Raw genomic sequence first — 144,179 nt, 5'->3', positions numbered from 1 at the left:
GGGACATAGGTGCAGCCCGTACAACAGCTGGGGCAGTACCTGCAGATACACCAGTTGCCCCAAATCATGACCAGGTTCCAGTTGCTGATTCACCAGCTTAGGCACCTCCTGTGCCTATTGTGATTCCAGGCCTTCAGGAGGCCCTAGCTCAGATTCTGACAGCATGTACCAACCTTGCTCAGGCGGTCTCTATCTCGACAGTCGCAGCCACTTCTCAGGCTGGGGGAGGCAACAGACTCCCGTCGCCCGCACACTCGAGCAGGTTGTTCAGGGACTTCAAACACCAGAGGCACCACCAGCCCAGCCGGTTGTAGCTGCACAGGATTATGTGGTTCCTGCTATGTCTGAGGATGATCAACGTAGGTTGGAGAGGTTTGGGAGACTCCAGCCGCCACCTTTCAGTGGCAAAGAGAGAGAGGGCGCTCAGGATTTCTTGGACAGGTGTCAGAGGATACTCTGTACTACTGTATTCTGGAGACTTGTGGGGTCTCATTCACTACCTTTCAGTTTTCTGGGGCTGCGCTCAGATGGTGGGAGACTTACGAGAGGCGTAGGCCTGTTGGCGCAGCACCCCTTACTTGTCAGCAGTTCTCCGTTCTTTTTCTAGAGAAGTTTGTCCCTGAATCCCGCAGAGAGGAGCTGCACAGGCAGTTTGAGCAGCTTCGCCAGGGTGAGATGTCTGTTACACAGTATGAGATGCGGTTCTCCGAGTTAGCTCGTCATGCGGTCTGGTTGGTTCCCATAGACCGAGAGAGGATCAGGAGGTTTATATATGGCCTCGGTTTTCAGCTTCGATTGCTTATGACCAGGGAGAGAGTATATGGGGCTACCTTTGATGAGGTTGTCAATATTGCTCGACAGATTGAGATGGTTCGAGATCAGGAGAGGGCTGAGAGGCTACTAGGCCTTGTGGTCAGGGTGGTTTCAGTGGTGCTCCTCAAGGAGGTCAGTTTCAGCAGGGCCAGTTTCAGTAGAGTCAGTCATCATTCAGTGCATTGCCAGCGTAGGGTTCTCATTATGCCCCGCCCGCTCAGGTACCATCGGGTAATTCTTTTGGGCATCAGGAGCAACAGTTTCGTCAGAGGAGGGGTTGTTTCGAGTGCGGGGATGTTGGTCACATTGCGAGATATTGCCCTAAGCTGTTGGGTGGGACTCCACAGCGGAGTACTCAGCTGACGACACCAGCACTACTTCCTCCACCACCCGCCCAGCCAGCTAGGGGTGGAGTTCAGCCAGCTAGGGGAGGAGCCCAGTCAGCTATGGGTCGCCCGAGAAGGGAAGGCATATCAGGGGATGGTCAGGCCCATTTCTATGCCCTCCCAATCAGGCCAGATGCTATTGCTTCAGATGTAGTAATTTCAGGTATGTTCCTTTGTTAGACTCGTTCGAGGACGAACGTTTGTTTAAGAGGGGGAGGATGTAACGACCCGATCGGTCGTTCCGAGAGTTGTAGCCCTATTTTCCCTATTTTTGCTTATTTATGTGTTGTTCAGCTATGTTGAGTTGTATCGAGTTGGTAGGTTTGGGTTCGGAGTAGTTTTGGAGTGAAATGAGACACTTAGTCTCTTAGTTAGAAAGCTAAGTTAGAAAAGTCAACCGGAAGTTGACTTATGAGTAAATGAGTTCGGACTTGGATTTCTATGCTTCGGTTAGCTTCGCTGAGTGATTTTAGACTTAGGAGTGTGTCCGGAATATAATTTGGAGGTCCGTGGTAGAATTAGGCTTGAATTGGCAAAAGTTAAAAATTTGGCGATTTTGGTCAGCAGTGGAAAATTAGGTATCAGGGTCGGAATAGAATTTCAGAAGTTGGAGTAGGTTCGTAGAGTCATTTATGGAATGCGTGCAAAATATGAGGTCATTCGGACGTGGTTTGATAGGTTTCGGCGTCATTAGCAAATTTTGGAAGTTTAAAAGTTCTTAGGCTTAAATCCGAGGTTGAATTGGTGTTTTTGTGTTGTTTTGGCGTTCCGAAGGTTTGACTAAGTTTGGGTAGTGGTATATGATTTGTGAGACTTATTGGTTGAGGTCCCGGGGGCTCGAGATGATTTCGGATGGTTAGCAGGTGCGGACAGTGCTGGGCTAGGCAGGATGCATAGGTGCGAGAAGGCTATCGCATCTGCGAGCCCGCAGGTGCGAGACCTGGGGCACAGATGGTGAAGGAAGGAAGAAGGTTGGCTTCGCAGATGCGGCATGTCATGCGCAGGTGCGAGCCCGCATGTGCGAGGAATCTGCCGCAGGTGCGAAGCCTGGTCGGTTAAGTCAAATGCACAGGTGCGCACCTGGGACCGTAGATGCGGAAGCGCAAGTGCGATGAAGGGGTCGCAGGTGCGGAACCCCTGGGCAGAACCTATTTAAGCCACACTTCGCGAATATTTGCCCTTTCTTCACCATTGTTGAACGGGTTTTGAGCTTTGGGCAGTGATTTTCAAGGAGGAATCAAGAGACATCAGTGAGGTAAGTCGCTTGGGTTTATTTACACGCATTTATTATGTTTTTTCACTGATTATCCATGAAATTAGTAGGGGTTTAGAGTGAAATTAAGGTAGTTAGGGTTTGAGTTTTTGGAGAGTTTTAAGTGAGGATTTGAGGGACCAAACGGAGTCCGATTTCGATGAATTCTATATGGTTAGACTCGGGTGAGGACGAGGTTTGTTATTCTGCCATTTTTTATTAGTTTCGAGACGTGGGCTCGGGGGCCGGGTTTTGGCCGATTTCGGATTTTTGGCCTATTTATGTAGTTTTTATTGTGGAATTCGATTCTTTAGACTATGTTGATAGTAGTATTCTAATTTTGATTAGATTCAGAGCTTTTGGAGACCGAGTCCAGAGACGAGAGTATCCCGGAGTAGGATTGTACGTTGTTAAGGTAAGTAATAGTTTTAACTCTGGCTTTGAGGGTATAAACCCGGAGATTTGAGATCACGTGATTGGTTGAAAGTGATACCCATGCTAGGTGACGGGCGTGTGGGTGTGCACCGCGAGGGATTGAGACTTGGTCTATCCCGTGAGGCTGTGAGGCCTAATGGCTATTATCTGTGGTTATCTATTTATTTGTTGTTGAACTTATTTGCCTTCATGTTAGAGATCATGCTTAGGCTTTATTCATGCTCACATTATTTGCACTCAGTCATAGATATTATTGTACATGTTTACCTCGATCCCTATTATTTTGCTGATATGCTGTGATACTTGACGTGGGCTGTGTTTCCCTTATTTGTTGATAATGGTGAGGCTAGAGAGGTACATGAGTGAGTGAGACCGAGGGCCTGTTGTGAGGTATTTGATTAAGGCACATGAGTTGTCCGTGCAGCACGTGAGTTGTCCGTACGGCTCTAGGTATTGATACCATAGCGCGTGAGTTGTCCGCGTAGCACGTGAGTTGACCGTGCGGATCCAGGGATTGATATTATGGCACGTGAGTTGTCCGTGCAGCACGTGAGTTATCTGTGCTTAGCGCTTGGACTTTGGGAGCCCCTCCGGAGTATGTACACACCCCCAGTGAGCGCAGGTACCTATTGAGTGCTGAGTGCGAGTGCTGAGTGCCGAGTGCTGAGTGATGGAGTGGCATTACTGTGAGGTTGCATTTACTTTTGTTGTTGCTGCATTTACCTGTTAATTTCTTTGTGGAATTTGTTGGTTTTATGGAATTTACCTATTTATTCATGTTTATTGTAAATTGTGAAAATAAATAATTAGACTGTTTTGCTTAGCTCGTCACTATTACTCAGTTCCTTAGTTATTTCTGTTACTACTGAGTCAGTTGTACTCATTCTACACCCTGCACTTTATGTGCAGATCCATGTGAGTTAGAGCGCGGCGATCGTTGAGTTCAGGCCAAGCTATATTTGGAGACTGCAAGGTAGCTGCTAGCGTCCGCAGGACCTTGTTACTTCTTTTGTCATTTCTTCTTTTGGACAGTTAGACAGTTTATTTCCTAGTTCATAGATTTAGACGTTCATGACTTAGTGGCATCCCGATGTTTGGGGCTCGTTTCCGTATTTTTTATAATTATATTTAGGGTTGATTTAGTTTATGAAAAATTCAAATGTTGGAAATATTTTATTAAATTCTTATAATCGATTTAGTAGTAATATTTTGGGAAATAGGCTTGCCTTGTAACATCATCACGGCCATGTTTAGATTTTGGGTCGTGACATCTAAACACATTCCTTATTGCATTGAAACTTCTTTTCTTTTTGTATGTTAACTATACTAAGCGAATTAGAATTCATCTAGAAGAAGACGCAACCAAATACTTCTACAAAATATTCCACTATTCCGTATTCCGCGTGCTATAAATTTCTGTTTCAATTACTACGAAATTACTGATATTTCTGTTTCAATTACTACGAAATCGTTGATATCTTTTTGCTTTTTGTGCTAGGGTTAGGGTTTGATTTTGTTATGCACTACTGCCAAAGCTGGCATTAACATGGACCCTGAACGATGCAAAGACAGCACAAAGTTTTTTTAGTCTACTTTTTTTGATGTAATATTGGAATCTCACGGAACAACCCATCATGCCGTACCATCTGTTGTGCATGCTGCCACTGCCCAGTACGAAGACAACCGGAAGAGCTTAGAATTACGTTACGGTGTTGAAATTCCTCTTGGTGTTGTGCAAGCCGCTTGTGAAATCCTTGAGCGTATCTCGCCAAAAGTTGGAGTGGTTCAGCTGTTGGAAGAAGCTGCCATTAAGTTGAGGAAAGACTTTGACTGCGATTCAGTAGAAAAAGACCTTGATCGTTATGAGCTTCTATTTAATCGTGCCTTTGTTGAGTCAAGGGAGATCATGAAGGAGTAGGATCCTGCACTGTCTGACCTGCTTCCTTGCGTACCAGCGTAAGTGATAAATTTTCTGCATCATGTTGCACGAGGCACCTTACAGCTTGTTTGGATGTTTGTATGTATATACCGTATGTTATTGTATTATAATGTATTGTATTGTAGTGTAGTGTATCGTTTTGATGTATACAATATTTGGATAGTTTATATTATTTGTCGTTATTTTATGATGTCATGCACCAACAATACGAATAATAAACTTGCAATATTATAATTAAAAAGTAAGGTACGAGGTAATATTATTATATAAAAAGGTAGGGTAAAAGATAACATATGATTATTTAATAATAAATAAAGAGAAGATGAGAAAAAAATAAGGTAACGATGCGACCACACCAAATCAGTCGTTCCATAAAGTAGCACTTTTCGAATATAATTCTTTCAAATAAAAGTCACTTTGTGACACCTCATTCCATAATCATAAAACACGGGTCTCAACCCACTTTCATATTTTTATGGCACCTCGTGCCCATATTTCTTTCATAACCGCACGGATAACTCACGTGCCAATAATAAAATCATCATATTTCCTCGGCACCTCGTGCCCACATTTCATATCTGTTGCGCCGTGCAACCCGGTCCCATATAACATTAATCATATCTGTTACGGCGTGCAACCCGATCCCATATAACATTAATCATATCTGTTGCGGCATGCAACCCGATCCCATATAACATTAATCATATCGGTTGCGGCATGCAACCCGATCCCATATAACATAATCTGTCCGGCAATAGCCACAGGCTCACAATTTCAACATAGATCAGACTATTATCAAGTTTACCGAAACAACAAGACAAGTTGCACAAGATATAAAAATAAACACAAGGAGAATCAAAACATCACATGAAAATTACCAACACAATAACCCCACATCATCACATAAAAATTACTAACACAACAACCCCACATCATCACATATTATCCCTGACAATTGCCACCCTTATTTCTCTTATAGCCACCCTTATCGCTCTCATAACCACCCTTATCACTCGGCCCAGATAATATCCCAACACACATAACCACAGTGAAATGCCACCCTTATACCCACATAATATTAACAATGGAATGCCGCCCTTATATCTTCATAATGATAACTCAAAGCACACAACAATTTACACGAAATATTATCATGACAATACAATACAACAATTCCTATCACAATTTGCCCATAGGCCACAACCAACTCCAAAGATACAACAAAATTAATTAATTTCACAACAAATAACCCAAGGCTCCATGCAACGTATATAAAACCTCAAAAACAACAATAGAAAAGGAAAAGTAACTCGGCATAGGAGAACGCCTTCTTTAATCCAAATTTTTTTATAAATATATTAACGCATTAATTTAAACTTATTTAATAATTATTTGTAAATGGAAAATCCATAATGAAATTAATTTCAAGAAATATCAAATCAATAAACATACAGAATTCACATAAACATCCAAGTGGCAATCACCCCAAATTATCATATAAAATACAAACTTGACAAACAAGGAATGAGGCATGACGAATCAAGGATTTACTAAGTTCCAATAATTTTTCAATTTAATACATAAGGGTGTCTAAAAATTTTAACCGATATAATTTGCACATATAAACCAAGTATGTACTCGTCACCTTATGTACACGGTTTTCAATCACACAATTCCCACACAAGACTCAATGCTTAAGGGGTAATTCCTCCACTCAAGATTAGGCAAGATACTTACCTTTTTTTCGAAATTATGCAGATGTCGCGCCCCTTTTTTCTCGCGAAATCGGATTTCGGCACGTGACAACTCTTTTAAAGGAAGGGTGTTAAAAAAGAGAGTCGCCACCTAACGGGTTTGAGGTGCGTTAGGGCACCTATTTGCAAGTAACTCTAGTTTAACCAGTATGCGTCACCAAAGATCGGGTAAGGGCTCAAATTACTTCGAAGAAAAGGTGTTAGGCATTCCTCGAGGTCCACAACTGTGGGTCCCGGCCGAACTCGAATTATATGAATTAGTCAAAGACAAGAAGTTTGGGCAATTATTATCAAAAGTCTACAAATAAACACAAATAATTGACTTTAAGACAACATGGGGGGTCCTAAGTTTTTTACCCTAAAGGATCACCCCATGCAACATAAATCATACTTCGTAACTCCCTCGAGATGGGGTGTTACTCGTATTATTCAGCGGGCACAGACTATCATCTCCTGCTACCCGATTACTATCTTTAAGTTGTTACCTAAGGCGCACTAGTTGGTTCTAAGCCGTGCCTTATGCGTGCACTACCCGTCCCATGCCTATGGTCCAGGAGGCGTTTGGACCTCTATTTTGGATGGTTCTAGACTTAACTTAGGTTGCTTAAAATGATAAAACTAGGCGACATATAAAATAAGTTGGACTTCATGTGAAGGCAATTAGGGGCGCAAGTTAGCCTCCACACTTAGACAACAAATGCACGCAAACAAATTAGGCATTTGACAATTTCAGAATTGAGACAAGTTAAACCCATTAAGCCCTATAGACATGGTTTCTATGTGACCTTGGGATTCAAGCGTGCAGGCAGTTTCAGAGCAAGATACCATTTTAGAACGACTTCTAAGTGACTACGCAATTGCTTACTAATTATAGGTTATAAGAGATTAAACCTATAGGCATGATATCTAGGTGATTTATGCAGTAATTATCAATGATAATTGCAAGAGAATATTCAGAACTGCTTAGTTGGATCCTATAGGCATGCTTTCTAATAGTGACAATGACACAGTGTTGAAAGTTCAACATTAGCACTCAAAGGAAACGAGCAAGAATATCAATAATTAAAACAGATTTTAGATCCTACATGCATGATTTCTATAGTCACAATTAAGGCTGATTTTAGATCCTATAGACACGATTTCTATAATCAATAATTAAGACTGATTTTAGATCCTATAGGCATGATTTTTATAATCAATAATTAAGATCTATAGGCAGGATTTTTAAATTGCAGATTAGGTAGCATGTAAATTAACAGAATCCTATAGCTGGGGGTGTTCATGAAAACTCGAAAAACCAAACCAAACCGACTAAAAAACTGATACTTTTTAGGTTTGGTTTGGTTTTGGTTTTAAATTTTAAAAACCGATCAAATTTGGTTTGGTTTTGGTTTTAATAAAAAAATAACCGAAAAAAACGAACAAAACTGACTATAAAAGTAGATATTATAATTTATTATTACACACATATATATGTATATTTTTATATAAAGTTTCTGAAATTTTATGGTACATATTAGTCATTTGTATTTTTAGTCTAGTTCTTTGCTATTATAATAATCTAATTCTTTGTCTTCTAGTTTGATTGATAGTTTTCTTTTGCTAAGTACAATAATTTATTTCATGATAAAAATAATCGATTTTTAATTGAGTACTTAAATTATTCATCACTACTTGAGTCAATTATCATCAATATATCTTGGTAAATAATAGATTTCTCAAAGAGCAATTAGTTTGATAGTGTTACATTGAAAATATAGTCGTCGAAATATGCGTTTGGTAGTGTATGTCTCATATTTAAGAAAAAACCGATAAATAACCAAAAAACCCGAAAAACCGACAAAAACCGACAAAAACCGAATCGATAAAAAACCGACTTAATTGGTTTGGTTTGGTTTCAATATTTGAAAAATTGACTTACTTGGTTTGGTTTCTTTTTAGGGAAAACCCAACCCAAACCGAACCATGAACACCCCTACCTATAGCGCCTAATGAGTATGCTATAATGCACGTTGCGACATTGATCATTTAATATCCTATAGGCACGGTTTCTAGCATGTGGAAGCAAAATATGTCAAACACATTAAATACCTATAGGCAGGTTATCTAACTCACACAGTAGCAGAACATGTTTGAGCAAAGTAAATACCTATAGGCAGGTTACCTAACACACAGAATAGCAGAACATATTTGAGCAAAGTAAAACACCTATAGGCAGGATTTCTACCCATTTCAATGCAAGTATTAAGATAAATCCCATTTTTCCAATTTTACTAATACCCCAATTTTTATTACAACATTATTACAGGCTCAATGAGTGAAATAAATTACAGAATTATAGAATAGCTATAGTGGGCCTACAGTAGGCCCAAAATATACCCAGCCTGACCAGGCCTTCTTTCTCATGTCCATACAGTTTCTCAACAACCCAGAACCCATCTCCATTTTACGTAGAATAGACCACATCCAGCAACCATAGTTAGAACAAAAGTTCCAGAAATATAACCATTTACACAAATCAACGGGTTTAATCTAGTGGGTAAGAAGAGGGACACAGTTTGAGCAATTAGGGAAAAGTGACAGAGAAACCTAGACCCTAGTGTGTTAGAGTTCCCAAGGGCTTCAAGAACCCAAGGCAGTGCTCACACTAGGGAGGTTGACATAGGAGACTTAGGGAAGGGCTTTAGCTTTCAGCCAGCCCCAGAATTAAACAAGAAACAACCCATAAAAAATAGTAGTACGGTAATAGGTTTTGAAAGCATTTGCTAGATTATAAGATAATCACATAATGAATTCCAAAGAAAAACAAATTAACACACTGGACAGGGTGGCTTATGACAAGGAACAAGGAGCCTGGGATGACAAGTTAACATGCACTGGTATTAGGCTATTGCAACCGAATTAAGACTAAAAGGGTCAGATCATGCTAACCTAGGTTTAAACAGTATTACACAAACAGGATCATGTCTCATGGAGGGTACTAAACCAAAGAAGATTAGTTTCAAAAGATCACAAGTTATTAAGGGTATAAGTTGGACATAGCAAAAGTTCATAGGGTAATAACCATAGTCATAAGAGCATACAACATTCAGATTAAAGGTATATTAAACAAGTTAGGGCATACTAATAATACCAATTGGTCGTTAGAAGTTCAGAATTAGGCAGGGAACATGGCTCAAACCATATAGTCAAACATATCATTCCAGTCATCATGAATTAAACTAAGCATGCTTCATTGTGTCTAAATTAATTAGGCTAAGTGCAGAACATCATTAAGATAGTAAGCAGAATTAGGCAGAAAAGAGTCAAAGAGATGCATTGGATTATGCAGTTTCAAAGAACATGCTTAACATAATAGAGTAAACATTGCAAAGGTTTAGAAACTAACCAGTGATTATTCGATAAACAAGAAAAGATTACAGTAAGGACCCAGAATCCTGAAGGTGTCAAGCTCCAAGAGTTTCAAGAACCCAGGCAGTGCTCACACATAAGAGAGGTCAAAAGAGTAGAAATCCGGTGGCCTTGGTTTTCAGCCGGCCAAGAGCCAAACAGAATAGAATAGGGAACAAATATAGAGTAGAAAGCTTCAGTTTCACAAAAGGGAAGGGGGATCAGTTTATATAGTAGTAGAACAAGCACATAAATAAGAAAATATAAACAATCAGACCATAAAAGGACAGAAACACATAAATTGATTAAAAATCAAATTAGGAGAGTAAACCGGTAAACCCTAATTTTAGGAAAAAAGAGAAATATTAACAGAATATTCAAAAAAGAAGTAGCACAAGATGAATAGAGACACAAATAGTACTAAAATCAGAGAATCGAACTAATTTAAGAAAAATCTGAAAACCCTAATTTTAGGGTAAGACAAATATTGATAGAAATAAAAAATGAAAACAGGCCATAGTAGAATATCGCGTGAAAATGGACATAATAATACCTAAAATCAGAGGATCGAACCTATCTTGGTTCGATTAAAAGAGATATGAAAACCCTAATTTTTAGGGTAAGTAAGAATCAATAGAGATACACAGAGATTCATTCCCATAATAGAACAAGAATGAACATAGACAGAATAGCAGAAAGGTCAAGAAGTTGAACCGACTTTGGTTCGGTTATGATGAGATCCATTTGCCATGTTTAGGCAAGCGGTATAGAGAAGGATCTAGTACCAGGGAAGAGACGTATATGGCAAGAAATGGCCGTATAATCCCATGTCTGGTGGGATTAGGAGAGATTTTAGGGGAGGCGGCGCTAGGGTTCTTAGGAGGGAGAAAGGAGATAGGATTTGAGGGCGGTGGACGGTAGGAAGTGATTAGGGTTAGGGGGTTTGGGTGGTAATTAAAAGGGGGGGTGTAATATGGGCCGTTGATCTCAGAGATCAACGACCACGATTTAAAAGGGGTCTTGGGTCGGGTGGTTAAACGGGTCGCGATCGGGTTTAGGGGGTTGGGTTAATTTGGTTTGGGCTGGGGTATTTGGGCTAGTGTATTAGGTACTTTGGGCCATTATTTGGTCCGAAAATAGGTAAGGTTTGGGCCAGTTTTTAAATACCCAATGTTTAATAAATAAATAATTTATAAAAGTAATTAATAAATATCAAAATTATCATTTGTGCACTAAAGTGATTAAAAATAACTACTTAACATTATAAAAATATAAAAAGTCATTTTATGCATAAATAATGTAATTATATATGCATGTGGGCTATTATTGCAAAATATGCAATTTAGCCTTAAAATGCAAATGTAGTTATAAGAAACACACTGAAAAATATTTAAAACCTCATGCTGGTATAAATGATAAATTTAGATGATTAAATAATCATAAGATAATTTGGAGGATAATTATTGGATATTTATACAATACAAATGCAGAAATAAATTGATTTAAAGTCTTTAAAAATCATAGAAAACTATGAAAAATACTTGTGTATGCTTATAAATTAAATGATGATGCATATGCACTAGTTTGAAGGCATATATATATATATATATATATATATATATATATATATATATATATATATATATATATATATATATATATATATATGTTTAAAATATGAGGGGAAAATTAGGTATCAACAGCCGATATTCCAAAATAGCCTTCTTGCTTAAATTGACCTCCGTACAGCTCAAATCTATCCAAATTAATTGTATAACTTCATTAAAATTAATCGGAAAGAATACTGGACTTAAATTTCACATTAAAAAGTCAGCGCGGGCCCGCCTCTCGGAATCCTCCAGAATTTTCACGAAATTCGAACACCCATTTTGATACGAGTTCAACCATACCAATTTTATCAAATTTCGATAATGAATCGACCTCCAAATCTAAAATTTTTGTTTTTGAAAGATTTTGTAAAATCTCAATTTCTTCCATCAAAACCCGAATTAAGCGATGAATATAACCATGGATTTATGAAATATAATTACTTTCGGGTATAGAACACTTACCCTAGTCGAAGTCGTGAAGAAATCCTCAAAAATCGCCCAAAATTCGAGCTCCAAAAATCTGAATCGAAAATGAAGAAATGACAGATTTTCAATCCTTAAGTTTCTGCCCAGGTTCGCGTTTGCGGACAAAAACTTCGCAATTGTGAACTTCACTAAAATCCAAAATCATCGCAATTGCAATAAGTTGTTCGCAAATGCGATAAATTGTTCGCAGTTGCGAACTTCACTAAAATCCAAAAATCATCGCAATTGCGAACTTTTCTAAAATCCAAAAATCATCGCAATTGTGATAAATTGTTCGCAATTGTGAATGAACAGTACCTCACCACAACCCAGCAAACTCAAACTTCTTCGAAATGATCCGAAACCGCCCCGAAACCCATCCGGAACCTCCCGGACACAAACCATATATGAATTTCAATCATAAAACACACCACGGACCTGATCACGCACTCAAAACACTGAAAAGAGGTCATATTGACCCGATATTGACCATGGTCAAACTCTCAAATTTCTTAACTCTACTAGTCTCTCAACTAATGATCCCAAAATACACCCCAAGCCCCTCGGGACCCCGTCAAATCATACCAACAAGTCCCAAAATATGATACAAACTTAGTCGAGGCCTCAAATCACATCAAACACCGAAACTACGAATCGCGCCTAATCGAATTATGAGTTATGAAATTTCTAAATTCTATAATTTGCGCCGAAACGTATTAAATCAATCCGGAATGACTTCAAATTTTGCACACGAGCCATAAATGATATAATAGACCTGTTCTAATTTTCAGAATCGAATTTTGACCTCGATATCAATAAAGTCAACTCCTGGTCAAACTTTCCAAAAATCTTCTATTTTCCAACTTAGGCCAAAATGAGCCGAATTGTCCTACGGACTTCCAAATCCAAATCCGGACATACGCCTAAGTTCGAAATCACCATACGAAGCTATTGAAATTATAAAAATTCCATTCCAGAGTCATTTTCTCAAAAGCCAAACTCCGGTCAACTCTTTCAATTTAAGCTTCAAAAATAAGAATGTTTCTTTCAATTTATTCCCGAATCATCCGAAAACCAAATTCGACCACACACGCATGTCATAATACACTGTAACGACCCGGCCGGTCGTTTTGAGAGTTGTAACCCTAATTTCCCTATTCCTACTTCTTTTTGTGTTATTCAACTATATTATGTTATATCGGGTTAGTTGGTTCGAGTCTGGAAGAAACTCGGAGTGAAACGAGACACTTAGTCTCATAATTGAAAATTTTAAGTTCGAAAAGTGGACCGGATATGGACCTATATGTAAATCACCTCAGATTTGAATTTTTATGATTCCAATAACTCCGTATGGTAATTTTGGGCTTAGGAGCGTGTCCGGAATATTATTTGGGAGTCCGTAGAGGAATTAGGCTTGAATTGGGGTGTAATTCATGGTTTTAGCGTTGTTTGAGGTGATTTGAGGATACGACTAAGTTCGTATGATATTTTAGGACTTGTTGGTATATTTTGTTAAGGTCCCGAGGGGCTCGTGTAAGATTCGTGTGTTATGGTTCTGCGGTGTGTGATGGGTTCTTAGCATTGCGTCGGGGTGGTACTCGTCGAGCTTGCGGAACGGTTCTCCTGTTTGGGTCATTGTTACGATTGGGTACATTTAGAATGTTGCTATCTAGTGCACGGATTGCACGAGTTGTGGCTTTAGATTGTATTGATGTGTCATGTCATTAGAGTGGTCGTGTTGGATGAGACGAGTTCATTGGGCTTAGAATGGATGCTATCAGATTTGATTGTGGTATAATTGGGAGGAGGTGTAGATCTCTGGTTGGATGGTTTGAGCCGGGTGAGGCTAGGCTCTTAGGTACAGACTTGGTCCAGGACGCATTAGACAAGGTAAAATTGATTCAGGAGCGGCTTCGCACGACGCAGTCTAGGCAGAAGAGCTACGCGGATAGGAAGGTCCGTGATGTGTCTTTTATGGTTGGGGAAAAGGTTTTACTGAAGGTATCACCCATGAAGGGTGTTATGAGGTTTGGGAAGAGGGGCAAGTTGAGCCCCCGGTTCATTGGGCCTTTTGAGGTGCTTCAGAGGATAGGAGAGGTGGCTTATGAGCTTGCCTTGCCACCCAGCTTGTCGAGTGTGCATCCAGTGTTTCATGTTTCCATGCTCCGGAAGTATATTGGAGATCTGTCCCATGTTTTGGATTTCAGCACGGTTCAGTTGGAGGGTGATATGACTTATGATGTGGAGCCGGTGGCTATTTTAGATCGGTAGGTTCGAAGGTTGAGGTCAAAGGATATAGCTTCAGTGAAGGTGCAATGGAGAGGTCAGCCTGTGGAGGAGGCCACCTGGGAGATCGAGCGGGAGATGCGGAGCAGATATTCACGCCTATTCGAGACTCCAGGCATATTTCTAGACCCGTTCGAGGACGAACGGATGTTTAAGAGGGAGAGGATGAAACGACCCGATCGGTCGTTTCGAGAGTTGTAACCCTGTTTTCCCCATTCCTACTTCTTTTTGTGTTATTCAATTATATTATGTTATATCGGGTTAGTTGGTTCGAGTCCGGAAGGAACTCGGAGTGAAACGAGACACTTAGTCTCATAATTAAAAATTTTAAGTTCGAAAAGTGGACCGGATATGGACCTATATGTAAATCACCTCGGATTTGAATTTTTATGATTCCAATAGCTCCGTATGGTAATTTTGGACTTAGGAGCGTGTCCGGAATATTATTTGGGAGTCCGTAGAGGAATTAGGCTTGAATTGGGATGTAATTCATGGTTTTAGCGTTGTTTGAGGTGATTTGAGGATACGACTAAGTTCGTATGATAGTTTAGGACTTGTTGATATATTTGGTTAAGGTCCTGAGGGGCTCGTGTAAGATTCGTGTGTTATGGTTCTGCGGTGTGTGATGGGTTCTTAGCATTGCGTCGGGGTGGTACTCGTCGAGCTTGCAGAACGGTTCTCCTTTTTGGGTCATTGTTACGATTGGGTACATTTAGAATGTTGCTATCTAGTGCACGGATTGCACGAGTTGTGGCTTTAGATTGTATTGATGTGTCATGTCATTAGAGTGGTCGTGTTGGATGAGACGAGTTCATTGGGCTTAGAATGGATGCTATCAGATTTGATTGTGGTATAATTGGGAGGAGGTGTAGATCTCTGGTTGGATAGTTTGAGCCGGGTGAGGCTAGGCTCTTAGGTACAGACTTGGTCCAGGATACATTAGACAAGGCAAAATTGATTCAGGAGCGGCTTCGCACGACGCAGTCTAGGCAGAAGAGCTACGCGGATAGGAAGGTCCGTGATGTGTCTTTTATGGTTGGGGAAAAGGTTTTGCTGAAGGTATCACCCATGAAGGGTGTTATGAGGTTTGGGAAGAGGGGCAAGTTGAGCCCCCGGTTCATTGGGCCTTTTGAGGTGCTTCAGAGGATAGGAAAGGTGGCTTATAAGCTTGCCTTGCCACCCAGCTTGTTGAGTGTGCATCCAGTGTTTCATGTTTCCATGCTCCGGAAGTATATTGGAGATCCGTCCCATATTTTGGATTTCAGCACGGTTCAATTGGAGGGTGATATGACTTATGATGTAGAGCCGGTGGCTATTTTAGATCGGCAGGTTCGAAGGTTGAGGTCAAAGGATATAGCTTTAGTGAAGGTGCAATGGAGAGGTCAGCCTGTGGAAGAGGCCGCATGGGAGACCAAGCGGGAGATGCGGAGCAGATATCCACGCCTATTCGAGACTCCAGGTATGTTTCTAGACCCGTTCGAGGACGAACGGATGTTTAAGAGGGGAGGATGTAACGACCCGGCCGGTCGTTTCGAGAGTTGTAACCCTGTTTTACCCATTCCTACTTCTTTTTGTGTTATTCAACTATATTATGTTATATCGGGTTAGTTGGTTCGAGTCCGGAAGGAACTCGGAGTGAAACGAGACACTTAGTCTCATAATTAAAAATTTTAAGTTCGAAAAGTGGACCGGATATGGACCTATATGTAAATCACCTCAGATTTGAATTTTTATGATTCTAATAGCTCCGTATGGTGATTTGGGCTTAGGAGCGTGTACGGAATATTATTTGGGAGTCCGTAGAGGAATTAGGCTTGAATTGGGGTGTATTTCATGATTTTAGCATTGTTTGAGGTGATTTGAGGATGCGACTAAGTTTGTATGATATTTTAGGACTTGTTGGTATATTTGGTTAAGGTCCTGAGGGTCTCGGGACGATTTCGGATGGTTAATGAGAAGTTTGGAAGTTGGAAATTTCATAAGACTAAAGTTTCAAGTGAGTTCGCATAAGACCTATATTCTATTGAGCATAGCTCTCATTATACGAAGTTTTATATGGTTTATTACCTTTCAAATGGAAGATCTTTAAGTCTAGTTTCTAACGCTTCAAACCGTTCGTCATTTGGACATTCCTATAAGAAGTTATGACCAAATTACCAAAGGCTGGCGGAGAAGCCTGCGGATGCGAAGCATCCGAGGCCGCGTCCGAAAGAGAGGCTGGCAGTGAAGTGCTGCCATAGCGTCCAGGTCCGCATCCGACCTTCAAAGAGGAGTGAAGTGGGGATGCGAAGCATCCAGGGCCGCATCCGAAACCCAGAAATCTGGGCCTATAAATACAAGGTCGGGTAAAGAGGGTATTTTGTGTATTTGGGGGTTAGGGTTCTTGAAGTGAAGGGGCGATTTTGAGCTCAAATCAAGTCCAATCAACCAAGGTAAGTTGTTAATGATGTTTTGGGTTGATTATCACTCAATATACATGAGTTCTAATATCATTTTTACATCCAAATACAAGATTTCATCATCAAATCCTCAAGAACACAAAAATCACCAAAGTTGTGATTTTTCAAGATTGATCTACTAGAGGTAATTTCAATGCTTCAAACTCGTTTATTATGAGTAGCTAGAAGTATCTGAAGCATTTGTTACAAGTTTTAATGGTTGAAAGATTGGATATAAAACTCTAGTTCATGGCCCGAGATATTTGTGTCTGAGTGAGGCCGAGGGCCTGATTTGTGAGGATGAGTGTGGATCGGGGCTGCCCGCCTGCAGCATACTTGTGACTGAGTTAGGCCGAGGGCCTGATTTGTGAGGATGAGGGTGGATCGGGGCTGCCCGCCTGCAGCATACTTGTGACTGAGTGAGGCCGAGAGCCTGATTTGTGAGGATGAGTGTGGATCGGGGCTGCCCGCCTACAACATACTTTATTATTATCGCACGTGAGTTGTCCGTGCAGATTATAGCGCTTGGGCTGAAGGAGCCCCTCCGGAGTCTGTACACCCCCCAGTGAGCGCAGGTACCTACTGAGTGCGAGTGCCGAGTGCTGAGTGACTGGGAGGCAAGAGTGATTATGAGGTATGCCCGAGTGGCAAGAGTGATTGTGAGGTATGCCCGAGTGGAAAGAGTGATTGTGAGGTATGCCCGAGTGGCACGAGTGACTGTGAGGTCTGCCCGAGCGGCTGTTTATGATTTCATCATTTTTGCTCACCTTTGCATTAAGCCTTTGTTTGAAAAACTATTGGAAAAATGTCTTTAAAATGATTTTTATTGGAACTGGGTTTAAACGAGATGTTTGATTTAAATCCTGACTTTTTAAGAGCAAGTGGTATTTTATTGAGATTTCCTGATATGAACATTATATGCTTTATTGCTCGTCACTACTGCTCAGTCTTTATTTATTATTGTTACTTACTGAGTTGGCGTACTTACGTTACTCCCTGCACATTATGTGCAGATTTAGGTGTAGCTAGACACGGTAGCGGTTATTGAGTGTTCTGGTTACAGGTTTTCTTGGAGATAGTAAGGTAGCTGTCTGGCGATCGCAGCTCCTGCTCTTCCCCTTCTTATCTTCCTTTAGTTGTATTTAGCTATTTTCCATGCTAAGTTTGCCTTGATATTGTTAGACAGATTATAGTAGCTGCTCATGACTAGTGACACCCCGATGTCGGGCTTTTCTTTTCTGCACTTCTGTTTTTCTTTGATTTGAACTCTTTTAGTGGGGGTTTTATGTTAAATAACCTTGAAATTATCTTTGAAATTAAAATATCATTTTGTTTTGGAAATGAGTCGGCTTGCCTAGTTCCACGATAGGCGCCATCACGACAGGGGGTTAGTTTTGGGTCGTGACAGATTGGTATGAGAGCCTAGGTTACATAGGTCTCACGAGTCATGAGCGGGTTTAGTAGAGTCTTGCGGATCGGTACGGAGACGTCTGTACTTTTCTTCGAGAGGCTACAGAATCTTTAGGAAACTTCACATTCTTGTATTCTATCATGTGGAAATGATTCAGCTTGAGACATAACTCCTTGAATTCCTTCCACGCATCTCGTATGCGCACATGAGCGCTCGGTATCAGTTGTGCATCGCCGGCTTGTGATTCTATGAACAAGGTTGAGATGTGTATTTTGTGTTATGGTGGTGGGCCAGTCTGGAGGACTTGAGGCCATGGTTAGACTGCAGCTTAGGCTCGATGGCTTCAGTTGTAACCTATACATTTGGACTCATATGTCCGATAATGTCACTGCGAGTTGAATTGTGGCTCGATGAGCAGTGGAATGGCTTTGTGGTGAGTATGACGTAACTGCTGAAAGTGTTAAGACTATGTGAATGTGACGAGAAGTGTTTTCTTTGAATGTAAAGGAAGGCCATTGGGTGCTTGGATTTTCATTTTGATGCGACGTACCGTCTCGAGTGTGAATGTTTTGAAGGATCTTTCACGTTGTTAAATTTTGGGGCAAATTAAATTCTCATGTATGTCAATGAGTTTGAACTCAAGAAGAGTAACTGGTTGTGTAGTAATGGTGGTTGCGAATGGGTATTTTGATGTTGATGGCTTGGGAAAGATAATCTTTGAAGAGACTTAGAGTCGGTAACATTTTATTGGTTTAGGTGCGACAGAGATACATTTTGATTTGATGCAGCGGTTGGGTAGAAAAGTATGAGGAAAGACATAACGGGAAGTGTTTCGTGGTGGTTAAAGTACTAGCAGGTCAAGTAGGAGAAGTAGAGGTTGAGAAGTTTATTAAAGGAGATGATTTAACCAAAGTAAAAGTGGCAGAGTAGCATATGAATTCACTAGTAGGGTAGTCGTGTGCCTTGAGAAAGTGTAGAATGGTTTGGAATCGTGTTAGTATGTGAATCGGCCTGCAAACTCTATTTGGAGTGATGGTTAGTGTACAAAGGAAAAATTTAATATGGCAGAAAGGAGTGTGTTTGAAATGAATGGAGGCATGGAGATCTGATTATCGTGTCAGGTGCAATATGACTTGAGTTCGGAAGGTATTGTTGACGTATAGTTGATGTCAATAGGGAAAGTGCAGACTTATACAAATGGTGGGAGAGCATGAACTCAGGAGAATTTACGGATTTAGTGGTCGTTGAACTCAGTGCAGTGTCATTGGGAAATGTCGGTAAGGAATTCCACATGTGGGTTATCTCCTGTGTGCAGCTAGCGGTGGCGTGATGTTGATGAAGCTTTGCGAGGAATATTACTTGCTACCCGGTAGGAGGTCGTGTGTGTGATTTTGGTTGGAGATTCAGAATGTTCATGAAAGGCTTAATAAAAGACTTTGAGAAGTCTGGTAGGTTAACGGTGCTATCGACGAGTTGATTGCACGGTTATGGATCGTATTAGTTTCGGTTCGGGGTATGATCGGTTATTTGTGTACTTATGACGTGGCTAGTATCTACAAGTGCTTCGTGGCAATGCTCCCGGATTTGGCAACTTGTGTGGCTTGGTGAAGTTAGAGGAATTCGGTTCAGATAGCTTGATTATGTGCAAATGGATTTCAAAGTGTTCATGATGGGTTCTACCACGGTTTAGACCGGATAATTTCTACCGATGTACGGAGCGGGCTGTGTGTTATGATTTTCTCCTAGAAAGAAGCAAGAAAGAGGTTTCTGACTAATAAGGTATGTAATTGCTAGTGACTCAGAGTTGATAATGGAATTCTTATGCTTGTCACATGATGGCATAATAGATGTGGTGTGTTGTGCGGGAATAGGATTTACATGTACCAGGTCACAGTTCAGTTTTGAAGGGAAAGACATAAATTCTTAGGCAGCATGAACAGTTTCCGATGACTAGGTAAATGATATTACTATCTGGTATAGCTTGATGAGAGTGTACATTTAAGAAGGGGCAGTGTGTTTTGATTTATGGGTACTTCGCTGGTATTGCGACACTCTCCTGGTTGATCGACTGTTGATATTCAAATTTTTGCCAGGTGGCACGGAAGAAGTTTCAAAGTATTTCTCGTAGGAGGATTGTGTATGAGAGAGGTGTTAGGCATTCGGGCGGTGGAGGTGGAATCAAATAGGGTGATTCATGTGTTCTATGGAATTGAAGATTGGGAGTTCTCATGAGTAAATTATTTCATGGTGGTGGACTGTGAAGTTGTGGCCGAAGCTAGCCAGATGATAGAAAGTGTTATGATTCCGTAATTGTGGACTTTCGGAGGTTGTTTATCTATTGGTGGTTAACCATAGTTGATTCGGGGCCCATTGGTAGGCCCAATTAGGATGTGTATTCTACACCGAACCGGATTGATTGGCTCCATACTGCTATTATTGAAGGATGTGCCATTCGGTTGATGTGAGGCTTATTCGTGCTCTGAAATGATCGATGAGTTACTCTTCTTGGCTACGAGGAGTTGGGATTCGTGGTTATATGCACATATGGTGCGGTTCTATTGTGGCCTTATAGCGGAATTTGAGCGAGAATAGCATTGGATATTGCTTAGTTGATGACGTATTGGTCGTGTTCTTTCGGGTTTTATGTGGCATGGTGTCGTTAGCTTCTCTGTGGTTATGGTAATGCACTTTGGGTACTTGATATCGAATTGCGCATGGTTATTGATTTTTAGCAGGTGACTTGAGGTGTTTCATATGGACCAGTATTTGGATAGGGTCGCGTATTACAACAGAGTTATGTGGAAATATGATCCTTCGTGTAAGATTCGTGTGTTATGGTTCTGCGGTGTGTGATGGGTTCTTAGCATTGCGTCGGGGTGGTACTCGTCAAGCTTGCGAAATGGTTCTCCTGTTTGGGTCATTGTTACGATTGGGTACATTTAGAACGTTGCTATCTGGTGCACGGATTGCACGAGTTGTGGCTTTAGATTGTATTGATGTGTCATGTCATTAGAGTGGTCGTGTTGGATGAGACGAGGTCATTGGGCTTAGAATGGATGCTATCATATTTGATTGTGGTATAATTGGGAGGAGGTGTAGATCTCTGGTTGGATGGTTTGAGCCGGGTGAGGCTAGGCTCTTAGGTACAGACTTGGTCCAGGACGCATTAGATAAGGTGAAATTAATTCAGGAGCGGCTTCGCACGGCGCAGTCTAGGCAGAAGAGCTACGCGGATAGGAAGGTCCGTGATGTGTCTTTTATGGTTGGGGAAAAGGTTTTGCTGAAGGTATCACCCATGAAGGGTGTTATGAGGTTTGGGAAGAGGGGCAAGTTGAGCCCCCGGTTCATTGGGCCTTTTGAGGTGCTTCAGAGGATAGGAGAGGTGGCTTATAAGCTTGCCTTGCCACCCAACTTGTCGAGTGTGCATCCAGTGTTTCATGTTTCCATGCTCTGGAAGTATATTGGAGATCCGTCCCATGTTTTGGATTTCAGCACGGTTCAGTTGGAGGGTGATATGACTTATGATGTGGAGCCGATGGCTATTTTAGATCGGCAGGTTCGAAGGTTGAGGTCAAAGGATATAGCTTCAATGAAGGTGCAGTGGAGAGGTCAGCCTGTGGAGGAGGCCACCTGGGAGACCGAGCAGGAGATGCGGAGCAGATATCCACGCCTATTCGAGACTCCAGGTATGTTTCTAGACTCGTTCGAGGACGAACGGATGTTTAAGAGGGGGAGGATGTAACGACCCGGCCGGTCGTTTTGAGAGTTGTAACCCTATTTTCCCCATTCCTACTTCTTTTTGTGTTATTCAACTATATTATATTATATCGGGTTAGTTGGTTCGAGTCCGGAAGGAACTCGGAGTGAAACGAGACACTTAGTCTCATAATTGAAAATTTTAAGTTCGAAAAGTGGACCGGATATGGACCTATATGTAAATCACCTCGGATTTGAATTTTTATGATTCCAATAGCTCCGTATGGTGATTTTGGGCTTAGGAGCGTGTCCGAAATATTATTTGGGAGTCCGTAGAGGAATAAGGCTTGAATTGGGGTGTAATTCATGGTTTTAGCGTTGTTTGAGGTGATTTGAGGATGTGACTAAGTTCGTATGATATTTTAGGACTTGTTGGTCTATTTGGTTAAGGTCCCGAGGGGCTCGGGATGATTTCGGATGGTTAATGAGAAGTTTGGAAGTTGGAAATTTCATAAGACTAAAGTTTCAAGTGAGTTCGCATAAGACCTAAATTCCATTGAGCATAACTCTCATTATACGAAGTGTTATATGGTTTATTACCTATCCAATGAAAGATCTTTGAGTCTAGTTTCTAAATCTTCAAACCGTTCGTCATTTGGACATTCCTACAAGAAGTTATGACTAAATTACCAAAGGCTGGCGGAGAAGCCTGCGGATGCGAAGCATCCGAGGCCGCATCCGAAAGAGAGGCTGGCAGTGAAGTGCTGCCATAGCGTCCAGGTCCGCATACGACCTTCAAAGAGGAGTGAAGTGGGGATGCGAAGCATCCAGGGCCGCATCCGAAACCCAGAAATCTGGGCCTATAAATACAAGGTCGGGTAAAGAGGGTATTTTGTGTATTTGGTGGTTAGGGTTCTTGAAGTGAAGGGGCGATTTTGAGCTCAAGTCAAGTACAATCAACCAAGGTAAGTTGTTAATGATGTTTTGGGTTGATTATCACTCAATATACATGAGTTCTAACATCATTTTTACATCCAAATACAAGATTTCATCATCAAATCCTCAAGAACACAAAAATCACCAAAGTGTGGAAATTTCCTGAGTATTGATTAGCTTGCTCGACGTTGGGTTCATCTTGTTGAGGTAAGTAACGATTGTAAATCTAAGTCCTGAGGGTATGAAACCCCGGATTTCGTATCATTCTATTATTTTGAGGTGACGCACATGCTAGGTAACGGGCGTATGGGCGTGCACTTTTGGGGATTTATGACTTGGTCCGTCCCGTAGCAATTGTAAAGTTGCATACTTTGTTGAAACCATTTGATATTTATATGTTTTAGAAAGAATTTCAGTAAATTGGGCTGAATGCCATGTTTGGGCCTTGCGCCAATGCTGTTTGGACCCTCAGAGGCTGTTTCTTACCATCCTCTCATTGTTTTCGATTGAAAATCTATACTCAGTCATGTTTATACTTGTTTACCGCATAACTTAGTTTTATGACTCTATTTTGATGCATATAAATGTTTTGGGCTGAATGCCCTGTTTTACTGGAATGCCCGAGTGGCTTGAGATATTTGTGACTGAGTGAGGCCGAGGGCCTGATTTGTGAGGATGAGTGTGGATCGGGGCTGCCCGCCTGCAGCATACTTGTGACTGAGTGAGGCCGAGGGCCTGATTTATGAGGATGAGTGTGGATCGGGGCTGCCCGCCTGCATCATACTTGTGACTGAGTGAGGCCGAGGGCCTGATTTGTGAGGATGAGTGTGGATCAGGGCTGCCCTCCTGCGGCATACTTTATTATTATCGTACGTGAGTTATCCGTGCAGATTATAGTGCTTGGGCTGAAGGAGCCCCTCCGGAGTCTGTACACAACCCAGTGAGAGCAGGTACCTACTGAGTGCGAGTGCCGAGTGCTGAGTGACTGGGAGGCAAGAGTGATTGTGAGGTATGCCCGAGTGACAAGAGTGATTGTGAGGTATGCCCGAGTGGCAAGAGTGATTGTGAGGTATGCCCGAGTGTCACGAGTGACTGTGAGGTCTGCCCGAGCGGCTGTTTATGATTTCATCATTTTTACTCACCTTTGCATTAAGCCTTTGTTTGAAAAACTATTGGAAAAATGTCTTTAAAATGATTTTTATTGGAACTGGGTTTAAACGAGATGTTTGATTTAAATCCTGATTTTTTAAGAGCATGTGGTATTTTATTGAGATTTCCTGATATGAACGTTATATGCTTTATTGCTCGTCACTACTGCTCAGTCTTTATTTATTGTTATTACTTACTGAGTTGGCGTACTTACGTTACTCCCTGCACATTATGTGCAGATTCAGGTGTAGCTGGACACGGTAGCGGTTATTGAGTGTTCTGGTTACAGGTTTTCTTGGAGATAGTAAGGTAGCTGTTTGGCAATCGCAGCCCCTGCTCTTCTCCCTCTTATCTTCCTTTAGTTGTATTTAGCTATTTTCTAGGCTAAGTTAGCCTTGATATTGTTAGACAGATTATAGTAGCTGCTCATGACTAGTGATACCCCGATGTCGGAATTTTCTTTTCCGCACTTCTGTTTTTCTTTGATTTGAACTCTTTTAGTAGGGTTTTTATGTTAAATAACCTTGAAATTATCTTTGAAATGAAAATATCATTTTGTTTTGGAAATTAGTCGGCTTGCCTAGTTTCACGATAGGCGCCATCACGATAGGGGGTTAGTTTTGGGTCGTGACACACACATTACTAAGCTGCTCGGGACCTTAAGTCACTGAACGGGATGTAAATTCTCAAAACAACAAGTCAGGTCGTTATATTTTGACAATAACGGCATACATGCAAACATTATGATACTGGTCAATGTGCTTTTAAGTATATTTTTATCCCTGAATTCAACTTTTGTCTTCCGAAACTAAAGAATATCCTTTTAAATTTTTGTGAAAATTATTTTCAGTATGTTTATATTTTGTAATTATAATAAATAAAGCACAAGAAGATACATACCATAACTAGTCTTTTTTACAAACGAGACTGAGGTTGTAAATATAATATCGCTCACCTCTCACTCTAGGCTCACACCTGTGTATCTCTCTCGCGATTATCTGGGCAAGTCTCCCGCTTTTTCTGTTGCGACGTTTACAAAATTTGGGTAAGTGTAAAATTAGTGAATCGAGCTGAATATAAAGAGGAATTGATTAGGGTTCATAAGCGGAAAGAGGAACCACAGAGAGACAAATCTCATTTATGTTATGTTGTATTAGAATATCCACCGACTACATTCTTTATCTCCCTATTTTTTTACATTGTATTGGGCCTTAGCCCAGAAGCTCAAATACAAACAAATACACCCCAGCTAAGTCGGTAATGGGCCTGTGTCATGGGCCTTACTAAGCTGAAGTCTAACACCCCCTTCAAGTTGGAGGGTGCTACAACCCCCAACTTGAGCAACAAAGAGTGATGAACAGCTCCAGTGAGTGGCTTTGTAAAAATGTCGGCGAGCTGAGAAGTGGTAGGAACATGATGTAGGGAGATCAGTCCATCACCAAGTTTATTCCGAATGAAATGACAATCCAATTCAATGTGCTTCGTCCGCTCATGAAAAACAGGATTCTTCACAATATGAATGGCCGCTTGGTTGTCACAAAACACTGGCACAACAGAAGGTACAACAATACCAAAATTAGATAAAAAGCGGAATAGCCCAAGTCAACTCAGCAACCACCTTGCTAAGAGCTCGGTACTCAGCCTCAATGGAAGAAAGGGAGACAATTGGTTGCTTCTTAGCCTTCCAATCAATGATAGAGTCCCCCAGAAGAATGCAAAACCCAGTGACTGATCTTCGAGTGTCTGGGCAAGCAGCCCAGTCGCTATCACAGAAGGAAGACAAAGAAAGAGATGGTGAATTGCCATTAAACACCCCAACATCAGAAATACATTTGAGGTAGCAAAATAAATGCAAAGAAGCCTTCATGTGGGAAGTACAAGGGGTCTGCAGGAACTGGCTTAGATGTTGGACAGCAAAGCAGAGATCAAGACTTGTGTGAGTCAAAAAGTTCAACTTTCCCACCAAGATCCTCTAAGTGTCAGGAGAAGGCAGATGATCATCCATGGCATCCTTCAATTTAGAGTTTAAATCCAAAGGACAAGTCACATGAGACACCATATCACAATTTTATTCTTGAAGTAGATCTTTGATAAACTTTCTTTGATGTAGTAACAGCCCAGAAGGAAGATATGCCACTTATATGCCAAGAAAGTAGTTAAGAACACCCAGATCCTTGATTTTGAACTGATTGTCCAAGAAGAATTTCAAAGCAGAGATTTCTTTCAAATCATCACCAGTAAGTATTATATCATCCACATAAATGGCAAGGAGGACAGTGGAACCACTTGATCTTCTGATGAAAAGGGAATAGTCATTCAAAGAATGGAAATAACCCATAGAACACAAAGCATGAGACAGCTTGGCATACAACTGCCTAGATGCCTGTCTCAAACCATATAAAGACTTTTGAAGATGACAAACCAAATTAGAAGACTGACCAGATGAAGCAACAACAGACAAACCACGTGCAATTTCATGTAGACCTCCTCATCCAAGTCCCCATGCAAAAATGCATTATTTACATCAAGTTGAAATATAGACCAATTTCTTTTCACAGCCACAACAATAAGACAGTTAACAGTAGAAAATTTGATGATCGGAGAAAGGGTTTCATTATAATCTACACAGTCCACCTGTGTATCACCCATAACAACCAGCCTAGCTTTATATTTTTCTACAAACCCATCAGCCTTGTATTTTATTTTATAGACCCATTTACAACCTATGGGTTTCTTGCCAGGAGGTAACTCAACAATGGACCAGGTATCATTAGCCTTAAGAGCCTCAAATTCCTTTCTCATGGCCTCTTGCCAAGCTGGAATAGAGGCTACATGATGGTAAGATTGGGTTCCAGGCCAGCAATGGTAACAGAACTTTGAGAACAAAAGGGAGAAGAACTAGAGCCACATAGATAAGGAGGCAGACTGCAAACATACTGTTGAAGATGACTGGGAGTAATATGATTTCTGGTGGATCTTCTAACACTACTAGAAATCCGGTAAAAATTGACCAAAAAAACCGACCAACGTTGGTCGGTAATGGCCAATAACTGACCAAAACGCGACTATTTATGTGTGGACGATATTTTAGGGGTAGGAAAGGCATACCGACCAAAGTTGGTCGGAAATTACTGACCAACTTTGGTTGATCAATTAAATTCAAAAAAATAATATTGCAAAAAAAATCGACCAAACTTGGTCGGTTTTTTCCGACCAAAGTTGGTCGGTATTTTAATTATGTAATCAAAAGATTCAACATCTAAGAATCGAACCGGGGACTGTACTGTGGCAGGATACTATTCTACCACTACACCATTGGTGCATTTTGTTTTAAGACTGTCTTTTATTTGATTTACACTCTTTAATTATTTTTTCGCACGAAAATAACCGACCAAAGTTGGTCGGTTTTATTAAAAAGTAAAATTACCGACCAAAGTTGGTCGGTTTTTTTAAATGACCGGCCGAATTAACTGACCAATTTTGGTCAGTTTTTTAATATTAATTTTTATTTAATTTAATTGAAAAACAGATCAAAGTTAGTCGGTTTCTTGAAAAATAAATTTCGCGGGACTCAAAAATAATTTCCTGCATTTTTGCGCCAAAGAAAACTGACCAAAGTTGGTCGGTTTCGTAAAAAAAAATTAAAAAATAAAATATTTTGAAAAATCGACCTTGGTCGGTTTTTTTGACCGACCAAAGTTGGTCGGTCGACCTTGGTCAGTTTTTGCCGAATTTCTAGTAGTGTAACAGGAGCTGGAGACAGACTAGGGGCAATATGAGAAGTAGGAGCATGCTCAATGATAGAAGCAGAGTGAGGAACAGACACAACAAACATAGGAGAAGGAATAGGGGAAGAAGAGGGAAAAGCAACAGGTGTGGGGGATGAGACAAGATAAGGTTCGGGAGAAGGAGTGGAATAAAACTCATTAGAAGAGAAAGGAACAGGAGAAGAAGGTGAAGTAGAAGTAACAGATGAAGGAGAGACTGAGGCAAAAGGGAAAATGCCCTCATGAAACATTACATCTCTAGAAATAATGGTTAGTTTAGTAGCTAGGTTGTAAAGTTTATAACCTTTTTTAGCCAAAGGATATCCCAGAAAAACACAAGGATCAGCTCTAGGTTGAAACTTGTCCTTGTGACACTTAGGAATTGTAGAGAAGCACAAGCAACCAAAAGTTCTAATGTGAGTATATGAAGGGGGTTTCCCAAACAGTAGTTCAAAATGAGTTTTATTGGCAAGCAACTTGGAAGGGAATCTATTAATGAGGTAAGTGGCAGTGAGGACACAATCACCCCAAAACTTAATAGGTAACTTGGATTGAAAGAGTAAAGCTCTAGAGGTTTCCAACAAATGTCTATGTTTTCTTTCAACCACCCCATTTTATTGTGGTGTGTGTGGGCAACATGTTTGGTGAACAATGCCATTGTCAACAAAGAATTGACCAACAAGAGCACCGAATCCAAGATCAAGAGCATTATCACTTCTAATAGCTTGAATGCAAGTTTGAAATTATGTTTTGACCAAGGCAACAAAAGCTTTAATCAGGGGAAAGGCATTGCTTTTAGACCCCATAAGGTGAGTCCAAGTAGCTCTAGTGAAGTCATCTACTATAGTCAAAAACTATTTGCACCCATTGTAAGTAGGAGTATTATATGGTCCCCAAGTATTCACATGGACAAGTTGAAAGGGATGAGAAGTTTTGATGGAGCTATCAGGAAAGGGTATTCTAGGTTGCCTAGCTAAGGGACAGACACAACAAGTAAAAGGTTGTTTGGAGGAAAATTTGCATGGAATGGATGAAATGTCCTTCATTCTGACAAAGGGGAGATGCCCCAACCTATTATGCCATAAAATCTCCATTTTATTCAAATCAGAATGGTATGTACAATGATTATCCGTTCCAATGGCAGCCAATGGAGAATGGTATTTACAATTGGAAGACATAGAAGTAGAAGAGAAAGTAGGAAAACTATTACAAGCAGCAGCAAGAACAGTAGAATCAGATTGTGGACATGGCTGCACAAGCTTGTATAGACCATGATCATGTTTACCAATTTCCAGTGGCCTCTTCAGTGAAGGGGCTTGTATGAGAATACATAAAAATTTACTAAACAGAACCAGACAATCCAATTGTGCAACAAGCTTGTGAACAGAAATAAGATTTTGTTGGAAACTAGGGACAAAAAGTACATGATGAAGTGTGAAAGAAAGAAAGTGAAGAGAACCAGTGCAAGTGGCTTTGATTTTGTATCCATTAGGAAGTGTGACCAAATAAGGGACAACTAAAGGCTGAATATCAAAAAGAAGTTCTTTCTTAGAAGTCATGTGATTAGTGGCCCCAAAATCTATTATCCAAGTGTACTCATGAACTCTAGTTAGCATGCATGCACCATATGACACCTTGCCTACACAATCGGGGGAAGGAACTATACCAACAAAATTAGCAGAAGCCACCAGACTAGACTGAGGGAGAGACTCTGTAATGTGATGTTGCTGAAGTAATATCAGGAGCTGAGCATATTGGTCCTTAAACAGGCCAGAAATCACAGAATTAGAATCAATAGGACTCTAGTGGAAACTGGTCCAGATTCAGAAGCACCACCTGAACTCTGTACCTTAACATTTGCAGCAGATCGTTTACCTTTGGTGAATTTAAATTTTGGTGGAAATCCATGGAGCTTATAGCATCTATCGATCAAATGTCCAGGTTTCTTACAATACTTGCATAAAAGAGGAGACTTGTTTTGATCAAAACTGACTTTCTGGACAAACTGTCTAGGAGGGGCAGATTTATTATTCAGATTGACATGAAAAGAAGCAGCGTCACCCTGGAAATGAGAATTATGAGTAATTTGCCTCTGCTTTTCATCTTGGAGGAGGATACTATAAGCAGTATCGAGAGGAGGTGGAGGTTGTATCATGAGCAAGTTTCTCCTAACACCAACATAGGTCTCATTCAGGCTCATGAGGAATTGGTATAATCTGTTCTCCTCTTCCTCCTTCTAAAGTTCAGGTTTAGCAGCACAAACGCAAGTGTTGGTGTGATTAGTGCACATAAACCTCAGTTCATCCCATAACTTCTTGAGTTTGTTGAAATAGGAAGCAATGTCCAATGAATCCTGAAGAGTAGATGCTATCTCTTGCTTAATCTCAAACACCTTAATCTCACTAACTGAACCATATCTTCTATTAAGCTGACCCCAAATACTTTCAGCAGTATCCGAGTATTGAACACTCTCAGCTATGTCCGGGGATAGGGAATTAGTCAACCAGAAAATAACCATATTATTACACCTATCCCACTACTTAAACTGAGGAGTATCCTCAGCTGGCCTCGGACAACTCCCATCAATGAATCCTATTTTATTTCTAGCAAACAAATATACGATCATATTCCGCCTCCAACCCCCAAAACCAGTCCCAGAGAAGGGCACACTAACAAGAGATACACCAGGTACATCAGAAGAAAGTAAAAAGAGTAGATTGGATAGGTCAGGAGTGGTAGTACTCGAAGATGCATCAGAACCTCCCATAGCAACAGTCAAAGACTTTCGTCAAAGCAACAACACAAACAGATAACAAATGCAAGGAAAGGAAAATTGAAAGAGATTACCGTATGTTTTCGCTATCGGAAAACAAACGTCCTTGAATGTAGATTCCAAAAGTCCAAACAGAAAACCCTAGGTCAGCAACGGAGGAGGAAATCGGTTCCAATTCGAGCCAAAATCACCCACACGTATCACACATACCACCAACAGACGACGAAAACATAACTGCGACCTCAATTCTGCCTGCAAATCGAAAGGAAACTACCAGAGACAGAGTGAACCACAAACATCAACAACCGAGTAAAAAATTGATGAAAGCGAGCGAGGGTAACACCGCTCAAAACAGGGAGAAGAGAATTAGCGGATCATCCACTCTGATACTATGTAAAACTAGTGAATCGAGCTGAATATGAAGAGGAATTGATTAGGGTTCATAAGAGGAAAGAGGAACCAAAGAGAGAGAAAAATCTCATTTCTGTTATGTTGTATTAGAATATCCACCGACTACATTCTTTATCTCCCTATTTGTTTTTTACATTGTATTGGGCCTTAGCCCAGAAGCTCAAATACAAATAAATACACCCCAGCTAAGTCGGTAATGGGCCTGTGTCATGGGCCTTAATAAGCTGAAGTCCAACAAAGTTTAGGTTTTTTTTCCCTTAATATAAATTATCTACATGGGCTTCTATTGGCTTGAACCCACTTCATATAAATAATTTACCGGAAACAACCTCCCTATCTTCGTAAAGTAGGGTAAGCTCTCCGTACATATTATCCTCTCCAGACTCCACTTGTGAAATTACACTGGGTTTGTTGTCGTTGTTGTTTCCTCATGATTTGTTTGGAGTTGAACTTAGATCTTCGTCCCCATGTGCTATGAATTTATGTTTAAATTACTACCAAATCGCTTATGATATCTTTTTTTTTTTGCTAGGGTTAGGATTTAATTTTGTTATGCGCTACTGCCAAAGATGAGATTAATATGGACCCTGAACGGTGCAAAGACAACACAAAGTTTTTTGAGTGTAATTGTTTTTATGCAATGTACGAATCTCACGGAACAACACAGCATGTCGTGCTATCTGTTGTGCGTGCTGCCACTTCCCAGTATGAAGACAGTCGGAACAACCTAGAATTACGTTACAGTGTTGAAATTCATCTTGATGCTGTGCAAGCCGCTTGTGAAATTCTTGAGCGCATCTCGCCAAAAGTTGGAGTGGTTCACCTGTTGGAAGAAGCTGCCATTAAGTTGAGGAAAGATTTCGACTGCGATTCATGAGTAGAGAAAGACCTTGATCAGTACGAGTTTCTGTTTAATCGTGCTTTTGTTAAGTCAAGGGAGATCATGAAGGAGAAGGATCCTGCACTGTATGACTTGCTTCCTTGCGTAAGTGATAAATTTTCTGCATCGTGTTGCATAAGGCACCTTATTTGCTGGCAAATAATACAATCTATCGTTTCATAATGTATCATATAATATTGTATTATATTGTACTGTATCGTTTTGATGTATACAATGTTTGGATAGATTGTATTATTGGCCGTCGTTTTATACACCAACAATATGAAGAATAAACTTGCAATATTATAAATAAAAAGTAAGGTACGAGGTAATATTATTATATAAAAAGGTATGGTAAAAGATAATATAGGATTATATAATCATAAAAAATGACAAGATAAAAAAAAGACGGTGTCGCCAAGGACATTCGAGATCTCCATGGTGCCTTTTCTGCAGTTCTGGAAACTATAGATATAAGGTTTACACAGCATCTCACCGTCACTCCTCGCATCATTGCAGAGGTTTGTTTTTCTTACTTCGTTCTAGTCAATCTTTCTACAGTCGAAGCTCATTTCGCAGCAGGATATGCTGTAGATACTTTCTTTTTGGCATAATACATAAACAGACACTCAAACTTGGCCACAACCGGTAAGTATGCCCTCTAACTTTGGGTGTGTACAAGTAGGCACTTCAACTTGTATAAAGTTGAACCCGTGAACACAAATGCTGACATAACACACAAAATTTGGAGGTGTCTAGATGATCATTTTGTAAGTTGGAGTGTTCAACAACAAAGTGGAGACAAGTTGAGGTGCTACTTGGTATTATGCCTTTTCTTTTTTGTTCTTTTTTGTTCTTGAAGTTTCCAACAAAGAATAAGTATTTCGATTCAAGTGTGTTTCAAATTTTTTTAAACCATTGGTCTCCGAACCTTATTTTAAGATGAAGCATCTCAATCATGCCAAGAATGATCAAAATTCCCAAAAATTTCTTATTAACCAGCTGTGCCTTAAGGATGGTATATTTTCCATGTATTGTTGTTCTTTATCGTCGGTTTAACTGGCTGAGGATGTGCAAAAACTTGACTTTCCTTCAAGCTCTAAACCAAGGCAATGCGCGGTCCATTGTTGTTGCGATGGCTTGATTATTATCGAGGTTTCTGATAATATTGGTGATGAACGCTCCATACTTTTGCTATGCAACCCTCCGCGAGAGAATCAATACTACTTCCTGATCCAGAATTTCCTCTGGATGGATTTTCTTGTTTTGGATTGGGTTATGACTCAACTAGTGGTGACAATAAGATCTTTAAAATTTGCAATCACATAGATGACCCCATATTACCTGGTGAAAGGTTGCAATCACATATTTGCAATCACATAGATGACCCCACGAGAAAAATTGATAAACATCCTCGTGGCATTTGGAATTGTTTGTTTGGTATGCATTCTTTGGCATTTGTATACGAGGCATTTCATTGGATCGGTATTTCAAGAAATCATTCGGTGGTTTCGTTTAGTATTTCAAATGAAGCGTATGGAGCAGAGCAAATATAATGCTTGAGGGGAAACATCTCTAGAAGGAAAGCTTTGTGATCATTCTGCTTCTATTCGACAGGCGAAGGGCACTTTTAAATTATGGGTATTGAAAGACTACGGTGTCAAGGAATCTTGGAATGCATTGTTTACTCTAGATGATCCATAGCTTTATAAAGTCGTCCCAAAATATAGGTTTGCTGATGGTGAAATCCTATTCTGGTCCATGCATTTTCTACGTATTGGGCATTCATTTAGTACATCCAGAGGACCATTTGAATTGTGGCCACGATGTAATACCGTTCAGAATGGAATTGCTTTTACAGAAAGCTTGATCTCTCCTAAATCACTTACTTAGTGTTTGCTTTTGTATGATCAAGGCACTTTTCTTTTTTCGATTACCATGTTACAACATCTTTTGTTGTTGTTGTTGTTGTTGTTGCATGTTACAACCACTTATTATTTACTATATTAATGTGCAAATTATGTTTCTTGAATAAAATTGGTATATATTCACATAAAGCTATTCCCATCTGTAATACATGCTATCATTTGCTTGCTTTTCAGCTGCTGTACAATTCATCTATTTTGAGCTATCATTTACAAAATATGATGATGATAACTCAATAAACAAGAAGTTGCTGATTTCCACTTTCTTGGTGCAAATTAGAAGGTGAAGTACAGCAACATGAAGGAATTGATAGAAGCAATGCTTTGTGAATATCTGCAGCAGCTACGCCTTTTTTGATCAGTGAAACGATGCAGTCCATGAAGACCGAATCACAGGGTAACGTAATAGCGCCACCACTTGGTAGCCCGAACTCTTCTTCAGACATGCTTAAAAGTTGCCTAATGACCTCATTTTCAAGGTAAACCAAGGGAATAACAAAGCGCCTTCGATCAATTGTGTAGACAGAAAAATGGCCTTTTCTGGCTCTAGAGGATGAAGATGTACTACAACTGTCTGCATTACTACCATTTCTTGGAAGTGAAATCCTCTTCCTCTGCATAGCTGCAAACTTCTGCCATCTCCTGGCCATCTTGACGAGTTTCTTAGTACTCGTCAAGATGAATTAGCGCAAGCAGTGTTGAGAGGAACGGGCTTCTAAGTAACATTTGGTATAATAATCTACCACAAAATTAGTATTATGTTATTCATCTGGTGTAATAGGCAAGTTAATAACAAAGCCGCCATTGCTTATTTTCACTTTTTCCCTAAACAACCATAAAAGAACAGAGAGAGATCATAAGGGAGAACGAACCTCAACTTCATCTCGTACTCAGCTTTCTCCATAGTCTCACGCTGTGCAGCGCCAATTGTTTTATCTTTTTCCCGACCTCCCTACCATAACAAGAGATATTTGTATTTAAAAGTCAAAACAGAGATTTCCCCCTAATATAACAATCAGAGTAAAGCAAAGATCTCCCCAAATGTAACAATCAGAGAGCCAAAGACGTTTAGGTACATGTCCTTGTTAAAGACTCTGATTAACCAGTATGAACAAAGGAAATAAGAATTAAACTATTCATCTTCTCAAATGAAACATGATATATCAACCAGTGTTATCAAATGCAAAAAGCGCAAAAAAGCTCTGAGGTTCGTTGGGGCTTAAGCGTAAAGCAAAAATAAAGTGTTGGCTTTATAATGAAAAAAAGGCACAAATGGAGAAAAAAACACAAATATGTATGTGCAGTCCAAGATTAATAATTATACGCATGAATAACATATATATTGACAACGAAATTGAAAAAACAAAATTATGATAAGTGAATTGTCAATTATTTAGTGTTGCCTCTTCAGGTTACGCTCATTGACAAGGAAAGATATACCTTAGAGTCTTGATGACGACATTAAAGCGCCCTCTAAGCGAGGCGAAGCGCTCAACATGTTTTGCGCCTCACTTTAGGGCTTAAGCGAGCTTTAAGTGTGCCTTTTGCTGATATTAACTGAAAAGGATGAGTAACTAATTAAAGATACAAAATAGTTTATTTCATTGAGAGCCAATTAAATTGTAAAAAGAACCATCATAAATGAACAAGTCGAAAATACAAATTTGAATTTAGCATAGAAAGCTAACATTCAAGACTTGAAAATGGGTTGCCTGCACTTTTGACATCTTTTGAACATGGATGATTAACTTTCTGGCATCCATAATTTAAACAATGGGCTATTTATTACTTCATCTCCATTTCCCTCAATCTGTAGTATTATCTTTTCACTTTAGAGTTGACAAATTTTCAAGTTCAAATTCTTGAATATCGAGTACTTTTAGGAAATAAATGGATTAAGATCACACGGTTCCAGGATCTGATTTGAGCATAAAAAATTATTCTTGTTGGAATCCTTTAACTTACCATAGTTAATCATGGCTCAAAACAAGCGGAGACAAGATATGTACATCACCCATTGATGAGTTCCTGTAAATAGGGGAAACAAAACAAAAAGGTAAAAGTAAGAAAGAATGAGAAGAAAAAATATAGTATTGTTGTGATTAATGAAAAAAGTTAATTACCAAAAACAAATATAGTATTGTTTTTGGAAGAAGACTTTGTAGCTAATAAAAGGAGAGAATTACATAAAAGGAGAGAACACAATTTCACCGCCAACTAGGAAAAATTTCTGGGAATGAAAGATTGAGCCTCAAAATTTCTGAAGAGACTGGCGACTCTACTTGTTGCTGCAGATTCTCAAAGACAGAGTTCCCCTGAAAATTGGAAATGTGACTCTTTTGTTTCTTACCCGAGGAGCAGCTGGCTTCATTGATCATGACGTCGTGTTCACTATTGTTATATCGGGTCCTCCTTATCCCAGTGGAATGTTCATTGTTATTTTCCCTCATTTGTAACAAGGCCTCAACCTCAGCTTCTTCTTTGTACAACAAACGAAGTCCATACTCCTTCATTTCTCCAGAAAAAGATAGCCTAATCATCCCATAGTCATTTGGTGTTTTTCCATTTGCCTTAGATGTATCCCATAAGCCAGCAAGAGGTACCAAGAAAAAATTAATATTATATTTTGTATCACATTCTGAATGGTTGGATAAGGCAAGTTTCTGGGTCATCCACGACATCCCATCATCACATACGGGAATCAATTGAGCTGTGGTGCCAATTAAGCTGCCAGAGTAATATACAGCAAATCCCAAGAATTTATCAGGTATATACCAATTTCCAGGCAAATTGACTGACACACCACTATCCGTATTGACTGATACACCACTATCTGTTCCCTGATAGAGGAACCAACTTGGCTTCTTCCCAAGATGCACACTGGTAAATACTCTTAGTGACAAGGAATCTGAAGCAGAGATGTCATGCTGCACTGACGAGATATTCTGAAACAACGAATTACAGATCAAATCATTGCTCCAATCTGCATATATTGTATCTGATTCTGGTGGAAGTTCTGGCAGCTGTGTAAGCCTCTTTGCAATTTCTTAAGTTCAAGATTCGAAGAGCACCAAGTTGGGCTATACTTCGAGGCAAATGCTCAAAATTATTTCCACTGAGATACAATTCTTTCAAAGAAGATAGGCATCCAATGTCTTCCGGAAGTCCTCCATCTATTAGATTGCAACAAGTGAGATCCAGATGTTCCAATGACCGTAATCCTTCAGCCGCTGGAGGGAACTCAAAGTGCACTCCATCTTGGAGGCCTCCAAACTTCAGGATTTTAAGTTTGTTCAAGCGTACGATGGTAGACGGAGGTCGTGAAATTAGAGCATACCTTGCATAAAGCTCCTCCAAGTTTTCTAAATCCCCTATCTCTTCTGGCAAGCTTTCAAGTTTTGTGCAGCCCGACACATTTAGACTAACCAAACTTTTCAACCTACAGATGCTGCTTGGAAGAGCTACAAGGTTTTTCATAGCGCTCAAATCTAGGAAGGTAATATGAGTTTGGTACTGAATAATAGATGATGGTAGTTCCCTTATCCCAGAGCGTTTCATGTGAATCTGTATCTCCGGCTTCATTCTCCCATGGATTTCTGGAAATTTCTCTAAACTACAGCAAAAATCTAGATCCAGATATTCAAGAGATTCCACGTTAACACATGGAAACCAATTAAGGCGTCCACAAGACTCCAAATTTAACCGAATGAGTTTTCTGCAAAATCCCAAGGAATGGTGAACCTCTTCAAGATCACAACATTCCTCCAGATTCAAATACTCCAAATTTGGCATCCCCGTGAAATCTGGCGTTCGCACCAGGCTTTCAGAGTATCTGAGATCTAGCGTCCGTAGAGACGACAATTGCTGTTCAGAATGCAAATGGAATGAGATAGAGAGAGAAGAAAAAAAGAACCTATTTTGCTCCTCCACTGGATTCCAATAATAAAATATTTGGCTAGTGGGGCTATCTATGAATGTAGAAACTATTTTGTTTTATCATTTGTATTTGTGGGCATCAAATGGCCTCTGTTTCTTGAATTCTTAATTACTTGTTGCTAGCGTTCCTAAAAAGTAATCCATTTATGACTCCCTCGACAACAAATGAATGATAGCATTTGAATTATGAGGGCCAACACATTATTTTGTATGAAATCAGAAATTTATTTTTTATATATGGAAAATTATTGTTTAGAAACTGAATAAAAGTAAATTATAATTAAAATAATATTGCTAAATTCAATTAAAAATGATTGAAAAAACCTGCAGCAAAGAGAAAAGTGCTTCAAAGAAGGGTAATATAAAATGGGGAAACCCAAATGTTAAATCCGGAAGCAATGTATGAAAGTGTACACGTCATTCGAGAAAATAATTGCTAAGTTGCTCCGACATGGCAGTTTAGGTGCCGCACCCGTATCGACATGACACTAGTATGGGTGTGGGTATGGGATCCATACCGGATCTGGTCAAACGATTTTGGATACTTTGATCATGACGGACGAAAAAATTCGAGATGATATACAATTTAATTCCCGAAATCAAAACCAAAATTAGGATAAATTTGAATAAAATAGCATACCTTATCTAGGAAATCAATCTTTTTCTTATCTACAACTTGAGAATAAAAAAGAAATTCACACTTTACAAGCTATACATAAGTATTCCCCAAAATTTATCATAATTTAGAAATATTTTTTATAATTTTATTTTTTGAATTATTTTTAGCCGGATCCTTGCACCCGTATCCGTACTAGGATCCGTATCCACGAATCTTAGAATTTACATCTCAAAGGATCCGACTTCTAGATCCGCACCCATGTTGGACACCTACACCCGTGTCCGAGTAACTTAGAATAGTTGTACAGAATAAACTCCTTTTGTTTTACTAATAAGTATTACTTCCGTCCCACTATGTACAACCTAGGATGAAATTTCTATGAATCTAATCTTACTATGAGAAATAATTGAATTAGTTTTTAAATTGAGCATCTTAGTTAAAATGATGATGGGAAGATTTGGAGAAAAAAAAGACATAAAGATCTTACAATAGTACTTAGAACAACCATAAATAATATAAAATACAATAATTTTTTGGAGATGGAAATACATTAATTTGAGCGTATGGAATTAATAACTTTTGTTCATTTAAAGACATGCATCATAATTCTAGCCAAAATAGAAAGTACCTCAAATAATACGTGAAAAAAGTAATAATATTTGTTCATTATCACTAAATTAAAGGACAAAGATAGATAGAGAGAAAAATATAAGTAAAATAGAACTCAACTATTGTACCTTTGTTCCCGTCCATAAATAACATAGTGAACTGGATTTGACTGCAAGATGAACAAGCTTTTTGGGTTCAAATTCAGCTGGCAATGACTCCCAAGGATAGCATTTCCATACAAACCAACGCAAGTTGTTGGGCAGATACTCAATAGAACCATCACAGGTACACGACCTCTCTATGTTTAATATCCTAAGCTTTTTCATATTTTTCATGGCCTCTTTGCTAAAGCGTAATGTACCACAATGGTAATAAGGAAACCAGATTGCTTCCATTTTCGTGGTCCCCTGGTAAGAAGATCATTAGTCTACAAAGTATAATTTCAGACGTAGTATAAAATCCGCTTGCTAATATGACTACTTTCTCACTCTTTGCAATGCCAAAGTATAAGATACAATATTAATTAGATTCTTTTTAAGAAATACTGACGTTACTTCAGAAAAATACTTTTTGCAATTAATTCTATAGTTTTATTTTCAATTATTACATTTTTCTTAGAAGTTCATTAGAGTCAAGTCTATAAGCTTTTCATGTTGTGATAGAAAGTAATTGTAATTGAAACAGGACCAATAAATTGTAACTTTTTTATTAAAAAAAATAATGGTAAAGTGAATGTTTGATTGAGTTATTATGTAATAAAATGTCATAAAATTTTCCCTAATTTGTAACAAGGCCTCAACCTCAGGTTCTTCTTTATACAACAAATGAAGTCCATACTTCTTCATTTCTCCAGAAAAAGATAGCCTAATAAGCCCATAGTCATTTGGTGTTTGTCCATCTGCCTTAGACGTATCCCATAAGCCAGCAAAAGGTACAAAGAAAAAATGTATATTATATTCTTTATCAAGATTTGAATGGGTCATGCAAATTTGAGCAAGTTTCTGGGTCATGCACGACATCCCGTCATCACATTTGGGAATCAATTGAGCTGTGGTGTCAATTAAGCTGCCATAGTAACATACAGCAAATCCCAAGAAATTATCAGGTATATACCAATTTTCAATACACTACTATCCGTTCCCTGATAGAGAAACTAACTTGGGATCTTCTTCCAAGGATGCAGAATGGTAAACACACTTTCGGACAAGGAATCTGAAGCAGAGATGTGATGCCTCAAGGAAGAGATATTCTGAAACAGGGCATGTGCAAACAAATTATATATAGGATCATCGTGTGCATCATCCTCATCATCAGGGAATATCACCCTCTGTAGTTTTTTTCTCTTTGTTACTAAATCATGGATAAATTTCAGAGCCATGTGACAATCTACATGCAATTCATTTAATTCAGGGGGAAGTTCTGGCAGCTGTGTAAGCCTCTGGCAATATGATAAGTCTAAGGATCGAAGAGCACCAAGTTGGGCTATGCTTCGAGGCAAATGCTCAAAATTATTTCCATGGAGATACAATTCTTTCAAAGAGGATAAGGATCCAATGTCTTCTGGCAAGCTTTCCAGTTTTGAGCAATCCAACACACTCAGACTAACCAAACTTTTCAACCTAGAGATGCTGCTTGGAAGAGCTACAAGGTTTCTCATAAAGCTCAAATCTAGCTCGGTAATATGAGTTTGGTACTGAAAATATGAGGATGGAAGTTCCCTTATCCCAGAGCCAAGCATGTGAATCTGTATCTTCGGCTTCATTCTCCCGTGGATTTCTGGAAATTTCTCTAAACTTGAGCAATTTTCTAAACTCAGATATTCAAGAGATTCCACGTTAACACATGGAAACCTCTTAAGGCGTTCACACCAAGTCAAATTTAACTCGACGAGTTTTCTGCAACATCCCAGGGTGTCGTGAAGCTCTTCAAAATTACTGCAAAAACTCAAATCCAAATACTCCAAATTTGGCATCCCCTTGAAATCTGGTGTTCGCATCAGGTTTCCAGAGCCGCTGAGAATTAGCTTTTTCAGTGACGGCAAATGCTGTTCAAAACACACACAGAATGAGATAGAGAGAGGATAAATAAAAGAACCTATTTTGCTACTATGCGGGATTCCAATAATAAAATATTTGGCTAGTAGGGCTATCTATGAATGTAGAAACCTTTTTTGTTTTGTTTTTTTCATTTGTATTTGTGGGCATCAAATGACCTCTGTTTTCTTGATTTCTTAATTACTTATTGCTACCTTTCCTAAAAGTATTTATTACTCCCTCCACAAGAAATGAATGATAGCATTTGAATTATGAGGGCCAACACATTATTTTTGTGCGAAATTAGAAATTTATTTTTTATATATGAAAAATTACTTGTTAAGAAACTGAATAAAAGTGAATTATAAATAAAAATATTGCTAACTGTAATTTAACATGATTGAAAAAACTTGTAGCAAAGAGAAAAGTGTTTCTCACTTTAAAAAAAGTGTAATATAAAATGGGGAAACCCAAATGTTAAATCTGGAAGCAATGTATGAAAGCAATAAATTTCTTTTGTTTTACTAATAAGTATTCCTTCCGTCCCACTATGTACATCCCTAGGATGAGATTCATATGAATCTAATCTTACTATGAGAAATAATTGAAATGATGATGTGAAGACTTGGAGAAAAACAAAAGGCATAAAGATCTTACAATAATACTGGGAACAACCCCAAATATTATGAATTACAATAATTTTTTGAGATGGAAATACATTAATTTGAGCTTATGGAATTAATAACTTTTGTTCATTTAAAGACATGCATTGTAATTCTAGCAAAAATAAAAAGTACCTCAAATAATACGTGACAAAAGCAATAATATTTGTTCATTACCACTAAATTAAAGGACAAAGATAGTTAGAAAGAAAAATAAATGGCAATAAAATAGAACTCAATTATTGTACCTTTGTTTCCATCCATAAATAATGCAGTGAATTGTGTTTGAGTTGAAGGTGAACAAGCATTTTGGGTTCAAATGTAGATGGCAGTGACTCACAAGGATAGCCATCCAAGACAAGCCAATGCAAGTTGTTGGACAGATACTCAATAGAATCATAACAGGACCACCTCTCTATGTATAATATCCTAAGCCTTTTCATATTTTTCATGGCCTCATTGCTAAAGCGTGGTTTACCAAAATTATCATGAAGCCAAATTGCTTCCATTGCCATGGTCCCCTGGTAAGAAGATCATTAGGAAATACTGATGTTACTTTAGAGAAATACTTTTTGCAATTAATTTTATAGTTCTATTTTCTAATATTACATTTTTCTTAGAAGTTCATTAGAGTCAAGTTTATAAGTTTTTCATGTTGCGATAGAAAGAAACTGCAATTGAAACAATACCAATAAATTGTAGTGACATTTTAAATTTTAAAAAAATAGACAATGCTAAAGTGAATCTCTTATTAAGTTATTATGTAATAACATGTCATAAAATTTTCAAAGCCAATCCAAAGAATGAAATTGGATCAAACAGATTAAGTGGCTACTAGCTAGACTAATCAATTGCTAAACAATATAAGAAAAACGAATTGGGCAACGTAAATTAAAGAGGCTACTAAACGAATTAGGCAATTAATTTTTTTACTAATTAGGAAATTATTATTACTTTTGCTTCTCCTTCTAACTAAAGTAAACAACTAAAATGACATGCCTGCAAGAAGATGAAGCAAGATGAACAAATAATTAGAATTGACTGGCCTATATGTTTTTGAAATATGAAAATTAGAAACAAATACTAGTATTGCATTGTTTAGCCTACTTACTGTATTATTTGTCATCACTTCTTTGAAATCCTTGACGAGCCATAGTCTGTTGCGTTCTCCCGGATTCTTTTGCAAATTCACTATATATTTACCCATTTCTTGTATTAAGTCGTGCATTTGGAACTCATCTTTTTCAGAGATAAATACAAGAGATTTGTCAATTAAGACATGCAATCCATATTCAACTCCAGAATGACAACTCTCAAGAACTTGTATGGCGTAATCTTTTTCTTCCCCTCGCAAGAAGCATGCTATATCTAGAAACATCTCTTGGTGGATGGGCTCCAATCCGTCATAACTGATTTTGAGCTTTTCAACAATTTCCGAGTAAGGATTAATTTTCATTTGCTCTATAGCACTTCTCCAAACAGTTATATCCCTCTTATGTAACAAAGAACCCCACACTTTGAGGGCTAAAGGAAGGCCTTTAGCATAATTTACTACCTTCAATGAAAGCTCCTTAAAACACTCATCTGGAACCTCTTTTTTGAAAGCATGTTGATGGAACAATTGAATGGATTCATGATCAGGTAGTGCAGTCACTTCATATATAGAATCATCCTTCCCTATCAAATGCTTGTCTCTAGTTGTTACAATAACCCTACTGCCATTACCAAACCAACCAATATCACCTGCTAAATACTCTAAATGATCTTTATGTCCTATATCATCAAGCACAATTAGCACCTTCTTAGAGCAAAGTCTATCCGAAATCATCCGCTTCCCATCATGCTTATTATTGACGTAATCATCTTTTCTTCTTAACAATTTAGAGAGAAGGGTATTTTGCAACGAATGTAATTTTTCATTTTCTTTAATATCCGCAAGGAAACAAGCAGCTTCAAATTGATGAGATAAAGTGTCAAAAATAGCTCTTGCTATTGTCGTCTTCCCTACACCGCCCATGCCCCACATCCCCAATATGATCCGAACATCATTGATTCCTACCTTAAGTAGGGACTTTAATTTCTCCAAATGAGTTTCTATTCCCACAACATCTCGCAAAGAAGACAAAGTAGCACTATTGCACAATTTGGAAATTTGGTCGACAATCTTCTGAATATTTTCTGCTTCAATCCTACGAAAATAAGAAAATTAATTGTGGATAAATGTAAGAAAGTCAAGTATTAGTAAGCATTTCATAAAGGGTAGGGGAAAGGGAGAGAAGATTGCTAGGTAAGGAATCGAACTCTTATCAACTAGGTAAATAGTCAACAAACTAATCTACTAAATATTGTTAATTTACATAGAGATGATTAAAAGAAACCGTACATAAAACAAACGCTTGAAGGAGCAATCAAAATATTATACGTGCAAGAATGTTATTGAGGAATTGTAGTGATAGGAACTATAGTGTCTTCTGGGGTAATAGAAAAACGTGAATAGCTTAAGATATTTTTTATTTATTCTCTCTAATTATATCGATAGGAACAATACCTTCTTACTGATAGAAACATATATAACAACCATCATTCCTTTTTGTTTTTAGGAAAATAAAAATAAAAACATTTTTAACGTCTAAATGACAATCAATGGAATTAGATTGTGTAAGATGTATTCTTAACAAATTAAATTGATTAAGCTTCCACCTTTTAATTTTTATTTTGTAAATATGATAAATTTATTTAGTGTCTTTTGTGTTTAACTCATTTTTTGAGGTACAAATTCTTTTTCTATAGTAAAATATGTACTCTTCACATAAGCAACCACAGTTGAAGGAAAATTATTCCTTTTGAGCTCCTCACTTTGCTCCTATAGTAACTTGAACCCACAACCTAAATTATTCCTTAGCACTTGAGTAAACCTCTCTTTGTAGTATTCCATTTGTTTTCATTATAAGAAATTACTATGTGTTCTTAACTCACCCGTCACGGACATCATATCCTTTTAGATTTGCGGCAGCAGTTAGAGCACTCCTCCATCTTTGGAGCTTCTGCATTCCTTCATCATCATCCTTATATCTTGTTTCGTGTTTGTCAAAGGCTTCAGCAAAGCTCTCCCTCTGGTTTCGAACATGTAATGGATCCACATCATAGAAGACTGGTATGACAGTCTGTCCACATTGATCCTTGCATTCCATGATCTTCACTAGCTCATCTAAGCACCACCTCGATGTTGCATAATTCTTTGAGAAAACGATGAGGGCAACTTGAGACTGTTCGATAGCTTTCAAGAGTTCATCTGATATTGATGCACCATGCTCTAGCCTTTTACCATCTTTAAACGTGAATATTCCACTGTTTTTCAAGCCTTTGAAGAGGTGACCTGTCAATGTCCTTCGAGTATCTTCACCTCTAAAACTTAGAAAGACTTTGTAGTTCCACTAAGAAAACTGTGAAGTACTTGCAGAAGTAGAAGATGATGCCATTGATTCAGTTAATTATCTGAAAAGAAAATAACTTGTATGTGGATAAATTGTAGTTATGGTAAGAGATCAACTGATGATAATAGGAGAAAAAGAAATAAACAACTAGCTACTAGCACTTCAAATAATAAAAGTTTGTATGAGATGGGCTTTCTTTGAACTTTAATAGAAGGAAGTAGGAAATTCCTTCAATGGACAGCTAGAAGTACATCTAGAAGAGCAGTACAGACGTACATGATATTATCACGACCCTTCTTTTCGTACGCTGGTGATGCTTAACGTCACTTTATCAATTGGCATTACATACCTTCTACCCTAGTGAACAATGTTCCACGGATTATTATTGTTACTACTGGGTTTTCTTTGAACTTTAATATAAGGAAGTAATTCCTTCAAAGACCACCACCTTATCAATGGACAGCTAAAAGTACAAGTGGATATATCAAGCTACAAAGAAAGAGTTTACCTATCCCAATTGAATTGAATTATTGCTCCAACGCACAAACACAGAGAAGAAGGACCCCGTTGATTGAATTTCCTTTTCAATTTTAATTTTCTATGGAGGTTGACAAAGTCTTCTTCCAGCAAAATAATTCTCTATGAAGTTTATTTTTTATTTTTTATATGATTATATTGTCTCGTTCCATCTCAACTATTTTATTGGATATTTAGGTAGATAAAAATTAATCAACTAATGATTTTCATCTTACTTTATTAATCATTAGATACACATCAACATACTGAGATAATAAAGATAACCTAAATAAAACGCGTTACTCAACAAATTATAAGCATGTTTATTTGAATAGTAAAATATGTTAATGACTAAAAGCAAGGTAATATCCGTGTTATTTCTTTGTCACTAACAACCATGACTACTTGACCTCATTATATTTGAAGATAATAACCAATCAAAAGCACTACCTTACATTTTCTTTGTGCATACAGTGAAAATAAAAGTGGGCCTTTGAAGCTTTCTACATTTGCAGAAGAAGAAGACGATGCCATGGATTCAATTAATTTTCTGAAAGAAGAAAAAGAAAACTATATGGATTTATTGTTGTTGTTATAGTAGACAGCTTATGATATTTCAGAACAAGTTATAAATAGGAGACAAGAAATAAATAAGTATCACTCCAAAAATGAAAAGTTTCTAAAAAAGATGGGTGTTTACCCGAAAAATGGATAGAGTTGAATTTATACGCAGTTCCGAAGATATGTGGTACAACTTAACACAAAATGCAAAGATAAATAAAAATATGAATATAGATTGGAGAAAAATTAATCTGGACAAGGCAATCATGAACAGTGAACTTAGGATTTAACAAAAATAGAATCAGTCTAAGAAACTGTAATGATCACCCTTTCTTGTAGAGGAAATAATACTTTTGATATATTGTAAATCTAGATCCTTACAGAAATAATAACCAAACCTCTTTATAGTGGAGAGATTTGGCTCCAAATATAATAAAATAAACATTCAGTGGGAGACCCATGCTAAATCAGTTTTTCCATAATTTCTGCCAAGATTCCCTCTAGTGGGATTACAACGTCTTTTGTCCGCGAGCTCGATCTTGCTTAGAGTCCTCGATTTTGGTTTGAGCTTGATTTCGGCTCGAATTTATGATCTTGGTTCGAGCCCGACCCTGGTTCGAGCCCTTGAATTGATTCCAGGTCGATGTAGGTTAATTTTTGGATTATCAGCACGATAGATCTACCCGCATCATAGTTTGATTCTTGTTCGAGTTGGATTATGATATCGATCTCATCATGGACCGGCCTCCCCGGGTTCTAGGTTAGTTCGTGCCCCCCTTTGGGATCTTACTTCGATACACCGCCCTTTGAACCGTACCGGACATGCCAAGACTGAAATTTATTTCGACCGTATACAGATAGTCCCCTCGTTTCTCAGAAAGAAATATGGCGAGAAACGATATGATTTTCAACAGCTCGGTCGGATTATATCTTTTCGCTTCCATCAGGTTCGACCATGACGCATATGGTAGCTGTTCCGTCGGTTTAGTGTTTCAAGGCATTTAATGCATGTCAGGTGGTGGTCGGCCACTGCTGATAATGAACCGCCATCGCTTGAACCTATAAATAACTCTCACTTTTATCTTTTACCATTTTTACACCTTCTATCTTCTAAAATCTCTCAATTTCTTCTTTATACTCTCCAACTTACCAGAAAAGCTGTGATTTCTTTCCGAAAGGACCCCTCGATTCTACCAAATCTCTATCAATTTCTTCTACTCCTTACTTTTGAATTCAAAAATGGCGAAAAAATCGCAAACCGTTCCTCAGAAAGAGAAAACATCCTCTTCACAGTGTGTCGCCGATGAGACACCGGCAGAACCACGGCCAGAGGAGTGTGTCCCCAAGGCGTGCGTCCTTACTTCAGATTTTAAAGTTGATAAAGGTTCATCGGTCCCTGGCCGGTGTGAGCCGGTATCGAGGTACATGTGTTCGATTACTGAGAAACACCTCGATCTGTTACAGAAGGAATGCAATTGGGGCGAAAAAGAAGTGATAATACCTACCCCTAACGAAGATATCACTTCTTACGTGAAAGGGTTTTTGAACGTATATACTTACTCTTTCACTTTGGGTCCCCTCGATTCCGTCGTTATCGACTTCTGTCGACAGTATCAGGTAACCTTAGGCCAGGTCCATCCTTCTTTGTGGCGGATCGTTATCCTGATCCGATATTTTGTGAGCAAAATCGAGGGGATATCGTTCACCCTCGATCATCTTATCCGGCTGTACCGTCCCTGACCTTTTCGGGGAGGGTTAATAAAACTCCAGCGTCGGGCTACCAAGGCTTTGTTCTCGAGTTTTAACGAGGACAGGGACCGGGGTTGGATGAGCAGGTTCGTTCGAGTGAGGACTTCGGACCTGATCCCGACTGAAAAGATGCCCTTTCCCGAGGAGTGGAATATGAAACGTAAGTGTGATCTTGCTGTTGCTTATATTTTATTCTTTCATTTATTCTCTTATCGACACTTCTCTTTTTCTGATGTAGCGGTTCCCTGGATGCCCGGAGCGGTTTTCGACCTCAAGAATTGGGTACGGGCTCTTGTTTCGACCTCCACATACGCCGAGCGCTCATGGCGTGATTTGTCTAAGGGTCGGTGGGAGGCCAAAAATCACGGTAAGCTCATTTCTCGGACTCTGGCAAGGCATTTCTCGAAATATTTTTTATAAGGTTTCCCATATGCAGGTTTGGGTAAAGACGTGGTCTTGAGACCTCTGTCTAATGAGGAGGATGTCTCGACCTCCGTCCCAAGGCCGGTGAAGGAAAATAAAAGGAAGAGAGCTTCGTTGCCCGAATATCCAAAACCGAAGAAGAGGACGGCTCGTAAGCTGAACAAGAATATTAGTCCTTTGACCGTAGAATCCGTTTTGCGCCTAAGGGATGAAGAAGAAGAAGAGGACAATGAGTCCATGCTGGCGGTCCAGACAAAGAGAGCCATCAATGCTTCATTGCCGGCTGGATCGATAATGCCCTATAGGGCTCCGTCTCGAACTGAAAATGTACCGGAGAGAGGTTCAGGTAGAATCCCCGAACTATCGGATGTCGAAGACACCTCTCATCGGAGTCAACCGGCAGGGGTCACAATCGAAGAGCCCCTTGAACCCCTCTGAGCCGAGGGAGATGCTCCGGGCGAGTCACTTGGGGCAGCAGCGATCGAGGATTCGCCTACTTTTTCCACTTTTTCCATAGGGATGATTCGGGAAGCTCAAGCTCTGGGGGCCCTCGATCTAGACAGGCCTCACGATGAAGAGGATCCGTTTCGTGACCTGTTTACTGGTATCGAGGATGTTGCCGGTGATGAATCGGATCTTTTTCACGGTTTGCGGCAGGCTTTGAACCAGGTGAGTCTTTAAAAATCTTTTTGTTGGTACTGCCTTTATGTTCGTTTTTTCGTCAACTTCGCTTCTTGTTTCTTCGTAGGTTGCAGCAGTCCATCGAGAACAATGTTCTCATTCCCAGAATGAGCTGCATCGATACGCGGCCGACCTAAATCGCGCTACCGACGAGAGGAACTCTCTCAAACTTTCCTTAGGGCAGAGTAGGGGTGGCAAGTGGGCCGGGCCCGATCCTAAGTGGGCCGGTCCTATGCGGTCCGGTCCTAAACGGTCCTGGACTTCGCGGGCTTATTGCTGGAACCGGCTCGGGACCGGGACCACGAACTAACGGGCCCGGGTTAAGTGGGCCGGTCCCGGGCCCAAACGGGCCTAAACGGGCCCAACAGAAACTTTTTATTTTTAATTTTTTTTATAGAAGTTAGAGAAAAAAATAGTAATAAAGATATATAAGCTATATTCGATTTATATACTATATATACATCTTAAAATATATATATACTACATTATATATACATAGTATACATCTTAAAATATACTATATATACATCTTAAGATATACTATATATATATATATATATATATATATATATATATATATATATATTATATATATATATATAGTATAGTATAGTAGATCTTAAGATATATATACATCTTAAGATATATATATATCTTAAGATATATAAGCTATATATATATATAGTAAGATGTATATATAGTATATCTTAAGATGTATACTATCGAATATGACTTATAAACTATGTATATATATTATAGTATATATATAATATATTATAGTGTATATATACATTTTAAGATATATATATATATATAGTTATATACACACTATACTATATATACATAGTATATTCGATATACTATAGTATATATACATATATATATAAGCTTATATATATATACTATACTATACTATATATACATCTTAAGATATATATATATATATACACACACACTATACTATATATACATCTTATATATACACACACTATACTATATATACATAGTATATAAGTCATATTCGATAGTATACATCTTAAGATATATATAATATATATAGTAAGATATATATATATTATAGTATAGTATAGTATATACTATATATACAACTTAAGATATATAAGCTATATTCGATATATTCGATATACATATATATATATAAGCTTATATATATATATATATATACTATACTATACTATGTATACATCTTAAGATATATAAGCTATATTCGATTTATATACTATATATACATCTTAAGATATATATATATATATATATACACACACACACTCTATACTATATATACATAGTATATAAATCATATTCGATAGTATACATCTTAAGATATATATAATATATATAGTAAGATGTATATATATTATAGTATAGTATAGTATATACTATATATACATCTTAAGATATACTATATATACATGTATATCTACTATATATATCTAGTATATCTAGTATACTATGTATATATAGTATATCTTAAGATGTATATATAGTATAGTATATATAGTATATCTTAAGATGTATATATAGTATATCGAATATAGTTTATATATCTTATGAGATGTATATATAGTATAGACTATAATATAGTATAAATATAAGCTTATATGTATACTATACTATACTATAATATATATATATATATATATATACATCTCACTATATATAAGGTATATTCGATTTATATACTATATATACATCTTAAGATATACTATATATACATGTATATCTACTATATATATCTAGTATATCTAGTATACTATGTATATATATTATATCTTAAGATGTATATATAGTATAGTATATATAGTATATCTTAAGATGTATATATAGTATATCGAATATAGTTTATATATCTTATGAGATGTATATATAGTATAGACTATAGTATAGTATAAATATAAGCTTATATATATATATATATATATGTATACTATACTATACTATATGTATAGTATATATAGTATATCTTAGGATGTATATACTATACTATATTATACTATATGTATAGCTTAAGATATAAAAGAACAAAAATATTGTAAAGAGATATTCAAATCAATGCGTTATATTTTTATTACAGCATTAAAAATCATGGCAATATCTTTCTTAGTCTTCCTCCCCCTATGGAATGAGCACAACAAGGTGCTAATACCACCATTGAGAAGAAAAAGAAACTAATCAAGATGTGCCAAAATACAAGTTACATATTAATTTACATGGTATCTCTTATAAATTTCATAAATCCTTCAAGGTCCGGAGGAATTTCCGTTGGTGGTGGCGGAAATGAAGCTTGCTCATCACCGCTTCCAGGCGAAGCATCATCCTCCGCAAGTTCAGCTAGCATTTCTTCATAAGCTTCGTCTACCTCTGGTTGTGATTCAGCAAGTCCAAAATTTCTTCTTTCCGAACGGATCCAATCTCTGAAAAGTACTGATTTTTCCAAGCTCTCCCTCATAGACGCTCTATAATCACCGAGTTGAAGTCTTGCTTGACTGAAAGCGCTCTCTGATGCCACTGTTGAAGCTTGAATAGTTAAAATATCTAGGGCCATCCTTGAAAGAATCGGAAAGTATTTTTCTTTGTCCTTCTACCATTCCAAAATATTAAAGGAGCCGTCGGAATTCACTTCCTCAATTCCCTGTGACAAATAAACTTCAAGCTCATTTAGTTGTGAAAAATCACTAGTACTAGAACCTTGAGAACCCCTGAACCCTGCCCAAGCACTAAGTGCTCTTACTCCCGCAGTTCTTTTAGATGATTGAGAACTAGAAGAAGAAGGAGTTGGAACATTTGGTCTAGCATGATCTAATGCAACTTGATAAGCATTATAAATAGTTTGAACATTTATTTTAATTGAGGCTATTGCGTTCGGAAGTTTAGACAACTTCTCATCTTCAAGTGCTAAACCATTATAAACAGTTTCATACCAAAATTGAGGGCCTCCTAATTTTATAGTAGGATTTAACAATGCAGCAATACCATAAATAGGAAAAATAGGGAAAAAAATATTTTTAAAACTTTTTTCTCATGGAATCAATAGCAAGTTGATAAATTTCCCCACCATCTGAAAAATGATCAAACAAATTTGCAAGTTCTGCAATATAAACTAAACAGTTAGAAATAGTAGGATAATATTACCCAGAAAATTCATTTATAGCAATATGGAATTTTTCTAAAAAATCTACAAGCATTTTAACATTAGCCCAATCCGTATTTGTAAGGTGCTCATCATCATCACTTACATGAGCATTAAACGTTGAGTTTATGGGGTTTCTATATTCATATGCAATAACTAAATTTTCATACATGTAATTCCATCTAGTTGGACAAGGTTTAGGAACCTTTCTTTCTCTTAGGCCAAATTCATCGCATCTTTTAAAATATTCTCTAAGTCTACTTCTACGATTTGAATAAAAAAGCCAATTAAGAGCCATTTTAACTTTTTCAATTTCAACATTTAAAATTCGCATGCCATCACCCACAATTAAATGGTAAATATGACAAATACATCTAACATGAAAAATATTACTAAATACAGGACTTAGTATCGTGGTAAGCAAGGCTACAGCATTTGTGTTACTAGTAGCATTATCCATTGAAACTGATATTATTTTATCACTAATGCAAAAATATCTACAAATATCCGCAATCGTGCTAGAAATAAACTGCCCTGTGTGACGTGAATTAATTATTCTATAAGCAATAATGCGCTTTTGCATTATCCAATGCTCATCAATCCAATGACTGGTAACAGTAAGGTAATCACAGTCATTACCACTTCTACCAATAACAGTTGTAATAGCAAGACGACAATTTATATTAGTAAATAAATAGCGCAAATATTATTCATATTCATGTTTATATTTATAAATATCACTCTTTACGGTTGTGCGAGGAAAACCTTTATAAGTAGGATTATAAATTTTTCTAATATAATGCACAAAGTGGGGGTTAGAAGGAAGAAGGAAAACTATAGAGTAAGCACATAACAGTGACCATTTTTGCCAATTCTTCCCGATCTTTTTTTGGATCATAATATAAAATACCACCGATAACAGTGTTAATTCCCGGTTGAAATTGATTTGACCTGGTACTAAGGTCAGCCTGACTAGGTGCACTTGTCCCCTCAGCCAAAGCTTTCATACGAAAATATCTAGCTTTATCTTGAGGGTGTAGCAATATGTGTCTAGTCAAACTTCCCGTCCTCCCCCCGACTTCCAACATATTGACAACATATTGAAAAACTAACTCTTTGCCACAAGTTTTACACTTAACCCTATTTTTTTCTGTTAGTTGAGTAAAAAATTGCCAAACAAGAGGTGTTTCTGCCCGTTTAGGAGGTTGTCTAGAAAAAGTAGGGGCACTAATAGGAGGGTCAGATGGGGGATCATCTAGATTATTATTAGTTGGGTTAACTTCAGGAGCAGGACTAGTGGGTGTATTATTATCCGGTTGCGTTTCATCAAAATCTATTTCTTCATCATCATTTTCATCAATAGTTGGATTACCATAAAGAGCATTCATATATTCATGGTTTAATTGTTCACCGGGTGCTATATTATGGAAAAATTGACTCTCGGTAAATTATAATAAACTATTATCGCTATCAAGAATAGGAGGTGTAGGACGAGTAACATGTTTGGGTCGGGGAGCCGGGGGAAGTGGAGGAGGAACATATTGGCCACTAGATTCACCACTCTTCGATTTTTCCTTATTTTTACTAAACATATTTTTTAAAGAATAAGCCATCTTAATTAATCAAGCAAAATAAATAAAACAAATAAAATTATAATATTAAAACTTAAGAGTTGGAACGAGTTTACCAAATTGACGAACAACTTGTTGGAAATTAATTATCGTTGAAGACTTCAATTCACCAACTTCATAATTATTTCACAAATTGTAACAATAAAGTAAGCAATAGTAGAAGTAAATTAGAGAGAGATTGTGATAGATTGATGATTTTGTAAGAAAAAATGAAAGAATGATGGGGTATTTATAGTTGAAAATAGGAAAAAAGTGTAATTATAAAAAGTTTGGGATTAAAACAAAGTTGAGGGGTTAAATGGCTATTTCATAAATAGCCAACGGCTATTTTTGACAGCCCAACGGGTATTTTTGATAGTCCAATATTTTTTTAAAAAAATAAAATAAAATAAATTTTTTTTAAAAAAATAGTTGTTGGGCCCGCTAGGCCCGCTAAGGGACCGGGCCGGTCCCGGGCCCTAGCGGGCCAAACGGTCCCGGGCCTGGCGGGCCCAATCATAGGATCGACCCACGAGACCGGACCAGGCCCGCTAAAATCGGACCAAACGGCCCTGGCCCGTTTAGCCGTTTGGCCCGCGATCCTGGGCCGGTCCCGGGCCTGGACCGGCCCACTTGCCAGGCCTAGGGCAGAGAGAGGAGGAAATAAAAAATCTCCGAGCCGAGCTGGCCAAGGCTTATCGAGACCAGAATGATTTGTCTGAGCAGGTAATGATGCTTTTGAAAACCTATGGGTTCTACAACGGAATGATAGCTAACATTTCGGTCTCACAGCTGCAGCAAAAAATTGAGATGATAGGGAAGCTTCGTGAGGAGGTCGATGTGATAAGGATGGAATCCTTGCGGTGGAAAGAAGGTATGGACCGCTTTGCTGTAGAAAAAGAGACTGCTCGAGCCCAGTTATCGTCGTCTGAAACCCAACTTCAGAAAATGAAGGAAAAAGGCCCGGTTCAAGCAAGAAGAATTGAGGAGCTTGAGGTTCGGTTGGCCTCAGTACTCGCCAAGGCCGAATCTGATGCTGAAAAGGCAAAGGCTCATGCGGATGCGCTCGTGGCCGTCTATCGGGCTGATGCTGAAGCTGCCCAAGTCCAGGCAAGAGAAGCAGCAGAATCCGCCGATGGTCGGGCTTATTGGGTCGCCGAACTTGCTAAGTACCGATCCAGAAGAGAAATGCTCGAGGAGATTCATGCTCGCGGCTTTGATCTCACGGAAGAGATAAAAAGGGCCAAAGAACTCAAAACTGATGCTGAAGCTCTGGTTTCCAATGATGATGACGACGATGATGGGAGAAAGAGCGGATCCGAGAACCGGGGGGGAAGGAACCTGATAAAGAAGAGACCACTTAGTTTTTACGCTGTAACCTCCCATGTAGATAAATTTTGTGTATAGGCATATCTCTTCTTTCGCCGACTCGCTTTTGTTTCTGTTTCCTGTGTTGCGAGGATTTTATTTGCTTTATGAATATTTTCATAATGTTTTAAACCACTTAATCAAACTTGGACCTCGTAGTCTCTACAACCGAACAAACGTTTATTCAAACTTGGGGCAATGTAGCCCTTTAGACTTATTAGTTGTCAACGATTCGATCTTGAAGAAAATACAGCCCGTGGGCGTGACGGTCGAGCGAGTGTTTGCTTGTACTCGAATTAATGTAACCCGTAGGCTTGGTCGAGTGAATGATTCGAACTCGAAATTAATATAGCCCGTAGGATTAATAGCCGAGTGAGTGTTTGCTCGAACTCAAAATAAAAAATAGCCCGTAGGCTTGGTCGAATGAATGATTCGAACTCGAATTAATGTAGCCCGTAGGCTATTTGGTCGAGTGAGTGATTGCTCGAACTCGAAATAAAAAATAGCCCGTAGGCTTGGTCGAGTGAATAATTCGAACTCGAATTAATGTAGCCCGTAGGCTATTTGGTCGAGTGAGTGTTTGCTCGAATAATAAAAAATAGCTCGTAGGCTTGATCGAATGAATGATTCGAACTCGAGTTAATGCAGCCCGTAGGCTATTTGGTCGAGTGAGTGTTTGCTCGAACTCGAAATAAAAAATAGCCCGTAGGCTTGGTCGAGTGAATGATTCGAACCCGAGTTAATGTAACCCGTAGGCTATTTGATCGAGTGAGTGATTGCTCGAATAATAAAAAATAGCCCGTAGGCTTGATCGAATGAATGATTCGAACTCGAGTTAATACAGCTCGTAGGCTATTTGGTCAAGTGAGTGTTTGCTCGAATAATAAAAAATAGCCCGTAGGCTTGATCGAATGAATGATTCGAACTCGAGTTAATGCAACCCATAGGCTATTTGGTCAGTGAGTGTTTGCTCGAACTCGAAATAAAAAATAGCCCGTAGGCTTGGTCAAGTGAATGATTCGAACCCGAGTTAATGTAGCTCGTAGACTATTTGGTTGAGTGAGTGTTTGCTCGAACTCAAAATAAAAATAGCCCGTAGGCTTGGTCGAGTGAATGATTCGAACTCGAATTAATGTAGCCCTTAGGCTATTTGGTCGAGTGAGTGTTTGCTCGAACTCGAAAATAAAAAATAGCCCGTAGGCCTTAATGGTCGCATTATATCTTAATTCTCCGCATGTTATTACACGCCTGGGTTCGGGCCAACCTATATGAGCATGGCTCGCTTCGACCATTTGGCTCTTTACAGTTTTCCTATCGGGACCCTGTTGCTGTGAAGTAACTCTATTATGGGGCCTCGGATATTATTATAAATGTTGCACGACCAGTGGTTGCCTCATTAAAAACCTTGCCGAAAAACCCATTTGGGATAAAACCGGTCTAAGGGAAAAAGAGTGCAACGCGTGCTTTCTGGCGAGAGATCCGTCCCTTGTTCGGACTTCTGTAGGGGTCAGTTTCGAGATATAAACGAATATGGCAAGGTTGTACCTTAACAGTAGTACCGTTTTAGATGTGATACATTCCAGTTGCTTGATAACTGTTTGCCATTAATAACGCCGATCCTGTACGACCCCTTTCCGATGTCCTCGAGTACCTGATATGGTCCTTCCCAATTCGGTCCTAGCTTCCCTTCATTCGGATTTCGGGTATTGTTGGTAATTGTTCTCAACACTAAGTCCCTAGGCTTGAAATGGCGGAGCTTGGTTCTTCGATTATAATACCTTTCGATTCGCTGCTTTTGGGCAGCCATTCGGACGAGGGCAGCTTCTCGCCTTTCGTCTGATAGTTCGAGGCTTATGTTCATAGCCTCGTTATTTGATTCTTCCATCGAGAATCGAAATATGGCACTGGGTTTACCAACCTCGACTGGTATCAATGCTTCGGATCCATATACTAAGGAGAACGGGGTCGCCCCCGTACTGGATTTTGATGTTGTCTGATATGCCCAAAGGACTTCAGGTAGGATTTCTCTCCATCTCCCTTTAGCATCGTTCAACCTCTTCTTCAAGTTTTGAATGACAGTTATATTTGTTGATTCGGCCTGTCCATTCCCGCTGGGGTGGTATGGCATCGACAGTATCTTTCTTATCTTGTGGTCTTCGAGGAATCTTGTTACTTTGCCGCCAATGAATTGCTTTCCAATGTCGCATACTATTTCGGCTGGTATCCCGAACCGGCATATGATATGATCCCAAATAAAGTCTATAACTTCTTTCTCTCTTATTTTCTCGAACGCCTGCGCTTCAACCCATTTAGAGACTAGGGAGTGGAGACCTTATGTCTAAAATAACATCAACTAGGGAGTGGAGACCTTATGTTGGTAAATAGACTAGGGAGTGGAGACCCTATGTCTAAAAAAATAGTCAGTCATAAACAAAATGAATTTGGCTTTACCTGGGGTCGATGGCAGAGGGCCGGCGATATCCATTCCCCATTTCATGAAAGGCCCCGGGGATAGGACCGAGTGAAGTTGTTCTCGGGCTGATGGATCATTGGTGCGAACCTTTGACATTTATCACATTTACGACCAAATTCCTTCGTATCTTTGCCCATATCGATCCAATAATACCCTGCTCTGATTATTGTTTGGACTAATGTGTCAGCTCCAGAGTGATTCCCGCAAGTACCCTTATGCACTTCCCGTAGGACATAATCGACATCCCCCGGACCCAAGCATACCACCAACGGTCCATCGAATGTTCTTCGGTACAGTGTTCCATCTGAAGCCAGAGTGAATCGAGCACCCTTGGTCCGTAGGGTTCTGGAATCTTTAGGGTCCACTGGGAGTTTTCCGTTTTTCAAATACTCGATATACTTGTTTCTCCAATCCCAGGTTAAGCTTGTAGAATTTATTTCGGCGTGTCCTTCTTCGATTACCGATCTCGACAGTTGAACAACATTCCCCAAGCCTGTATCGTCTAACTCGACCGACGACCCCAAATTTGCCAGTGCGTCTGCCTTATTATTCTGTTCCCATGGCACATGCCGTAAAGTCCATTGTTTGAAATGGCGCAGAGTGATAAGCAGTTTATCTAAATATCTCTGCATTCTACCTTCTCAAACTTTGAAGGTTTTGTTTACTTGACTTACCACCAGCAAGGAATCGCAGTTGGCTTCGATGATTTCTGCTCCCAAATTTCTAGCTAGCTCGAGACCTGCAATCATGGCTTCATACTCGGCCTTGTTGTTAGTCAACCTGATAGTTTTAATAGATTGTCTAAAAATGCCACCCGTGGGCGGTTTCAAAACTATGCCCAGCTCGGACCCTTTTACGTTCGAAGCCCCATCCGTAAAAAGGATCCATACCCCCGATGATGTACCTGATTTCAACAGTTCTTTTTCGGCTTCGGGTATGAGGGCTGGTGTGAAATCGGCCACGAAGTCTGATAGGACTTGAGACTTGATGGCCGTGCAGGGTTGATATTCGATATCGTACCCACTGAGTTCGACGGCCCATTTGGCCAGTCGGCCTGATAACTCGGGTTTGTGCAAAATATTATGAAGCGGGTAAGTGGACAATACGCATATGAGATGACATTGGAAGTATGGCCTTAACTTCCTCGAGGCGCTTATCAGTGCAAGCGCCAACCTTTCTAGGAGCGGATATCTAGTTTTCGCCTCTCCTAGGGTTCGACTCGTATAATAAACTGGGAATTGCGTACCTTGCTCTTCTCGAACTAGGACACCGCTTACGGCGACTTCCGACACTGCCAAGTACAAACAAAGTTTCTCGTCCGTTTTTGGAGTGTGAAGCAGTGGTGCGCTTGATAGATATCGCTTTAGTCCTTCTAATGCTTGTTGGCACTCCAGGGTCCAAGAAAAATCGTTCTTCTTTTTGAGTAGAGAAAAAAATTTATGACTTCGATCGGATGATCTCGATATGAACCGGCTTAAGGCGGCGATCCGACCCGTTAGTCTTTATACGGCCTTCACGCTGTCTACGACGGTGATATCTTCGATATCTTTGATTTTATCGGGGTTAATCTCTATCCCCCGATGTGATACCATGAATCCGAGGAACTTGCCCGAACTAACCCCGAAGGCACATTTTTTGGGGTTGAGCTTCATTTTATATTTCCTCAGAATCTCGAACGTTTCCTGCAAATGAATTAAATAGTCCTCTGTGCGCAGGGATTTGACTAACATGTCATCAATATAAACCTCCATTGATTTTCCTATTTGTTCTTCGAACATTTTATTCACTAGGCATTGGTAAGTGGCCCCTACGTTTTTTAGCCTGAAGGGCATTACATTATAACAATACGTTCCATATTTGGTGACAAATGAGGTTTTTTCCTCATCCTCCGGGTTCATCTGTATTTGATTAAACCTGGAATAGGCATCGAGAAAAGTGAGTATCTCGTGGCCGGCTGTGTCATCGATCATGCGATCAATGTTGGACAACGAAAAAGAATCTTTGGGGCATGCTTTGTTCAAATCCTTATAGTCCACGCACATTCTAAATTTGTCCCCTTTTTTAGGAACTACAACTACGTTGGCTAACCATTCGGGATATTTTACCTCCCGAATGGACCTTATTTTGAGAAATTTGGTTACCTCGTCCTTTATGAAAGCGTTCTTTCTATCGGACTGGGGTCTTCTTTTTTGCTTCACCGGTATGAACCTAGGGTCCAAACTTAGCTGATGCGTCGTTATGTTCGGCGGGATCCCTGTTATATCTAAATGGGACCAGGAAAAACAATCGATGTTATTGATAAGAAATTGAACGAGTTTCTTCCTGAGTTCAGGGCTCAACCCCATTCCCAAGTATACCTTTTGCTCGGGCCGACGCTTGATTAATATGACTTGCTCTAGCTCCTCGATCGTCGATTTTGTGGCATCGGAGTCATCGGGAATTACGAAAGATCGAGGGACCCTTTGGTCTCCATCCTCTTCAATTTTCTGGTTGTCTGGCTGGGTTGAAGCCGCTGTCTGTGATTGCTATTTGGTGTCCCGTTCTCCTTCCGAGCCCGATCCCTTTATCGGCGAAAGTGAGGACATTGGTTTGGCTTTGTCGACGACGAACATTTCTTTCGCGACTGGTTGCTCTCCGTACACCATTTTGACATCTCCCGACGTCGGAAATTTGAGGACCTAGTGTAGGGTCGAAGGCACGGCTCTCATGTTGTGGATCCATGGCCTTCCGAAAAGGGCGTTATACCTCATATCACCTTCGATCATGTGAAACTTTGTTTCCTGGACAGTTCCGGCCATGTTTATTGGTAAGACTATCTCCCCTTTGGTGGTTTCACATGCCATATTGAACCCATTTAGGACCAGAGTTGCAGGTACGATCTGATCCTGCAGGCCGAGCTGCTCCACTACCTTCAATCGGATGATATTGGCCAAGCTACCTGGATCGATCAACACACACTTAATTTTAGTTTTATTTACGAGTACGGATATTACCAGCACATCGTTATGAGGTTGGATGAACCCCTCTGCATCTTCATCACCAAAGGACAGAGTCCCCATGGGTGCGCAATCTTGAATCCGAGATCGCTTTTCCCTCACCATCGATGTTTTAGTGCGTTTGAGCATCGGTCCACGAGGGGTATCGATGCCACCGATGATTATGTGGATAACGTGCTATGGTTCTTCTTGCTCGTTCTGCTTGCTGAAATCCCTACTTCTAAAATGGCTCTTTGCCCTATCACTCAGAAACTCCCGAAGATGCCCCTTGTTATATAGTCGAGCTATTTCCTCTCTTAGTTGCTTGCAATCTTCTGTTTTGTGGCCATGGGTACCATGATATTCTCATGTTTGATTGGGATTTCTTCGAGCAGGATCGGTCTGCATCGGTCGAGGCCATTTAGTGTCTTCGATGCGTCTGATGGCCGACACGAGAGCTGATGCACCAATGCTGAAGTTATATTCTGATAATCGAGGTGCTTCTATAGGCTCGGCATATTTATCGAAGTCGCTCTTACTCATAAGCCTCTGAGAATTTTGCCCCGATCAATTCTTTGACTGTTCCGAACTGCGTTGCGTGTTGAACCATTATTCACTCGATCGGCGACGTACGGTCGATATCTGTTCGACCTTTGCTCTCTGTCGATCTGCTTTTGATTAATAACTGTCTTGTAATTAATCTCTGAGAATTTTTCCCCCGACTAGTCATCCTCGACCCTAATTTTCGATTGATATCGATTGTGCATATCTGCCCAAGTTACCGCTGGATACTCGATCAAATTTTATTTCAGCCGATGTGATGCTGTCGAACTTAGCTCGTTCAACCCTTGGGTGAAAGCTTGTACGGCCCAGTCATCGGTGACCGGGGGTAATTCCATGCGTTCCATTTGAAATCGGGATACGAATTCCCTCAGCATTTCTCCCTGCCTTTGCTTTACTTTGAAGAGGTCTGATTTTCTCGTTGCAACCTTTATGGCACCAGCATGCGCTTTTACGAACGAATCTACCAACATGGCAAAAGAATCGATGGAATTCGGTGGTAAATTGTGATACCAAATCATAGCTCCTTTCGAGAGGGTCTCCCCGAACTTTTTCAACAGCACATACTCGATCTCATCGTCTTCTAAATCGTTGCCTTTTATGGCACATGTGTGAGAGGTGACATATTCGTTAGGATCGGTCGTACCGTTATATTTGGGAATTTCGGGCATACGAAATTTTTTGGGGATTGGCTTCGGTGCCGCACTCGACGGAAAATGCTTTTATATGAATTTTTTTGAATCAAGCCCTTTTATCATTGGTGGAGCCCCCGGGATTTGATCGACCCTGGCATTATACGTTTTCACCCTCTTGTCGTTGGCTTCGACTCGTTTTGTAAGTTCCTCGAGCAATTTAGTAATTCCGGGAGTAGTCCCCGATTCCTGCTCGATAGATTTTACTATGCCAGGCTCTGTTCTGGGGGTGACTTCACGAAGTGGATTGGAAACCGGCCTGCTTTGTGCGCGAGTTTGACTCTGTAGCTGAGCTATCGCTAATTGCTGAGCTTGAAACATCTAGAAGATCGTGCATAAGCTGGCCCCGATCTTCTCTGGGTTTTGGGTGTTTTGGGCTACGGATCGAGCACCGCCCTGAATGCTTCTTTCCGGTTCGGAATGCTGGTTCGCTTCCAAAGCAATTTGTGAATTGACATCCAGTGGTATTTCGGCTCGAATCTCGGGTAGTGCCAAGTTGTTGGTTTCATCTTGAAGGCCAGCCTCGTAATCGGTCGGTGAAGCCATTCGGCCGGTGGCTATTCGTAGCCGAGCCTGAATTGAAGATGTTTTCGGAGATAAGTGACCACTGTTATCCTCGGCCCCACGGTGGGCGCCAAACTGTTTACCCGAAAAATGGATAGAGTTGAATTTATACGCAGTTCCGAAGATATGTGGTACAACTTAACACAAAATACAAAGATAAATAAAAATGTGAATATAGATTGGAGAAAAAATAATCTGGACAAGGCAATCATGAACAGTGAACCTTAGGATTTAACAAAAATAGAATGAGTCTAAGAAACTATAATGATCACCCTTTCTTGTAGAGGAAATAATACTTTTGATATATTGTAAATCTCAGAAAAAAGATGTCCTTACAGAAATAATAACCAAGCCTCTTTATAGTGGAGAGATTTGGCTCCAAGTATAATAAAATAAACATTCAGTGGGAGACCCATGCTAAATTAGTTTTTTTATAATTTCTGCCAAGATTCCCTCTAGTGGGATTACAACGGCTTTTGTCCGCGAGCTCGATCTTGCTTAGAATCCTCGATTTTGGTTTGAGCTTGATTTCGGCTCGAATTTATGATCTTGGTTCGAGCCCGACCCTGGTTCGAGCCCTTGAATTGATTCCAGGTCGATGTAGGTTGGTTTTTGGATTATCAGCACGATAGATCTACCCGCATCATAGTTCGATTCTTGTTCGAGTTTGATTATGATATCGATCTCATCACGGACCGGCCTCCCCGGGTTCTAGGTTAGTTCGTGCCCCCCTTCGGGATCTTACTTCGATACACCGCCCTTCGAACCGTATCGGACATGCCAAGACTGAAATTTATTTCGACCGTATACAATGGGCTCTACTCCATATAATTAATTATTGCTTTTGGATACTGTAGCATTATATGTGGTAAGTTTTCATTGAGTATTATTCCTAATAGAAAGTAAATAGAATCAACTACAGTAATATGTACACAAGTGACAGCTAAAAGTATAAGCCGATATATGAAGTTACAACGAAAATGGAGGGTAATATCCCAGTTATGGTAAGAGAACAATAGATGATATTTTTAACAAAGTTATATATATGTTAGAAGAGATAAGAATTATTGCTATTGGAAAAGTTTGTATGAGATGGGCTCTACTCCATAGAATTATTGGTATTTGACCTAGTCAACTGATGTACACTGTAACATTAAATGTGGTAGGAAAATTCTTTTTAATGCTATACTAGTCCAGTTGACGTGAACTATTGTTACTATCGAATTGAATTATTGCTCACTTGTCACGATTATCACATGAGCCTTTGAGATTGGCAGTTAAAAGCAATCCTCCATCTTTGTATACTTTGTTTCATGTTCTTCAAAGGCTTTTGCAAAGCTCTCCTTTTGGGGACATGGATTCAGTTAATTGTCTGAAAGAAGAAAAAGAAAATTGTATGAATATATTGTGGTGGTTGTAGTAAGACATCGGATGCTATTTTCGACTAAGTTATAAATAGGAGACAAGAAATAAATAATAATCACTCCAAAAATGAAAAGTTTCTATAAAAGATGGGCTCTGCTCCATACAATTATTGCAATTGGATATTGTAGCATTATATGTGGTAGGTTTTCATTGAGTATCACTTTCAGGGTATGCTTTCCTCCGTAGATTATATATAATATTGGATGCATCTCTCTAAGTGAGATTGTGAGTTCAAATCTTATGTCAATCTTTTTTTATTTTTTCTTCTTCTAAAACTAGGCATCACATGGTGCGTATTTATTAAGTACATTTCTTTTTCTTTATTTCTTTTTGATTTATTCTTTTAAAATTTTCACATATTGAAATTCCTATTTTTTGTTTGTCATCGAAAAATCTTATACGATTAAATAAAATGTGCATATTAAACTAGTGGATAATGCAGCATATAGTATGCTATTGGGTCCCACCATTTTCAGCACAGAGTATGAATATAGACGTAAGAAAATTACTATTAAAAAATAATAAGTTTGAACTTATATTTCCAAATGTGTAATAGGTGCAATGGTAAGAACCAAACGTTAAACCTGCAAAATTTATATTCTGAATTCACTTCTTCGTAATAGTGCATTCATCTTCCCAAAATTCTGGATCCACCTCCGACTATTCCTAATAGAAATTAAATAGTAGGAGTTTTTTGTGAAGCTTCTTCTTAAATGTTCTACTCCAGCTAAAAGTAAAGGTGGATATATGAAGCTACAAAGAAAGAGTCTGCATATCTCAATTGAATTGAATCATTGCTCCAAAGCACAAATACAAACGTCCCTCTCGCTCTTCTATGCCAAAGAAAAAGGACCCTATTGATTGAATTTCTTTTTCTATTTTATTTTCTACGGAGGTTGACAAAATCTTCGTCCAACAAAATATTTCTCAGTTCTTTTATATGATTATATTGTTCGAGTTAGCTCGTTCCATCTCAACTATTTTATTGGAGACTTAGGCATATAAAAATTAATGACCTAATGATTTTTGCCTCTAGTGTTCTTATTTGAACTTGAAATTTTATAATTTCTATCTCACTTTATTGACCACTAGGTACACTTTTAGATTAAAATATTTCTCAGTTTTCAACAGATTGAATTAAAAAAGAACCTAAACAAGATGCACCACTCAACAAATTACGAGACTGTTTATTTGAATCGTTAAATATATTAAAGACTAAAAGCAATGTAATATCTGAGTAATTTCTTTGTCACTAACAACTACTTGACTTTACTGTAATTGAAGATAATAACCAATCAAAAGCGCTACAGTCTATTTTGCACCTTATATTTTCTTTGTGCATGCCATGAAAACATAAGTGGGCCTAGAAATAACACGGAATGTGTCTTTTTCCAATTTGAAGTTTATTAAGATTTAAGTCTTTTCTATTTAAATTTATAAGAAGTGATGTATTGAAAAGTACTAAATAGTAATTAAAAAGAGCTTTCTACATTTGCAGAGGAAGAATATGATGCCATGGATTTAATTAATTGTATGAAAGAAGAAAAAGGAAATTGTATGAACTTATTGTGGTCGCTGTAGTAAGACTAAGTTATAAATAGGAGACAAGAATTAAATAAATATCATTCCAAAAATGAAAAGTTTCTTAAAAGACGGGCTCTACTCCGTACAACTATTAGTATCGGATAATGGAGCATTATATATGGATATGGTAGGGTTTCACTGAGTATTACTTCAGGGGCATAAACTCATGCTCCCCTCCCTTGATCATATATAATATTATATAATATTGGAAGCATCTTTCTAAGTGAGATTATGAGTTCAAATTTTATGTCAATTTTATTATTTTTTTCTTCTTCTTTTTCTCTAAAACTAGGCGTCACATGATGCGAATTAATTAAGTACATTTCGTTTTCTTTCTTTCTTTTTGATTTATTCTTTCAAAATTTTCACATATTAAAATTCTTATCTTTTGTTCGTCACCGAAAAATCTTATATGATTAAATAAAATGTGCATATTAAACTAGTGGTAATGCAGCATATAGTATGCTATTGGGTTCAACTGATTCCAACATTTCCAGCACGGATTATGGATATATATGTAAAAAAATTACTATTAAAATAAATAATTTTAAACTTATAATTCCAAAAGCGTAATGGGTGTAATAATAAGAACCAAACGTTGAACCCGTAAAATTTATATTCTGAATTTACCTCTTTGTAACGGTGCACCCATCTTCCCAAAATCCTAGATACGTCTTCGATTACGTCTCCTATCTAAACTTCATACAAAAGAATCAACTAGAGTAATTAATTAAAGGCCAAATACATATCCAGCCCCTTGAAGAAGATGCCACAGACTCGGTGTTAATGTTTTGAAAAGAATAAGAAAACTATATGTGAAAATTTGTTGTTGTGGCAAGAGAACAATAGATGATATTTTCAACAAAGTTATAACAATTATTGCTATTGAAAAAGTTTTTATGGTTGGGCTCTACTCCATAGAATTATTGGCGTTGGACCTGGTCAACTGATACATACTGTAACATTAAATGTGGAAGGAAACTTCTTCTTTGAACTTTAACAACGAAGCAGGAAATTCCTTCAAAATTTCACAATAATATGTACAAAAGGGACAGCTAAAAGTACAAGCCGATATATGAAGCTACAAAGAAAACGAAGGATAATATATAGTAATTTCCTTTGTCACAAAGACAACATTTGCACTAATCAAAAGAGTACTATGGTCCTATTTTTCTTTGTGCAGATAGAAAGTGACAACAAATGTAGGTCCACAAATATGAAGGAATGTTACTTTTCTCATAAACTTTATGTACAAGAATCAAGTAATGTAATTAATTAAAACAAAAAAGATGAAAAAAAAAAAATTAAAACAAAAATTACTTTTGTAACGTCCATGTTGATGACTTGAAATCTATATCGTCACTTTTTCCTTTTGGGAAGAAGAAGCAATTTTGATATATGCATTATATCCTTTGTCGCTCTGTTGCCCATTTTCAGAAACCCCAATAAATTCAGACCGTTAAATACAATTGAATCCCGCAATTAAATTTATTAAGAAAACATTACTCCCTCGGGTTCACTTTAATTGATTTTTTTAACTTTTTTTGTGATCTACAATATTTGACTTTTCTTCATATCAAGAATGAATTAACTTTTCTTTTCCAAAGTTGCCCTTGGAGTAAAAGTCTAGGAGTGTTTGTTATATTTTCAACGAACAAATTAAGGTTAATATGGTCAATTTTATTATTAATTAATGCTAAAAGATGAATCACTTAATATGTGTGAAAACAACCAAAAACATCAATTAAAGTGGACCGGAGGAGTAGTATTAAGTAGTAGCTGTAATTTACTTGACTGTTTAATGCTAATATTGGATAGCGAGTACCTACTATTAATCTCTTCAATAGCAAGAGTAAATTTGAAAGAAAATAATGATTCTGTTAAATTTTTTAAAACACAGATATTTTGAAACATTTTTTGGGCAAAAACAACATTTAAAATTGGATAAAGGGAGTATCACTCTTTTTTAATAACATCCATAACAATATTCCTCAATTTCATGTTTTTAATACATTTTCTACCAACAAATGGTGGAAATTCAAACTCTATATAAATGCTCAGCATCCAAATTTCCAAATTCATGAATCTAAGCTAAATTCTCAATTCTAGTTCATAATCTTGTTGCACAGTGAAAGGAACTCAAATTCATAAATTTTGAGGTTAGAAATTGTCCAAACCAAAGCTAAATTTGGCATACAACAAATTCAACTTTACCCATATTACCATTTGGATATACAATTTGTAGGACCTAAATTTAGTAATTTGGTCAAATTAGACCTCAATGAGTTATAATTCAATGGTTTTTTCTCAAAAGACTAAGCGAAACTGGGCATAGGTTGACTAATTTAGTAAATATAAAAGAACGATTAGACTAGTGGTGTATACATGACTTTGCATAAGTTGTGTAGACACGTTAAAAAATAGAGAACCAACAGATACTTGTAAGTCAAAACTCGATGAGCAGGGCGACAAGCCCCTAACAAAGGGAGTGGTCACATCGAGTATGTCCCCCTTATTCCCGACATGCTATAGCAACCCGAAGTTGCTAGGAGCGGGTCAAGTCTTATCAAATCTACTCAACGAGGAGCAGTACGGACATAGATGATATTAGACCCCTCTTTTTGTATCACTAGGGATGCTTAACGTCACTTTGTCAATTGGCATTACCAGCACTCTATCCTAGTGAACAATGTTCCACTAATTAGGCAGGGACAGGATTCGAACATGCAATTTTCGAGTCTTGAGCCTGATGAATTGACCAATTTTTCTACCCCATATTCTCTTTCTTTGCTGTAAAGTGGATGTGGTTTCGAACTACACAAGGATTTTCAGTCCAACTGAGCTACATGAACCACTTTGAAATAATTCTCCCTTCTTTTGCATGTACACAAACCTATTCAAAAGTTCTTCAACTGCACTTGTCAGTCAAAACTCGAAGCAGCCTGAGTTTTCTTGCAACTACTATGCGTCAAAGAGTCGCCCTACCAAACCCCACTAAAACTAACTGATGAAATACAAACACCTGGAACTGTTTTTCTTGCATATTTACACCACATTGCAAATGGAAAAACTGCTAGGATCAGGTCTATGTATGTTTATCCAGTTAAGAGTGAGACAAGGATACTGAAATCTGTTTCTTATCTCTGAGACTGAACTAGCATTTTCAACAAAGCTGTTGAACTTGGCATAGGTCATCTTTGAATGTCACAGCTGAAGCTTACTCATATTCTGTTTGTAATTTCCATTGCTTATGACAGATCCTCGAGGCTGAAAAAGATATACTTTCTTCCTCTAGTAGATTTTTAGGCATTTTCTCAAATTGCAGAGAAACAGATTGCCTTTCATCGCTAGTGTATAAGAACAGCTTATCTGCAAGACACCTTTCACATGTCCTGAGGGAAGCGAACTGACATGTTGAGATTGCAGTTCTAAAACTATTCAACGAAAGAAAGGTAATACACTGAAAAACACCAGAAAAGGACGTAAGATAATAAAGACAGGAAAGAATCAAGGCACAGTATTCATTGTTTTAAAGAAGCCAAACAGAGAATTAAGTTTAATCAGAGGGAGGGCGACAAAGAGGTGAAAGTGCAAAATTGCAATAGTGTAGCAATTTGTTCTATACACACATATCTTACACTTGATACTTGAGTTGAACAATCCCAAAAGTAGCTTAATTAATATAATATGTCTAAATAATGAAACCAACTAGGTTAAGAAAAACCAGACAGAATGAATAGTACTAACAAAACAAACAAAAATATGTCACCAAAGATAGTTCATGGTCTACATTGCAAAAGACCTTCCTTGTTTTTCTGTTGCCGTGCTAAAAGTAATTTGCATCTTTGAATCAACTGACTCGTTTGTGATAAGACAATACAAAAAAGTATGAAGCATCCTTGTTCACAAATACTTGTATGCATACAACGGTCCATAAAAACTATTGACTTTTTCTCTTTTGGTGTTATAGACAAAGAATGGTTTAACAACAAGAAGAAATAAAGGGAAGTTACTCTCTTTCTAGCAGTTTTGTGAGGTAATGAAAATTCACCTGGCTATCATAGGGCATCACAAGCCATCAAAACCTAACATCATCTTCATCAATTTATCCAAAATTGCATTAGTTCGAATCCATCTTACAGCATCATTCACAAGCCAGGGGAAACTTGCGCCGATCCATTCAATACTATTCACAGGGTAATTAACTTATGGAATGAAATCCACCTGCTAAAAGGCAGTTACAGATGGTAGTCTTTGGCGCTCTGATTAAATGCATCACTTCCTGGCCTGAGGTTTCGAGCTCCTACTTAAGCTACCAATTAGTGAAGTATAAGTAGCATAGTTATGAACAAGCCCCATTTCACCATGTAGCATATCATAATCATCAGGATTTCCATACTTGCAATGCCCATCCAATAGTATGTTATAGGTAATGTCATCTAGATTCAAACCAAGATTAAGCATGGCTTGTAATAACATTTCAGCATTTGTCATCTGTCCTTGTCTGCATAGACCATTTAAAAGCGCATTGTAAGTTATAAGATTAGGTGCATGTCCATTACTTTGCATCTGCCTTAGCAACTTAAAACCCATCTTAACATCTCCCTTCTTACAGAAACCGTCGATAACCATAGTATAAATAGGGTCATCAGGCTTTACATCAGAATTCAACATTTCCGTTAAAATCCTTTCTGCATCAACTATTCGTCCTTGCAGACACAAACCTGTGATAAGAGCGGTATATGCTACATCATCTAGTTCAATGTCGTTATCAGACATCATTTTCTTGATCTCAAATGCTCCATCTAAATCTCCCTCTGCACAGCATCCACCAATAACCGTAGTGTATGTGATCTTATTAGGCTTCAAACCCTTTTCAATCATTACATGAATGAGCTTCCTCGCTTCCCCTAAATCCCCACTCTTACAAAGTCCATTGACAAGTGTGTTATATGTAATCAAATCCGGTTCCACCCCTTGCGTCAGCATCAGTTGATAGGCATCCATGGCCAAAACAATGCTGCCATCTTTGCAATGGCCATTAATCAAAGTCGTGAATATAACAACATTCGGAACCAAACCTTTTACACACACCTCATTAAACAACTCATTTGCGTCCCTCATCCAAAGGTTCTTGTAAAGCCCGTTGATCAGAGCACTATAAGTATAAACATCGGGCAAAATTCCTCTTTCCTCCATTTCTCTTTTTAACCTATACCCTGCATCCATATCACCTAATCTACAATACCCATTTATCAAAATATTGAAACTAACAACACTAGGTCTCAAATTCCTCTTCGCTTCCACCATTTTACCTTCCTTACACAACTTACTCATCAAAACATTAAAAAAATACAAACTTGGAGGATACCCATATTCCAAAATCTCCTTATAAAAATCAAAAGCTACCATTGGTGAATTAAGCTTCATTAAATATTCAAGAACCTTAGTACAACCTTGAAATGGGAACCTAATTTTATGTTTTTGGATAAGCCTAAAGCACTGTATAGCATCAGAAACAAACCCCAAATCCAAATAAGCAGCAATAAGTCCATTTAAAACATTCACAAAAGATGTAAAGTTGGTACCTTTAGCTTTCAAGATTGCTTGAAAAAACAGTAAAGGCAGAGTCTTTACCTCTTCTTGAAACAATAGTGTGGATAAAAGAGTAAGCTTGTGAATTCATTTTGTGAGTGTAAAGAAAAAGGGCCATAGTGCAATAAGTGTGAAGTGTGTGGCAATATTTTGAATTGTGAGAAGTTGAAGAAAGCCATGTGAAGAAAGAGAGGAGAGAAGAAGGGGTTAAAGAATGAGGATTAAGGTTAATGAGGTTGATTACGTGTTGGGGTTTAAGAGATGGGAGAAGGGTTTTAAGGGACGTTTGAAGGGGTTTAGTGTGAGTTTTTTTATGGCTTCTGAAAGGGTATTGAGTATTGGGTCTGATGAATCTTGATGTTGGTGGGGTGGGGGTAGTGGTGGGGGTGGGGTGAACCATGGAGGTGTGGGGGTGATAGTGGAGAGGTGGTGTAAGGTTTGAGAAAGGGGGTTTTTTTAGTGCTCTTCTTGAGATGGTCATTGTGAACATTTCTGAAGTGTTTGGTTAAGGTCGAGGAAAGAAAAAAAGAGCTATAAGAGTAAATGACAAAAATGGTTAAGCTTAAAATAGTTTGACAAAAATAAGATAATTACCGGCTAATCTCTAAATTGTATTTATGAGAATGGCTATTTGTGCAATTGACCCGATCATGTTATATTTGTACATCATATTCTTTTACAATTTTGAATGCCCCTTCATAATTTTATTTATGAGAATGGCTATTTGTGCAATTGACCCGATCATGTTATATTTGTACATCATATTCTTTTACAATTTTGAATGCCCCTTTATAATTTTGAATTTAAGAAAATGACTTTTTTAGATTTCTTATGTGTAAAAAGATAGATCTCTTACGTGTAAAAATAAATCTTTCATGTGTAAAAAAAGAGGTAGGGTCATAAAACTAAAAACAAGTTTATAAAGAGTCAAAACACCAATTGAACCCGATCATTCACCGTACACGAATAAAATAATTAAGATTGTCTCTCTTTTTCATTTATATTATCTGTCCTTTGACTAGTGGTGAACACCCTCCACTTTCAATAAAGAGGTTGTGAGTTTGAGTCACCCCAAGAACAAGGTGGGGAGTTTTTGGAGGGAGGGAGCCGAGAGTCTATCGAAACAGCATCTCTACCCTAGGGTAGGAGTAAGGTCTGCGTACAAACTACCTTCTCCAGACCCCACTAGTGAGATTATATTGGGTTATTGTTGTTGTTGTTGTGTTGTTGTACTTGTCCTTTGACTCTACTGCTTTAAACCACTGACAGATCAAACCCCACATATGAAAGCATTTATCATAGTTAGCTGCAGAAGATATCATTCAAATTTCAAGTAATAATTAAAGTAGCAACTTGTCACATGTTATATAGTATGCATAAACATAGAATTAAATTATTAGACATATTTTCATATATTAAGATATTATTTATTCATTGTTTTTACCGTTTTTTAATTGTATTTTATATTGTATATGTCCAACTTAGCTTGATTATTGAGTTTATATTAATCGGGTGTTCATGTCATTGTTAGGAGCAATTAAAAATGATTTTTGAGACAATTAAAGAAAAAATGAAAAAGGAAAAGATTCCTAAGAGTTTAGTCAATTAGGTGGAAAAAATAACGTCACCTATGATCCTAGTGTTGGCAATGGAAGTGTGGAAGGCATCAAGCTTGGATAATATGGACAAAGAATCGTGAAGGATTAACGTGGATGACAAAAAAGCAGCAAATTGAAATGAGACGAATGTAAAAGTTTGGCAGAAAACGTACTGGATCCAGCGCCAGCCCAAGCGCGAGGCGCTGGTCTGCACCCTGCGTAGCGGGATTCTCCTATTTTGTCCGGGATAGTGTTATTTCGGCCCTACACGACTTCAACTCGTATAAAATGGGTTTTAAACCTAATCTGGAGGAGATCTAGCATACTTTGAAGGGGAATTCACGTGGAGGAACACACACCATGCTTGGAGGAGGCTTCTAACTAGTTTTTCTTCTCTACTCTTCCTTTAATCTCATAGTTTATTAATTCTAGAGTTTTGGATGCTACATGAACGCTATAATTTGAAGCTTGACTTGTTCTTATTATTTTATCATATTGATTTATTTATTCAATCTTACGCTTAATTATTTGATTGCTTGATCACCAATTGAATACTATCTATGAATATATGATTGAACTCGGGAGAGGGAATTCTAGATTGCATATAAGATTGAGTAGAGTAAGATCTTAACTTTGGGGGGGGGGGGGGGATTTGCGGTTAGGATAGGAATATACCTAATCTCCTTGCTTGGTTACTATACATGAATTATTAATGTGTTCTTGTTAATTCTAATTTAATAGGAATATAGGCGTTAGATTAGCTTGAATAGGCGAGTAGTACTTCGAGAGAAGGCTACGGGCAATATTAACCCTGTCAACCAATAAACCAGATAAATTAATTAGACGATTTAAGTGAAAAACTCAACGGGATTGTTAGCTAACTCATAGCTCTAGAATATTCACTCACATTGAATCCGTCTTTAAGCTTGTCGTTATTTTCTTTAATCTCTTAATTTGTTACTCTAGATTAATTTTAGTTAAATATTCATACATTAGGATTTGCTTGAATAGATTAATTCTTTGGTTTAATTTAGTTGATAGTTAATCACAAGTCCCTGTGGGTACGATATCTGGACTTACAATCTTATATTACTTGTCGACCACGTATACTTGTGTGTGCTTTTGGGAGCAACAAGTTTTTGGTGCCGTTGCCGGGGACTTAGAAATTAACTATTCTACTAGATTAGATTTTTACTTTTTATCTATTTAAGTTTTTAATTTTAGTTTAGTGTAGTTAGTATTAATTTTTTTTTTACATGGCATCTTTGAAAGAAAAGTGGTGGAATAGTAAGTATTCTTGTTTAGGACCCCACTTGTGGCAATATTGTAAAAATATTTCCAGGACCGAGTTGTGTGCACCATCTCAATCATGTACTATTTGTGGTGGTAATTGGAATAATTGTCCTAAGTGTTGTTATCCTACTCCAATCCCTTCTTATGTTGATTCTAATAATTCTTGTGAGTTTGACAGGAGTAACGAATTGGATAATGTGAAACATGATGTTTGTACTCTTGATATGCACAGAAAATTATTAGACGAATATGGAGGTTTCTGCGAGAAAATTACAAATGGGATACAACACTTTATAGAAGGAAGAGCTGAACGGGGACAAGAGATCGACCAATTTGGCAGTTCTATTCGCAACTTAGAGGCTTAATTGAGTGCAAAGGTTGATGCGTGTAACACCCAACAATTTAGTGATGAGTTGTGCGAAGTTGAAAAAGATCTTCTAGGCCAAATTGAGGAGTTAAAACAAGAATACCAATCATTAGACCATGCTTTGTTGATGATGCCGAGGTTGAGGGAGAGTGCAAAATAGAGGATGTAAAAAATAATGCAATTTTGGAGTTGGACTGTATTGGACTTCATTCTAAACACTTTTCAACATTGTGTTAAGTTGGTGACATGGGAATTGATCCAGTCGAGCATATGGAGGAGTCAATAGATGAGGAAAAAAGTGTTTATATCCTGAAATTTGCCATACCAAGGAGACAAAATGGCATCCCTCACTTAAAGGCTAAGAAGTGCAAGATGCGATATCTATTGCTTGGTTCTTTTGTATTCACACCACCGCTCCAAGAACATGACAAAAAAGTTGATGCAAAATTGGGGGCGCAATTCATATCTTCAAAGTGGAAGAAAAAGTGGTGAAAGTGATGGTGTCGTGCCGCGACGTTAAATCAAGCGCTTGTTGGGAGGCAACCCAATTATATATTATTTTTTTTGTTTTTTTTTTTAATTGTGTTTTTCTTTTTGTAGTTTTATTTTTGTATTTTATAGGAGTAGGAGCATGAAATAAAGCCAATAGGCGAGTGTGAGCATGTGGTTGAAACTGAGTGTGAGGTACCCGCACAAAGGACCATACCTGGGAGAAGTCTGAGCATCCCGTGAGCTGCTAATTCTTCGGCCTTTGGCCTACCAGGGAGTCTATTTTGCCCTCTTATTATTTAAAGTGTGCATTGGAGACATTACACAATTTTAAGTGTGGGGTGAAGAGGTTATCTGGGTGATTTTCTGTGCTATCTTAGCTTAGTTGTAGTAAATAAAAAAAATAAAAAAAAGTAGAAAAAATTGACTTCTTCCGACAATGGATCGCATTCGACAGGTGTCTTGAAGGATTTAAGCTGAAAGAAAAAAGACAAAAAGATTTTCTTTTGTTAGGTAGTGTAATAATTCCCCCTTGATTTTTCTTTGTGCCGCGATTTTTTTTCAAGGGTTTTATTTGAATTGGGTGTAGTTAGTTTTATTTCTTTTTTGGAGTAGGAGCCACTGTGAGATGAATTGAATTGAAGCAATATCTCTTGACTTTGTTATGCCTTGATGATATTGAGTACTTTTTGTGACGCTTAGGCTCAATTTTTGACTTTTGTATAAGTACCTTAAATCTTATGATCTTAACTTTGCTTGCTTTGACTAGAGTGTCTTGATGAGTCCAATCCAGAGTGAGTTATGTGTCATGCGTATGTGAGGTTTGTGTGTTATTCTGTGCATTACATTTGATATCTAGAACTTGCCCCGTGTGTTTGCAAAGCGAAATAGTAGCGTTGTTCAGTCTTGAAAGTGATATAGGCGTTTCTTTGTTGAGCCACATATATATAGTTTACCCGCCTAATCGTTGTGTAACGTAGTTAACCCCTTTGAGCCTGTAATCCTATTTCTTTGTCAACCACATTACAAGCCTTATCTATTTGTTTGAATTAACCATCTATTTGAACCCTTTTAACATCTCATGAGCACTTGAATCGTAATAAACTTTGTAAAAGTTAAAGTGTGGGGTGGTTGGTTTGATTTTTGAGTGGAACCAATGAATAAGAAGAAAGGTGCACTGTTTGGAAAAAGTAAGAGCCACTTGAATTGAAAAAGAAAGAAAAAAAATAGTTGTATTGTTGTAAAAAATATTTCTTGATAGTGATACTCTTGATGTAATTGTGCTTAAAGAATTATGGAGTTAATATACATTGATGTGAAGGTGGAATTATGGTTTGACATAAGTGTGGGGTTCTAATTGTTAAAGTGTATGTATTAAAGTGCTTAGGAAGGTGTAGTCACTCTTATATCCACATGTATCCTACCCGTCCCACAGCCTACATTACAACCAATTAAAGTCCTACTTGATCCTTGATTGAATGAGCTCGATTAGTAGAGTAGTACACTACGGGCAAGCCTATGGTTCATCTTTTGTGGCATATGAATGTTGTTTCTGAGAATGAGTGAATTTTTTCTATATTGAGTTCCTAATTGCTCTTGAATTTTATGTGTGTGGAACTACTCTCTTTTGTTGTGTGAGGGCGCTTGATTCATGAAGGTTACTATACAGGAATATATCTAATCGTCAAGCTTGGTTACTATACAGCAATTATTAATGCGTTCTTGTTAATTCTAATTCAATAGGAATATAGGCGTTATATTAGCTTGAATAGGCGAGTAGTACTTCGAGAGAAGGCTACGAGCAATATTAACCCTGTCAACCAATAAACTAGATAAATCAATTAGACGATTTAAGTGAAAAACTCAACGGGATTGTTAGCTAACCCATAGCTCTAGAATATTCAGTCACATTGAATTCGTCTTTAAGCTTGTCGTTATTTTCTTTAATCTCTTAATTTGTTGCTCTAGATTAATTTTAGTTAAATATTTATACATTAGAATTTGCTTGAATAGATTAATTCTTTGGGTTAATTTAGTTGATAGTTAATTACAAGTCCTTATGGGTACGATATATGGACTTACAATCTTATATTACTTGTCGACCACATAAACTTGCATGTGCGTTTGGGAGCAACAACCATTCATACAAGTTGCAACAAATCCATAAGTAGGGAAGCTAGTGCGCTGCATACATGAATAAGTTCAGCATAATTCAGTAGCTTGGCTCAAACCTTGTATTTCGTTAAAAAAAGATTATTTAATATATACAAATAAGTTATCAAGAATGCAGTAAGCTACCTTATCTATAATCCAAAACGCATAAACTTTAAATCCTAGCGTGTCTCTATTCATAAGTCTTTTAATTTTTAAAAATAAAGAAACGACAATAAAACCAACAACTTGAACCAAACAGAGTTAGAGAAATTACATATATATTTTATTTATATTTGAAGTAGCATTCTTGAGCCGGAAGTCTTCCGAAAATAACTTCTCTACTTTCATAAGATAGGGGTAAGGTATACGTATATATTTCGCCTCTCAAGAATCCACAATGTGAGAATACACTGGATTCTTTGTCTTTTGTTGTTGTTGATATATTTGAAGTAGCAAAACAACAGAACCATTATTAAATATTTCTCCAAGCATTATAACCAACCTTAATAACAACATATTCAAAATTTAATTTCTGAACACATTCAAATAAAAGCCTCTAAATTGGATCTATCAAAATACTACACAAGTTAGGCCTATACATCACAAATTATCTGCAGGGTGGATAGACATCTCTATCATTGATTAGAAGTCTTGGGTTCGAATTTTGCGAAGAAACTTCTGGTAGAGAACACTTTCCTTTTAACAGATATTGTATCGTGCGAATCCAGTTAGTTGAGCCAGTAAACTTCAGATAGCGGATGACTAACTTGAAACTTCGAGCAACAACGAACCAACTAGACATGCTTTCTCCATGGCCGGCAGGAGGCAAACTTCACCACCGGCGCCGGTGAATAATACTTTTCCGGCTTCTGTGGATTGCTGAAAGCTCTTCTCTCCACTACATCATGTGAACTTGAACCACACTTGTTCATTATCATCCTATATCTAAACAACAACCCTTTAAATTTATTGATCTTTTTCTCACTATTATTCTTTTTCTCAAGAATATTCTCATGATAAGCAGCATGACTAGTTTCTATATATTGATTTAACTCCCGTGAGATTCTGTCAATCTCATACTTATCAAGAAGGGAAATATTATTAGTACTATTACTAGCAGTACTAATTAATTGTATTGGAACAAAAACATTACTTGGTGACTCTTGTATTTCTTGAACTTCCTTAATAACTTGTAACTTGTACCTTGATGGTTCTTGTGCCTTTTTATTCCTTGAAAGCCGATCCTCGAGGTCCAGTAAAAAGTCACTCCTCATCCCAATCTTATTAAAGGAGGAAGTAAACGGATCAAGGTTTTTACGTACTTCTGTTATGGAGGGCGAGGGAGAATATTCGCGACCATTGGAGAGTGATCCTTGTTGATACAAAGCCCATGCTGCTGCTTTCACTAGAGCTAAATCGTCCATAGGAGTACTGGATTTCGATGGTTTTGTTTTGTTGAAAGAGAAAGGAAATGACGATGACATGTTTTTTCTTGAAAGAAGAAGAAGGGAAGAAAGAGAGTATTTTTTTTTGGATTTGGAATACTAAAAATTCCGTGCTTTTGTATATGAGGAAGTAGGTGTTGCGCAAAAATCAATCAATAACTTACATATAAATGGTCTAGAATAAAACTATATAAATCTAGTAAAAGGTGCACGTGTCCATCGTCTACTTTGGCTTTTGAAATTAAATTTTGGACATACGAGAATAGAACTCTATTCTGTATTTATATCAGGAGGGTTGAATTATGGGGATGAAATATTTCTAAGTCATACATGAAATTCTTATGCGTACACTAGGTGTATGTATATATATTAACTATATTTTCAATGTATCTGACCGTCCATTTAGGTGTATATCATTAAAAAATTTAATTGTAGATAGTGAGATACTGAGGAGCGGATCTATGGGATTAAACAAATTCACCAAATAAAAATAAAAAAGGTAGTCCGATGCACAAGATATCCCGCATCCACACATGGTGCGGGAAGGGCCACACCCCAAGAGGTGTGATATAGACAGTCTACCCTAATGCAAGCATTAGTAAATGTTTTCACGACTTGAACCCGTGACTTATAAGTCACACGAAGACAACTTCACCGCTTCTACCAGGCTCCCCTTCAAATCCACTAATGTATAAGAATATTTAGCTCAGAACCTGATCTGCTATTTCGGTTATTATTATTTATTAATTTAAAATTATTGTATGAACCCATAAACTTTAAATCTTAGATCCGCATCCGAAAATACTTTGAAGTATTGTCCAAAAAAAAAAAGCCTCATATTTCCGTTATACAGGATAGAGCTGGGGCCTGTGATATGTGTATATGTTAAATTTGAGTGAGTCATTTAGGGGCCCTAGAATGACTTTGTTAGGTAAGAAAGTAATGATATATTAAGGGTTCTATGAATGGTTTGAATTTTTCAGTGGTCACTCTGAATCTATTTATGAAGTTATATATTTAATTCTCAATGATGATAGATTTTTGGTTTACGTTGACTTTTTACAATACAAAAAAAAAAGTTTCATCGACTCACTGTTATATATTATTCCCTTCGTTTTAGAAAAAAATAAAGAAGTTTGGAGACTGAAAGTTAAACTTTCTAATTCTCGATCTCAAATCGAACATCATTTTTTTAAAAGTCTTTTTTAGAATAAATTTTATTCTTTTATTTTAATTTTTAAATCCAATTCGCTCCAATAGACTGGCTTGCATGGTTCTATTGTCAAAGCAACTTCGTCACTTCCGTGTATCGGTTCCTTAGGACCGATTCAATCTGTGTAGATTGATTGAATGCAAAACCTTCTACTAGCAGGCGATCGTGATTTTCACAGAATTTTTCTTTACTTGTGTCAGCATTCTCACTTCTGATATCTTCAAGTCTTGTCAGCAGAAACTTTCTCGATTAACAGAAACGTCAGCTTTCAAGGTCTCGTCGCTTCGGTGAATCACTCGAGCCTTGATACATCGTCGGCGCCATGCCCTTGGTTAAATTATCAGTTACATAAATTGTTTAAGAAATAAATTTCCAGCAAATATCTGTATAAAATGGGTTTTGATATTTGTCTCACGTTCAAAGGTCCCTATCCAAATACGGCACCCGTAAATTTGAAATAAACTTCCTCCTTAGAATTACTTCATTTAAAAATTAAGTGGAATGGTGATAATCCATCGTGAAGCCAACGGTATATATCTGCGTTCAGAATAATGAACTTGTCAAATATTTTCAATCAATTTGAATATTAAAATGCAATGAAATTTTGTATTATAATGTATACTCTTTTAATTACGCATCAAGTTACTATTTAAATGATTGAGATGGAAATGCAAGTGTTCTTTAGAATAATGTGAATGTGAAAAAAATACTTGGTTACAGCACGTAATGTTATTTTCCTTTGGAAGAATGAGGTCTTTATCACTTGCAATTAACTAAAAATAAATAAATAAACTAAGACTATAAAAAGTTTAAAAATAACATAAAGATAATTATACTCCAATCAAACAATATGGTGTAGCCGTCGGCTGCTTTGATTAGTCTAATCACAATGTTTAAAATAAGTGTCTAAACACAACTCTTATTACAAAAACGAAATACAAATTTAATAATGTATTGTAATAAAATCAAACATTGACACAAAATACAACAACAACAACAATAACAACAATAACAACCCAGTGGAATCACATAAGTGGGATCTGGGGACGGTAATGTGTACGCAAACCTTACCCTTACCATGAGAAAGTAGGGAAACTGTTTCCGAAAATATCGACACAAAATAAGCACCTAAAAATATAAGAGATACCTGACATGTTTCAATAATATTGCTAGTAGTAACTCTGTTTGCATGTATAATTGTATTTAAATATACCATTTTACAGTCAAATCACAGCACACCAACTTCTCTTTCTCCTTCCTGTTTTATTTTATTTTTTTCCCTACAAATCTCAGGGATTAGAAAATAGTGTACATCCCATCTCTGCTACTGGTTTGATCAAATCTTTACATTTCATCTCCGACTGGTTTTCCACTTATTTCTTCATCTTTTATTGCACATGCTATGGACTTATACATATAGTTGCTTACACTTCTACACTCTCCGCTCGTCGAGAGTTCAACTTCTACGCCCTCCTTTCTTCCGGTGGCGGAGCCACCTTATAGGAAGGGGTGTCAAATGACACCCCTTATCGGAAAAAATAAACTGTGTAGGTAGGTAAAAAAATAAATTATATATATATACACACACTATGTATTGACTCTCCTTAATTTTCTGGTATGTTTACTTTTATATATTTTGATACCCCTTAACCAAAATTATAGCTCCGCCACTGCTTTCTTCAAGAGTCTTACTTGCATATTTCAAAATCTTGATAGTGGGAACAAGCTTGACCAGAGTAATTACAATTTTGTAGTTGCTAAAAAAATGTTCTTCCTTTTTTTTATTTTGAAAAGAACATTATACGCCCAAAAACCAAACTATGTCATGGTTTGCACAAATAAGAATTGAAATATATGCTGCCTCAATCATGTAAGATGCTATTGTGACATCTAATTTTTCAATTGGAGAGCCTGGACAGGTCTCAAGTCCTTGTACTTTGCTTTTTCTGTCCTAAAACACTAATATACAGAATCTGTAAATTCATCCATTAAAAGCACATTAGCTATTACCTCAACAATATCCAGAAAGGACATAGATTTCCCTATCATAGAATGTCACGTAATTGATAATCAAACATTTGTCGTTCAAAGGAGAATTCGACTTGCTCCAAGGAAACTATATCTAGAGAGAGAAACAGAAGTTCCTCAACTATACTATCCTTGGGACATTATAGTTGGTGTATTCTAAGCTCACATGTGGTGCAAGAGCCAAGAGGAAAAGGTAATAACAAGTAAAGCCACAAGATCACAATAACAAAGGTCAAATACAGATCATTAACTAATATGCATAAATGACTAAACTAAACTTACTGACCAATATAAAACTAAACTGCTCATACCTTCTTATACGCAGAAATGCATTCACGAAGTGCACTCTCTGCCTCAGAGTTATATGGGTCCTGTTTCAGTAGAAGTATCAGTCAAAAATCAATTTCATAATGTTTGAAACATCCTAGAGAAAGAGATAGGATTGTCAATAAAAGACAGCCGATATAACTTAACCTTTGATTCTTCAAGCTCCAGCTTTGTCATCTCCAACAATGAAAGGGCATTAAGTGATTGCAACTGCAGGAAAATTGACAGTAAAGCTAATTTAAAACAGGAGAAGTTTTTAAAAAAGTGTGCTAGTGGTCAGTCAGTTAAGCCATACAAAGGCAGAAGAGATGGACACATTCTCCAACTTCTAGGAATTCTATAGATGCCTGGATATAAACTTACTCAGAAAACCACAATTCTCTGTTGCAGAGTTCAGAGGTCAGCATGACCTCATGAATGAGGAGATTTAATTGAAATCCGCCTTATATAGCAGGAAACGCAAGCAAAACTATCCATTTGCATGCCCCTCTAGAAATTCAGTTAGATAGCGCTTCTAAAGCTTAAGGTTCTTAATTTAAAGATTATAGGTCGAACTGATTACTCTTTTTGCAAATACTTTCTTTTCGTCATACGATGAACTCCAAACGTCAAATCCCCAACCCAGAAAGGGAGTGTTCACATCGAGTATGCCCCCTTATTCCTGACATGCTATATTACCCCGGAGTGGCTAGGAGAGAGTCAAGTCTTATCGAATCTACTCAACAAAGAGCAGTACATACGTAGATGATATTATCACGACCCCTCTTTTCGTACCGCTAGGGATGCTTAACGTCACTTTGTCAATTGGCATTACCTGCCTTGTATCCTAGTGAACAATGTTCCATTGATTGGGCGGGGACAGGATTCAAACCTTTATTTTTTAGGTCATGAGCCTGATGAGTTACCAATTCCTCTACCTCGCATTCTTTTTCTTTGGTGTGAATTCAAACCACACAATGATTTTCAGTCTAATTGAGCTACCTAAACCACTTTGAAGAAAATCTCCTTTCTTTATGTATTTTGGTCGCGACTTGAGTTTCCCTTTGGATTTTCAGTCAAGCTGAGCTACGTGAACCACTTCGAATAATTCTCCCTTCTTTATGTAAATTTGACTGCAGCCTGAATTTTCTTTTGCATGTACACAAACTTATTCAAAAGTGTTTCATCTTCACTTTGTTAGTCAAAACTCGAAACAGCCCGAGTTTTCTTGCAGCTACTATGCGTCAAAAAATCATCCTTTCGAACCCCGGTAAAATTAACTGATGAAATACAACCACCTGGAACGGTTTTCCCTGCATATTTGGATAACATTGCAAATGGAAAAACAACTTGGATCAGGTCTCTCTACGTTTATCAGTTTAGGAGTAAGACAAGGATACTCGAAATCTGTTTTTATCTCTGAGCCTGAACTTGCATTTTCAACAAAACTGTTGAACTTGGCATAAAGTCATCTTTGAATGTCACACAGCTGAAGCTTAGTCATGTTTAGTTTGTAATTTCCATTGCTTATGACAAATTCCCGAGGCTGAAAAAAGATATACTTGCTTCCTCTAGTAGATTTTTAGGCATTTTCACAAATTGCAGAGAAACAGATTATTTCTAAATATTAGGAAAATGACTAAAATTACTAGCGAACGATATTTCGCTAAGAACCTTCGTGCTATTAATATAGTATATATAATAGATATAGATATTTAAAATTTGTTAGAGGAAACTACCATGGAATTAACATATTATTAATTTTAAAATGGGGTCCTAAAAAATTGGGGGCCTAAAGCCATTATTTCATTTGCCGAGCCCTTTGGCCGGCTCTGACGAAAAGGTGAGAGTATTACGGGAATTGGTTAATGACTGTATCCTTCTTCATCAAGACGAAAAATGAAAGAATGGTAGAGATACATGGAAAAAAGAATTAGAAAACAAAGAGAACATCCAATAATTCAATGCAATAATTTTCCAAAATCACAATGCGCATCTCTTTCTCCCGGCAAGAATATAGTTGTGCCCTTCCTTCCTATGCAGTGTCATCGGTTTAGTTCTCAAAATACCCTGTGCTCCCATTTGAACTGCACAAGCAAAAGAGTGAACTTGATAACAACAGACGTTAAGATTAAAAAAGATTGCATATTCCTAATTTGAAACGATCATATTAGATGAATTAGTGCAAACAGTCTTGAAAGAAAACACTCAATATTTTAAAAGATCGTGAGCCTTTAACTCTACCACAAAACTAGGATTCTGTTATTCATCTGATGTAGTAGGTAAGTTAACACAAAGCCTTTTATTGCTTATTTTCACTTTTTCCTTAAAAACCCATAAAAGAACAGAGAGATCATAAAGGAGAACGGACCTCAACTTCATCTCGTACTCAGCTTTCTCCACAGTCTCACGCTGTGCTGCGTCAGTTGTTTCATCTTTTTCCCGACCTCCCTACCATAACAAGAGAGCTATTTGTATTTGAAAGTTAAAACAGAGATTTTCCCCTAATATAACAATCAGAGTAAAGCAAAGATCTCCCCAAATGTAACAATCAGAGAGCCAAAGAAGTTTAGGTACATGTCCTTGTTAAAGACTCCGATTAGCCAGTGTGAACAAAGGAAATAAGAATTAAACTATTCATCTTCTCAAATGAAACATGATATATCAATCAGTGTTATCAAATGCGAAAAGCGCAAAAAAGCTCTAAGGTCTGTTGGGACTTCAGCGCAAAATGCAAATAAAGTGTGGCTTTATAATGAAAAAAAGGCACAAATGGAGAAAAAACCACAAATATGTACCTGTATTTGAGCTAAAATCCTGGGTTTGCAGGAAAGAGCTGCAAAGTTTCTAAAGAGAGTGGCCCCTCTACTTGTTGCTGCAGATTCTCAAAGACAGAGTTCCCCCGAAAATTGGAAATGAAGTCGTGTTCGCTATTGCTATATTAGAAATGTGACCGTTGTTTCTTAGAAGAGGAAGAGGAACTGGCTTCATTGGTCACAGTCATGGTGTTCACTATTGTTATATCGGGTCCTCCTTATCCCAGTGGAATGTTCTGTTGGTTCATTGTTATTTTCCCTCATTTGTGACAAGGCCTCAACCTCAGCTTCTTCTTTATACAACAAACGAATTCCATACTTCTTCACTTTTCCAGAAAAAGATAGCCTAATAATCCCATAGTCATTTGGTGTTTTTCCATTTGCCTTAGATGTATCCCATAAGACAGCAAGAGGTACCAACAAAAAATTAATTTTATATTCTGTATCACATTCTGAATGATTGGATAAGGCAAGTTTCTGGGTCATCCACGACATCCCATCATCACATACGGGAATCAATTGAGCTGTGGTGTCAATTAAGATGCCAAAGTAACATACAGCAAATCCCAAGAATTTACGAGGTATATACCAATTTTCAGGCAAATTGACTGATACACTTCTATCTGTTCCCTTATGGTGGAACCAACTTGGGATCTTATTCTTAGGATGCCAAATGGTAAACACATTTTCGGACAAGGAATCTGAAGCAGAGATGTCATGCCTCAAGGAAGAGATATTCTGAAACAGCGCATGTGCAAACAAATCATTGTGTGCATCATCCTTACCATACAGTGGTCTGAATATCACCCTTTGTAGTTTCCTCCTCTTTGTTACTAAATCATGGATAAATTTCAGAGCCATATGGCAATCCATACGCAATTCATTTAATTCAGGGGGAAGTTCTGGTAGCTGTGTAAGCCTCTCGCAATCTGATAAGTCGAAGGATCGAAAAGCACCAAGTTGGGCTATGCTTCTAGGCAAATGCTCAAAACTATTACTACTGAGATCGAAAATTTTCAAAGAGGATAAGGATCCAATATCTTCCGGAAGTCCTCCATCAATTAGATTGCAGTCACTGAGAATCAGATCTTCCAATGACCTTAATCCTTCAGCCACAGGAGGGAACTCAAAGTGCTCTCTAAGCTTTGGAATGAAGCTTCCAAAAGCCAAGGATTTAAGTTTGTTCAAGCGTACGATGGAAGACGCAGGTCGTGAAATTAGGGTACACCTGGCATCAAGCTTCTCCAAGTTGTCTAAATCCCCTATCTCTTCTGGCAAGCTTTCCAGTTTTGAGCAACCCAACACATCTAAAATAACCAAACTTTTCAACCTACAAATGTTGCTTGGAAGAGCTACAAGGTTTCTCATATAGCTCAAATCTAGCTCGGTAATATGAGTTTGGTACTGAAAAATAGATGATGGTAGTTCCCTTATCCCAGAGCCTTTCATGTCAGTATGTATCTCCGGCTTCATTCTCCCGTGGATTTCTGGAAATTTCTCTAAACTTGAGCAATAGCTTAAACTCAGATATTCAAGAGATTCCACGTTAACACATGGAAACCTCTTAACGCTTTCACAATACCTCAAATCTAACCGAATGAGTTTTCTGCAACACCCCAGGGAATGGTGAACCTCTTCAAGATCACTACATTTCTTCAGATTCAAATACTCCAAATTTGGCATCCCCGCAAAATCTGGTGTTAGCGTCAGGCTTTTAGACCAGCTAAGATCTAGCGTCCGTAGATACGACAAATGCTGTTCAGAACACAAACAGAATGAGATAGAGAGAAAAAAGAAAGAACATATTTTGCTGCTCCGCAGAATTCCAATAATAAAATATTTTTGTGCGAAATTAGAAATTTATTTTTTATATTTGGAAAATTACTTGTTAAGAAACTGAACAAAAGTAAATTATAAATAAAAATATTGCTAACTATAATTTAACATGATTGAAAAAAACTGTAGCAAAGAGAAAAGTGTTTATCTTTAAAAAAAATGTAATATAAAATGGAGAAACCGAAATGTTAAATCCGAAAGCAATGTATGAAAGCGTATATGTCATTCGAGAAAATAGTTGTACACAATAAATTCCTTTTATTTTACTAATAAGTATTCTTTCCATCCCACTATGTACAGCCGTAGGATGAGATTCATATGAATCTAATCTTACTTGACAAATAATTGAATGATGATGGGAAGACTTGGAGAAAAAAAAGACATAAGATCTTACAATAATACTGGGAACAGCCCCAAATAATATAAATTACAATAATTTTTTTGAGATGGAAATACATTAACTTGAGCTTATGGAATTAATAACTTTTGATCATTTAAAGACATGCATCGTAATTCTAGCAAAAATAGAAGGTACCTCAAATAATACATGACAAAAGCAATAATATTTGTTCATTATCATTAAATTAAAGGACAAAGATAATTAGAGAGAAAAATAAAAGTAAAATAGAACTGAACTATTGTACCTTTATTTCCGTCCATAAATGACGCAGTGAACTGTGTTCGAGTTGAAGGTGAACAAGCATTTTGGGTTCAAATGTTGATGGCAATGACTCACAAGGATAGCAAAACCACTTAAACCAACGCAAGTTGTTGGGCAGATATTCAATGGCATCACGGGTCGACGATCTCTCTATGTTAAATATTCTAAGCCTTTTCGTATTTTTCATGGCCTCATTGCTAAAGCGTAGTGTATCAGAATAAAAATAAACCCAGATTGCTTCCATTGCCATGGTCCCCTAGTAAGAAAATCACTAGTCAACAAAGTATAATTTCAAATGTCGTATAAAATTCGTTTGCTAATATGACTATTTTCTCACTCCTTGCAATGCCAAAGTATAAGAAACAATATAAATTAGATTCTTTTTAAGAAATACCGATGTTATTTCGGAAAAATACTTTTTGTAATTAATTATATTGTTTTATTTTCTATTATTACATTTTTCTTAGAAGTTCATTAGAGTCAAGTCTATAAGCTTTTCATGTTGTGATAAAAAGTAATTATGATCGAAACAGTACCAATAAATTATAACTTTTTTATATAAAAAAACATAATGGTAAAGTGAATCACTGATTGAGTTATTATGTAATACAATGCCATAAAATTTTCAAGTTAATCCAAAGAATGACATTGGATAAAATAGATTAAGTGGCTACTAGACTAATCCATCACTTAAAAATATAAGAAAAACGAATTAGGCAACGTAAATTAAAGAGGCTAGTGAACGAATTAGGCAATTAATATTTTTTTTACTAATTAGGCAATTAATATTACTTTTGCTTCTCCTACTAACTAAAGGGAACAACTAAAATGTCGTACCTGCAAGAGTATGAAGCAAGATGAACAAATAATTAGAATTGACTGCCCTATATGTTTTTGGAATATAAAAATTAGAAATAAATACTAGTATTACATTGTTTAGCCTACTTACCGTACTGTTAATCATCACTTCTTCGAAATCATTGACGAGCCATAATCTGCTGCGTTCGCCCGGATTCTTTTGTAAGTTCACTATATATTTATCCATTTCTTGTATTAAGTCGTGCATTTGAAACTCACCTTTTTCAGAGATAAATATAAGAGATTTGTCAATTAAAACACGCAATCCGTAATCAACTCCAGAATGACAACTCTCAAGAATTTGCATGGCGTAACCTTTATATTTCCCTCGCAAGAAGCATGCTACATCTAGAAACATCTCTTGTTGGATGGGCTCCAATCCATCATAACTTATTTTGAGCTTTTCAACAATTTCCGAATTAGAATTAATTTTCATTTGCTCTATTGCACTTTTTCATTCAGTTAAGCCTAGGTTATGCAGCAAAGAACCCCACACTTTGAGGGCTAAAGGAAGGCCTTTAGCATAATTTATTACCTTCAATGAAAGCTCCTTAAAACACTCATCTGGAACCTCTTTTTTGAAAGCATGTTGATAGAACAACTGCATAGCTTCATGTTCAGGTAGTGCAATCACTTCATATATTGCATCATCCTTCCCTATCAAATGCTTGTCTCTAGTTGTTACAACAACCCTACTGTCATTACCAAACCAACCAATATCACCTGCTAAATACTCTAAATGATCTTTATGATCTATATCATCAAGCACAATTAACACCTTCTTAGAGCAAAGTCTGTCTGGAATCAGCCGCTTCCCATCAAGCTTATTATTGACGTAATCATCTTTTCTTCTTAACAATTCAGAGAGAAGGGTGTTTTGCAAAGAATGCAGTTTTTCATTTTCTTTAATATCTGCAAGGAAACAAGCAGCTTCAAATTGATGAGATAAAGTGTCAAAAATGGCTCTTGCTATTGTCGTCTTCCCTAGACCGCCCATGCCCCAGATCCCCAATATGATCCGAATATCATTGATTCCTACCTTAAGTAGGGACTTTAATTTCTCCAAATGAGTATCTATTCCCACAACATCTCGCAAAGAAGACAAAGTAGCACTATTGCACAATTTAGAAATTTGGTCGACAATCTGCTTAATATTCTCTGCTTCAATCCTATAAAAATAAGAAGATTAATTGTGGATAAATGTAAGAAAGTCAAGTATTAGTAAGTATTTCATAATTATTATTTTTTATTACGTAGGGGTAGGGGAAAGGGAGAGAAGATTGCAAGGCGAGGATCGAACTCTCATCAACTAGGTAAATAGCCAACAAGCTGAGCTACAAAATATTGTTAATTTGCTTAGATATGATTAAAAGACTACGCACATAAAACAAATGCTTGAAGGAACAATCAAAATATTATATGTGCAAGAATGTTATTGAGGAATTGTAGTGATAGGAACTATAGTGTCTTCTGGTTGATATAAATATATTATCTCACTAGTGAGGTCTGAGGTCTGGGGAGGGTAGTGTGTACGCAGACCTTACCCCCTACCCTGGGGTAGAGAGGCTATTTCCAATAGAAACTCAGCATCCTTCCCTCCAAGAACTCCCCACCTTGCTCTTGGGGTGACTCGAACTCACAACCTCTTAGTTGGAAGTGGAGGGTGCTTACCATCAGAGTAACCCACCTTGTCAATTATCATTCTGTTTTACAGAAATTATAAAATAAAACATTTCCGACGTCTAAAGTACATTTTAAATAAATTGTCATATATTTTTTAGTCACCCTTGGCGGATGTTTATCCTTTTAGATTTGCGGTATCAATTAGAGCAGTGCTCTAACTTTGTACCTTCTTTTTTATTTTTTGATTAATTTATTTTTGGTGTTGCTCTTATTTTAGGGCTACGAATTTCAACTTGGTTTACATCAAGAAAATTGAACTTAAAAAAGGAATGGGGAAGGTAGTGTGTAGACCTTACCCCTACCATTGGGTAGAGAGACTGTTTCCGATAGACCATCGGCTCCCTCCTTCCAAGAACTCTCTATCTTGCTCTTGGGGTGACTCGAACTCATAACCTTTTGGTTGGAAGTGGAGGGTGCTCACCACTAGAGCAACCCACTCTTGTCAACTTATAAAAAAAGAAAAGAAAAAAATAAATAATTAATATGATAAACATAAAGTAAAAAATGTCAGTGGCGGCTGTTTTTAGGTTAATTTAGCTTTCGCACGTTACTATTAAATGCTAATATTGGAAAGCGAGTGCCTAATGTTGGAAAGAGTAAAATTGAAAGAAAAAATAATAATTTTGTTAATTTTTTTTAAGCGACGGATATTTATTTTTTTGGGCAAAAACGACACTTAGAGCCTGTTTCGCCAAGCTTCTAGAAGGCCAAAAATATATTTTTTGATAAAAAAGTATTTATTTTTTTTTTAATAATTTAAATTGTTTGGCCAAAATAAAAAAGTACTTTTGAGCAACAGAAGCAGTTTTTCTACTTTTGAGGAGAGCATACAAACTCTAGCTTATCTAAGAGAGCAGAAGTAGAAATTAGTTTATTCAAGACAAAAATAACCTTACAATAAATTTATATTTTCCAAATGATCCCTCATTAGTTTAACATTGTTCTTTTCCTTTTCATTTCCCTTTTTATTTCTACTATACATTTCTTCTCTTTTTTTTATTTTAATCATATTTTTATTCTCGTTCTCATATTCCTAAGAGTATATTTTAAATTTATATCTAATGATGTATTTTGACATATTTAAATTATCATGTAAACAATAAGTAATACCAAATACTCAATGTTATTGCTTTGCAATAACTATATTTTATATTAATTGAAATTTTTAGTTTATATTTTTACTTAATGTTTTATATTTTAATTGAATTCTTTTATAATAAATTTTAAATTTATTTTTCTATTCTAAATAATACTAATCGCAAATTGAACATTTAATTTACTGTCCTTTTTTGTAATTTGATACTTAAAAGTATTGTTTAAGATTGGTCAGTTGGCCAAACACAAATTGTTGTTTTGCAAAAGTACTTTTGAACAAAAGTACTTTTTAAAATAAGCAGTTTTTGACAACTTGGCCATACGAGCTCTTAAAATTGGATAGAGGGAGTATCACTTTTTTTTCATCACATCCATAACAATATTCCTCAATTTCATGTTTTTTATACATTTCCTACCAACAAATGGTGGAATTTATTCAAACTCTATATAAATGTCCTAAATTCTCAATTCTAGTTCATATAATGTGTTCAACAGGGAAAGGAACTCAAACTCATAAATTAGAAATAGTCCAAACCCAAGCTAAATTTGGTATACAACAAATTCAACTTTGCCCATATTACCATTTGGATATACAACTTGACCGACCTAAATTTAGTAATTTGGTCTAGGAGGCCTTCTATTTCATCAAATTAGACCGCAATGAGTTATAGTTCAATCATGTCTCTCAAAAGACTATGCGGAAGAGATAGGTGGACCAATTTAGTATATACAAAAGAATTATTCGACCAGTGGCATACACAGATCTTGCATAAATTGTGGACACTTAAGTTGTGAACCGACAGATACTTGTAAGTCAAAACTCGAAGAGCAGGGCGATAAGCCCCCAACAAAGGGAGTGGTCAAATCGGGTATGTCCCCCCTTATTCACGAAATGCTATAGTATCCCGGAGTGGCTAGGAGCATGTCATGTCTTATCGAATCTACTCAACTAGGAGCAGTACAAGCGTAGATGATATTATGACGACCCCTCTTTTCGTACCACTAGGGATGCTTAACGTCACGCCTTCTATCCTAATGAACAATGTTACACTGATTAGGCTGGGACAGGATTCGAACATGCAATCTTCGGGTCATGAGCCTGATGAATTGATCAATTCCTCTACCCCACATTCTCTTTCTTTGCTGTAAGGTGGATGTGGTTTCGAACCCCACAAGGATTTTCAGTCCACCTGAGCTACGTGAATCACTTTGAAATAATTCTCCCTTCTTTATGTAAATTTTGACTGCAGCCTGAGTTTTCTTTTGCATGTACACATACTTATTCAAAAGTGTTTCATCTGCACTTGTCAGTCAAAAATCGAAACAGCCCGAGTTTTCTTGCAGCTACTAAAGAATCGCCCTACCGAACCCCCAGTAAAATTAACTGATGAAATGCAACCATCTGGAACTGCTTTCCCTGCATATTTAGATAACATTGCAAATGGAAAAACAGCTCGGATCAGGTCTCTGTACGTTTATCAGTTTAGGAGTGAGACAAGGATACCCGAGATCTGTTTCTATCTCAGAGCCTGAACTTGCATTTTCAACAAAGCTGTTGAACTTTGCATAAGGTCATCTTTGAATGTCACACAGCTGAAGCTCACTTATGTTCTGTTTGTAATTTCCATTGCTCATGACAGATCCTCGAGGCTAAAAAAAGATATACTTTCTTCCTCTAGTAGATTTTTAGGCATTTTCTCAAATTGCAGAGAAACAGACCGCCTTTCATCACTGGTGTATGAACATTGCAATTTTGATGGACTGGTTTAAGAATATATATCTATGAGACACCTTTCACATGTCCCGAGGGAAGCGCACTGACATGTTGAGATTGCAATTCAAAAATTCCTCAACGAATGAAAGGCAATACACTGCAAAACGACAGAAAAGGTAATAAGATAATAGACAATAAAGACGCTGAAACAAGAAACGATCAAGGCACAGGATCCATTCTTTAAAGAATCCACACAGAAAAAAGTTTAATCAGAGGGAGGGCGACAAAGAGGTGAAAGAGCAAAATTGCAAGTTTAGAAACTTGGGCTATATACACATCTTACAATTGATACTCGAGTGGAACAATTCCAAAAGTAGCTTAATTAATATGCCTAAACAATGAAACCAACTTCATATATGAAAAACTAGACAGAATGAATAGTACAAGCAAAACAAACATGTTGTATTTTGGTAATGTTGCTTTTGTCGGATCGCCATGCGGGCTTGGTTGAATCCACAATGTTTTTAAGTCAAAATTTCAAAGCACTTTGGTTAGGTTCCATTAAGTGTCAAGATAATGTAAGTACGTCATCAATCGCCAATCAACAATCAAGGAGATTCTTCGAATGCATATAGGAGATTCATTGTAAAGCAGCTACCAATTTTTTGCTCACTGATGTAATTTTGGCTTCTATTGGATGCATTATTAAAGAAACCTCTAATTTACCTGATCAAAGAAACCATAAGCTAGAAAAGAAGCCTACGATCAACATCTATCAAACACAACAACAATAAGTAAAGAATTATCATGAATAGAAATAGAAATATTGGTGGAAGTGGTAGAGAGTGCACTCAAGATAGTGGCCCACAGTAATTCAACCACCTCCGTTATGGGGAGTTGTTTAATTGCAAAAAACCTTCCTTCGTTTTTACTTTGCTGTGCTAAAAGTAATTTCCCTCTATGAATCAACTGTTTCATTTGTGATAAGATAATCTCCACAAAAAAAATGAAGCATCCTTGTTCACAAATACTTGTATGCACACAACGGTTCATATAAACTATTGACTTTTTCTCTTTTGATATTATTAGACAAAGAATGGTATAGCAAGGAGAAGAAATAAAGGAAATTACTCTTTTCTAGCAGTTTTGTGAGGTAATGAAAATATACCTGGATACCCTGGGACATCACAAGCCATCAAAGCCTAACATCATCTCAATGTATACCAAGATCGCATTAGTTGGAATCCATCTTAGAGCATCATTCACAAACCAGGAGAAACTTCCACTGATCCATTCAGTGCTATATGGATAACATCTTGCATCACTCCAATGATCATTATTCCCACGGTAATTAACTTATGGAATGAAATCCACCTACTAAAAGGCAGTTACAGATGGTAGTCTTTGGCTCTCTGATTAAATGCATCACTTCCTGGCCTGACGTTTCGAGCTCCTACTTAAGCAACTAACTAGTGAAGTATAAGTAGCATAATCATGAACAAGCCCCATTTCACCACGTAGCTTATCAAAATCATCAGGATTTCCGTACTTGCAATGCCCATCCAATAGTATGTTATAGGTAATATCATTTGGATTCAAACCAAGATTAAGCATGGCTTGTAATAGCATTTCAGCATTTCTCATCTGTCCTTGTCTGCATAGACCATTTAAAAGGGCATTGTAAGTTATAACATTAGGCGCATGTCCATTACTTTGCATCTGCCTTAGCAACTTAAAACCCATCTTAACATCTCCCTTCTTACAGAAACCGTCGATAACCATAGTATAAATAGGGTCATCAGGCTTTAAATCAGCATTCAACATTTCCGTTAAAATCCTTTCTGCATCAACTATTCGACCTTGCCGACACAAACCTGTAATAAGAGCTGTATATGCTACATCATCTAGTTCAATGTCATTATCAAACATCATTTTCTTGATCTCAAATGCTCCATCTAAATCTCCCTCTGCACAGCATCCACCAATAACCGTCGTGTATGTGATCTTATCAGGCTTCAAACCCTTTTCAATCATTACATGAATGAGCTTCCTCGCTTCCCCTAAATCCCCACTCTTACAAAGTCCATTGACAAGTGTGTTATATGTAATCAAATCTGGTTCCACCCCTTGCGTCAGCATCAGTTGATAAGCGTCCATGGCCAAAACAATGCTACCATCCTTGCAATAGCCATTAATCAAAGTCGTGAATATAACAACATTCGGAACCAAACCTTTTACACACATCTCATTAAACAACTCGTCCGCGCCCCTCATCCAAAAGTTCTTGCAAAGCCCGTTGATCAGAGCACTATACGTATAAACATCAGGCAAAATTCCTCTTTCCTCCATTTCTCTTTTTAACCTATACCCTGCATCCATATCACCAAATCTACAATACCCATTTATCAAAATATTGAAACTAACAACACTAGGTCTCAAATTCCTCTTCCACATCTCCGTAAACACCGACCGTGCTTCCACCATTTTACCTTCCTTACACAACATACTCATCAAAACATTAAAAAAATACAAACTTGGAGGAAACCCATATTCCCAAATCTCCTTATAAAAATTAAAAGCTACCATTGGTGAATTAAGCTTCATTAAATATTCAAGAACCTTTGTACAACCTTGAAATGGGAACCTAATTTTATGTTTTTGGATAAGCCTAAAGCACTGTATAGCATCAGAAACAAACCCCAAATCCAAATAAGCAGCAATAAGTCCATTTAAAATATTCACAAAAGATGTAAAGTTGGTACCTTTAGCCTTCAAGATTGCTTGAAAAACAGTAAAGGCAGAGTCTTTACCTCTTCTTGAAACAATAGTGTGGATAAAAGAGTAAGCTTGTGAATTCATTTTGTGGGTGTAAAGAAAAAGGGCCATAGTGCAATAAGTGTGAAGTGTGTGGCAATATTTTGAATTGTGAGAAGTAGAAGAAAGCCATGTAAAGAAAGAGAGGAGAGAAGAAGGGGTTAAAGAATGAGGATTAAGGTTAATGAGGTTGATTATGTGTTGGGGTTTAAGAGATGGGAGGAGGGGTTTAAGGGAAGTTTGAAGGGGTTTAGTGTGAGAGTTTTTTATGGCTTCTGAAAGGGTATTGAGTATTGGGTCTGATGAATCTTGATGTTGGTGGGGTAGGGGTAGGGGTGGGGGTGGGGTGAACCATGGAGGGGTGGTGGTGGTGGTGGGTGTGGTGGTGGAGAGGTGGTGTAAGGGAGGAGAAAGGGGGGGTTTTAGTGCTCTTCTTGATATGGTCATTGTGAACATTTCTGACAAAAATGACAAAAATGGTTTAAGTTTAAAGTAGTTTAAAGGTGGTGCAAGGGAGGAGAAAGAATTTTTTTTAGTGCTCTTCTTGAGATGGTCATTGTAAACATTTCTGAACTGTTTAAGGCAGAGGAAAGAAGAAAAAATGGTTTAAGTTTAAAATAGTTTGCCAAATGTGAATACTTTTCTGTAATTTTAGGTGCAATTAATGTTATTTTTGTTTGATTCAGTTTTTGATGTAGTTTTTAGGATTTGATGGTACTTTCCTGATGTATTTAGTTAAATCTTTTTTCCTCACATTTTTTTATGAAATTTAACCGCTAGCTTTTGCTAAACATTTAAAGAAAATCAAAAGTATTCACTTTTGACAAATTTAAAGTATATTTTAATCATGTCCAAACGTAAGAGGCTTTTTTTTATTATTATTGAAAAATGACATTGTGTAGTCGTTCTCAAAATAATAGCACAAAAAAAATTATATATTGTATACAATAACTATTCAAATTTTATACAATTTTATAGTTATCGAAGGTAAATAGTTTGAGTTATGGAATAAAAGTTTGATATTTAGGTAGAAGTAATCCGATTTCTTGTAGAAATAAATATATGAAAATTCATTTGCCGATTTCTTGTTTATGAGCACTTTGACTCCGCTGCTTTAAAGCAATCAAACCCCCACAAAATAAAGCATTTACATTGGTTAGCCGCAGAAGATATCATTCAAATTTCAAGTAATAATTAAAATAGCAACTTGTCACATGATATATTGTAATGAATGAAATTGGAATTGAATTGTTAAAAAGCCATTTTGGCCATACAAAATTTATAGAAGAAAAACATATTTGAAGTAGCAAACGAACAGAACCATTTATTCTTAACCTCCAACAATTCACCAACCTTAATAAGAATGTATTCAAAATTTAATTTCTGAATGAGATTTCATCTACCTTCAATAGCGGGTTTCTGGTTCGAGACATAGAAATGGAAAAAAAAATCATATTGAGAAGCATTTTCTCTTTTAGTAGGGCCTATGCGACACAAATGCAGATTAGTCGGCAATTGAACTTTGGATAGCGGATGGGTAAACCACAAAAATTTAGATCTAGCCTTTGATCAACGCTTTCATCCCTACCTAATATTTTCGACATAAAATATAATATATAATATATATATACGAAAAAAGGTTGTAAAATTTTCGATAAAATATTAAATTTGAACTCATAATTTTAAAGATACATTGAGTTCAAAGCTAATGACCTTAAATATGTGTGTTCGGAATAATGAACTTGTCAAATATTTTCAATCAATTTGAATATTAAAATGCAACGAAGTTTTGCATTATAATGTATACTCTTTTAGTAAAGCATCAAGTTACTATTTAAATTATTGAGATGGAAATGCAAGTGTTCTTTAGAATAATGTGAATGTAAAAAAATATTTGGTTACGGCACGTAATGTTATTTTCCTTTGGAAGAATGAGGTCTTTATCACTCGCAATTAAGTAAAAATAAATAAATAAACTAAGATTAAAAAAAGTTTAAAAATAAAATAAAGATACAACAACAACAACAACATACTCAGTAATATACCACATTGTGGGGTCTAGGGAGGGTAGGGTGCACATAGACCTTACCCTACCTTGTGAGGATAGAGAGGTTGTTTTCAATAGACTGAAAGCATAAGCACCACATTAATGAAAATATAGACAAGAAGGGACAGTACCAAATAGCCATTTGAAATCTAAATAAAAACAATCAGACAGTAAGGTGATCAACAATAAAAGAAACAATGGCTAGTCATAAAACCTACTACCAACAGAAAGCGAGATTGCATGCCAATACTACTGTTATGAACACTCTAAACTACCTACTCTACTACCGTAATCTACAACCTCCATACATTCCTATTAAGGGCCATGTCCTTGGTCAGCTGAAGTTGTGTCATGTCTTGTCTAATCACCTCTCCCCACCTCTTCTATGGCCTACCTCTACCTCTCCGCAGGCCCTTCAATGTCAACCTCTCGGACCTCTTCACCGGGGCGTCTGTGCTCCTCTTCTTCACATACCAAACCACCTAAGTCGCGTTTTCCATATCTTGTCCTCAATAGGGGTCACACCCACCTTGTCGCGAATAACCTCATTTTTTATCTTATCTAACCTGGTGTATTCGCACATCCATCTTTACTACCTTCACCTTCTAAACATGAACGATCTTGACTAGCCAACATTGGTCACGACCCAAAATCCAACTAGTCGTGATGACACCTAACCCAACCCGCTAGGTAAGCCAATTAACAACTAACCAATTCCAATGAAATTAATAAGGCAACTAATTAAAAGAAAATATACGAAACAGATACATTTTCCCAAGAACTGATAGTACAAATCATGAGCTTCTAAGATTAGAATTTACAAAGTTGGTATGAAATAAATACATCATCTATTCGAAATGTACATAAAGCGATTTTTATAAATTTAAGGCTACCATGAATAAGAGGCAGCCACAACTGGAATGCAGGTGCATCTTCAATTCCAGCTCTCGTCGATCACAGCAACATCAACAACCAACATTTGCACACAAGGTGCAGAAGTGTAGTATGAGTACAACTGACTTCATGTATTGAATAAGTAACAAACCTAACCTTAGGTTGAAAGTAGTGACGAGCTGGAACAAAGGTCGGGTTCAACACCAATAGCCAACAATAACCCATAACAACGTAAAACAAGTAATAAAAGAAGTAACTCAGAGATAAAATATTCAGCGTAATCATGTTTTCTGAAAATAGTTTTGTCTTTCAAGTATATCAGTGAAAACCCAAGTCGTTTACCGAAATTGCTAAAAATATGAGTAAGTTTGAAAACAGTAATTTTCCCAAAACTCCTTCCAACAATAAATAAGATGTTTCATTTTATTTCCAGATAGCCAGTGTAAAATACATTACTATGCACATATGTCAGTATGTGTGAGAAGTCATGAATAACGTGATACCGTACAACATGAGGAAAATACATCTATATGCATGTATGTCATGCGTGCATGTCAATGCAACGTATCTCAGAGATGAACTCATGTTCTCACACTCTCAGAGTACTCAATCTCACTGTCTCACACTTTTCACTCATCATGCTCGATCACTCAGTACTGTATATGGCCAAACCGGCATATGAAAGATCCATCCCAGAATATATACATCAACTGACCATCAGTCACTCAGTACTGAGTAGGGTCAATCCAGCCCGTGGGGAAGATCCATCTCCAGGTATAAATGCGTCGGACAAGATTCATGTACACGAAAGATACATCCCTCAATATAAATCAATCGCGCTCACTAGGGGTGTGTGCAGACTCCGGAGGGGCTACTTCAGCCCAAGCGCTATAAATCACACGAACAACTCACGTGTTGCACGAAAAACTCACGTGTTATAGTATCAATATTTGGATCCGCACGGACAACTCACATGTTATAGTATCAATATTCTCACAATCAGGCCATCAGCCTCAGTCAGTCATCAATCTCTTCAGTCTTTCAGGCTCACAATGTGAGGAAACTAGCTCAAAAATGTTGATATGATGTGTCAATATGTAGCAAGAGAGACTGAGATATGATATGAATCGAATGAACATGACTGAGTATGAAATTTCAATTTAAGCAAATAACTCGATAGTAGTAACGACCTCAATGGGTCCCAACAGAATAAGCATGTAGCCTAGGCATGATTTCTAACATGGATCACAGCCCAATAGCTCTAGTACGTAGAGATTTCATGGTTACAGATAAGGTCAGGTAACTACACAGTACCACCGAAATAACGGAGTCGCAATTCACACGGTGCATGCCCATATGCCCATCACCTAGCATGTGCGTCACCTCAATACCAATCACATAGCACGTAATTTGAGGTTTCATACCCTCATCACCAAGTTTAGAAGTGTTACTTACCTCGAACAAGCCGAATCCAATGTCGAGCAAGCTAAACTATGTTCCATAAATTCCATTATGCGCATATTAACTTCCGAACGGCTCAAATCTAGTCACAATTAATTCGATTCAGTCAACACAAATTATAAAAATTAATTCCATATCAAAATATTATTTTTTCCACAAAATCCGAAATTACACTCAAAAATAGTCCGTGGATCCCACGTCTCAGAACCCGACAAAAGTTACAAAATATGAATGTACGTTCAACCACGAGTCCAACGATACAAATTTTGCCAAATTCCGACATCATCTCGACCTCCAAATCTCAAATTCTTATTTTGAAATCTCTATGCCCAAACCCTCTAATTTCACCTCAAAAACATGTAATCTAGTCGAAATACTCAATGATAATCCAATATTATTGACTAACAATGATCACCAATGACTTACCTCAAGATTTTCGCACCTGCGGATCTTGTTTTTAACATTTTGTCTAGGCTTTTCGCACCTGCGGAACCGCTTCTGCGAAAATCACTTGGTTTCCCAAACTTCGCACCTGCGGGTGCGCTTCTGCGAGCCCATCACCGCGCCTGCGACCACGCAGGTGCGGAAAAATCGTCGCACCTACGAGCTCTGCCCAGCTCCCCCTCATGGTCGCATCTGCGCTCCTCAGCTCGCACATGCGACCCAAAATTCCGCAGGTGCGATTGCACCAGAAGACTGAAAATTTCAGATTTTTTCTTAAGTCCGAATTTGATCTGTTAACCATCTGAAACTCGCCCGAGAGTCCCGGGACCTCAACCAAATACACCACCAAGTCCTAAAACATCATACGAACTTAATCGAGCCTTCAAATCACATCAAAACAACGCTAAAAACACAAATCATACCCCAATTCAAGCTTAACGAAAACTAACAAAGTCCAACTTCTACATTCGATACCGAAACCTATCAATTCAATTCCGATTGACCTCAAATTTTGTACACAAGTCATAAATGACATAACATAGCTATTCAAATTTTTATAATCGGATTTCGATCCCGATATCAAAAAGTCAACTCCCCGGTCAAACTTCCAAACTTAAATTTTTATTTAGCCATTTCAAGCCTAATTTAAGTACGGACTTCCAAAAAAAAACTGGACACGCTCCTAAGTCCAAAATTACCATACGGAGCTACTGGAATCATCAAAATTCTATTCTGGAGTCGTTTACACATAAGTCAACATCCGGTCAACCTTTTCAACTTAAACTTTAAGTCTTGAAACTAAGTGTTCCAATTCATTCTGAAACCTCTCCGACGAGTCACAAAATTATAATTGAACACAGGATAAGCAGTAAATGGGTGAACGAGACTGTAACACTAAAAACGATCGGTCGGGTCGTTACAAACACCCAGCCTCAAACAACATTGTTGGTCTGACTACCACTCTGCAGAACTTACCCTTAAGTTTCGTTGGCACCTTCTTGTCACACAAAACACCGAAAATGAGTCTCCATTTCATCCATCCCGCCCCAATACGATGTGTGACATCTTCATCAATCTCCCCATCCCCTGAATAATAGACCCAAAGTACTTAAAACTCCCTCTCCTAGGGATGACCTGTGAGTCCAGTCTCACCTCCTCTTCCCCTCCTTGAGTCTCGCCACTGAACTTACACTCCAAGTATTATGTCTTGGTCCTGCTCAACTTGAAACCTTTAGATTCCAGGATCTGCCGCCATACCTCTAATTGGGCGTTCAAAATAAAGATAATTATACTTCAATATCGAATCAAACAATATGGTGTAGCCGTAGCTACTTTGATTAGTTTATTCAGAATGTTTAAAATGTCTAAACACTACTCTTATTACATAAACGAAATACAAATTTAATAATGTGTTATAATAAAATCAAGCATCGAAAAATATACTCCCTCCGTTTTAATTTCTGTGAACCTATTTCCTTTTTAGTCTATGCCAAAAAGAATAACCCATTTCCCAATTTGAAAACAATTTAATTATAGCCACACAAAATATATGTACTTCATTTTACACCACAAGTTCAAAAGTCTTCTCTTTTTTTCTTAATCTGCGTGCCTAGTCAAATGGGTTCACATAAATTGAAACAGGGAGCAGTAGATACGTCACATGTTTCACTAATATTGCCAATAGTAACTCTGTTTGCATGTATAATTGTATTTAAATATAGCCTTTTACAGTCAGATCAAAGCACACCAACTTCTCTTTCTCCTTCCTGTTTTATTTTTTTCCCCTACAAATCTCAGGGATTAGAAAATAGTGTGCATCCCATCTCTGCTACTGGTTTGATCAAATCTTTACATTTCATCTCCGACTGGTTTTTCACTTACTTTTTCATCTTTTATTGCACTCTTCGTTCGTCGAGAGTTCAACTTCTACGCCCCCCTTTCTTCGAGAGTTCAACTTCTACGCCCTCCTTTCTTCGAGAGTTCAACTTCTACGCGCTTAATTTCATCTTTCAACTCTTGTAAAGCAGGCTTGCTAGATCGATCAGTGCTCGAGGTCTTGTTATCACTTAATAGATCAACTAGATGCTTCAAGCACAAGAGGTATTCAGCTTTTACTCCAGGAGCATCAGACAATGACTTCTCAGTTACAAACTGCACAAGCAACAGCAATAAAACTATAAGCAAGAATATACATCATATATATTTCGTCCACTAAAAGTAAAAACACTTGATGATTCCAATATTTGTAAAGTAGTACATCAGAAAAGGCTCATGAGCCTTACCGTGTCATATTTAGATGTAGACTGTAGAGTAACTGGGAATAGTATTGTCCAAAAGTTCAAATAAAGAGTTACTTTTTGCATCTCTCAAAATCTTGATTGTGGGAACCATCTTGACCAGAGTAAGTATAGTTTTTTAGTTTCTATGTTCTTTTTTTTTTCCAAAAGAACATTACACGCCCAAAAAAAAACTATGTCATGGTTTGTACAAATAAGAATTGAAATATGTGCTGCCTCAATCACGTAAGATGCTATTGTGACATCTAATTTTTCTATTGGAGAGCCTGGACAGGTCTGAAGTCCTTATACTCTGCTTTCTCTGTTCTAAAATACTACTATACAGATCCGGGGGCGGAGGCACAAGCCGGCCTACGGGTTCGACTGAACCCAGTAGCTTTTGCTCAAGCAGTGTATTTGATGATCGGAAAAGGGCCAAAAATACCCCTAATGTATTGAAAATGGCTCAAAAATACCCTCTGTTAACCTTTCAGTCCGCAAATACCCATAACGTTTGTTTCTGGGCTCAAATTTACCTCTATATCTAACAGAAGGGCCAACAATACCCCTAACATATAGAAAATGGCTCAGAAATACCCTTTGTCAACCTTTTGGTCCGCATATGCCCCTAACGTTTGTTTTTAGGCTCAAACTTACCCCTATATCTAATAGAACTAACCTGGTCAATTTTTTAACTTTAACTTCGCCATGTGACATTTTCTTAGTCCGCCACGTGTATTATTTGTATTAGATAAACCCACCTGTATCTTTTAAAATACCCAACGACCCTGACCCGCTCCTATATATTTGGACGATCGGCTAAAAATAATTACATTCGCTAGTTAAATATATAAAAAATATACATTGATTATATATAAAAATATTATACATTAATATATATTTTACATGATATTATTTTTAGGAGAAATTATACGGCATAGTTTTCCCTTAAAATTTTGCAGATCTTAACAAGTTTAACAAATATAAATTTTAGTTTGCAAACATAAAAATGATAATGTTCTATTTATATGATTCTAAAGGAGAAGCAAAGAAACAGATGGAAATGAAATTATTTAAAACTTTTAATTATATACATATCCAACTGCTTAGCACATTAATGGACTTCACATGATCTTTTCAATGGGAACTAATAGTGTTTTAATATATAACGATAGAGCTAAAATATTAGCAAAAATTGTCGTTCCATTGTGAGATTTTCTTAATAAATTCGAGTTATAGATCATAATTGTGAGAAGGCACGGGAGAAAATATGTTATTGATATTGGATGATAAATACAATACAAGAGGTCCCTATTTATAGCTATACACTACAAGGAGATATTACTCCTCTTCCAATGTGGGACAAGACTACACTATACATATCTATAAACTAACATTCCCCCTCAAGCCGGTGCATACACACCATATGTACCGAGCTTGTTACACATGTAACTAATACGAGAACCAATAAGAGACTTAGTGAAAATATCTGCTAGTTGATCATACGACTTTACAAACTTTGTAACAATATCTCCTGAAAGTATTTTTCTCTGACAAAGTGACAGTCGATCTCAATGTGTTTAGTCCTCTCATGGAACACCGGATTTGACGCAATATGAAGAGCAGCTTGGTTATCACACACTATTTCCATCTTGCTGATTTCTCCGAACTTTAACTCCTTGAGCAACTACTTGACCCAAACTAACTCACACGTCGCCATAGCCATGGCCCGATATTCGGCTTCGGCGCTAGATCGAGCAACTACATTATGTTTCTTGCTCTTCCACGAGACCAAATTACCTCCTACTAGAACACAATATCCAGACGTAGAACGTCTATCAAAAGGTGATCCTGCCCAATCAGCATCTGTGTACCCAGCAATCTGCTCGTGGCCTCGATCCTCGAATAGTAATCCTTTGCCTGGAGCTGACTTTATATACCGAAGAATGCGAACAACTGCATCCCAGTGATTATCACATGGAGAATCCATAAACTGACTTACAACACTCACCGGAAAAGAAATGTCAGGTCTAGTCACTGTGAGGTAATTCAATTTGCCAACCAACCTCCTATATCTCGTAGGGTCTCTAAGAGGTTTCCCCTGTCCAGGCAGAAGCTTAGCATTCGGATCCATAGGAGAGTCAATAGGTCTGCAACCCTTCATTCCAGTCTCCTCAAGAATGTCTAAGGCATACTTCCGCTGTGAAATAACAATACCTGAGCTTGACTAAGCGACCTCAATACCTAGAAAATACTTCAATCTGCCCAGATCCTTAGTATGGAAGTGCTGAAAGAGATGTTGCTTCAGATTAGTAATACCATCCTGATCATTACCAGTAATAACAATATCATCAACATAAACTACTAGATAAATACACAGATTAGGAGCAGAATGCCGATAAAACACAGAGTGATCAGCCTCACTACGAGTCATGCCGAACTCCTGAATAATTGTGCTGAACTTACCAAACCAAGCTCGAGGGGACTGTTTCAAACCATATAGTGACTTGCGCAATCTGCACACACAACCATTAAACTCCCCCTGAGCAACAAAACCAAGTAGTTGCTCCATATAAACTTCTTCCTCAAGATCACCGTGGAGAAAAGCATTCTTAATGTCTAACTGATAAAGAGGCCAATGACGTACAGCAGCCATGGACAAAAAGAGACGAACAAATGCTACTTTAGCCACGGGAGAGAAAGTACCACTATAATCAAGCCCAAAAATCTGAGTATATTCTTTTGCAACAAGACGAGCCTTAAGCTGATCAACCTGGCCATCCGGGCCGACTTTGACTGCATAAACCCAACGACAACCAACAGTAGACTTACCTCTAGGAAGAGGAACAAGCTCCCAAGTGTCACTCGCATGTAAAACAGACATCTTGTCAATCATAGCATGTCGCCATCCTGGATGAGATAGTGCCTCACATGTAGACTTAGGGATAGAAACAGTGGACAAAGAAGATATAAAAGCATAATGTGGTGACGACAGACGATGATGACTTAAACCGACATAGTGGGGATTAGGATTAAGTGTGGATCGTACACCTTTGCGGAATGCAATTGGTTGACTACGAGGAGACAAGTCCGTAGTAGGTGCAGAATCTGATGCGGGGCGTGAATCACCTGGGCCTGATGATGGATGTGGACGACGATGATAAGTCAAGAGTGGTGGAACTGCAGAAGGTTGAACTGGATTATGTGGAGGAACTGGAGCTATAGGTGGTGGAGCTACAATCGGAGCTGTAGGTGGTGGAACTGGAGCTATAGGTGGTAGAGCTACAACTGGAGCTATAGGTGGTGGAGCTACAACTGGAGCTGTAGGTGGTGGAGCTGGAGTGACTGAATCTCCAAAAGATGAAACTGGTAGTACCTCAGAAATATCTAAGTGATGACCTGAACCTGTGAAGTATGATTGAGTTTCAAAGAAGGTAACATCAGCGGACATAAGGTACCGCTGGAGGTTAGGAGAGTAGCATCGATACTCCTTTTGTGTTCTCGAGAAACCCAGAAATACGCACTTAAGAGCACGAGGAGCTAACTTATCTGTTCCTGGAGTAAGGTTATGGACAAAACAAGTGCTTCCAAAAATACGGGGTGGAAGAGAGAACAAAGGTAAGTGGGGAAACATGACAAAGAATGAAACTTGGTTCTGGATAGCTGAAGATGGCATATGATTAATAAGATAGCAAGATGTAAGAACGGCATCCCCCAAAAACGCAACGGAGCATGAGATTGTATGAGTAGGGTACGAGCAGTTTCAATAAGATGTCTATTCTTTCTTTCAGCTACCCCATTTTGTTGAGATGTGTACGGACAAGATGTTTGATGAATAATCCCATGAGATTTCATAAACTGCTGAAATGGGGAAGACAAATACTCTCGGGCATTATCACTACGAAATGTGCGAATAGAAACCCCAAATTGATTTTGAATTTCAGCGTGGAAGGTCTGGAAAATAGAAATCAGCTCAGATCGATTTTTTATCAAAAATATCCAAGTGCACCTGGAATAATCATCAATGAAACTGACAAAGTAGCGGAATCCTAAGGTGGAACTGACCCGACTAGGACCCCAAACATCTGAATGGACTAAAGTAAAAGGTGACTCTGCTCGATTATCAAGACGCCGAGGGAAATGGGAGCGGGTATGCTTACCGAGCTGACATGACTCACACTCTAGAGCTGACAAGTGAGATAAACCAGATACCATTTTCTGAAGTTTTGACAAACTGGGATGTCCCAACCGTTTATGTAATAAATCTGGTGAATCAGTAACAGGACAAATTGTAGAAGGAAAACAAGATGTGAGTCCATGTGATTTAGCAAGGATAAGGTAATAAAGTCCGTTTGATTCACGCCCGGTACCAATGATCCGCCCAGTACTGCGTTCCTGTATAAAAACATGGTCATCAAGAAATAAAACAGCATTTAAGTGATTTGGCTAAGCGACTAACAGCTATGAGATTAAAAGGACTATTGGGAACATAAAGGACTGAATCTAAAGGTAAGGAAGGAAGTGGGCTTGCTTGACCTATTGCAGTTGCCATGGTTTGAGACCCATTGGCCATTGTGACTTTTGGAAGAGATTGAGAATACGAAATAGTAGTGAAAAGAGATTTGTTACCAGAAATATGATCTGATGCACCTGAATCAATGACCCAAGACTCAGAGGATGAAGATTGGGAGAAACAACTCACGCTATTACCTGTTTGAACAACAGAAGCTATCTGAGAAGATGTCAGCTTACATGCTTTATACTGAAGGAACTCAATATACTCTGCTAAAGAAACCATCCGACTATTCAAAGCATCGGTTCCCATGTCGCTCCAATTTGTAGTAGTAGGGTTAATTTGAAATATTGAAAATAAGTAACTCCTGTGAGAAAACTGAAGAAATAGCTTGAAAAACACTGTTTACAGCAGGAAAACAGAACATTGTTCTGTGCCGGAAACACTGTTCACGCCGGAAACACTGTAACTCGCCGGAAAATTCCAAAGTTGTCGGAATTTGTTGTAACCAGGATGGATAGACTCGGAATTCCTTTGCGAGCAAGCTGTCCTGAAGAAATATTTTCAAAAAATGGCCAGAAAGGTCACTGTTCACGCCGGAAAAATATAAAAGTGGCCGGAATTTGATTTGAATTAGATGGGTAGGCTCGGAATTTTGAGAAGAGCACACTGTCCTGAAGAAGCTTCGCGAAAAAATGGCCGGAAAGTGACCGGAACCCTTGCCGGAAAAGTTGTTGCCGGCACGTGGCGGCTTTTCTGCCGGATAAAATTTTAAGGGTTGGTAGTCGGAGGGTGATCTAACTCGTGGTGGTGTTGGTTTTAGCACAACACCGACAGAAAGTGACTTTCACTTAGACAAGCCTTAGGTCACCAGAAAAATTACACGATGACTAAGTTTTTTCTTCCCGGTTAACGCTGGAATGACGCACAGCGATCTTTTCTCACTAATGCTCTGATACCATGTGAGAAGGCACGGGAGAAAATATGTTATTGATATTGGATGATAAATACAATACAAGAGGTCCCTATTTATAGCTATACACTACAAGGAGATATTACTCCTCTTCCAATGTGGGACAAGACTACACTATACATATCTATAAACTAACAATAATTAATAGGAAAAACTACACCATATAATTTATCCTAAAAATAATATCATGTAAAATATATATTAAAATATTAATGTATAATATACATATTTTTATATATAATCAAGGTATATTTTTTATATATTTAACTAGCGAATGTAATTATTTTTAGCCGACCGTCCAAATATATAGGAGCGGGTCAGGGTCGTTGGATATTTTAAAAGATACATGTGGGTTTTATTTAATACAAATAATACACGTGGCGGATTAAGAAAATGCCACATGGCGAAGTTAAAGTCAAAAAATTGACCAGGTTATTTCTGTTAGATATAAGGGTAAGTTTGAGCCCAAAAACAAACGGTAGGACATTTGTGGACCAAAAGGTTAACGAGGGTATTTTTGAATCATTTTTAATACGTTAGGGATATTGTTGACCCTTCTGTTAGATATAGGGGTAAGTTTGAGCCCAAAAACAAACGTTAGGGCCATTTGCGGACCGAAAGATTAACAGAGGGTATTTTTGAACCATTTTCAATACGTTAGGGGCATTTTTGACCATTTTCCGTTTGATGATTTGAATTCATGAAATATGTATAAATATTAAATCTAGAACCCACTCATTAACACTTGAAGTCGTGGTCCCAAAATTCAGAACCCATAAGGTTGAAATCCTTGCTCCGCCTCTGTACAAAGCCTGTAAATTTATCATTAAGCACACTAGCAATTACCTCAACAATATCCTGAAAGGACATAGATTGCCCTATCATCATGACACGTAATTGATAACCAAACATTTGTCGTTCAAAGGAGAATTCGACTTGCTCCAAGGAAACTATATCTAAAGATAGAAACAGAAGTTCCTCAACTACACTTTCCTTGGGACTTTATAATTGGTGTATTCTAAGCTCCCATGTGGTGCAAGAACCAAGAAAAAAAGGTAATAGCCAGTAAAGCCACAAGATCATGATAACAAAGTGCAAATGCAGATCATTAACTAATATGCATAAATGAATTGAATAAACTAAACTTACTGACCAATATAAAACTGAACTTCTCATACCTCCTTATATGCAGAAATGCATTCACGAAGAGCACTCTCTGCCTCAGAGTTATAAGGGTCCTGTTTCAGTAGAAGGTGCAGTCAAAAATCAGTTTCATCATGTTTGAAACATCGCAGAGAAACAGATAGGATTGTAAATGAGAGACAACCGATATAACCTAACCTTTGATTCTTCACGCTCCAGCTTTGTCATCTCCAACAATGAAAGGGCATTAAGTGATTGCAACTGCAGGCAAATCCACAGTAAAGCTAATTTAAAACAGGAGAAGTTTTTAAAAATTATTTTTTAAAAAGGGTGCTAGTGATCAGTCAGTTAAGCCAGACAGAGGAAGAAGAGATGAACACATTCTCCAACCTTTAGGAATTCTATAGATGCCTGAATATTAATACTCAAAAGACCACAATTCTCTGTTGCAGACTCTTGGTAAGAGTATCTAAGAGGTCCACAGGACCTCATGAATGAGGAGATTTAATTGAAATCTGCCATATATAGCAGGAAACTCAAGCAAAACTATCTATTGGCCCTCTAGAAATTGAGAATTCAGTTAGATAGCGCTTCTAAATCTTAAGCTTCTTAATTTAAAGATTATACTAGGTCGCACTGATTACTTTTTTTGCAAATAATTTCCTTTCCTGATATGGTGAACTCCAAACGTCAAATCCCCTACCCAGGGGCCCAGAAATGGCCCTTTACCATTTTTTCCCCCTTGGTGACTTGAACCTCAACCTAATGATTGGTGGTGAAAAGTCTTTACCACTAGGCTAAAATTACATCATGTACAAATCATATAGAATAACACCAAAAGAAATTTAAATGGTCTCTTCCATATCCTCTTTTAGAGAGGCTAAGGTTGAAATGAAAGATGAAACTTCATTTACTTGTCAAAGAAAGGAGGGTTACATTACAGTGAACATTCCATACCAAACACAATAACTAAAAGCTCCTAGCAGCACAATGGGCTCACTAACTCAAAAAGAGGCAAAATGTGAATAAATCCTAAAACAACCTGTCATATTCTGTCAGTAGAAGCTATATTAGCTTACTGGGAAGCATGGAGAAAATGTTAAATGCTGATTTAGTATGGAACAACATTATGCTACCTAGACATAGGTTTATAGTATGGTTGGCTAATCAAGAGAAGTTGTTAACAAAAGAGAAGTTGATCCGACTCCATATACCAATAGATGATGGAATGTGCTGCTTATGTGATGAGAACAAGGCTGAAAGCCAGTTACACCTCTTTACTGAGTGTAGTTGGACAGTGAAATTGCAAGATGAACTGGAAATGTGGTCGGGTATCAGAATGCAGAGGAAAGGGACAACTCAATGCATGAAATGGATCAAAACCAGACATTGGAAGCAGTTTAAGAAGGAATTAGCAGCAGCAATATGGGGTAACACGTGGAAGGCTCAAAATTGGAAACTTTTTAGAGGGATAAATGTAAATACTGAGGCTGTGTTTATGCCGATAAAGAAAGAGATTGTAGAGAGGGTAGAACACTTGAAATACTCTAGGAAAGCAAGTAGATGTAGTTATTTGAGGCAGCAGCTATGTAATTAGTTGAGTGATGTTTTTCTTTGTTCAAGGCTTTGGAGATCTCTCTGAAGTGCTCATTAGGTGTAAACATTTGGTTGTCAATGGTAATACTTCACTGTTTTACCAACCAAAAAAAAAAAAAAAAAAACTTTAATTGCCCATCCAAAAAGGTTGTGGAGCACCTCACTTCAGAAGGTTACCCCTAGTGCCTTATCCTCTTTTTTGTCGAATAGTTATTATGTTTTAATGCTTCATTCAGTTAAAGCCCTGATTTTGTTTTCTCGAAGAGCCCAATCCTATAAACAAAGAACTGGAGTCCAGCGGTCAAAGAGGTTCGCTTATGTCCTTGAGACTTAAGGTTTGAAACGCTACTGACACGTGATGTTCCGAGTTGGAGACTTACAAAACGTAAAAAATGAATATTAGACTAAAATGGGTCTAGTGGAGTGACATGGATACTGAAGATTCATATAGCCACCAAAAAAGCTTGAGTTGAGGCATAGTTGTTTTATGGATGGAAAGAATATGTCAATGTATATATTTGTCCATAAATGGAATACAATTGGGTCTTTTTTCCATATAAGAGGAAGAAACTCTACATTGCTATTATGCATATTTATCCAACATTGAAATCCTGAATCGCCTCAGCTCCCTTGGCGCAAAAGAAAGAATATGTCAATTCATCTGAGATTCGCTTAATTTACCTAGACTCATGAAGCATCGACATAACTTTAACTATCTTTTCCCTCTAAATCGTAACTGTATACTTTGAAGGTAGTAGGAAATGTAATAAATTAGAAGAATTTTGAGAAGATTGAAAGACATATTCTGCTACAACCTGCTTACTACAAAACGTGGACCCAACAAAAGAAAACATGAGGCAGAGTTACTTGCTGCCCAGGCACCAACCAATGAAGCAAATTCACAATGAGAAAAACATAGCTGTACATTATTGCATCCAGAAACAGGAACACCATATGCCCATATGCCTCTACTTCACAAAAAAGAAAAACAATAAAGGATCTCATAATTTTAACATCCTAAAACAAATATCGGTTGGATTACTTAAATAACAGAAGTTAGCAGAGGACAACAATTAACTGACTGTTTCACTTCACAGACAATCTATGATGGGAACTGACCAGGATAATCATTGCTGATTGCCTGCTCCTTACTGTTGCCATAGATGCTCCATAAGACTGTTTATTTCCTTTCTCTTTCATGGAAGGCACCAGATTTCCCCGAGCCACACTACAATCATCAGTTAAGAAAAACAATAGACTGAGGAAAGTTGCCATGATGTCACCAATATTGATAATGCACAAGCTTGTCGGACCAGTTTACAAAGGGATGCTTATACTTTCTCCTAGATAGGGTGACGTATAAGTTACAAAATGGCATAAATATCTCTGATCATACAGAGATATATTATCTTGAGCAAAAACAAAAGATTTCTCAGGAAGGAAATCTCAATTCCTTATTCACCTGTACACTGCATCGAGTAGCAGCTCCTTTGACACAAAAAGACGCTTTAAACTCCCTGCTACCAATTACACATTTAATACAAAATTTGGTAACTTAAAGTTCGAGCAATTGTTACTAAGTTCAAATGAGTCAAAACTACCATAATTGATCAACACACATAGCTAAACAGTCCCAGAAGAAAGTAAGAGACAAATAATACGTGTTCATGCACTCAGGACAGACGGATCTCTTTTTAGACTTGAGGTTCAAAGAGAAACCTGCAATACTGGACAATGAACAAATTCCAAAACCTCATCACGTAATTGTACAAACTGACGAACCAAGATACACGGCCATCTATGGTTGTCAGTGCTGAATTGCAGAGCATGGAATACAGACCCCTTGACGCTTACGTGAGTAGTCCCGAGAGAAGACAGTAAGCTAGCCATTGAAGGAGTAGAATATTCTTCTGTACGAATGAGAACCAGTCTTTAGCACCCTTGCTAATCTTAATGCACTCATGAGGTTACAGTTAGTAGATAATTCTGTCTCTTTTGCAGAGAACCATATTCTGGTGTACGTTATCTGCCCTTTGTATTTAACTTGTATACCTAGAGATCTACAATTATTATCTTATCAAAAATATATATAGTGGTCATGCAATTCTGCCCGTCTGAGGTTTCTCAAATTGTCGGTCCCAAACCTAGATAAAGAAGGATTGCAGTATACTGATGGTCGGTGTAAAGCTAGTTAATTTTGCTTGGTATTAAGGTGTAGTTAATTGCAGTATGATGCACTCAACAGAACTGCTGAATCAGAAACAGAAAACTAAATCTCAACGGATACATGATAGATGGACCTTGGGCCTAACTCAACCCCAAAAGCTAGCTTATGAGGTGAGGATTGCCCAAAATCATATAAGGAGACCAAGGACCTCAAATCCCACCGATTTGAGACAACTCAACATCTCCCCTCACGCCCAGGCCAGCAAACTGGAGCGTAGACACCATAAATGGGGGCCCAACATTGGTAACAATAATTGGGATGGGCCTGGCTCTGATACCATGATAAATGGACTTTGGGCCTAACTCAACCCCAAAAGCTAGCTTATGAGGTAAGGATTGCCCAAGACCATATAAAGAGACCAAGGAACACAAATCCCGCCGATGTGGGACAACTCAACACTAACAAAACAAGAGATATTTCAAAATTGAACATGGACAAAAACAATTATACCTTTAAGAGATGATATTAATATCAAAACTATTTAACAGACAAATGTAAGACAAAAATATAAAAGAAAACCAAAGCTAAGACTAATAAATACCTTATCGACTTGCTTAAAAGATCTTTTGCCATATCAAGCTCAGTCCTTGCTTGATAAACATTACTTTTTTGGAGCTTGTTAGAGACGAGCATTTTCACTCTTGCAATATGTAGGAAATTCGCAGCAATCTAATAATGAAGAACGATAAGGGAAATTACATAGAATTCATAGTAAATGAACAGCTAATATAATCATCTTGAATTGCTAGTATATGTTGAGGATTTTGAGGAAGAAACCTGAATGTGGTCTTCAGGGAGTAAAGCTCTTCGGGCATCAAGACACCTGCTCAAAAAATTATATCATGTCATGTTTTATCAGAATCTTAAAAGCATACACCTTACTCAGTAATTAATTAGGGTACATGATTCACCGCTCTAAAAGCTCTTGAGCTTCTTTCAAGTTTCCTAGCGACTGAAGGGTCAAGGCCAGGCGTTCAGCTGCAACTACAGTCTCTAAAGAATTCCAACCCTGTAGATATCAGTAATAACATGTGAGAACATGACTATGGATATAGAGCAACAAGGTTTGGAAACACAGAATAATTTCAGAAGGAAAAAAAATGGAAATTATCCATTAAAGGTCAATGATTTTGGTCCAACTTTGAACTCTAGACGCTTTAAAAGGAAAGTAACACCAAATATAACCAGAATTGTGCTGGAGATCCTTTTATTTCAATTTCGTAGCATAAGCATCTTCAGAAAAGAAAATTTGGAAGTAAGGTTTGGCACGAGGTAAAATATCTTCATCAAAGTCACAGGTTTTCCCTTATGAGTAATTAAATCAGAAAGCATTAGAATATTCTTGCATTGTGATGATGCTATTTTACCAAGCAAAAGGAATTTTGTTAGCTTAAGCAGCTTTGACATAATGCTGAAAATTGAAAAGTAGTGCTCTGATTTTCCTGTAATGCTTTTCCATGGATACACTAGCAAATGATATTGCAATGCAAGCCAAGCACCATACTACTGTCAGCCGCAAAATAAACATTCCCTTCCCTTTGCATCCACTAAGCTCTTGATTGAAAGATTTAAATTATTCTTGTTTCATCTAGTTTTCATAAATTTGAATTAAATTTAGGAAACCCTACAGAAATATCCTTGGTTTGCTTGTTACCTTAGTCACAAACTTATGTTTAGACTTTAGACTGCTAAACTATCACACTGGAGCTGTAATTTTAGTCCGACGTTGTGGAAAGCAATAAAATAGAAAACTTTTGATGGTCTCTCTTCTCTTCATCTTTTTCCTTTTTTGCTCATTGAACAGTTTAGAAAGAAGGGGAGCCTTGGAGCAATGGTAAAGTTATCTCTGTGTGACCTATAGGTCACGGGTTCGAGCCGTAGAAGCAGCCACTAATGCTTGCATTAGGGTAGGTTGTCTACATCACACCCTTGGGTGCGGCCTTTCCTTGGATCTTGCGTGAATGCGGGATGCTTCGTGCACCGGGCTGCCCTTTTTAACAGTTTAGAAAGAGACCTAGAGGTAGGTCTTGTTTTCCCATTGAAACCAGAAGGGATTCAAGTTTTTAAAAATTAGAACACCCAATGCTCATTAAAGGAAAATTAAAATTTTTATTCACAATTTTATCTACAAAAATAAAGTTAAACAAGTAATATGCATGTTAAACTACGAACCTAACAATGAAGATGTCAGCACTCCAAAATCGGAAACGAACTGGAAGTATAACCTTAGGTACAATAAAAATTATCTCAGGAGAAAAAAGAGAGGTTGGTAGACCTTTGCTAATTCCATAATATGCAGGATCTTTCTCAGCACGTTCTCAGCCTCTTCGTTTCGGTCAGATTTAATATATATCTACAAAGGAGAGTAGATCGTAAGCCAACTTTACCAAGCAATTCAGATTTTTGTGACAGACAAAAGCAGGCATATCTGTTAAGAGTTACATATCTTGATTTGTGCAGTAGCTCAATATTGTAAGTATACTAAGACATGGTATGCTAATTAGTAAAGGACGACAAAAGAGATATCAGAAGCCTAAAAGAAAAGAACCATAAGCAGATGTATTCATGAGTTAAAAGAAAGATAAAAGAAAATGACTTGGGAATCCCAATTATAGCCAAACAAGTCGTTTGCAATGTATTTCCCCTTACGTAGAGAATGACAGATTTCATTTCAAGAAACTTCCTAGTGTAAATGTAACATGCTTTTTCCTTTGATCCACTAAGATGCAAGTTGTTGAACTACTAACAAAATACATAAAGAATGTTCACCGGTTTCAGATGACATTAATTAGACAGATCAACAGTAATTCATAGTGCGGAGCTAGTTAGGACCAGAGTTATTACCCAAGCATTGAAACTATAATAGGCTAATAAAGCAGTTACCTATGCAAAAGCTTGGAATGTACCTTGGAAAAGTTTTAATAGAGTTATTTGCATTATCAGGAAACAGAAGGAAAATATTTAGCTTGTGATACCAGGTCATTTTGCTCTTTCTATGCTTGAACAAGTCTTTTCCAGACAAATACATGCATAGCTTTTAGGACATATTCAGATAGAAGAATTGAGTCAACATATTCAGATAGCAGAATTGAGTCAACATATTCAGATAGCAGAATTGAATCAATCTTCTGAAATATCCTTTTGTTGGGTAACATAAAGTTTAAGTCTCAATCACACAGAACTGACCCAAAAACAATTTCGGGTAAAAAAAATAGTGCTCGGTTCCTTCATATAGCACAACTTTAAGCTAGATTAATTGTACCCAGTGAGAGTAACCTCAATGGTTTTTACTCTATGCACAATCAACATTCGCATAACCTTGGAACAAATGAAAAAAGCCTAGAAGCACAACCTCAGCTAGCTGTCGCAGCCTCTTGGTACATATCATTGATTCACCTTGACCTCCATCCTACAATGGTAAACAAAATTGTAAGAACAGAAACACAGATCATACTATAATAGAATACCCACAATCAGCACGTGTAACAAATTTAGGGACCTCCAAAATCCGAATAGAATCGCGAACCAGAGCCTCTGAATCCTTGTATTTCCCCTGAAGATACAGCACCTGGAAGTGGAGTGGGATTCTCTTGTCAGTCAAAGTTATTAAAGACTACATAAGAAAAGACTGCCCACCAGCAGAAGTGGTTTCAGTTTCGGGAGAGGCACTAGAAATTATATGCACCATATTTTCAAAATTTAATTTTGTCTACATTTTCTATTTAGCCAAAAGCATATAAAGGTAGATGCGAACTACTGAATAAAAAAAGGAAAAGCTATCAGAAAAAACTAAGTGAAAGAGAGGAAACATAAAACATATACACAGGAAAAAACTCAACCATTAAACATAAAATACAAGCCAAAGAGCTTTAGCTACAAATTAGATTTTAACAAGAATAAGAGATTGAAGATAAAACAAAACTTGAATGAGTGAGATGCATATAGTTGCAGAAGAAGAAAAGGATAGATTAGAGATATTGCATCTATGGCAATGGAAACAATAAGAGGCAGAAGCTGTAAAGGAGATTACTTCAAAGTTTGACATTTCAGCTTGGCTAAGGGCATTCATTTGGTAGCCATTTTTCCCCCTGTCTTCTTGCGTTTTTGTTTTTAGAGGATATGTCTTGATTTTATATCAAAACAGATAGAATGAATTATTACAGCCATTGTGAAATAAACCCAAATCCTAACCGGAGATAGAGAGAAAGATAGTAAGTAATTAAGCCCATGAACAAAACTGTGTATCCCTCTCATTAATTGTTTATTAGCTACAGGGTAGCTCTGTATCTGGTATTCCACTTGTTTACTTGGAGTTGTAACTGCGCCCTATTCTCCATATTTGGGTTAACCTCCATTTTAGACTGGTTACAAGATGTTTGTAATCAATACAAAAGAAACCATAAGAATTATATGAACATGAAGTGGAGCAGAAACTGTGGTATTACTGTTCCCAGATGATACATGGTGTCAGCATAGTCCGGATGAGCCTCCCCTAAGACACGCCTCTTAATCTACAAGTTTAAATGGTGAAAGAAATATATTTGGAAACTTAATAGCAACAACTGAAGTAATTACACCGCTAGTCATGGTAATAACAACATACCTTTAAAGCACGCTGCCATGTTAATAATATGGAGGAAAAAGAAAAGAAAACGATATCAGTAATTGATACACAAGGGCACCTGAAAATTTTGAAGAAAAAGGAAGGCAATTGCCAACTAAAAGCTACACTTCAGATTAAAACCGACAATCATTCCTCAAGCATGTCAAGAGACCTACTGGTGAAGGCAACATTTTATCACTCCCACCATCCAAATTAAATATATACCGTTCTATACCAAAATTATATCCACCGAGTTAAAAAAGGAAGGTTCAGTCATATGCTTTGCGGAAAGCTGCATAAGCACTACACTTCCACTTCTCAATAAACCTTTCTCTTATTTCGATTATGAAGAACCGAAAAAGTAATCAACGGCCCCAGCATGTTCCCTTCATATTGGCAATCCAAATTTTCAACTTTTTACTTACCACGTCAAAGAACACATTCAATATGTGATACAGGTATGCCCAACTTAAGTATAGTTTGATAATGTTAATTAATTTCAACTATTTTCAACTTGAATGAAACTCACGCTCCATGCTCAAGTCAGCATTAGAAGCATTTAACTTAGAGTAGGACTGTTTCCAATGCTAATACTTAAGTGTAAAGTCACATAATATAAGCCATTCTTGAAAAGTCAAATCGTGTACACAGAAAAAGAAAAAAAAATGATTTACACAGGATATCATGGCAAGAAGGTGGTATAACAAAGAAAATCTAGATACGCCAATGTAACCCAAAAAAAGATAAGGTCAAATGACGGCAAGCTTGAATCCAATTCAAGTCCTTCAATAAAGAATACATTATACAAAGGATGTTTGGGATGGAAACGCTACAATATTATGCCAGCTGAGCAGATAAGATCCACAACTTCTAAGCAAACCCATCCAGTATCTTAAGAAATAATACAACAATGTCATGAACATGACTTTAATGTCATAAAAGTTTTGTGAATCAGAATTGCAAAGAAATTAAGTGTCTGAAAATGTTTGCTCATTTACCTCATAGACACCACGAGCTTGTTCCAGTTTTCTTTGCATAAGATAGAATTGGCCTAGATTGTGAAGGGCTGCCCCAACTCTACGACACAAAAGAAAGCATATAAGGGGAAGTGATACTCAACTTTCGAGCGAGTAATCAAAAATGCAGCTAGATGGATTAACGAAGTAACTCTCACTCTATACTAAATTTGTGGCCTTGGAGATTAACTATGATATATCTTCCAACAAGACTTGTATAGAGGCAATGCATTTCCTAACCAGCACCATGATACTGACAAGAGTAGATCGATCATTATGCAACTAATGGAGCATCTTGCTTCATAAGGAATGCTGAAGACGTTTTACATATGGGTCGTATTATAGACCTCTTACAAAACGGTTGGCTACCCTGAGTTTCAAAAATATTCCTCCAATTTCCTTACTTCGTAAGTCATTTAGTCTTTAATTACTATTTCTTACCCATGGGACCATGATAACTTACAACTTAGGATGAAAATAAGAATCATGTACTTGCTGTTCACACAGGACAGGAAGATATCATGCAATTTCAGGATCTCATTACTGACGTGCTATATTTATCAACCAAATCTAACTCTCTGAATTACTGTCTGCATTTAAGATACCAACATATCCAAATAATAGATCCTACATTTATTTCCTCGTCGCATGGAAAACTAAATGTCAACAATCTTCCCTTTTCTTGTTCTATCCTCTTGTTCTCTAGTACACCATCAGCTTTATGCATGGTTTGAATAACTATGCCAAAAACTCTTCCATTTACTACTGCTCTCCTCTTGTACTGTTATAAACCGTTTAAGCATTCCTTTCCCTATATAAATGGGTGAGTACTGTGTAGAACAGCCGCAGCATCGCTAATATTACATGGGGAATAAACACTGGACCTCGAAATCCTGACTGTTATATAAATGTTTAAGATGGATGTGAAGTTGAGATTAGAGAAGATTAGAAATGATCACATCCAAAGAGAGGGCAAGTAGCACGAATTTAGGATAAATTAAGAGGTAACACGAGATGGTTTGGCCATGTCCTAAGTAGACCTCCAGATTCATCAATCAGAGGTGTGACAATATGATAATTAAAGGTGATAAAAAGAGACGAGGTACACCTAAACTCACATGGAGAAAAGAAGTTTTGAAAGACCTATAAACTCTCGGAATCAATTTGGACTTACTAAGAAGAAAACACAGTGAAGATACAGGAGTAAACAAGTGTTTATGCAGGATAACTGTGAAACCTAGAGAACTCCTTTTTGTCTAAAAAGACAAATGATTTAGTATTGGAATGAAATGGACTTTAATAGAGCAAAAACTTTACATAGAAAATTCATAAAACTGACCCAACCACTTAAAGAGGCTTAGTGCATTGATTCATTGATTGAATATAAAATAATTGGAGACTAGCATGCAATGATTCTTTCGTATAGAAAACCATGGAAGAAGTCAGATCTGCTGATAGTTTGACCTGTTTGCAAACGTTGAGGATTCACCATGTTCCTTCTATGCTTTTCTTCGACTCAACCTGAGTGTCAGGCTCGGACACAGCTGACCTCACCTTGGGCGGTATAAGAGTAGCAAGGTTCATATATAAACTGATTCTACTCAAAATTTGACCCATTAGAAGAGAAAGGTATTAATTAAAGACCAATAAACTCATGTACTAAGATAGCACACGTATGAATGCCCCACAACCATGTGTCTCCACAATAATATATGAAACATATTCAAGAAAAGTCATCTCAACACCTACCGTACATCGTCTTGTCCAAATGATTCCTCGAGTATAGTGATTGCTTCCAAGTACATAGGTTCTGCTTTATTAAATGCCTTTTTGACTCTATACAGCTCTGCCTGTCAAAAAAAACAGAACCAATAACCTTTCTAAATAGACTAATCAGTCAAGTAGAAAATGAGTTTCGTGCAAACTTGTTACTTAAAATTAGAAGTATTCACTCCATTCTTCATGTGGCATATTTTTAATATAAGAAATCCAAAGTAATGGACAATTCATACACGGGTGATTTTACATTGTTATTGGATTCATCTAAAGATTCAACCATCTCCATGTAATACTATCTGAAAATTGGAGTCTTAATAGAAATGAGAATAAGCATGTCTCCAAGAACCTAATTTTTGTAAAGTATGTGCATTATTCATTGACTTCCTTGGCATCTACGAAATTATATTATCACTCCCAAATAACTAACATGCAAAAATGCAACTTGAAGACTATCACTTTCCAAATTACCAGTACTTGATGATTCAAAAATACTTAGCAGCCATAGCATTAGCAATAATTTTGAAATATAATGTTAAAGTATCAGGTTTTTTTCTTTGATAAGGTAAATAATTTTATTAATGGCCTGAAGAAGATAGTTTAAGAGCCTGAAGGACAAAAAGCATCTTATAGTGGACCTACCAGATTGTTGTATGCAGATGCAACATGTGGATCCCTATCTCCAAAACCCTCCTTAGCTTCTTGCAGTGCAGACAGGAACAGTTTTTCAGCTTCCTCAAGTTTTCCCTGGTTGAATACAATTACTACTGCAAGTTCAGAGAGTATGACCACCAAATTGAATTGTAAAGATAAATACAAAGTATCAGTGATAACATAGGAGGCCTGCATGCCTGTAAAAATAAATCCCTTCCACTGTCTGTAAAGACTCTCCATTTGGATGTGTGTATATTAGATATCACAGACCCATCCTCAATTTTGCGCAGGTCACTTATTTCAGCATCAATTCCAGTAGTTGCTGGAGTAGAAACTTCTTCTGCCAAGGCAGGAGTGACATTTACTCCAAGGATAAAAGCTGCAATAGGAGAAAACATTTAATGCTTTATATAAATAGGCTTGTTGGCAATTTACATTGTACATGGCTTCAATAACGAAATTTCGGAAAAACAACAACAATTTGAGATAGATCATGAAAGCACTAAAAAATGTCCATGCAAATGTATCTTGTGTCAAAACAGAGCGTTCTTTCTGCTATATAAGAACAGCACTCACATAGATCAGAACTTGAAGGGAAAATAAGAAGCATTAACGACTTCAGAAATGGCATATACTGATAACTCAAACCATCTCGATATCACTAATAAACACTTCAAACCACACATTTGTGAACTAAATTCACTAAAGAAACAGCTAAAGACCCAAAAGTATGGGGAAAAAAAGGTCAAGAGCAAAGAACTCGGAAACATCATTCAAGCAGATCAGCCAACACACATATGCATATACCAAACACTTGAATAATAGTACCGATATATGAGGGTCCTTACTTTAAGATGTTAATTTTAGAATGTTGAATCAAAATGAAGAAATCAATGGTAAAAAAAGTGAGGCACTCATACATGAATAGGAAAGGAAAAGATAGGAAATTCTGCAGTAGAACACACATTCTCAAGAAAAAAACTCAGAAACTCTCTTCCATCCTCAACTCTATCTCAACATATTTAAGAAGAATGTGGAAACGGGCTTCGCTCATTCAATTTAAATTGATAACTTGTAGAAATTGAAAACAAAAAATAAACTGATCTCTTTCCTCTCCACCACATTAGTCTTCATAGATTATGTAGAATGTAATTATTTAACATGGTATTCTAACAGGCAATACCTTAATTTCAGTTAATTGCTACAGGTATATCTACAAGTACCCTAAATTCCAAAAACTTTCATCCCCCCCCCCCCAAAATGAAAGTTAAGGGTGGTACTATGAAAAGATGAAAAATTCTAGTGCATCATTTGTAATCCAAGTAGAGCAGACGGTATTTCTTTAATAACAAGCTCTACTTTATATATGTATAGACAGACGCTTGCCAAAGTAATGAAAAATAAGGAGACAAGCAAAGTGACTAGAATTTTTTTTCTTTCACTAACCTGCAGCAAATAGGTAACAAAACCATGAAAATTTGGGTTAAAAAACAAACAAAGACTCTAAATTTGTTTGCTTACTAACAATTCAATATGGTTACCTATCGCTTTAAGAAATACACTAAACAGTAAATCAAGGTTCCGATTCATGAACTTATATAGCTTGAAGCACTTTATCCATTCGTTTCAACTTTTATTTTAAGTGATCATAGTACAATTTGTGCTCACGTCATTGATAAGTTTTTCAATGATTCCTGCTTTCTTCACAATCACAAGAGGAGTACAAAACGGAGAAAACTATTGAGAGTGTAGATAAAACCAGATACGACATCATGCCTACATAAATTTAATGTCAGGACACATGGTGCTCTAGAGAAAATCATCATTTTTACTATAATGATGATATATACAGGAAGATGTTTACTTTTACAGTAGAACTGTTTTTTTTTCCTGGAGTCGACAAAACAATTACAATAAAAACGAATGTTTCATGCATATTGAAATGTATGGTCTACCGTGTTTGAGTCAAGAAACAATTAAAAGATCTATAGGACTGCACTGCAATATTGCCTCTGCGAAAATGTTGGATGAATATAGACATGCAACATATTGGTAATGGATATAGCTGATATGTATTGTTCAGAAAATATTAAATATACTACAAGCTAAAACATAGACATACGACATCAACAAACAAATGGAAAACTGAGTAGTTTAAAACAACAATTTAACTTTCGGATTACCCCATAAGAGTAGTAAATACCCGCTTGTCCAAACAGAAAAATCCATTGAAATGAGTCTGAAAAGTACCCTCCAGAACCTAGCTGACTTGAAAATCTACATTTTCCTGCCCAAAAAAAAAAAACAATCAATCAGTTAATTATACCTCAATGAACTACACCTCAATACCACACATTACTTATAGAGTTTAATATCTATTACAAATATAAAAAAAGTGACACCATATATTAGAAAATTAGTATTCTTATAACCAATATATTCTGATGCACCTTGAATGGGCACGAAGTTTAAAGTTAAATTATTTCAAAATATAGAAATTTGTCATTCTTTTTAGACAAACTAAAAAGGAAACAGTGTCATAAACTGGGACAGAGCAAAGTACCTCGTTCTACATTGTAAAAATTCTCAAATGCAAAAATGGTGATCATTGAACATAATTTAATACGAAAAAAATCAAATATTTATCCTAATGAATAGCAGAATTCAAAATTTTACCAGTATTGGATAGTAAAATTGGGGAATTTCGTTGAATTGGAGTAGCAGTAAGTGATTGAGGTGAAAAACGGAATCTTCTGAGCAAATTAGCAGATGCTTTTCGGAGAAACATCATTTGATTAAATGCGAAATTGAACTATAGGAATTTGAAAACTAAAGAAAAACTATGAATTTATTGTTAGGTTTAAATTTACTAAAACCCTAAACCCTTTGAAGGAGACGAGTCGGTTGGAGTGTCGTTAGTTTTATTTAAAACCTCGTATAAATTTTTTCCGAGGTAATTTAAAATAAAGATTCTTTACATAAATAGGCAGTATGTTCCACTATTTGCTTTCCTAGCCAATATATCTATATTATATACTAATTATGCACATATTATATATGGATTAAATATTAATTCTTCTAAAATAAACTCATTCTACTAAATAAAATTTGGATCAAACTTCTATAATATAAAGTTATCAGAAAAATATTTGAAATTTTAGATTTTTATGAGTATTTCTGCTTGGATTAACGACTTTAATAGTTTGAATTATTTTTTACTTTCTTTCAAAAGGTTTGTAAATTTAATTTAAAAGAAATACAAAGACACCAAAAAGTTTGTATGACCAAACGCCTAAAAAATAGTTTTTTTAAGTTGAATTCAAATAATTCTCAAATAATGCAGTTGTATTTTCCAATTGAAATGTTAAATATTAGGAGTGCCATGTGGGCCGGTCCCGATCCTAAGTAGGCTTCGCTGGCCCGGTCCTAAGTAGGTTGGTCCTAGGCGGGCTGGTCCTAAGCGGTCTCGGGCTTCGCGGGCTTCTTGTTGGAACTGGCCCGGGACCGGGACCACGAACTAACAGTCCCGGGTTAAGTGGGTCGGTCCCGGGCCTAGGCGGATCCAAGCGGGACTAAGTGGGCTCAACAGGTACTTTCTATTTTTAAAATTTTTTTTATACAAGTAAGAGAAAAAAATGGTAATAAAAATATCTAACACAATTTGTAAATTATATTATAGAATTGTCACATATATATATATATATATATATATATATATATATATATATATATATATTATAGTATAGTATAGTATGTACTATATTGTACTATATATACAGCTTAAGATATATAAAAAGACAAAAATATTTTAAAAAGATATTCAAAGCAATGCGTTATAATTTTATTATAGCATTAAAAAATCATAGCAATATCTTTCTTAGTCTTCCTCCCCCACATGGAATGAGCACAATAAGGTGTTAATACCACCATTGAGGAGAAAAAGAAACTAATCAAGATGTGCCAAAATACAAGTTACATATTAATTTATATGGTATCTCTTACAAATTTCATAAATCCTTCAAGGTCCGGAGGAATTTTCGTTAGTGATGGCGGAAAAGAAGTTTGGTCATCACCGCTTCTAGGCGAAGCATCATCCTCCGCAAGTTCAGCTAGCATTTCTTCGTAAGTTTCGTCTACCTATGATTGTGATTTAGCAAGTCCAAAATTTCTTCTTTCTGAACGGATCCAATCTCTGAAAAGTACTAATTTTTCCAAGTTGTCCCTCATAGATGCTCTATAATCACCGAGTTGAAGTCTTGATTGACTGAAAGCGCTCTCTGATGCCACTGTTGAAGCTTGAATAGTTAAAATATCTCGGGCCATCCTTGAAAGAATCGGAAAGTGTTTTTCTTTATCCTTCCACCATTCTAAAATATTAAAGGAGCCGTCGGGATTCACTTCCTCAATTCCCTGTGACAAATAAACTTCAAGCTCATTTAGTTGTGAAAAATCACTAGTACTAGAATCTTGAGAACCCCTGAACCGTGCCCAAGCACTAAATGCTCTTACTCCCGCAGTTCTTTTAGATGATTGAGAACTAGAAGAAGAAGGAGTTGGAACATTTGGTCTAGCATGATCTAATACAACTTGATAAGCATTATAAATTGTTTGAGCATTTATTTTAATTGAGGCTATTGCGTCCGGAAGTTTAGACAACTCCTCGTCTTCAAGTGCTAAACCATTATAAACAGTTACATACCAAAATTGAGGACCTCTTAATTTCATAGTAGGATTTAATAATGCAGCAACACCGTAAATATGGGGGAATAGGGAAAAAATATTTTTTAAACTTTTTTCTCATAGAATCAATAGCAAGTTGATAAATTTCTCCAACCTCTGAAAAATGATCAAATAAATTTGTAAGTTCTGCAATATAAACTAAACAGTTAGAAATAGTAGGATAATATTGCCCAGAAAATTCATTTATAGCAATATGAAATTTTTCTAAAAAATCTACAAGTATTTTAATATTAGCCCAATCCGCATTTGTAAGGTGCTCATCATCATCACTTACATGAGCATTAAACGTTGAGTTTATGGGGTTTCTATATTCATATGCAACAACTAAACTTTCATACATGTAATTCCATCTAGTCGGACAAGGTTTAGGAACCTTTCTTTCTCTTAGGCCAAATTCATCGCATCTTTTAAAATATTCTATAGTCTACTTCTACGATTTGAATAAAAAAGTCAATTAAGAGCCATTTTAACCTTTTCAATTTCAACATTTAAAATTCGCATACCATCACCCACAATTAAATGGTAAATATGACAAATACATCTAACATGAAAAATGTTACTAAATGCAGAATTTAGTGTAGTGGTAAGCAAGGCTACATCATTTGTGTTACTAGTAGTATTATCCATTGAAATTGACATTATTTTATCATTAATGCAAAAATATCTACAAATATCCGTAATCGTGCTAGAAATAAACTGCTCTGTGTGACGTGAATTAATTATTCTATAAGCAATAATGCGCTTTTGCATTATCCAATCATCATCAACCCAATGACTGGTAACAGTAAGGTAATCACAGTCATTACCACTTCTACCAATATCAGTTGTAATAGCAACACGATAATTTATATGAGTAAATAAATAGCGCAAATATTGTTCATATTCATGCTTATATTTATAAATATCGCTCTTTACGGTTGTGCGAGGAAAACCTTTATAAGTAAGATTATAAACTTTTCTAATATAATGCACAAAGTGAGGGTTAGAAGGAAAACTATAGGGTAAGCATATAACAGTAACCATTTTTGTCAATTCTTCCCGATCTTTTTTTGGATCATAATATAAAATACCACCGGTAACAGTGTTAATTTCCGATTGAAATTAATTTGACCCGGTACTAAGGTCAGCCTGACCAGGTGCACTTGTCCCCTCGGCCTAAGCTTTCATATGAAAATATATAACTTTATCTTGAGGATGTAGCAATATGTGTCTAGTCAAACTTCTCATCCCCCGACTTCCAACATATTTAAAAACTAACTCTTTGCCACAAGTTTTACACTTAGCCCTATTTTTTTCTCTTAATTGAGTAAAAAAAGGGCCAAACAAGAGATGTTTCTACCCGTTTAGAAGGTTGTCTAGAAAAATTAGGGGTAGTAATAGGAGGGTCAGACGGGGCATCATTTGGATTATTATTAGTTGGGTTAACTTCAGGAGCAGGACTAGTGGGTGTATCGTCATCCGGTTGCGTTTCATCAAAATCTATTTCTTCATCATCATTTTCATCAATAGTTGGATTACCATAAAGAGCATTCATATATTCATGGTTTAATTGTTCATCGGGTGCAATATTATGGCAAAATTGACTATCGGTAAATTGTAATAAACTATTATCGCTATCAAGAATAGGAGGTGTAGGACGGGTAACAGGTTTGGGTCGGGGAGCCGGGGGAAGTGGAGGAAGAACAGATTGGCTACTAGATTCACCACTCTTGGATTTTTTCTTATTTTTACTAAATATTTTTTTTAAGGAATAAACCATCTTAATTAATCAAGCAAAGTAAATAAAACAAACAAAACTATAATATTAAAACTTAAGAGTTGGAACGAGTTTACCGAATTAACGAACAACTTGTTGAAAATTAATTATCGTTGAAGACTTAAAGACTTCAATTCACTAACTTCACAATTTTGCACAAAATGTAACAATTAAGTAAGCAATTATAGAATAATATTAGAGAGAGATTGAGAGAGATTGATGATTTTGTGAGAAAAATAAAAGAATGAGGGGGTATTTATAGTTGAAAATAAGAAAAAAGTGTAATTATAAAAAGTTTGGGGTTAAAACAAAGTTTGAGGGGTTAAATGGCTATTTTGACAGACCAAACGGCTAGTTTTTAAATGGCCAAACGGTCAATTTTTTTTTTAAATTATCCGTTGAGCCCGGATAGGCCCGTTTAGGACCGCTTGAACCGGCCCACTTCTCACCCGGTCCCGGTCCCAAACGGTCCCGGTCTCGCGGGCCTCCCCTATAGGACCAACCCACAACCCAACCCGCCTCCCTACGGTCCCGGTCCTATCCGATTAGGACCGTTTAGGTCCACCGTCCATTTGAACTTGCGGTCCTGGGCCGGTCCCGGTTCTAACCGGCCCACATGCCACTCTTACTGTAAAGGAATAATAAATGTTTGTAAAATCTTAATCAAAGTTTTCGGATTTGGAATCTGATAATGATTCCTTGATTAGAGATCTCATATTTGAACTCTAAATATGTAGGGAGCTCTAGTCGGATTTAAACCATGAGAATGGATACAAGATGCAAGAGGCAAAAAAAGAAAAAAATGCTCTTTTCTTTCTTGTTTTTTTCCTTAATACATAGTTATATACCTTCAAAGGACTAATAAGAAAAAATTCATCACACTCTACCTATAAGCTCAGGTCCTACAAGATTTTACATTGTTATTCCCTCCGGTCCACTTTAAATAATTTTTTGACTTCTCTTTTTTTGTCCACAATATTTGGAACTAATTTGTTATATATTTTCAATGAATAAATTAATGCTAATATAGTCAATTTTATTGTTAATTAACGCTAAAAGATTAATTTCTTAATATATATTAAAAGAGCTAAAAATTACTTAAAGTAGACCGGAGTATATGACAACCACAACTAGTTATATGTTCAATTTTTACTCCAACAAGCCCCAATAAAGAAAAAAACATTTAATGTTTCAACTTCAACGCTACTTCAAACTAATGACATTAATAAGCCCGTATGGACATAAAAAAAAAATTATTTTTTTCGAAAATTTTTCACTTTTTCCGAAATCGGTGTTTGTTTATAAAATTTCAATTTTCACTTTCGAAATTTTCGAATTTGAAAAACTTCAAAAGTCTGTTTTTCAAAATTTTCACTCAAATCAGTCACAAAATTTCAAAAATAACCCAAAATTATATTCATATCCATACACAACTTTAATTTTCAAATACCATTTTCACTTTAAAAAAATTCACTTTTTTTTTCGGAATTTTACAATTCTTATGTCCAAACGCTTTAGTTATACTTGAACCAAAACAATGATGTACCCTTTAATGTAAAATACGAACATGTTTATCGTTAACACATATCAACCCTCATCTTTTACTAGTTGAACAAGTGAAATAGCGTTGTTGACGAAATAAGGGTAAATAAAGAAGGAATAATATAGCAGTAACTAGAATAATATAGCAGTAACTACTAACTAAGCAACAGAACCAACCCTTTCATATTTTGTTATTAATAAGAATAACATTGTTTTGTTTGTAACACAATTGCCAAATCATAGGCAATGAAATCAGCCTTGCTGTATGAAAATACAACTTCAACTGGAATAAAAGAAAAATAACAAGACCAGACTACCCTAACTAAAGACACAGACGAAGCGAAAGGGCTGTTTCATAAATCAATCCTTTTCTATCCCAAATTGTGCAACCAGAAACAAGCAATTCATACTAAAAAGCTTCAAGGTTTCCAGATGATGGTGGTGTCCGCGATCATGGCAGTAACGACGTATGGATCCATATTTGAAGCTGGCCTTCTGTCCTCAAAGTATCCCTTGCCCGCCTTCTCTGTGTCCCGTCCTACACGGACAGATGCACCGCGGTTTGCAACCCCCTGCACATGTCAAATGAAGTTGTGTTATAACACGATAAGATGTTATGAGTTTCATTTTATATAACAGTGTTTAATTGGACTTGGAGGGGGCAGCCAGATACACTAAGCTTTCGGACCACAAGGGTCCATTGTACGCAGCCTTAATGCAAGAGGCTGTTTTTACGGCTCGAACCCGTGACCTCCTGGTCACATGGAAGACTTTACCAGTTACGCCAAAACTCCCCTTCTTAATTGGACTTGGAGATTAAAAAAAATTTCTTAGCAACAAAGACCTATTCGAAATGTTTAAACAGCAGAGAAAGTCCAAAGTCGATCTCAACTTCCTAACCATATTTATAGTTGAACCTCCACTACCAAAGAAAAAAATAGTCAAATAAAGAAATGATGATGAGAAAGATAAAACTGTTTATATACCCATTTGAAGGTGTCGATGTTGGCTGTTTCGTGCTTTCCAGTGAGACGACGCTCATTGCCTTCGCCATATGCAGCAATGTGCTCTTTGTGCTTCAGGCCAAGCTTCTCAATAGCCTTCAAAATGACTTCGTAGCCTCCATCTTCCCTCATCAACTTGGTGCTGGAAACAAATTCGAAAGTTTTAACTCATAGGAACAGATATAAAGATAAAAGTCGATTGAATTAAATGTTATGCCTCTACCTGTAGTTTGTGTGAGCACCTGCACCGTTCCAATCGCCCTGACAATAAAGGAAATTTACATCATTAATACACACCTTATTCCAAACGATATCAGTTCATAGAAACATAACTAATCCAGTAGGCAGAGACCAGATTGTATCCATATTTCGACAATCAAATAAAAGAACTTGTAAGATACATAATAGAAAGCTCACCGGAATAGGCTTGGGGTCAAATGACACAACCACTCCAGCAATCTCCGTAATCCTCTGTTAAACCACCAAGTCAATAAGTAATTTGCATTCAAGCTCAACAAAATAGCAAGAGAATTGGATTAAAACGGACCAAATGGTCGATAAATTCATCAGTTAAAAGCTGACAATACCTCAAGAATGTAACGAGCTACCCACACTTCATCACCGGCTGAGATTCCAACAGAAGGTCCGACTTGGAATTCCCACTGCATAAGATTAGACAAGAACACATTAAATATTATTTAATCATTCAATTGTGGCTAGATGAGCAAACAAGAACGCCTCTATACCTGTCCGGGCATGACTTCTCCATTGATACCGCTGATGTTAATTCCAGCATAAAGACAAGCCTTGTAATGGGAGTCCACAATATCACGTCCAAAGGCCTTATCAGCTCCGGTTCCACAGTAGTATGGTCCCTAGAAGCAACAATAAATACAGTTAGATAGACAGCTAAGTTAGCTAACTCCGCATTAGTACTGTCCCTAGATGAAACGGTAAATGGTTAAGTAAATGCAACACTCACCCAAAAAAAAAAAAGTATTTGGACCACAGACATTGGACCAATCCACAAGAGAAAAATAAATTCTCTAGATTAAGTCAAATGAAGTTGGTTTGTAGTCATAGAAGTTTAACGAATCTTTGCAATTCAACCAAAGTTATCGGAAACTGATGCAAGGTAACTTATTTTCATTTCATTAAATCAGGCTTCTCAAATTTTTTCTATTCTCTTTTTCCAAACATAACAGCAGAGATACAAACTTCTTTTGAAAAGAGGGAAGGAAGCCACTCCAAGAAGAAAAATAGGCCTAACGTTAAGGAAACTATTATGTTGCAATAATTTTTCCACTTTTAGTTTCTTCTGTTATGCCAGTAGTCTAAGATAATGATCTATGACAAAGATACAGATAAGCCAAAATACAAAAGAACAATGTCTAAAAAACACAAGAAAGAGAAGAAAATTGCAGCAAAATGAAGAGTATTAATAATCTACCTGGGGTCCAGGGAAGCCTCCAATAGGCCAGCCAAGAGGCCAGTTAATATCCCTTTGCAACAAGGTGTATTCTTGCTCAATACCATACCTAATTAATACACAATTGTTTCCAAACAATCAGGAAATCTTCAAAACGATATCGATACAAAGAAAAAATCAGTAATTTAAAAGCTAAATAGAATATGTCAATACCAGGGTTCCTCGGCAACAACATCAGGGTTGCTGAAGATCTTGGCAGCAGCATGCCTCTTGTTTGTCGGGATAGGCTCACCAGCAGGAGTATAGGCATCACACATGACCTTCAGTACAAAAAAAATTAAAATGAAACAAACTAACGATTCACAAAAAGGATTTATAGCTAATATATATGGATAGTGTAATCAGTATATTGAAGGGGAGCATTGGTGTAGCTGGTAAGGAGGTCACGAGTTCAAGCCGTGGAAACAATCTCTAACAGAATTCAGGGTAAGACAGCATACAATAGACACTTGTGGTCCGGCTCTTTCCCGAAAGACCCGCGCATAGCATGAGCTTAGTGCACCGAGCTGCCCTTATAGTGTAATCAGTGTATTATGCACTTCATGTTATTTCTTAGATTACTAGTCTTGTTTTTTATGGACATTTACTTATAATTGTTAACATTTAGGTGACCATAAAAATTCGTTTACGCTATCAGCGTATAGAAAAGTTAACTCTTTTCAAATTTCCAATAAAAGTCAAATATAAAAATTTGAATACAGGAATTAATGATATGAAATAAATGTATCTGCAACCAACCAAGATATTGTTGCCTCTTCTGAATGGATCCTTAAAGATAGCTTGTGGGCTGTATCAAAATATCAATTAAATGACAGTCAGAAAAAATTCACTTTACAAAAGTATTAAAAATTTAGCAGATTTTGCACATTAAAAAAAGGTTACTTACTATAAGATCACTTCACTATCTTCTCCAGGAGCTTGCCCTGTGCTAGATCCATCATAATTCCATTTGGGCAGTTTTGCAGGATCAGTAACAGGACCAGAAAGAGTCTGTAAATCAAGAAATTAAAATAAATAAAAAACGTATAAGCAAAATTCACTATTCCAAAATTCAGGAAAAAAATCATATATATATATATATATATATATATATATATATATATATATATATATATATATCATTAAATTAAATCAATAAAATAATTTATACCCTGGCCTTGCTCCTTAAGTCCATGCCTGATCCACCGATCCTGATAACAAACAAAGGATACATACAAAAAATTATATTAATATTAACATCAAAAATACAATTTTTTAACAAAAGGAAAAGTGATAAAACCGACTATAAAAATCAGATCTTTCTCCAAAAAAATTTATCATTCATCTAGAAGAAAGAAAAACTTTAAAATTTCTCCATTATCTTTTAGAAAAAATTCAACCTTGAAAATTGTGCATATTCCAATGGCTTTGGAAATTCAAACATGAAAAAAGTTATTCTTTTTTATGCAGAAAATGTCATTTTTTATGTAAGTAAGTTCTCATTAAATAGGAAAACAACAAAAGAAACAAAAAAAACAAAAGGGAAAAAATGAATCTAATGAAATTGACAGATTGATCAACATAAACACTCTTAACCTTTCACTAAAGAAAAAAAAAATCTTTACACAAATAGCCGACAGGATTTAGTGTTTACTTTTTCTAACCGATATACATTGATTAGACACTAATTATTTATGGATTATATATATTTTATACATCCGCAAGCTATTTTTAGTTGAAGAATTAACCCAAATAGCCGCAAGCAATATATAATTTATGTATACCGGCTAGAAAAAATAAAAAACGAATCCGGCAAGCTATTGTAACAATTCCTTTTTAGTTTAAGGGATTGGATGGACAACTATTTAAATTAATTGTTCAAATAAAAACTACACTCAATAGTCAATACTACTCACTAAATCACAACAAGACATCATAAAAAATCAAAATCCAGAAAAAGAAACATAAAAACTAAAACACAAGACACCCTCTATTAATAAACACAGGAATCAATCTTAAATAGCTTCAAGAATCATAAGATCCATAAAACATGCAAAAAAAACTCTTAAAAAGCAGAAAAAATAAATCTTTTTCATGTATGGTTTAAAAACAGAGCAACCCCATTGTTAATGCAAATACAAAAAAGAAGAAGAAGAACTAACCATATGTATTCAGCGATGATTTTCTCGGTAGAATCAGAGAGATTGAGGTTGATAAGATCTGAAAGCATAGACATAATGAAAATAGAAGTCTAACAATTCTCTGATATATTAAAGAGATAGAAGATAATTTTGTTGTAGAGGCAGAATAGTTTGCTCTGTTTATATAGGCGATTTTCAGGGTTGGTTGTATTAAAATATTAGGAGTACCTAATTATTCCCTATTTTTTCTATTTTAATAAATATGATTTAAAAGGAAAAAAATTAAAATTAGTAATATAGTACTCCATATCATAAGCGGAACCCGAATTTAAAGCTAATAAGTTCGGGATTCTATTTCTTCTTCTAAGTTACTAAGTTCTAAATTAATAATTTGTATATATTCAATAAATTTTTAAAGACAAATACAGAATTTGGACCAAAACTACTGGGTTCGATCCAACCCACATTCGAAACTCTAGTTCCTGCTCCATATTTAATTATGAATTTAAGTAATTAATTCTATTAATTAAGAATTTTTACACCATCATATCACTTATCTTTAATTAATTATTTGTTATAACATGTAAATTTATTTGATTTTTGAAATCGAGATTTTACCTTTAAGAAGGTTATTTATTATAAATTATTTTTAGGTGATATAATAATATAAAAATGTTATTTGCGTGAATTGTGTATATTATTTAAATTCTTTAATTATTGTAGACAGCTGACATTGAAAAAATAAATAAATAGGACAAGTGGGTTGTTCCGAAGAGTAGGTAACTGATGAATACGAAAAACAGAATCCAATTTCAGGATTCTATTGCCCTTTTACCGGCTAATTGAAGTGCCGGTATTATTTTCTTTTTTATTTTGTGTTAACTCTGTGTTTATTTGACCAAATTGAGATCTTACAATTGTTTTGTGATTAGGTGAAGGTTGAGATAGTCTTTTTACCACAAGGTAGCGGTACTTGTCTTTTTATGTCCCTCCTTTAAGTCATTTTTTTAACTTTTTTTTTTTTAACGATTCATAATATTTGATTTTTTCAGATATAAAAAATAAATTAATTTTTTTTAAAAAATTGCTCTTAAAATAAAGAGTCTAGAAGTATTTTATTATATTTTTAATGTGCAAAAATTAGGTTAATGTGATCAATTTTATTTTTAATTCATGTTAAAAAATAATTTTCTTAATATGTGTGAAAAGAACAAAAAAAAATAACTTAAAGTGAATCGGAATGAGTACGGTAAAAGAATGACGGAATTTGAAGTATGATTACATAAAATTCATAAGAACGCGAAAAAGGAAGATAGATTCGTAATTCAGGTTTAATCAGAGGTCTTGATTGTCCATGTATTTAATATTTAGTTTGAATTCTCATATTAAAACTTTTGAATTTTTAAAAATAAAAATTATATATCAAAGTCTGTGCGTCTTAAGTACTAAATATAAACGTTTTAAGAGCTAAAGAATTGTGGTAAGGTAAAAATCAAACATAAAAATATTGAATTCCTTGTGTTTTCCACTTTAATAAGCATTTGTCAAATCTGAATTAAACAAAATCTGGAAAGAGATTCATGTAATAGCTAGTTAAAATTTTTTTGAACCGATATCTTTCGAAAACAGTCTCTCTATCGTTATAAGGTAGATATAAGGTATATGTACACTTCACCCTACCAAGACCCTACTTGAAAGATTTTACTTGATTTGTTGTTGGGTAGATGATTGAAAATTTACATAAGAATTACCTCAAATCGCATTATTTTATAATTAATTATTTAAAATGTTTGTAATTCTAATTAAAAATAATTTATTTGCCAAATCATAGTAGCTTCTTTCTTTAACAAAAAGGAGGGAGTAGTACAAGTACTTTGTAAACTTTTTTCGTGGGAAATTTCAAAGTGGGAAAAATAAAGATAAAGGCAAAAAGGATACTTTAAAGTTTAAATAAGGAAAAGTATAGCTTTAATTTTATTTAACCACGTAAATACTCCTCACTTTGAGGACAATAAAGAGTTTTGACTCAGTAATTTGTCGAATAATGAGTTAAACAATGGATCACTACTACACACCAACCTAGTTTAGCACTCCAATAAACCATGAAAAGTAGAAGAATGTGCATGAAAAAAGTTAAAGAAATGCATTACTAAACGAACACCAAACAATGTGGAATACCACTTTATTAGCTGTTTTTTTGTTGTTTTTATATACACCATAAAAAGCACATGGCAATATTTCTTAAAAGTAAATTTTACGAAAAGGTAACTTGATTAGACCACTTTTCTAACATGGATTGTATTTAATAATCATAGCGTTCCAATTAATTTTCGCGCTAGTTAAATTATTTACTATCTCCACAAGTATAAACAATAACAATAATAGCAAGCCAGGTTTTATAAGTAGGTTTGGAGATGATAATGTATACATAAACCTTACATCTACCTAGCGAAGGTAGAGAACTTGTTTCTAATATCTCCCACGAGTATAGACATCAGAAACTTTTTATCAATATTTGAACAGATAAAGGGGATCCTTAGAACAATGGTAAAATTATTTTCGTGTGACCTATAGGTTACGGATTTGAGTTATGGACAACCACTAATGATTGCAATAGGATAAGTTATTTGCATCACACCCTTGGTGTGTGGTCTATAATCGATCTCTACGTGAATACGAAATGTCTCGTGCGTTGGACTATCCTTTAAGACTTAGAACAAAAAAAATCACCAGATATTTGTGTGACATACATAATAATCATATATTGCAACTTGATTAGACTATTTTTATTTACTTATTTGTATGTTTAATTTACTTAGAATTTTGCAGTCTTTTAAGAAAATAGATTAAATCTTTAGCATTCTAAAAATGTAACTCAATACTATCAGAATGATAAGAGAATAATCTGAAATGCCCGACTGATTTTTTTTTAAAAAAAGTTACTCCTACTAGTTTGACGACAAATGCAGTCTGGTCATCAAAGTCATTTATGGTCAAGTAAAATCTTATCTTTATAATCTCAAATAGATTCCTTATATTAATAAGCCACGTTATTTGTTATATTAATTGAGATATTCTTTTTTCCTTAAAAGTCTACTAGTCAAAATTAATACTCCTAATTAATGCGCCCCATTTTCGGACTAACTTTTCATATTAATCCATCTTCTAAACATAGCATATTTAATCAAATAGCATAATATAGTTGTTTACTCGAAAAATCGGTAAACGTTGAATTTAGGTGTTGTTCTAAGAATACGTAAATTCCTTCTGATACAAAAATGACAATACCAGTATTTTGCTATAAAATGGGAATAATCAATAGGAAGGCTCAATGAGCAGCATGAACTCTTAATGTATCTTGGGGAGGATCAGTCTGTTGTAGTCTATGCCTCCCTTTTATAATAGAGGGTCACTACTTTATTTATAACAACATAATAAAATAATGCATATAGTGGAGGACCCATGATGGTTTGTCTCTTCCTTGATTCCTGCCAAGATTCTCTCCCTTGGTGCGGTTATGATGACTTTTGTCGGCGGGTTCGGTACTGGCTCGAGCTTGGTGTTAGGTCGAACCACTGGTGTTGGTCCGAGCCCGTTCTGCCTTGGGCATCGATATCCGGGGCCTGTGTCGGTCGGAGTTGCCTCGTAATTCGATTCAGGTACGGGCTCGATAATGATACCGAGTTTTGCCGTCGATCGGTCTTATAGCTCGAAAATCGACGCCCTAACTCTGGAATTTGTCCGAGCTTGATATGTGGATACCCTTCGATCGAGATATCATTATCTTGGTCAGTCTTTATGACCGAGAATCGGTTTTGACCGTACACAGATAGTCCCCTCGTTTCTCGAAAAGGATTTGGCGAGAAACGATAAGATTTCTCTATGGCTCGATCAAATTCATGTCGACGTTCCTATCGACCCCGACCATGACGTATGCCATAGCTGTCCCATCGGTTTGGTATTACCGAGGCTTTTAACGTGTGTCAGACGATGGTCGGCCACTGCTAATACCGAATCGTCATGCCTTAGCCTATAAATAATCTTTCCAAACAACTTTTACCACTTCTCTTCTTCCAAATTTTCTTATTTATCCTCTCTATTTCGCCGCTTCAGGGTCGCTTATACCAGATTTTTGGTGCTGTCCCTTTTTTCACCTTCCATCGCACTCTTTCCTTTCATATCAATGGCGAAAACTTCCAAAATCGTATCTTAGAAGGAGAAAGCTTCTTCCTTACAGTCGTTTGACGATAAGGCGCCGGCGGAGCCGTCCGTTTATGACTATGTTCCTGGCCCGTATATTTTGAAGACCGATTTTAGGGTGGAGAATCCTTCGTCCGTTCCGGGTCGATGTGAGCATGTATCGATGTATATGTGCTCTATAAAAGGAGGATCATCTCGAGGCCATCAGAAAAGATTGCAACTGGGGTCCCGAGGTTGTGTTGTAAATTCCATCCTCCGATGAGAGCGTCACTACTTATGTGGATGGGTTTTTTAGTGTTTATACTTATCCCTTCACATTGGGACCCGTCGACCCGGTAATTATCGATTTCTGCAAAAGATACCAGGTCACTCTTGGCCAGATTCATCACTTTTTATGGCGTATAGTGATCTTGTTGCGCTTCTTTTCTATCAAAGCCGGGGGGGTGAATTTTTCTCTGAACCACCTCATACGACTAAACCGGCCTCAAATTTTCTGAGGACTAATTAGACTTCATCGTCGAGCATCGAAGGCTTTGATGTCGAGCATCGATGAAGACAAGGATCGAGGTTGGATGGGTTGATATATTCGAGTGAGGACCCGTGATATTATTCCAAAGGAAAATATGTCGTTCCCTAAAGAATGGAATTTTGATCGTAAGTGATTCTTGTTTTAACTTTCATGTTTTTTTCCAGATTTTTCTGATGTCCTTTCCTGATGTTCAGCTGCCCCTTGGATGCCACAAGTCGTGCCTGACCTCGAGGACTGGGTTTTGAAATTAGCCTCGAGCTCCTCTTATGCCGAACGCGCTTGGCGTGATTTGGCAAAAGGCAAATGGGAGGCCAAGAGTCATGGTGAGGTTTGCTTCCTGTTTTCTTCGAAGTGTTCTGCGTGTTCTTTTTGTTACCGGTTTTCTTTATGAGGCTTAACCTGGGATGCCGCTCTGAGGCCTTCGAGCGGTGAAGAAGGAAACAAGTCCCTGGTTCTCAAACAGGGGAAATATAAGAAGCAAAGAGCTTCCTCTCGGTCAGAGGACCCGAAACCCAAAACTCGAAGGGTGAGGAAAAAGGCAATCGCCCTTTCGATGGATTCGGTCCAACGACTGAGAGAAGAAGGAGAAGAAGATAGCTCTTCGGCTTTAGTAATTCGATCTACGGAGGCCATCGAGGTTGCTAGAGCTCCCGAGCCGATGGCGACTGTGCCTGTCGGGGTTGGTGCCGAAGACCTGAGTCTCGACCGGAGTGCTCCGAGTGATTTGCTCGGGGCTATGACAATGGGTCATTCGCCTTCTCTTCCTTCTTTTTTCGAGGAGGCGTTAAAGGAAGCTCGAGAGTTGAAGACTCCCGAAATCGGCGCTGGCTCTGGTGCAGGGGATCCTTTTAGATATTGTTTTACCGAGGTCGATGACGGTTCCGATATCGGTGATGCTTCTCTTTTATTAGAGGAGGCTCAGCGTTTCATTACTCGGGTAATGATTCTTCCACACTTGATTTCTTTGTTCTTTTCTATACTTGACTCATGTTTCTTACTGTGCAGGCTATTAATAGGTTTCAAGTCGATCTTAGCCAGTGTGAGACCGAGCTCCGGAAGGTCTCAGGTGAGAGAGATGCCATGCGGCTTCTTTGCGGCCAAAAGGACGAGGCTATAAAGGATCTCCAAACGGATTTGGCTAAGGTCCGTGAAGAAGGGGTCGAGCTCGATAAGCAGGTGAGCCTCCTTCTGTTAAAGTATGGGTCTGCTTCAACTGTGGAAGTTAATCTTTCGTTGTCTCAGTTGCAGCAAAAGATCAAAAATATCGGGTTTCTTCGAGAAGAAGTCGATCAAATCCGTGCTGAATGCAATCGCTGGAAGGAGACCATCGACCGCCTCGCAGCGGAAAAGGAAACCATATTAACACAATGATCATCGGTCGACGTTCAACTTCGAAATGTTAAGCAAAAGGGGTTGGTTCAAGCTAAGAAGATCGATGAGCTTGAAACACGACTTGCTGAGGCTAACGCGGAGTATGAGTCGTCGAAAATCTTGGCGGATAAGTCAATTGCTATATATCGGACTGATGTCGAGGCTGCTCAGATGGAGGTCCGGGAAGCGGCGAAGAACGCCGATGCTCGAGCTCATTGGGTTGCCTAACTTGCCAAGTGTAGGTTTCGGAGGGAGACCCTCGAGGAGATACACGCTCGAGGTTTCGACCTTGCCGATGAGATAAAAACGGCAAAAGAACTCGAAGCGAAAGCTGAAGACTTGGCTTCTGATGAAGATGATGACGATGGTAACAAAAGCGGATCCGAGGATGGGGAAGAGCTCGACCAAAAAGCTTAGTTTCTAGCTCTTCATGTTTGTAAATTAATTGCGTAGGCAATTTTGTACACATACATACATATATAACAAGGCAATTTTGACTTCGTAGTCTATGATCGATCAAATTTGTAGCCCCTAGGTTTGCTTGTTGAGTCGAAGATTCAACCTCTGAAGGAACATACTCCGCATATGTAGTGTAACAGTTGAGTTAATGTAAACTCAGAATAAAAGTAGCCCGTAGGCTTAATAGTCGAGTGAGTATTTCGAACTCGAAATAAAGGTAGCCCGAAGGCTTTGTAGTCGAGTGAGTGTTTCGAACTCGAGATAAAGGTAGCACGTAGGCTTAACGGTCGAGTGAATGTATCGAACTCGAGATAATGTAGCCCGTGGGCTTAATAGTCGAGTGAGTGTTTCGAACTCAAAATAAAGGTAGCCCGTAGGCTTTATAGTCAAGTGAGTGTTTCGAACTCGAGATAAAGGTAGCCCGTAGGCTTAACGGTCGAGTGAATGTATCGAACTCGAGATAATGTAGCCCGTGGGCTTAATAGCCGAGTGAATGTATCGAACTCGAGACAATGTATACCGTAGGCTTAATAGTCGAGTGAATGTATCGAACTCGAGATAATATAGTCCGTAGGCTTAATAGTCGAGTAAATGTATCGAACTCGAGATAATGTAGCCCGTAGGCTTAATGGTCGAGTGAATGAATCGAACTCGAGATAATGTAGCCCGTAGGCTTAATGGTCGAGTGAATGTATCAAACTCGAGACAATGTATCCCGTAGGCTTAATAATCAAGTGAATGTATCGAACTCGAGATAATGTAGCCTGTAGGCTTAATAGTCGAGTGAATGTATCGAACTCGAGATAATGTAGCCCGTAGGCTTAATGGTCGAGTGAATGCATCGAACTCGAGATAATGTAGCCCGTAGGCTTAATGGTCGAGTGAATGCATCGAACTCGAGATAATGTAGCCCGTAGGCTTAATGGTCGAGTGAATGTATCGAATTCGAGACAATGTATCCCGTAGGCTTAATAGTCGAGTGAATGTATCAAACTCGAGCTAAAGGTAGCCCGTAGGCTTAATGGTCGAGTGAATGTATCGAACTCGAGATAATGTAGCCCGTAGGCTTAATAGTCGAGTGAATGTATCGAACTCTAGATAAAGGTAGCCCGTAGGCTTAATGGTCGAGTGAATGTATCGAACTCGAGATAATGTAGCCCGTAGGCTTAATAGTCGAGTGAATGTATCGAACTCGAGATAAAGGTAGCCCGTAGGCTCAATGATCGAGTGAATGTATCGAACTCGTGATAATGTAGCCCGTAGGCTTAATAGTCGAGTGAATCTTAATTTTGGTTGCACAATAAATCTCAAGTCATTGTACATGTGTTCATGTTTTGCGCCTATGTTCGGGCCAATTTACATGAGCATGGTTCGTTTTGACCATTTGGTTCTTACAATATTTCCTCTTGGAACCCTATTGTTGTGAAATGACTTTCTTGTAGCAGAATTTGATGTATTTGAGGCCCTGATGCCCCCCGGTATTCGAGGTCGATTGGATAGAGGCCTCAGATACTGTTTAAAAGTGCAGCACGATCGATGTTTGCCTCATTAAAAACCCTGCCTAAAAACCCATTTGGGATAAAATTGGTCTAAGGGAAAAAGAGTGCAACACGTGCTTTTAAGCGAAAGATCCATCTTAGCTTTGTGGTGTGGGTTCAAAGGCTCTGGATGGTTTAGCGATCGATTCCACATAGCAACATTTAGCTTTTGTCCGGACTTTCTGCAGGTGTTAGTTAAATGAATGTGGGAAGTTCGTACCTTAGCAGTAGTACCGTTTTAGATATGATTCATTCCAACTGCTTGATAGTTGTTTGCCGTTTATGGTGCCGAGCATGTATGATCCTTTTCCGACGCCCTCGAGCACCTGATATGGTCCCTCCCAATTCGGTCCTAATTTTCCTTCGTTTGGATTCCGGGTATTGAGGGTGATTTTCCTTAACACTAAGTCCCCGGTTTTGAAATGGTGAAGCTTAGTTCTTCGATTATAATACCTTTCGATTCGTTGCTTTTGGGCGACCAATCGGATGAGGGCAGCTTCTCTTCCTTCGTCCAACAATTCAAGACTGGTGTTCATGGCCTCGTTATTTGATTTTTCCGCCATGAATCGAAATCTGGGACTAGGTTCACCGACTTCGACAGGTATCAATGCTTCAGAATCATACACTAATGAGAATGGGGGTGCCCCCGTGCTAGATTTCGACGTTGTCCGGTATGCCCAAAGAATTTCGGGCGGGATTTCTCTCCATTTTCCCTTGGCGTCGTTCAACCTTTCCTTCAGGTTTTGAAGAATAGTCTTGTTTGTTGATTCGGCCTGTCCGTTCCCACTGGGGTGGTATGGCGTTGATAGTATCCTTTTTATTTTGTGTTCTTCGAAGAATTTTGTGACTTTGCTGCCAATGAATTGCTTCCCATTATCACATACTATTTCGGCGGGTATCCCGAATCGGCATATGATATGATCCCAAATAAAGTCTAAAACTTCCTTCTCTCTTATTTTCTCGAACGCCTGCGCTTCAACCCATTTAGAAAAATAGTCAGTCATAAATAAAATGAATTTGGCTTTACCTGGGCTCGATGGCAGAGGGCCGACGATGTCCATTCCCAATTTCATGAACGGCCATGGGGATAGGACCGAGTGAAGCTACTCTCCGGGTTGATGGATCATTGGCGCAAACCTTTGGCATTTATCACATTTACGAATAAATTATTTCTCCTCTTTGCTCATATTAATCCAATAGTATTCTGCTCTCATCACTTTTCGAACTAAAGTGTCCGTGCCAGAGTGATTCCCACAAGTGCCCTCGTGTACTTCCCGGAGGATATAATTGGTATCTCCCGGACCTAAGCATACTGCCATTGGTCCACCGTAGGTTCTTTGATATAGTGTTCCGTCAGTGGCCAATGTAAATCGAGCAGCTTTTGTTCGTAGGGTCCTGGAATCTTTACGGTCTGACGGGAGCTTTCCATTTTTTAAGTATTCAATATACTTGTTTCTCCAATCCCAGGTTAAGATAGTAGAATTTACTTCGGCGTGCCCATATTCGATTACCGATTTTGAAAGTTGAACGACAGTCCCCGAGCTCAAATCATCTACCTCGACCGACGATCCCAAATTCGCAAGAGTATCGGCCTCATTATTCTGTTCTAGTGGAATATGCCGTAGAGTCCATTGTTTGAAATGGTGTAAAGTGATAAGCAGTCTGTCAAAATACCTTTACATTCTACCTTCTCGGACTTCGAAGGTTTTGTTTACTTGACTCACCACCAGCAAAGAGTCATAATGCGCCTCGATTACTTCTGCTCCTAAGTTTCTAGCTAGTTCGAGACCTGCAATCATGGCTTCATACTCGGCCTCGTTGTTACTTAACCTGATAGTTTTAATAGCTTGCCTAATAGTGTTGCCCGTGGGGGGTTTCAAAACTATGCCTAGCCCGGACCCTTTTACGTTCGAAGCCCCGTCTGTAAAAAGTGACTATACCCCTGACGATATACCTGATTTCAGAAGGAGTTCTATTTCGATTTCGGATACGAGGGTTGGCGCGAAGTCGGCCACGAAATCTACTAAAATTTGAGACTTGATGGCCGTACGGGGTTGATATTCGATATCGTACCCGCTGAGTTTGATGGCCCATTTGGCCAATCGGCCTGACAGATCGGGGTTATGTAAAATATTACGGAGTGGGTAGGTGGTTAATATGCTTATGGGGTGATATTGAAAGTACGACCTTAACTTTCTGGAGGCGCTTACTAGCGCAAGTGCCAATTTCTCTAAGTGCGGATATCTAGTTTCAACTTCTCCTAAGGTCTGACTTACGTAATAAACAGGAAATTGCGTACTTTGCTCCTCTCGAACTAAGACATTGCTAACGGAGACTTCCGATACCGCCAAATATAAGTACAATTGTTCGCCTGTTTTTGGAGTGTGAAGCAGTGGTGGGCTCGATTGATATCGTTTTAACTCCTGCAATGCTTGCTGGCATTCTGGTGTCCAGGCGAAGTCGTTCTTCTTTTTAAGTAGGGAGAAACATTTGTGACTTTG

At 37.3% G+C, this 144,179-nt stretch overlaps 4 protein-coding genes and 4 pseudogenes across 9 annotated transcripts; all 8 read right to left on the bottom strand.

The window, feature by feature from the left end:
• Positions 1 to 33,797: 33,797 nt before the first annotated feature.
• Positions 33,798 to 45,211, bottom strand: LOC138891435 (TMV resistance protein N-like; annotated as a pseudogene).
• Positions 33,950 to 34,366, bottom strand: LOC108942788 (auxin-responsive protein SAUR68-like). The gene has a single exon (XM_070176956.1). The coding sequence runs from the start codon at positions 34,364 to 34,366 to the stop codon at positions 33,950 to 33,952; it is 417 nt and encodes a 138-aa protein (XP_070033057.1).
• On the bottom strand, positions 39,231 to 40,945 carry LOC104091624 (TMV resistance protein N-like; annotated as a pseudogene).
• A 23,844-nt stretch (positions 45,212 to 69,055) lies between the features above and the next one.
• Positions 69,056 to 71,419, bottom strand: LOC104121333 (putative pentatricopeptide repeat-containing protein At1g09680; annotated as a pseudogene).
• An 11,059-nt stretch (positions 71,420 to 82,478) lies between these two features.
• On the bottom strand, positions 82,479 to 95,850 carry LOC104121334 (putative pentatricopeptide repeat-containing protein At1g09680). 2 transcript variants are annotated; one of them, XM_070175387.1, is made up of 3 exons: positions 93,662 to 95,850; positions 91,857 to 92,650; positions 82,479 to 82,722 (listed from the first exon to the last, which is right to left on the bottom strand). In XM_070175387.1, exon 1 carries the CDS (start codon positions 95,761 to 95,763, stop codon positions 93,919 to 93,921), a length of 1,845 nt encoding a protein of 614 aa, XP_070031488.1. In that variant the 5' UTR covers positions 95,764 to 95,850; the 3' UTR covers positions 82,479 to 82,722; positions 91,857 to 92,650; positions 93,662 to 93,918. The 2 variants fall into 2 exon arrangements, with proteins under 2 accessions (XP_070031488.1, XP_033508754.2); XM_033652863.2 differs by lacking the exon at positions 82,479 to 82,722 and having other exon boundaries at positions 91,474 to 92,650.
• Positions 83,692 to 89,703, bottom strand: LOC104121332 (TMV resistance protein N-like; annotated as a pseudogene).
• Positions 95,851 to 101,805: 5,955 nt separating the features above from the next.
• Positions 101,806 to 123,871, bottom strand: LOC104121331 (uncharacterized). 4 transcript variants are annotated; one of them, XM_009633299.4, is made up of 18 exons: positions 123,607 to 123,871; positions 123,134 to 123,217; positions 121,128 to 121,309; positions 120,919 to 121,023; positions 120,250 to 120,350; positions 118,483 to 118,561; positions 117,485 to 117,496; positions 117,327 to 117,392; positions 116,381 to 116,449; positions 116,234 to 116,290; positions 115,157 to 115,234; positions 113,793 to 113,890; positions 113,659 to 113,704; positions 113,423 to 113,550; positions 111,774 to 111,882; positions 109,257 to 109,319; positions 109,094 to 109,153; positions 101,806 to 102,304 (listed from the first exon to the last, which is right to left on the bottom strand). In XM_009633299.4, exons 1-18 carry the CDS (start codon positions 123,719 to 123,721, stop codon positions 102,104 to 102,106), a joined length of 1,653 nt encoding a protein of 550 aa, XP_009631594.1. In that variant the 5' UTR covers positions 123,722 to 123,871; the 3' UTR covers positions 101,806 to 102,103. The 4 variants fall into 4 exon arrangements, with proteins under 4 accessions (XP_009631594.1, XP_009631597.1, XP_009631595.1 ...); XM_009633302.4 differs by having other exon boundaries at positions 123,114 to 123,217; positions 123,607 to 123,863; XM_009633300.4 differs by lacking the exon at positions 117,327 to 117,392.
• Positions 123,872 to 129,335: 5,464 nt separating this feature from the next.
• LOC104121330 (glutamine synthetase) lies at positions 129,336 to 133,762 on the bottom strand. Of its 2 annotated transcripts, XM_009633297.3 has the most exons (12): positions 133,603 to 133,762; positions 132,612 to 132,651; positions 132,348 to 132,451; positions 132,200 to 132,248; positions 131,615 to 131,721; positions 131,423 to 131,510; positions 130,719 to 130,847; positions 130,560 to 130,634; positions 130,390 to 130,443; positions 130,196 to 130,233; positions 129,955 to 130,114; positions 129,336 to 129,540 (listed from the first exon to the last, which is right to left on the bottom strand). In XM_009633297.3, exons 1-12 carry the CDS (start codon positions 133,674 to 133,676, stop codon positions 129,388 to 129,390), a joined length of 1,071 nt encoding a protein of 356 aa, XP_009631592.1. In that variant the 5' UTR covers positions 133,677 to 133,762; the 3' UTR covers positions 129,336 to 129,387. The 2 variants fall into 2 exon arrangements, with proteins under 2 accessions (XP_009631592.1, XP_009631593.1); XM_009633298.3 differs by lacking the exon at positions 129,955 to 130,114 and having other exon boundaries at positions 129,336 to 129,480; positions 133,603 to 133,761.
• Positions 133,763 to 144,179: the final 10,417 nt, after the last annotated feature.

The sequence above is a fragment of the Nicotiana tomentosiformis genome, chromosome 5 (assembly GCF_000390325.3).
Source record: "Nicotiana tomentosiformis chromosome 5, ASM39032v3, whole genome shotgun sequence".
Classification (NCBI taxonomy): Eukaryota; Viridiplantae; Streptophyta; class Magnoliopsida; order Solanales; family Solanaceae; genus Nicotiana; species Nicotiana tomentosiformis.
Note: the sequence above shows the minus strand (reverse complement) of the source record. Positions and strands in the feature narration are given on the sequence as shown.

Excerpts from the sequence above, each read along its gene's own strand:
- LOC108942788 (XM_070176956.1), bottom strand. The coding sequence starts at position 34,366 with ATGGCCAGGAGATGGCAGAAGTTTGCAGCTATGCAGAGGAAGAGGATT.
- LOC104121330 (XM_009633297.3), bottom strand. The coding sequence starts at position 133,676 with ATGTCTATGCTTTCAGATCTTATCAACCTCAATCTCTCTGATTCTACC. Across the intron at positions 131,511-131,614 it reads GTTGTTGCCGAGGAACCCTG|GTATGGTATTGAGCAAGAAT; the intron begins GTATTGACATAT and ends TGTATTAATTAG. Across the intron at positions 130,444-130,559 it reads TAGCTCGTTACATTCTTGAG|AGGATTACGGAGATTGCTGG; the intron begins GTATTGTCAGCT and ends GTGGTTTAACAG.
- LOC104121334 (XM_070175387.1), bottom strand. The coding sequence starts at position 95,763 with ATGTTCACAATGACCATATCAAGAAGAGCACTAAAACCCCCCCTTTCT.
- LOC104121331 (XM_009633299.4), bottom strand. The coding sequence starts at position 123,721 with ATGATGTTTCTCCGAAAAGCATCTGCTAATTTGCTCAGAAGATTCCGT. Across the intron at positions 118,562-120,249 it reads TTTGGACAAGACGATGTACG|AGTTGGGGCAGCCCTTCACA; the intron begins GTAGGTGTTGAG and ends TTTGTGTCGTAG. Across the intron at positions 113,551-113,658 it reads TCCCTGAAGACCACATTCAG|ATTGCTGCGAATTTCCTACA; the intron begins GTTTCTTCCTCA and ends CTTCATTATTAG.